Below are 144,179 nucleotides of genomic sequence, written 5' to 3' on the forward strand. Positions count from 1 at the left end.
ACCTGTGACCAACAGATGCATATCTATATTCCCAGTCATGTGAAATCCATAGATTAGGGCCTAATGAATTTACTTCAATTGACTGATTTCCTTATGTGAACTGTAACTCAACAAAATGTTAGAAATTGTTGCATAATGCGTTTACATTTTTGTTCAGTGTACACACAGTGCCTTCAGAAAGGATTCAAACCCCTTGACTTTTTCCACATTTTGTTGTGTTACAGCCTGATTACATTTGGATGTGTTGTCACTGGTCTACACACAATACCACATAATGTCAAAGTGTAATTATGTTTTTCGAAATGTCTAAAAACATGTAGATGGCTGAGAAAAATTCAGTCTGTACCACAACAAAATGTGGAATAAGTCAAGGGGTATGAATACTTTCAAGGTACTGTATACATGAATATACAGTGAGCTCCAGAAGTATTTGGACAGTGACACATTTTGTGTTGTTTTGGCTCTGTTCTCCAACATGTTAGATTTGAAATGACACAATGACTGTGAGGTTAAAGTGCAGACTGTCAGCTTTAAGTTGAGGGTATTTACATCTATATTGGGTGAACCTTTTAGAAATTACATAACTTTTTGTATATATTTTGTTCCCATTTTAGGTAAGTATTTGGACACATTCCCTTATGTGTATTAAAGCACGCAATGAATACATCAAGTGTGTGACTCTACAAACTTGTTGGATGCATTTGCTGTTTGTTTTGGTTGAGTTTTAGATTATTTTGTGCCCAATAGAAATTAATGGTAAATAATGTATTGTGTCATTTTGGAGTCACTTTTATTGTAGATAAGAATATAATATATTTCTAAACACTTCTACATGAATGTAGATGCTACCATGATTACGGATAATCCTGAATTAATCGGGAATAATGATGAGTGAGAAAGTTACGGAGGCACAAAGATCATACCCCCAAGACATGCTCTCACCATTACCAATAACATGGGAAGTTAGCATTTTTGAGGGGTATGATATTTATGCCTTAGTAACTTTCTCACGCATCTTTATCCATAATTGTAACAATGACGCTGTGAATCGAGAAGCAGGTGCAGGTGAAATGTTTAATAAAACAACAAACATGAAACGAGACAGCGTAACAGTGGCGATACAGCATATACAAAGGAACAATACCGACTGAGGACTAAACGTAAGGGAGGGACATATAAAGGGGAGGAAATGAGGAAGGTAATGGAGTCCAGGTGTGAATCATAATGATCTGCAGGTGCGCGTAATGAAGGATGCCAGGTGTGCGTAATGATGAATCCCAGAACCGGTGGTTAGTACTCCGGCGACGTCGCACGCCAGAGGGGCGGAGCAGGAGTAGACTTGACAGTAATCATGGTAGCATGATTAAATACTTTTGGACCTCACTATATTTGTATTCACACTCTGGAAATCAGAAAGATCATAGCTATCCTCTCTAAAGCTGGCATTGTGGAGCCCCCTGGGCACAACTCAGTGAGGTTTCCTCATTTGTAGTACACGTGGTGCCATCCTCTTCACCGAATTGTGTCTCGCACGCTTTTAAATCCATCTCGGGTTTTCTCAATAGCGACTTTGATCTGAGCAGGCAGTCTCACCACTTCATGCCACTCAACAGCCATGTCTAAGGCTATATATCATATTTATGTTTTATGGCGATACGCTTACACTGTGGCATAAATCTACATGGATCACTGTATGCCTTCTCTATCAGTGCTACATGTAAGTACATATTATACATATCTCTGAAGGTTTGGTGAATATTGTCAAGTGATATGGTCCGAGTACAATCTGAACTCAAAGTTGGACAGCACTGCATCTAAGCACATCAAAGTGTGAGCAGAATGTATTTTTCTGGAATGTATTGATACAGACCTCACACAGGTTTATGCAATGAAACCAGCCATCTCCAGGACATGTGGCACTGTTACAACCTTCTAGTAGATCTTCCCTGCTATAACAGGTTTATGCAGGGGTTGCAACCAAACTGCTATACCTGCTGTAACAGGTTTATGCAGGGGTTGGAACCCAACTACTATACCTGCTATAACAGGTTTATGCAGGGGTTGGAACCAAACTACTATACTTGTTATAACAGGTTTATGCAGGGGTTGGAATCAAATCAAATCAAATTTTATTGGTCACATGCGCCGAATACAACAGGTGCAGACATTACAGTGAAATGCTTACTTACAGCCCTTAACCAACAGTGCATTTATTTTAAACAAAAAAAGTAAGAATAAAACAACAACAAAAAAAGTGTTGAGAAAAAAAGAGCAGAAGTAAAATAAAGTGACAGTAGGGAGGCTATATATACAGTAAAATAAAGTGACAGTAGGGAGGCTATATATACAGGGGGGTACCGTTGCAGAGTCAATGTGCGGGGGCACCGGCTAGTTGAGGTAATATGTACATGTGGGTAGAGTTAAAGTGACTATGCATAAATACTTAACAGAGTAGCAGCAGCGTAAAAAGGATGGGGTGGGGGGGCAGTGCAAATAGTCCGGGTAGCCATGATTAGCTGTTCAGGAGTCTTATGGCTTGGGGGTAGAAGCTGTTGAGAAGTCTTTTGGACCTAGACTTGGCACTCCAGTACCGCTTGCCGTGCGGTAGCAGAGAGAGCAGTCTATGACTAGGGTGGCTGGAGTCTTTGACAATTTTGAGGGCCTTCCTCTGACACCGCCTGGTATAGAGGTCCTGAATGGCAGGGAGCTTTGCCCCAGTGATGTACTGGGCCGTACGCACTACCCTCTGTAGTGCCTTGCGGTCAGAGGCCAAGCAGTTGCCATACCAGGCGGTGATGCAACCAGTCAGGATGCTCTCGATGGTGCAGCTGTAGAATTTTTTGAGGATCTGAGGACCCATGCCAAATCTTTTTAGTCTCCTGAGGGGGAATAGGCTTTGTCGTGCCCTCTTCACGACTGTCTTGGTGTGTTTGGACCATGATAGTTCGTTGGTGATGTGGACACCAAGGAACTTGAAGCTCTCAACCTGTTCCACTACAGCCCCGTCGATGAGAATGGGGGCGTGCTCAGTCCTCTTTTTTTTCCTGTAGTCCACAATCATCTCCTTTGTCTTGGTCACGTTGAGGGAGAGGTTGTTGTCCTGGCACCACACGGCCAGATCTCTGACCTCCTCCCTATAGGCTGTCTCATCGTTGTCGGTGATCAGGCCTACCACTGTTGTGTCGTCGGCAAACTTAATGATGGTGTTGGAGTCGTGCCTGGCCATGCAGTCATGGGTGAACAGAGAGTACAGGAGGGGACTGAGCACGCACCCCTGAGGGGCCCCCGTGTTGAGGATCAGTGTGGCAGATGTGTTGTTACCTACCCTTACCACCTGGGGGCGGCCCGTCAGGAAGTCCAGGATCCAGTTGCAGAGGGAGGTGTTTAGTCCCAGGATCCTTAGCTTAGTGATGAGCTTAGAGGGCACTATGGTGTTGAATGCTGAGCTGTAGTCATTGAATAGCATTCTCACGTAGGTGTTCCTCTTGTCCAGGTGGGAAAGGGCAGTGTGGAGTGCGATAGAGATTGCATCATCTGTGGATCTGTTGGGGCGGTATGCAAATTGGAGTGGGTCTAGGGTTTCTGGGATTATGCTGTTGATGTGAGCCATGACCAGTCTTTCAAAGCACTTCATGGCTACAGACGTCAGTGCTACGGGTCGGTAGTCATTTAGGCAGGTTATCTTAGAGTTCTTGGGCACGGGGACTATGGTGGTCTGCTTGAAACATGTTGGTATTACAGACTCAGTCAGGGACATGTTGAAAATGTCAGTGAAGACACTTGCCAGTTGGTCAGCACATGCTCGGAGTACACGTCCTGGTAATCCGTCTGGCCCTGCGGCCTTGTGAATGTTGACCTGCTTAAAAGTCTTACTCACATCGGCTACGGAGAGCGTGATCACATAGTCATCCGGAACAGCTGGTGCTCTCATGCATGCTTCAGTGTTGCTTGCCTCGAAGCGAGCATAGAAGTGGTTTAGCTCGTCTGGTAGGCTTGTGTCACTGGGCAGCTCGCGGCTGTGCTTCCCTTTGTAGTCTGTAATAGTTTTCAAGCCCTGCCACATCCGACGAGCGTCAGAGCCAGTGTAGTATGATTCAATCTTAGACCTGTATTGACTCTTTGCCTGTTTGATGGTTCGTCGGAGGTCATAGCGGGATTTCTTATAAGCGTCCGGGTTAGAGTCCCGTTCCTTGAAAGCGGCAGCTCTACCCTTTAGCTCAGTGCGGATGTTTCCTGTAATCCATGGCTTCTGGTTGGGGTATGTACGTACGGTCACTGTGGGGACGACATCATCGATGCACTTATTGATGAAGCCAGTGACTGATGTGGTGTACTCCTCAATGCTGTCTGAAGAATCCCGGAACATGTTCCAGTCTGTGCTAGCAAAACAGTCCTGTAGCTTAGCATCTGCGTCATCTGACCAATTTTTTATTAACCGAATCACTGGTGCTTCCTGCTTCAGTTTTTGCTTATAAGCAGGAATCAGGAGGATAGAGTTATGGTCAGATTTGCCAAATGGAGGGCGAGGGAGAGCTTTGTATGCGTCTCTGTGTGTGGAGTAAAGGTGGTCTAGAGTTTTTTTCCCTCTGGTTGCACATTTAACATGCTGGTAGAAATTAGGTAGAACGGATTTAAGTTTCCCTGCATTAAAGTCCCCGGCCACTAGGAGCGCTGCATCTGGATGAGCGTTTTCCTGTTGATTAATGGCCTTGTACAACTCATTCAGAGCAATCTTAATGCCAGCATTGGTTTGTGGTGGTAAATAGACAGCTATGAAAAATATAGATGAAAACTCTCTTGGTAAATAGTGTGGTCTACAGCTTATCATAAGATACTCTACCTCAGGCGAGCAAAACCTCGAGACTTCCTTAGTATTTGATTTTGTGCACCAGCTGTTGTTTACAAATATACACAGACCGCCGCCCCTTGTCTTACCAGAGTCAGACGTTCTGTCCTGCCGATGTAGCGTATAGCCTGCTAGCTGAATGTTATCATTGTTGTCGTTCAGCCACGACTCCGTGAAACATAAGATATTACAGTTTTTAATGTCCCGTTGGTAGGATAACCGTAATCTTAACTCGTCCATTTTATTCTCAAAAGATTGAACGTTGGCTAGTAGGATTGATGGGAGAGGCAGTTTACTCGCTCACCGTCGGATCCTTACAAGGCACCCGGATCTGCGTCCGCGATATCTCCGTCTCTTCCTCACGCGAATGACGGGGATCTGGGCCTTGTCGGGTGTCTGTAGGATATCCTTCGCGACCGCCTCGTTGAAGAAAAAATCTTCGTCCAATGCGAGGTGAGTAATCGCTGTCCTGATATCCAGAAGCTCTTTTTGGTTATAAGAGACGATGGCAGAAACATTATGTACAAAATAAATTACAAATAACGCGGAAAAACACACATAATAGTACAATTGGTTAGAGGGCTGTAAAACGGCAGCCATCTTCCCGGCGCTGTTCATTACCTGCTATAACAGGTTTATGCAGGGGTTGGAACCCAACTACTATACCTGCTATAACAGGTTTATGCAGGGGTTGGAACCAAACTACTATACCTGCTATAACAGGTTTATGCAGGGTTTGGAACCAAAATTATTTTCCAATCATTTCGTTCTGAACAGAACTATTATTGTTTTTCAGAGAGTTGGCTTAACGTTGGTCCAGAGCTAGCTAGCAGAGCGGCACCAGAATTAAAAACATGTCTTACCTTTTTGTAGTTAATAAATAACTATAATAGCCGTAACTAGCATTGAAAAAGTTAATCACACCAAGACAGTCGTGAAGAGGCACGACAACGCCTATTCTCCCTTAGGAGACTGAAAAGATTTGGCATGGGTCCCCAGATCCTCAAAAAGTTCTACAGCTGCACCATTGAGAGCATCCTGACCGGTTGCATCACCTCCTGGTATGGCTTCTGGCAACTGCTCGGCATCCGACCGTAAGGTACTACAGATGGTAGTGTGTATGGCCCAGTACATCACTGGGGCCAAAGTTCCTGCCATCCAGGACCTCTACACTAGGCGATGTCAAAGACACCCAAGTCATAGACTGTTCTTTCTGCTACTGCACGGCAAGCGGTACCGGAGCGCCAAGTCTAGGTCCGAAAGGCTCCTTAACAACTTTTACCCCCAAGCCATAAGACTGCTGAACAATTAATAAAATGGCTACCTGGACTATTTTTTTTTACACTGCTGCTACTCGCTGTTTATTATCTATGCATAGTCACTTTACCCCTACCTACATGTACGTATTACCTCAATCACCTCAACTAACCTTTACCCCCGCACATTGACTCGGTACCGGTACCCCCTGTCTATAGCCTTGTTATTGTTATTGTATTGTGTTACTTTAGTTTATTTAGTAATTAGTTTCTTAAAATTACATTGTTGGTTAAGGGCTTGTAAGTAAGCAGTTCACGTTAAGGTCTACACCTGTTGTATTCGGCGCATGTGACAAATATAATTTGATTTGATTTGAATTCATTATTTTCTAATAAAAAATGCATAGGTGCCTTGTTGCGTTTTTTGTGGGACTGAAGAAAATGTGCGAAACGTTATTAACCGGTTCCCATGCTTTTGAAATAAAGGTTATGTTCCAGAACAGTATAGATTACTTTTGTTCCCGGTTCTGATTCTGTGCCACGAAATGTTCATTATTTTCCTGTTTTATGTTCTGTTCCCTGAACCGGTTCCAACCCCTGGTTTTATGGACTGATTTGATATGCAGCACGATCAACACTGCACCTGTAGCAAACATCTCAGTTGGAGCTCACATTTCTGCTGACTTCATCATTATAGGTATAATCCCTGTCGTGGAAGAAGTCTTTTTGATATTTAAGATATGTGCTTAAAGGACTGTGGCTCAGTCATTATTCAAATGAGGTCTTCTGTTGAAATGCACCAATTTGCTGTAAGTTGCCACCTGCCATATGTAGCTGCATTAGAAATGAAGGAAAGTAGAACATAGTAACTAAGGGGGGATTTCAATTGAAATAAGGAGGTATGGGAAATTGGCGATGGATTCAAATAGGCGCTGATTCCGACTTACAGTAGGAAATGTACACCTTTCCTAAGCACGCCTTTCCTACTCACTTCTCAGTAATTGTTATTCAGACTTACCTTATGCAGGTGGGTAATGAGCTTTGCAGGCGTGGTTCCCTTGCATGCGCTGAATGCATTTAATTCAACCTCTGAAGACCCTCCCACTTGCTGGCCAACAGATTTTCTCGTGGAGTTTTAGTTCAATAGGGTTTTCAGGACGTTTATCTTAAGCCATCCCTTTAAATACGGTGTAACTTCAATTAAAATGTTGTTGACAGAGAACGGATTCAGAATAGGGTTCAATGAAAGAAAGCCATCTAAATACAGTATATGCATATTCGTCTCGGTTTCAGCACCAACTGGTCAATTTTAAAATACTCTGATGAGGCACATTTTAGGGTTAGGAAAGTAAGTATGAAACATGTTTTAAAAGAAAACAGGTTTGGTGCGCCTTGTCGAAATACACTGCTCAAAAAATAAAGGGAACACTAAAATAACACATCCTAGATCTGAATGAATGAAATAATCTTATTAAATACTTTTTTCTTTACATAGTTGAATGTGCTGACAACAAAATCACACAAAAATTGTCAATGGAAATCAAATTTATCAACCCATGGAGGTCTGGATTTGGAGTCACACTCAAAATTAAAGTGGAAAACCATACTACAGGCTGATCCAACTTTGATGTAATGTCCTTAAAACAAGTCAAAATGAGGCTCAGTAGTGTGTGTGGCCTTCATGTGCCTGTATGACCTCCCTACAACGCCTGGGCATGCTCCTGATGAGGTGGCGGATGGTCTCCTGAGGGATCTCCTCCCAGACCTGGACTAAAGCATCCGCCAACTCCTGGACAGTCTGTGGTGCAATGTGGCGTTGGTGGATGGAGCGAGACATGATGTCCCAGATGTGCTCAATTGGATTCAGGTCTCACAAGGGGTCTGAGGATCTCATCTCGGTACCTAATGGCAGTCAGGCTACCTCTGGCGAGCACATGGAGGGCTGTGCGGCCCCCCAAAGAAATGCCACCCCACACCATGACTGACCCACCGCCAATCCGGTCATGCTGGAGGATGTTGCAGGCAGCAGAATGTTCTCCACGGCGTCTCCAGACTCTGTCACATCTGTCACATGTGCTCAGTGTGAACCTGCTTTCATCTGTGAAGAGCACAGGGCGCCAGTGGCAAATTTGCCAATCTTGGTGTTCTCTGGCAAATGCCAAACGTCCTGCACGGTGTTGGGCTGTAAGCACAACCCCCACCTGTGGACGTCGGGCCCTCATACCACCCTCATGGAGTCTGTTTCTGACCGTTTGAGCAGACACATGCACATTTGTGGCCTGCTGGAGGTCATTTTGCAGGGCTCTGGCAGTGCTCCTCCTGCTCCTCCTTGCACAAAGGCGGAGGTAGCGGTCCTGCTGCTGGGTTGTTGCCCTCCTACGGCCTCCTCCACGTCTCCTGATGTACTGGCCTGTCTCCTGGTAGTGCCTCCATGCTCTGGACACTACGCTGACAGACACAGCAAACCTTCTTGCCACAGCTCGCATTGATGTGCCATCCTGGATGAGCTGCACTACCTGAGCCACTTGTGTGGGTTGTTGACTCTGTCTCATGCTACCACTAGAGTGAAAGCACCGCCAGCATTCAAAAGTGACCAAAACATCAGCCAGGAAGCATAGGAACTGAGAAGTGGTCTGTGGTCACCACCTGCAGAACCACTCCTTTATTGGGGGTGTCTTGCTAATTGCCTATAATTTCCACCTGTTGTCTATTTAATTTGCACAACAGCATTTGAAATTTATTGTCAATCAGTGTTGCTTCCTAAGTGGACAGTTTGATTTCACAGAAGTGTGATTAACTTGGAGTGACATTGTGTTGTTTAAGTGTTCCCTTTATTTTTTTGAGCAGTGTATATTGATGAATCAAAAATACAGTAGTTTGATTCATCCTGAAAGTTTTTATATTCAAGGTCAATCCATGAAATATTGGAAGGTGGGTAAAAGTGTAAAATAAAGGGTTGAACAATAGTCCTACAAATCTACCCTAATCCTCACTAATGGCACTGAATGACAACGGTCCAGTCGTCGTGAACCGTGCGCCAGTCTCCAGGTTTAACCTGCTACCTGTGGTCTGAGTTCCATAATGATTCAAATAGGCTATATGGCCCAAATTATTGCACATCGTTAGCCTAATATGATCCACTAATGCTAACGATCCTCAGGAACAACTATACAGACGTGACAGAGGAAAGAAAGGTAAACGGAATAGAATGGAATTATGCAAAATGTAAGCTACAAATTGAAAAACACTAACGCTAAAGTGACAGTTATAAATGTATGAGGGTATTATTGACGGTGGCTCCCGATAGTGGCTAATATTTAACATCATACATATTATCAAATAAAACGGAGAATAGCCCGGGCATATAATTAAAACAATCTAAAGCGCATACATCAACTTGGCATGTTCAGCCCTACAGAAGCCTATAGCTTGGGTCTCCAAATTTCATCCCGCAAATTATGAGGGCACACAATAAACATTCTGAATAACGGAACAGCTATTTATAGCCTACCTCACTATGGAAAAGGGTCCAAAATACATGTCATGTTGCTATGACTTTCAGTGTGCTTCCATATGACTGGTTTCATATTCGTCTCAAGGGATCATAAGGAAAAATATTCTAAAACAATTGTTATGTGTATTCTCCAAATGGATTACTCATTTACCTAGCTCTTATCAAAAGCTCTAATCAATTTATAAATTACAGTGCATGGAGAATGCTGTTATTTCTATCGGGAAAAGAATGTAGATGCTTTTTCAACTTGGAACCAGCAGGTTCGCGCGACCTTATTCATGGTTTCCTCGCGTGTAAAGGTGGTGGAATTATGAGGGAATTAAGTCAAGGTCAGAAAACAGAATATCTGTAGACACAACTCCGCTACACCTTAATTGATTATATCTCCAAACAGAACGAATAACGGGTGACTAGCATGCTATTCTCATGCTTAAATTGAATGTCAGAATACGCATAGAGAGAAAAGTGTATAAAAAGGAATTACGTTCCATTTTACGCACGATTAACTGAATTTAAATCATTATGGCATTTTTTGGCTGATTTCAGGTGTTTTAGTGTTGGTCAAAAGCCTTAAACTGTAGCAATAAAACACATACAGTTTCTGAAAAATTTCAATATGTACAATGCAAGTATGATGTCCCCATAGAGTAAAGAATAGATAGATACACATAATTAATAGGCTTTCCCATAAGGTTGACTACCACAGGGACATAAAACAAACCTAAACCATTTTCATTAGTTTTATATGCATGCTACAAAGAATACATCATATACAGTGCTGTTGGCCCTTGGTTATCAGGCTCACACAGCCATAGGATGCTACCCGGGGAAGAAAATTATTACATTATGACTTAGTGGGTTTCCATCGTGTCCGAGCTCCATGATAATGTACAGGAGATAATGGGTTAAATGCTGACATTGGAGCCAAGGAGTGTACAAGCTGGGAGCAGGTTTCCATGAAATATGCGTCCATGTCTGAACCCAGATCAAATAAAAAATGTCTGGAATAGGCTGATAAGAGCTGTCCTCCATGTTGGGACTGTGAACCAATATCCTTGTTTGGTGGAAGAGTCCCAAGAGAATGTTTAGTAGCAGATCTACTCTGGAGAGCCCTTTCAGGCATCCTTCCCTGTTGTGAAGGCCTCTGCACTTTATGACCTACCTGCTATCATGCATTAGTCTGATTAAGAATAGGTTGGAAATGTCTAAATTATGAATGGATGTATTGTCCCCAGCCAACAAGAGACTGACAGTTTCTATCCAGGCATGATGCCTAAAAAAACATTTTGGTCACGCCATAAGAAAACACTACATTCATTTCAAATAATGATGCCCTTCAGATAATGCCATTATAAGGCCAAAACTGGTCCTTCAAAGATCCTAAATATTTACTCAACAAATATATAAACGCAACATTTAAAGTGTTGGTCCCGTGTTTCATGAGCTAAAACAAAAATCCCAGAAAGTTGCCATACGCACAAATAGCTTATTTCTCTCAAATGTTGTGCACAAGTTTGTTTACATCCATGTTTGTGAGCATTCCTCCTTTGCCAAGATAATCCATCCACCTGACAGGTGTGGCATATCAAGAAGCTGATTAAACAGCATGATCTTTACACAGGTGCACTTTGTGCTGGGGACAATAAAAGGCCACTCTAAAATTTGCAATTTTGTCACACAACACATAGCCACAGATGTCTCAAGTTTTGAGGGAGCGTGCAGTTGGCATGCTGACTGACTGCACGAATGTCCCACAGAGCTGTTGCCGGATAATTTAATGTTAGTTTCTCTACCATAAGCCCCCTCTAACGGGGAATTTGGAGAATTTGGCAGTACGTCCAACCGGCCTCACAACCACAGACCACATGTAACCACGCCAGCCCAGGACCTCCACATCCAGCTTCTTCACCTGCGGGATCGTCTGAGACCAGCCACCTGGACAGCTGATGAAACTGAAGAGTTTTTCTGTCTGTAATAAAGCCTGTTTGTGGGGAAATACAGTGGGGAAAAAAGTATTTAGTCAGCCACCAATTGTGCAAGTTCTCCCACTTAAAAAGATGAGAGAGGCCTGTAATTTTCATCATAGGTACACGTCAACTATGACAGACAAATTGAGATTTTTCTTCTCCAGAAAATCACATTGTAGGATTATTAATGAATTTATTTGCAAATTATGGTGGAAAATAAGTATTTGGTCACCTACAAACAAGCAAGATTTCTGGCTCTCACAGACCTGTAACTTCCTCTTTAAGAGGCTCCTCTGTCCTCCACTCGTTACCTGTATTAATGGCACCTGTTTGAACTTGTTATCAGTATAAAAGACACCTGTCCACAACCTCAAACAGTCACACTCCAAACTCCACTATGGCCAAGACCAAAGAGCTGTCAAAGGACACCAGAAACAAAATTGTAGACCTGCACCAGGCTGGGAAGACTGAATCTGCAATAGGTAAGCAGCTTGGTTTGAAGAAATCAACTGTGGGAGCAATTATTAGGAAATGGAAGACATACAAGACCACTGATAATCTCTCTCGATCTGGGGCTCCACGCAAGATCTCACCCCGTGGGGTCAAAATGATCACAAGAACAGTGAGCAAAAATCCCAGAACCACACGGGGGGACCTAGTGAATGACCTGCAGAGAGCTGGGACCAAAGTAACAAAGCCTACCATCAGTAACACACTACGCCGCCAGGGACTCAAATCCTGCAGTGCCAGACGTGTCCCCCTGCTTAAGCCAGTACATGTCCAGGCCCGTCTGAAGTTTGCTAGAGTGCATTTGGATGATCCAGAAGAGGATTGGGAGAATGTCATATGGTCAGATGAAACCAAAATATAACTTTTTGGTAAAAACTCAACTCGTCGGGTTTGGAGGACAAATAATGCTGAGTTGCATCCAAAGAACACCATACCTACTGTGATGCATGGGGGTGGAAACATCATGCTTTGGGGCTGTTTTTCTGCAAAGGGACCAGGACGACTGATCCGTGTAAAGGAAAGAATGAATGGGGCCATGTATCGTGAGATTTTGAGTGAAAACCTCCTTCCATCAGCAAGGGCATTGAAGATGAAACGTGGCTGGGTCTTTCAGCATGACAATGATCCCAAACACACCGCCCGGGCAACGAAGGAGTGGCTTCGTAAGAAGCATTTCAAGGTCCTGGAGTGGCCTAGCCAGTCTCCAGATCTCAACCCCATAGAAAATCTTTGGAGGGAGTTGAAAGTCCGTGTTGCTCAGCGACAGCCCCAAAACATCACTGCTCTAGAGGAGATCTGCATGGAGGAATGGGCCAAAATACCAGCAGCAGTGTGTGAAAACCTTGTGAAGACTTACAGAAAACGTTTGACCTGTGTCATTGCCAACAAAGGGTATATAACAAAGTATTGAGAAACTTTTGGTATTGACCAAATACTTATTTTCCACCCTAATTTGCAAATAAATTCATAAAAAATCCTACAATGTGATTTCTGGATTTTTTTTCTCATTTTGTCTGTCATAGTTGACGTGTACCTATGATGAAAATTACACGCCTCTCATCTTTTTAAGTGGGAGAACTTGCACAATTGGTGGCTGACTAAATAAAAAAATTCCCCACTGTACTCATTCTGATTGGCTGGGCCTTGCTCCCAAGTGGGTGGGCCTATGTCCTTCTAGGCCCACCCATGGCTGCGCCCTTGCCCAGTCATGTGAAATCCATAGATTAGGGCCTTATTAATTGATTTCAATTGACTGATTTCCTTATTTGAACTGTAACTCAGTAAAATCACTGAAATTGTTGCATGTTGCGTTTATATTTTTGTTCAGTATATATTGTGAAAAAAGGGTTATGTCAAGGTTATGACCTTTTTTTATGATTCTTAGTGTTCCAGGAACATCATCCTGTGAGTTCTCATATTGACTGTTCCTGGAACGTTTTTAGAAAGGGATGTTCTTAGAACACTTACAAAACACAAGTGACAAAAATATAAACGCAACATGCAACAATTTCATTGATTTTACTGAGTTACAGTTCATATGAGGAAATCAGTCAATTGAAATAAATAAATTAGGCCCTAATCTATGGATTTCACATGACTGGGCAAGGGCGCAGCCATGGGTGGGCCTAGAAGGTCATAGGCCCACCCACTTGGGAGCCAGGCCCAGCCAATCAGAATGAGTATTTTCCCACAAACAGGCTTTATTACAGACAGAAAAACTCTTCAGTTTCATCAGCTGTCCAGGTGGCTGGTCTCAGACGATCCCGCAGGTGAAGAAGCTGGATGTGGAGGTCCTGGGCTGGCGTGGACATTCCTGCAATCAGCATGCCAATTGCACGCTCCCTCAAAACTTGAGATATCTGTGGCATTGTGTTGTGTGACAAAACTGCACATTTTACCTTTTATTGTCCCCAGCACAAGGTGCACTTGTGTAATGATCATGCTGTTTAATCAGCTTCTTGATATGCCACACCTGTCAGGTGGATGGATTATCTTGGCAAAGGAGAAATGTTCACTTACAGGGATGTAAACAAATTTGTGCCCACAATTTGAGAGAAAACTATTTTTGTGCGTTTGGAGAATTTCTGGGATCTTTTATTTCAGCTCATGAAACATTGGACCAACACTTTACATGTTGCGTTTCTATTTTAGTTCAGTGTACATTCCTAGTCAAAGAAGACAAACTTATGCAGTAACAGACTCCATGAAGGTAGTCTCCCACAAATGAAAGCAAATCTACACCTCATCTCATGACTGGGTTTGATAGAAAGGTGTGTAACCCCATTTGCTTCATTTCAGCATGTCAAAGCAAATCCTCAAGAGACAGGTGCTCTCCATGATAATCTAATGTGATTCCTCAACACCACCATGTTTCCTGGAAACCCAATGCATGCCATACATTTTAATACCTACCCTGAAAATAGCCCATTGTAAGAGCGGGGGAAATGAGGAGCAAAGGCTCATGGGATATGTTTTATAAATGCAATCCACCCCTATGATGGAATACATCTTTGTGGCAAGGAGGGCTGATAAACTGCTTGTTTTCCACATAATGAATTAGGATTCATCAAAATCAAATCATTAACATCAACAAAAGGGAGCAAATTAGGGTTTTATGAGAAAGAGTGGGATCACATGAAACAACATTGTCTGGCTCTCCAAAGTATCATGTGAATTTCACTTTGATTAAAGGGGCTTCTATAAGTGCCTGAGACCGCTCAAGGTTAATGCCGGCACATGATAAAACAAAGAATGGAGGAATTCAATCTTGAAGTCAAACTTAATTAGATGCTGGAGAGTACTTGGAGTGCCTCAGGTCGATTGAATTGAGATTAGAAAAAATGAAAGTCACTTCAAATGAGAGCAGTGAATGTCACACTTTTCAACAATATTGCATCATGGATCTTAGAATATGCTTGGGCTTTTCGAAATTAAATGTAACGTGTGCAAATTCATCAATTTGTTGTACAGATGCATATTTTACTGATCAATACCAAACCTGAACTGATGTTAACACTCTTGACCGGTCTTGCGTGCTGCAAATCAAATCAAAATCAAATGTATTTATAAATCCCTTTTTACATCAGCAGATGTCACAAACTGCTTATACAGAACAGAAACAGAAACCCAACCCAGGTTTCTGCAACTGCTATCTCTACCTTGCCTTGCCCCCATTTTTTCACGCTTCACTGGGCTTCTCATGAATGAGGCAAATCACAGTGTGGCCTTATACAGAAAACCTGTTGATGGACCACAAATCACTCTATCTACAGAGAGCTGCAGGAGATCTCACCAGCAAGGGCTTGAATATAGTATTAAATATGGCCGTGCGAAATGTCAGTTTGACACATCATTGAGCAATGCCTGCGAGCCCCCTCCAACCCCCTCCCCGGCCCGGCCCGACAGCTCTGAGCACAGGGGGAGCTAAACAGGTCAATCTGCAGCGGGAGACATTGGAACACTTGCTTGATGGGAGGTGGGTTTTGGAATTTACAGTCAATTGTGTGCGCGACTGAAGAGATCCCACAGCACGGTTCCAGTCAGGGTCCACACTTCCCGGCTGGAGAGATTCTGAGGAGCGACATCGATGGCTGTAGGGGAAAGAGAAAAACAACAACAACAAAATGATTTGCAAATGTAGTGGGAGAAGAATTGTACACAGACGTGTTGTACTAAAAAGTGTTTATTTTGGACAATACAGAGTGCAGTTGCAGGATCTTAATTTCATCAACCTATTTCAGGATAAAACTTGTAGTGTATTCAGTAGCAGTGCGTGGGTAAAATCACTGGGGAAGCCAAGCCCCCCCCCCCCCCCCCCCATATTACAACCTACACTGTATGTGTTGTGATAATTGCATTGTTTGCTCTTAATTCATATGCCTTGTGACCGTGATATATAGGCCTAAAGGCTGAGACAATAAGAAGGCAGTGGCAGAATAAATTCAACCACATCTTTGTTTTATCACAAAACCGTATAGCAACCTCTGTTCGGTGACAGTTACATGACCTACAGCATGGTTAAGCAATTTAATGTTTCCGACATTTTCGGACCACTAAACAACTATTGATTTAGAACCACAGGGAGTTACCGCAAGTCGCAAAGAAAACAGGAGCTGACTCCACTATTCCAGCACGATTTCAACATCATCAAATCACCTCTGCTTAGTCCAATCAACATAAGCTAAATATGATGTGACTGTCCATGGTTCTGATTTCTGTTTGCGCGCGCGTGTGTGTGCGTGTGAGAAACGACAATGCCATCCGCTCAGTTTAGCTCAACGCTGATTGGCTAATTTGTTATACTTTTTTTGTTATTATGAAACACAGAGCCGAAACACAGAGACAAAATATACATTATTTTATGTTTATTTTATTTATTTTTGATGTGTTTTTGGGGGAAGCCTGGCTTCCCTTGGTGTCCATGAATACACACCACTGAGTGTATTTGAGGTTTAAAAAGTCTTCTGAAGTTTGTAATCTCCATTTTCAAATTTCGGACTTTATTTTGCTTTACGAAAAATGGCCTTTAATTATAATCCACATAATAATTCACATTTCCTATTGCTGCAGGATTATTTTCCTGCTAAAGCAAATTGTCTCAAATTAAGATCCTACATCTGTATGTCATCACTACAGTATAGGCTATATGATATATAATACAACTTGAAGAGATCTTATAAGACAACTGTATGATCCAATTAGCTGGTCAGTTTTGAAATACCTCCACCTACCATAGATCGTGTTCTGGATGTATTAGAATCACAACATCCACAGTTTGATTGAATCAAACATAATTTCCAGGTAACAAAAGTCAAATGAATTGCACTTAACAGAGTTCTTCTGAAGCCAATTATTCTTATTTTCCAAACTATCACTGATTGTAAGTAACCAGTAACCACCACCATACATCAAAGGGTATTTTTATATGACATACGTTATAAGAAGTTAATAACCCAGGTCTTTTATTATTTTGTGTACACAAAGACTATTGTGTGGGCCTGCTTATTATGTCCTCATGATAAATGTACACCAGATAATAAGCATTGTTGGGGATTGTGTTTGTTCCATTCTTACGCTCTTCCCCTCATTCATCACATCATAGTGTGCATTCAGCAATGTTATTTCCACTCCTGTTTTTTCACTGCGAATTATACCTTAAGTGCGGCCCGATTGTAAGACTACATCCCATATGGTACTCTATTCCCTATATAGTGCACCACTTTTGTCAAATGTAGTGCATTATATAGGGAATAGGGTACAATTTGGGATGCAGGCTAAATGCAGAGAGAGTGGAGTCGTTGCCTCATTTCCTTGCCCTCCTGGTGTTATGCAACGCGGGTAACGTCTTGTATTTAGTTATCGCCTTTTGGTTGCAGAGCCCGTTGTACTTCACAGCTGGGCCCCACTGATTTGCATGGTGAGAGATGAAATAGATGTTTGCCGCAACCTCATTCTGTCATTATCAGCATTTTTCGCCTGCTCAATCAAGCCTTATCTGAGCGGGCTGCTGTCTTTTGTAATGACAATAATACATTTACAAGCACAAAAACACACACCATCGACTTCATTTGAACTTTCCACAGGAGCGTAATAATTTTCGATGTTCAAAAGTTGGAATTACAACGAGAACGTTGTTTACAGCTCTGTCCATGGTGCACTACTGTATGTGAGAACAAGTTCTCCCTTGTAGCTAGCAAGTGTATAACAGTCAGTGAGTGAAAATCACCAGAGAGTCTTATGTAGCATGATGTTCATTCATGAAGCTATTGAGAGAGAAACTACTCATCATTATTGAGCTCATGGATTGATGCATGTTGATGTTCCATCTTCAAAGCCTCAACATGGAATTAAGTAGTGTGTGTTCTCATTCATTATTTACCACTTCTGAGATACTCCATGGATCCTTATTCCATTTATCTGAGATCAACTCCCATGTTACTCAACCCTGCTTGCAGTACATATGTGAGAAACACACTGCAGTTTTCCAGCATGGCCGTTGTTCCTGGTAGGTTGTGAGGAACATACAATATGTTGGCGTTTTTTCCATTCAAACACATAGCTCTGATGGTAAAGAGTTTGGAGGGCTCTCAATCATCTCAGTGTGCTTAATGCAAGATTCCACGCTCATTCAATCAGTGAATAATTTAAATGCTGCCAGGGTTCTTGTTTGGCTCTCTTGGACCTTAAGCCCTCAATACATTTGAATATGTTTGCACACTTTTTTCACCCTCAATATATTTGTTACTGCATCTTGCCCATGACCTGTTTCAGATCAGAGGTGTCTGGGGCAGGTGTAGAGATTGACAGCAAAAACTGATTTAAACCTTATCTACTTTCAACACGTGACCTATAACCTATACTTCAAGTCAAATCGATATGACATGGGTATAGAGAGATGTAGGCCAACCAATACCAAACTCATCCATTGTCCTTTTCCCGGTCTGTGCCAAATCCCCCATAGATATGAAAGGATTAGACTTGGGCCTTGGGGTTCTAGGGTTAAGCACTCATTTGGGTTTGGGCCATTGGAAGACGTTTACTTATACTCTTCACATATATATTTTTACATGGAGAAAAGCCTGCACCATTACATAGGTCAAGATTAAAGGGACAGAACATTATAATACATCAGATGCTCCACCAATTTCATGAGTGAGTCGCTAGTCCCTGTAGCATGACCCTCCTCATTCAGATTGATCTAAGAGTTGTGCAATCCCTCTTGAGTATTTCAATGGCTTGACATGCACCAGCTGCAAATGTTTCAATCTAGCAGGAAAACCTAAATTAATGACACCCAATTAATGGGAATTAACAGACTATAGCCCAAAGGCAGTGGACATAAAATAGTGAATTTTATGAAAATGAATAATTATTTTGCACATTTGAGTTAAGAGCTAAAATATTATTGTTGGGGACCTGAAGAAAATCATTAGAATTTGTGTCTTTGTGCCTTCAGTCCCTTGTCAAGTGCGCTAGTGTCACTGATTAAGGATCAGCAGAAAGATGATTATCTCCCAAGGAAAATAAGATATTAAACAACACGTATGGAAAAAGCCTTTTTAATGCAATTACACTACAGTAGCTTTTCCCATTTCACAATGAGCCTGTTGTGCTTTCTATTATCTTTGTAAATAAACCAAGCATGTCTCATTGGCCGTGGCAGTTCTGCACTACATGGTGTTTTCTCTGCTCTGTTGTCTGATGTCTAATGCTGTTCCACACAGTCAAAAAGCTGCGGGTTTGCAGATGTCTCGTGTTTCCCTCTGCATTGTGTGTGAACGGGGGAACGAGAGGTGATGACAGTGGGGACAATCCTAAGTGATGTCACATTTGTTTGTCGCCACAGGAACCACGAGAACAACAAAGTCGACAGCCAAAGCACGTGGTGCTATAGAGATTCATTAAAGAGCGTCAGGGTGAGGAGAATAGAAATTCAAGCTGGCCTTACCATTTTAGTCATTTAGCAGATGCTCTTATCCAGAGCGACTTACAGTTAGTGAGTGCATATACTTTTTCATACTGGTCCCCCGTGGGAAACGAACCCACAACCCTGGCGTTGCAAGCACCATGCTCTACCAACTGAGCTACACGGGATCTAATGTACAGTTAATGAGCAAAGCCATGAGATGGTGATCGAGAGATACAGACAACAACAGTGGGAGACGACCGGGAGGTGTAGAGTGCAGATAAATATGATGTGGTAAGCAGTGTGTAAATTAATCCAGAGGGGGCTTTCGGCATTACTAATCAAGTGCTGAGTTCTTTGTTTTCCACTTGCTCACACAGCCTGTGGAAAAGAGGGTGACTAGTCAAATTTCACAGGCTACGTGAACGGAGCACCCCTGTCCTAGTTGTTTGACCCAGATCTGCTGATGCAGCCCTCTCTTTCCTCCCTCTTCTCCTCTCTAGCACCATTTATTATTCAAACCATTCCTTCCAATTCCCTCTTTCGTGTTCTGCATGCCGATTGGCTGTGCATTACATTATTCTGAGCACACCAAAATGTTGGCAACATCAAAATAGGACACCATTTTATAATTTGGTGGGCTGACATTCTAATTCAGCACTACTAACATGGTTAACAGAGGTTTACAGACTCACATATTGTCAGTTTGTACTGCTCAACTGACCAGGCCACGTTTCCCAACAGCATCTTAAGGCTAAGTTCACCTTAAGATGCTTTTGGGAAACCCGGGCCCAGTGCTGTAAGGCCGCAGTGGCCTCCTCGGGGGTAGAAAAGGGAGCTTCTATTAAATGGGAACCTGCTAAAGTACATTCTGCTTGCTTGACATTCATGTACACATTCAGATAGGTTCCCCTGCTCTGTTGACATGTAAAAACTTACAAGGTGGAGATAGGTTCCTCTTATTTGCAAAGAGGTCAAGCAAGTAATCCACCTGCAATTGACCAATCCTCATTGATGTGACTGGTCTACTCACCTGTCCTTCAACACCTATCATTGGCTCACTGGGCAAATACAGTAAGTCTACCTACCACTGCGTGGCAACTGTGCTGATGTAAAAAGGGCTTTAGAAATAAAATTTGATTTGATTGATTTGATTATAGCTGTTACCCTGAACTAATGCTAGAGAAAGGTATTTCTTGAATTGACTGTGAAGTGCATTGAAGGGACTTAGTTGGGAGTTCAGGTAGGAAATCTATGCTGAGGGGCATTTAAAGTGATCCACATCAGTTCATTATGCGGGGTGCACACTACACAACTTAAAAATCCTAACATAGTTTTTGGTCTTGCCAATGTAGTGGTGCGCACACTAAACAATGTAGCACTAACAGGGTGTCACACACTACAAGATTCTTCACTTGGTCTTGAGGATTCTACATACCACCATGCTGTCTCGCCAAAACAATGATGTGATGATTTGATTACATTTAGCGTAGCTACAAAACGAGCTGTGGCTCAAAGCAGCCTCATAAACGTTTTCAGTCAGACATTCACACTTGCCATACAGAGTTGAAATATCTTGCCAATACATTTTGAATTAATAATTGAATAACATTGTGTGTAAAGAGCTTGTCAGAGCTGTAACGATTTGACACTTTGATCACTGTTTACAAATCTTGTCGTTGCACATCTTACACTACAAGAGCATTGAAGATTTTGTTCCAATAAAATCAAACATTTGAAAATATTGTGACGTCTGGGACTGCTCAAAGACGGGTTCGGTAGCCCTCAGATTGCGTCTCTGACCCACTCACATTAAACGAGCGCCGGTGACGGCCGTGCGCCCCGAGTAGTTAACGACATGGAGATTTTGACTCCAATCTCAAAACCTTGGCTAAATCGGGCCAACATCATGTAGTGTACACCAGGCTTTATAGAACCAATCAAGAGACCATCTTCAGAGAGTATCATTCAGAGGGGCCCCAGGATGTTCTCCAACATTCCACATGGTTTAGAACGTTCATTCAGAGAGGCCCCAGGCTCCTCTCCAACATTCCACATGGTTTAGAGAATTCATTCAGAGGGGCCCCAGGCTGCTCTTCAACATTCCAACTGCGGGTCCCCCCCTTTTTTTAAAGGAACTCAGTCTGGCTTTAAACTTACTCTTGAAAGTTGTAAGAATATAATGCAATTTTGAAATTGGGTAGTGCATCATCAGTTCCTCTTGTCATGTTAGTCATTGCATACCTTAGAGAGCTATTTATAACTTGTCCGAAATGTCCAGATCAATTAGCCCATATCAGCTAACGGCAATACAGGCTTCACACGAAGAGTTGCCTGTATTGCGGGACTACTGGTCATTTTGTGTCCACATGTCCACTAAAAGACCAGGCTCACCGGTAGGAGCGAGTACTCTGGTGGGCCATACGGCTAACTTTTCCTCTCCCCTTACTCGCACCCCCTTTCATGCCATCTTGCTGTGGGGGAACCAGTCGAAATCTCTTCGGGTACTCATCGACTCTGGGGCTGATGAGAGATTTATGGACGCTACCCTGGCGTCCGAGCTGGGCATCCCCACTCAGCCCCTCTCCATTCCCATTGACGTTAGAGCGCTGGACGGGCGCTCTATAGGCCGGGTCACCCACAATACCACCCCCATCAACCTACGAGTATCAGGGAACCACAGCGAGGCGATCCAATTCCTGCTAATTAAGTATCTTCAGGTTCCTGTGGTATTGGGTTTCTCTTGGCCCCAGCGACACAAACACTTTATTGACTGGTCTACTGGTGCCATCATGGGCTGGAGCCCGTTCTGCCACGCTCATTGCCTGAAGTCAGCGTAGCCTGCCCCGGGACGTCTTCCTGGGGGCTCAGAAGTTGCCTCGAAACTCTCCGCCATTCCCGCAGAGTACCAGGACCTCCGGGAAGTGTTCAGTAAGGCCCGGGCTACATCGCTTCCGCCGCACCAACCCTACGACTGCGGAATCGACCTTCTCCCAGGCACCACTCCACCCCGGGGACGACTGTACTCGCTGTCGGGTCTGGAGACCAAGGCTATGGAGACCTACATTGAGGACTCCCTAGCTGCCGGGTTCATCCGTCCTTCTGCCTCCCCCGCCGGCGCAGGGTTCTTCTTTGTGGAGAAGAAGGACAAAACCCTGCGCCTGTGGGCCTCAACGACATCACGGTGAAGCAACTACCCGCTACCACTCATCTCCTCTGCCTTCGAGCCGCTCCAGGGGGCCAACGTGTTCTCCAAGCTGAATCTACGGAACGCCTACCACCTGGTGCGGATATGGGAGGGGGACGAATGGAAGACTGCCTTCAACACGGCCAGCGGTCACTACGAGTATCTGGTCATGCCATTTTGCCTTACCAATGCTCCAGCTGTGTTCCAGGCCATGGTTAATGATATTCTCCGCAACATGTTGAACCGGTTCGTCTTCGTCTACCTCAATGACATACTCGTTTTCTCCCGCTCCGCCCAAGAACACATGCTCCACATCCAACAGGTCCTCCACCATCCCCTCCTGGGCCACATCATCGCTGCAGGGAGTGTACAGATGGATCCTGGGAAGGTGAGAGCGGTGGTGGATTGGCCCCAGCCTACGTCCAGAGTGCAGCTGCGACGTTTCCTGGGATTCGCCAACTTTTATCATCAATTTATCCGGGGTTACAGCACCCTGGATTCTCCCTGTCTGCACTCACTGCTCCCAAGGTTCCGTTTACATGGTTCCCAGCTGCTGACTGGGCGTTCCGGGACCTCAAACACCGTTACACCACTGCTCCCATCTTAGTTCATCCTTACCCGTCCCGCCAGTTCGTGGTGGAGGCCGATGCTTTGGATGTCAGAATGGGGGCGGTCCTGTCCTAGCTTTCGGCCCTGGACCTCAAGTTACATCCCTGCGCCTTCTTCTTCCATCGCCTCAACACCACGGAGAGGAATTATGATGTGGGGAATCGTGAGCTTCTCGCGGTGAAGATGGCATTGGAGGAGTGGAGGCACTGGCTGGAGGGGGCGAACATCCGTTCATTGTGTGGATATAGACCACAAAAACGTGGAATATCTCAGCACCGCCAAGCGTCTCATTTCCAGGCAAGCTAGGTGGGCCCTGCTTTTCACCCGGTTCAACTTCTCATACCGACCGGGATCCAAGAATGTCAAGCTAGATGCACTGTCACGCCACTATAGCCCCATGGCTACACCCCTGGAATCTGAGACCATCCTTCCCACCTCGTATGCTTGGCAACGCCACTTAGTTGAGGAATAGGGAAGCAGGTCCGGGAGGCGCAGCGTTCCCAGCCGAACCCCGGGGCGGGGGCCCAGATAACCGGATGTTTGTTCGTGACGCTGTCCGCACCGCGGTCCTGGAGTGGGCCCACTCCTCCAGGCTTGCCTGCCACCCGGGCTCCCGTCAGACCCTGGCCTTTGTGTGACAATGTTTTTGGTGGCCTACCATGGTTCCTGACGTCTCCGCATTCATCGCCGCCGGCACGATCTGTGCGCAAAACAAGACTCTTCGGCAAGCTCCGGCTGGTCTCCTCCAACTTCTGCCTGTTCCTCACCGTCCCTGGTCTCACATATCCCTGGACTTTGTCATGGGTCTTCCCCCGTCTGAAGGCAACACTGTTGTGGACCGGTTTTTCATAAGCCGGCCACTTCATTCCTCTCCCCAAGCTACAGCACGTCTTCCAGATCCATGGACTCCCAGTGGACATGGTCTCCGACCGGGGTCCTCAGTTCTCGTCCCGGTTCTGGAAGGTGTTCTGCACACTCATTGGGTTGTCGGCCAGCCTGTCCTCCGGTTTCCACCCTCAGTCCAATGGCCAGTAGGAGCGAGCCAACCAAGACCTGGAGACGACTCCGCGCTGCCTGGTCTCCGCCAACCCCACAATCTGGAGCCAGCAACTAGTGTGGGTCGAATACGCCCGCCACACCCTTCCCTGCTCTGCCACAGGTCTTTCGCCCTTTGAGTGTTCCCTGGGTTATCAGCCCCCGCTCTTCCCGTAACAAGAGGAAGAGGTCGGCATACCCTCGGCCCAGATGTTTGTCCGCCGCTTTCGTCAAGACCACCTCCAGGTATCGACGACAAGCGGACCGCCACCGGACCCTGGTATCGTCTCGGGCAGAAGGTATGACTGTCCACCCGAGATCTGCCCCTCTGGGTGGAGTCCCACAAACTTTCCCCCTAGTTTATTGGCCCTTTCCCCATCTCCAAGATCATTAGCCCCTCTGCTGTTTGTCTTCTGTTGCCCCGTACCTTCCGTATACATCACACTTTCATGTGTCTAGGATCAAACCCATGTCTCACAGCCCTTTGTCTCCTGTCGTTTGCCTGCCCCCTGTTTTTGTACTAAACTTTTGTTACTTCGACACTGTCTGCATCTGAGTCTTCTCCTGAAACGTGATAAGATCAGAATGCCTTCAAGGACCACGTTCAGGCATGGGCTGAGAAGGACGTGGAGGTTTTTGACCAGTTTAAAATTATTGATCAGTCTGATTCTCTGTGCTCTGTGTCGGAAAGGGACCAGCTTGAGGTAGGCTATACTTTCAAAAACTGTTGAAAAGTACATATCTCCCCTTCATAACACTGCACTAACCCATCAAATGTTCTCACAGGTTCTCAAATGTTTTCCCCACCCTTGTTTTCACTGCTTGGCCGGCTCCCCACCTCAAGACGGTAGGTATTTTACTACATTGCATCTTTTTTTAAATTGTATGTTATTGTAAATAACCTTAATAACCTGTTGTAATATTGTTTTTAATTTGTATTAAGATGTGTTTTCTTGCAGACATTGGCTGGTAAGTTGGTAAGTTGGTTGGTAAGCATATAGCACATGTATCTGTCTTGTATTGCAAGTAACGTTTACAAGCATGTAAATATTTGTATATCTTTCCATTTGTTTGCTGGTAAATATTTGAAACTTGCTCGAATTGGCTGTAAATGTACAATATTTGCATATTAAATGTATTCATTTCAAGTAACATTTTCAATTGACTGAAATTGACTGTTCAGTTGCACAGTTCCTAACTGGTCCTTAACCCCTTCTCCCTAGCCATTAATCTTTTGTGCCCAATTCCAAATCAACTTTTAGGCCAGGGTTGGTATGGAATTGGATATTGGTTTCTAGTTAGTGTTTGCATATCTGGAGGTTCTAGATTTGTGTACGTAATATGGCAGAAGTGTCCCGGAGTCCATTACACAGCAGGGTTGAGTCATCACCATATTGCTACACCTATCCAAGCCCCATCAGGTCAAACACTAAAGAGATAGAGTAGGGGGTTAAAGGCCTTTATTAAACTGAATTTTTTTTGTTGAAAAAAAACGTATCTCTGCCTGTACCTTGACGTGGTGAGAGGGCTTCCAACTAAACCAGTCCCATGTTATTGAACCCCTGACTGAGACTGGCTGCCTGTCGAGGACAAGTGACAGGAGAACTAGCCGCAGCACCTGTCTCTTAATTCTGCCTCTTTCCTCTCTCCTCATCCTTTAACTCTTTCTCTCCTCTCCCTCCAGACCAAATTCTGCATCTAGTGACGTCTGATTGCCCAACAATCTTCCCACTCATCCCTCCTCCATCTCCTTACATAATCTAAAGCTACTGTTATTGTCATGTTGTCAGTATCTGCTAATAAAGTTTGCTAGCCGTATCATACTGGGCACATAATATGTGAGATACAAAGATGAAATAAAAATACTAGCACTGCAAACACTCAGAACAAAGAGAGCAGCAGTGCCTGGACTTCTAATCATTAGGTGATCACACCGTTGATATAGCAACGGACGCTAATAGTTTATCGAATCCCATTGTGACGCAGAGGGGGACATTATTTGTGATGGCTCATGCATGGCGTAAAAACATATTTTATATATTTAGTATCTACATTACAGTATCTTCACCACCATGGACAGCCATTACAGTACCTTCACCACCATGGACAGTCATTACAGTACCATCACCACCATGGACAGTCATTACAGTACCTTCAACACCATTGACAGTCATTAATGTACCTTCACCACCAAGGACAGTCATTACAGTACCTCCACCACCATGGACAGTCATTACATTACCTTCACCACCAAGGACAGTCATTACAGTATCTTCACCACCATTGACAGTCATTAATGTACCTTCACCACCAAGGACAGTCATTACAGTACCTTCACCACCATGGACAGTCATTACATTACCTTCACCACCAAGGACAGTCATTACAGTACCTTCACCACCATGGGCAGTCATTACAGTACCTTCACCACCAAGGACAGTCATTACATTACCTTCACCACCATGGACAGTCATTACAGTACTTTCACCACCAAGCACAGTCATTACAGTACCTTCACCACCATGGACAGTCATTACAGTACTTTCACCACCATGGACAGACATTACAGTACATTCACCACCATGGACAGTCATTACAGTACCTTCACCACCATGGATAGTCATTACAGTACCTCCACCACCAAGGACAGTCATTACAGTACCTTCACCACCAAGGACAGTCATTACAGTACCTTCACCACCATGGACAGTCATTACAGTACCTTCACCACCATTGACAGTCATTAATGTACCTTCACCACCAAGGACAGTCATTACAGTACCTCCACCACCATGGACAGTCATTACAGTATCTCCACCACCAGGGACAGTCATTACAGTACTTTCACCACCATGGACAGACATTACAGTACATTCACCACCATGGACAGTCATTACAGTACCTTCACCACCATGGACAGTCATTACAGTACCTCCACCACCAAGGACAGTCATTACAGTACCTTCACCACCAAGGACAGTCATTACAGTACCTTCACCACCATGGACAGTCATTACATTACCTTCACCACCAAGGACAGTCATTACAGTACCTTCACCACCATGGGCAGTCATTACAGTACATTCACCACCAAGGACAGTCATTACAGTACCTTCACCACCATGGACAGTCATTACAGTACTTTCACCACCAAGGAAAGTCATTACAGTACCTTCACCACCATGGACAGTCATTACAGTACCTTCACCACCATGGACAGTCATTACAGTACCTTCACCACCATGGACAGTCATTACAGTACCTCCACCACCATGGACAGTCATTACAGTACTTCCACCACCATGGACAGTCATTACAGTACCTCCACCACCATTGACAGTCATTACAGTACCTTCACCACCAGGGACAGTCATTACAGTACCTTCTCCACCATGGACAGTCATTACAGTACCTTCACCACCATTGACAGTCATTACAGTACCTCCACCACCAGGAACAGTCAATACAGTACCTCCACCACCATGGACAGTCATTACAGTACCTCCACCACCATGGACAGTCATTACAGTACCTCCACCCCCAGGGACAGTCATTACAGTACCTCCACCACCAAGGACATTCATTACAGTACCTCCACCACCAGGGACAGACATTACAGTACCTTCACCACCATTGACAGTCATTACAGTACCTTCACCACCATTGACAGTCATTACAGTACCTCCACCACCAGGAAAAGTCATTACAGTACCTCCACCACCATGGACAGTCATTACAGTACCTCCACCACCATGGACAGTCATTACAGTACCTTCACCACCATGGGCAGTCATTACAGTACATTCACCACCAAGGACAGTCATTACAGTACCTTCACCACCATGGACAGTCATTACAGTACTTTCACCACCAAGGACAGTCATTACAGTACCTTCACCACCATGGACAGTCATTACAGTACCTTCACCACCATAGACAGTCATTACAGTACCTTCACCACCATGGACAGTCATTACAGTACCTCCACCACCATGGACAGTCATTACAGTACTTCCACCACCATGGACAGTCATTACAGTACCTCCACCACCATTGACAGTCATTACAGTACCTTCACCACCAGGGACAGTCATTACAGTACCTTCTCCACCATGGACAGTCATTACAGTACCTTCACCACCATTGACAGTCATTACAGTACCTCCACCACCAGGAACAGTCAATACAGTACCTCCACCACCATGGACAGTCATTACAGTACCTCCACCACCATGGACAGTCATTACAGTACCTCCACCCCCAGGGACAGTCATTACAGTACCTCCACCACCAAGGACATTCATTACAGTACCTCCACCACCAGGGACAGACATTACAGTACCTTCACCACCATTGACAGTCATTACAGTACCTTCACCACCATTGACAGTCATTACAGTACCTCCACCACCAGGAACAGTCAATACAGTACCTCCACCACCATGGACAGTCATTACAGTACCTCCACCACCATGGACAGTCATTACAGTACCTCCACCCCCAGGGACAGTCATTACAGTACCTCCACCACCAAGGACATTCATTACAGTACCTCCACCACCAGGGACAGACATTACAGTACCTTCACCACCATTGACAGTCATTACAGTACCTTCACCACCATTGACAGTCATTACAGTACCTCCACCACCAGGAAATGTCATTACAGTACCTCCACCACCATGGACAGTCATTACAGTACCTCCACCACCATGGACAGTCATTACAGTTCCTCCACCACCATGGACAACAGCACATTTCCCAGAGGCACGTTTCTCAAATCTCAACTACAGTGGGGAGAACAAGAATTTGATACACTGCAGATTTTGCAGGTTTTCCTACTTACAAAGCATGTAGAGGTCTGTAATTTTTATCATAGGTACACTTCAACTGTGAGAGACGGAATCTAAAACAAAAATCCAGAAAATCACATTGTATGATTTTTAAGTAAATAATTTGCATTTTATTGCATGACATAAGTATTTGATCACCTACCAACCAGTAAGAATTCCGGCTCTCACAGACCTGTTCGTTTTTCTTTAAGAAGCCCTCCTGTTCTCCACTCATTACCTGTATTAGCTGCACCTGTTTGAACTCGTTACCTGTATAAAAGACACCTGTCCACACACTCAATCAAACAGACTCCAACCTTTCCACAATGGCCAAGACCAGAGAGCTGTGTAAGGACATCAGGGATAAAATTGTAGACCTGCACAAGGCTGGTATGGGCTACAGGACAATAGGCAAGCAGCTTGGTGAGAAGGCAACAACTGTTGGCACAATTATTAGAAAATGGAAGAAGTTCAAGATGACGGTCAATCACCCTCGGTCTGGGGCTCCATGCATGATCTCACCTCGTGGGGCATCAATGATCATGAGGAAGGTGAGGGATCAGCCCATAACGACACGGCAGGACCTGGTCAATGATCTGAAGAGAGCTGGGACCACAGTCTCAAAGAAAACCATTAGTAACACACTACGCCGTCATGGATTAAAATCCTGCAGCGCACGCAAGGTCCCCCTGCTCAAGGTCCCCCTGCTCATAATTTTAGATTTGTTAGGCCCCTTGTTAGGCCCCTCAGCACTTTACGCATGAACATTGAGCCTTCATGTCAAAACAACCCCCACCCAACCAATGCTTTCTCCCACTAAGACCTCCACTGTCGAGTGTTTGTGGTTCTCTGCTTAGTTTTCTCTCATTCCTTCCCTATTGCCCAAGATACCCCCTGAAAGTAATCCTGAAATGTGCACCTGCAAGGATCAACAACAAGTGGCAGGATCTGCTGGGAGCAATGTGGTTTCCTGTTTCTGTTGGCGAGTCAGTTAAGCACTAAATGACCCCTAGAATCTACTGTAATAAGGCAAGCACCAGCATCTCATTGCCTTTAATACATCACAATTATGACAGTAATTGTTTCTGACTGCTGATTGTGTTTTTCCAAGCTGTAAAGATATTTCAGAATCCAAAACAAGAAAAAGTGATATTGTCACCATTAAAAAGGAGTGATTAAAGCCATCCATTTTTGTTGATAGTCGAGGGGAACCGCTTGAGGTACCGCCACTAACAGGTGCGAGCATCAACACTATGGCATAATTGTCACATAATTCCACCCTTGACTTCATGCCTACTGCAATCTGGGCTGAGAAGTAGTCATAAGGGTGAGATTTAGCCTGTCAATGGCCTCTTTAGTCATTATTCAGAATCACTTATCTGTAAACACTCGCTCAAAAGGACCTCTTTTGCAGGATTGGAGTATTATGGTATAAAACGGTAATATTTCCCAGTTGGGTTTATCAGCATTTGGGCACCTTGCCTTGACTGCTCATTACTACTAACATCACAGATGTTAAATGTATTAACTCTGAGTTTGGAAATAGTTTACCACTCTCGACCTGTGGCCTATATACATTTACATTTACATTTTAGTCATTTAGCAGACGCTCTTATCCAGAGCGACTTACATCATAATGATGGACAACCTATTTATAAGAAGATATTGTTAATGCTCGAGTCCAGAGGAGTTGCAGAGCATTCTGATTGGCTTTCAGGTTTTGACTCAAACATCCATAGGCAAAACGAGTTTGTTGAAGACAGGTATAGTGTCAAACAGGACTGAAGTAGGACAATTGTGTAAATGCATTCCTGAAGAAAACAAAAGATAAGGTATTTTTTCCTCACCCCAAAAATATCATTCAAACGTAAATGTTGGATTTTCATCAAAGAGAGTTGTCATATAGGAATAGGAACTCTGCGACTGTTGCAGTTACCTTGATGATAACATTTGTCAATGTACCCTCCATTGATTTCAGCACATAATTGTTTGCATGCATCGCCAAGGTCATTCTCACATTTTATTGGAACTCTCAGAATCTTGTGCTGAAAACCAGCTTGCTCCATTACCAATTCATGAGTTTATTATGACTGAATTATATTCTCCCTTCATCATCAAGGTCTGTTTGATTGATTAATCATTCAAATTCAATTTCCATTATATTGTGTTTACAGATGGGAGGAAAATTGTTCATAAATATGAATAATTTCACGATTAATGTCCCCCACTTATACATTTGATAACCATAAAAAGTTTGTTCCACCCAGTAAAACTTTTCATAATGTTTGCAAAGGCTTCGAAATAAGTGCAGAACCTCAATTGGTCTAGTTTTGTACACCGGCGTTGGGGGAATATTCTGTTTAATGTCCCAGAACATTCTGAAACACGTTGGTGATATTGTAGCTGGGCAGTCATAAAATACTTTTTTTGACAGTTTGCAGTCAGCACTCCCACAACATTCCTAGAGAGCACTGTCAATAAAAGAAAGCCATTTAAACTTTAAAAAAAGCAACCAGCAACCAATAAATAGATAGCAACATGGAACAGCTGTGGATGTATACATCTTTAAGATGTCGGGAATAATATGCAATTAGGTGGTGGCATTTTCTCTCAGTCATGACATTCCAGTGCATATGTCCTTTTGTTACTCTCATTAATATGCATATGCCACCTGTGCCATTTAAATATTTGCTTTATAAAATGTAACTGGGGACGTAGTAGCATTGTGAGTGTTTAGAAAAGCTACGCCAAGTTTGGGGATTGGGATTTGTGAGTTTATCTGTCCCTGCATATATATATATATATATATATATATATATATATATATATATATGTTTTACTACACGAGATTAAATCATTTTGTAATATGAGAACAATATACATCAAAGCTCCTTGCAAAGCAGGCTTTACATTGTATTTTAAGAATTTTAGATACCTTCTTTTGATGTGCCTCTCAAAGCCACACTGAGCTCTGTTCACTGTCTTCGATGTGCTTCTGAGGGCTTAAATCAGAGCTAGAAGTCTGCCCCAGAATAACACCTTGACACAAAGTTAGAAACCCAGATTATTTTCAATGTCAGTGATAATAGTGCCTGTAGGTGCGGAGTGAATTCCTAATGCGGGAACATCAAACTGGTATAATTCCGTGCTTCTCTCTCTGGCTTTTCAACTTCCACTTACATGGGAATTGCTTCACTCCACAGTGTAAAAATGCTACCATTCACACCCCTGGGTCTCTTCTCTGCTTTGACTGCTCATTGATGGGGCGATGGATATGTTTGTGTTTGGAGGCAGAGTGCATTTGTGCAGTATCATAATAAAAGAGGGTTATAGGTTCTCCATTTCAGCTCACCCACAGAGAGACAAGCTGCCATGGGATGTTCCTCCAGGATAGTCCAAGCTCCCCAGATTAGCCTATGATGTGCAACGTCTACACAAGGAAGAAGCTCCTATAAGATCTGAAGGAAGAAGTTCCTATAAGAGCACTTCCTATCCCACTAGCCTGGATTTTGAATCATCATGGTGCAGTGTGAATAAGGTATTTTATTCCTTTCCCAGTACGTACCTACTTTAGCCAGAACCTGGTTGGCCTGGTCAATGAGGCACTTTGTGAATCTGGTCCTCTGGACATCAATGGTCTCTTGCATGGCCTTGGTATTTGGTATTTTATTAGGATCCCCATTAGCTGTTGCAAAAGCAGCAGCTACTCTTCCTGGGGTCCACACAAAATATGAAACATGACATAATACATAACATTAATAGACAAGAACAGCTCAAGGACAGAACTACATACATTTGACCCTGATCCTCAGGTTACTGTTCTCTGTTTGCAGCATGGTGTTGTCATTGAACATGTCGTTGATGCTCTCCATGCCGTCCTCCCCCACCATATATTTACCTTGAGACCAGAGAGAGACCAGGGGACTCTGGTTATTATAGTTGATATCAGGCCAGTACAACTATACACTGTTATACCTCCCCTACCATATGCTTGCCCTGATACCAGAGGGACCAGAGAGATGAGTGTAGGTCATAGAGAAATATAGCCTGAAATCCACACTGAATATCACTCTTTTTCACTATTGGTTCAGCCATGTTCAGTTGGATTCCAGGCTAATAGAAATACAGCCTCAGTGGATACACTTGCAGCAGTTTGTACATTTTAAAAGTTATATGGTTCCATGTTATGGTCCCGTGTGGCTCAGTTGGCAGAGCATTGCGCTTGCAACGCCATGGTTGTGGGTTCGATTCCTACGTGGAAAAAGTACGGGAATGTATGCATTCACTACTGTAAGACGCTCTGGATAAGACCATCTACTATATTACTTAAATGTATTTGAAGCAAGAAACCCCTATAAGATCTGAAGGAAGAAGCCCCTATAAGATCTGAAGGAATACAGACTTCTCTTTGAGTGAGGATCTCTGGCAAGGATGTAGAGCAGCGCTGGAAATGTTGTGTGAACTTCAAATCTATTTGGATAAGTGGATTTTGGTGGGAAAGGGACAGTTCATTTGTCATTTTGGCATAAAGTAAGAGACTTAGGGCAGCAGAGTTGGTGTTATTGTCTCTGCGGTGTCCCTCGGACACTAATAATTAACCAAGTTGACTAACAATGAAAATAAATAATTGAACACACAATAATAGCTGTTTTCTAGCTCCTTAACACCATTCTAATATCAATGGTTAATGTCACTGCCTTTTTAGTTTTCTACAGTGTTTTCTTTTGGTATAGAGGAGACACACCAAGTGCTCGGGAACACTTTGAAGTAAATGTGGGGATATAATTGTTACGCCAGCTCTGAGATAATAAATGTCAACGGACCTCTCACCAGGGCCTGTTATGCTTCATTGCCTCGCCATGAAAATACAACATGACAAAGTGCCCATTGAGACAAGATTATGGCATAAAATACTGGCAACCAGGCCTTCTCCAAGGCCAGAAGCACAGAGAGGCGCATTTACTAAAGAATAATTTTCATACCAGGACTATCTCTAAAGGGCTGCATACAGTGGGAGCTGTTTTGGAGCAATTTGATAATAAGCAACATTTACAGTGATGTCAACACTGTCTTTTTTCTGTTTCATTAAAGCTATTATGGCTGAATCGAACAGTTAAACCAGGGGAAAAAGTAGACCTCAAAGCTTCCAAGGCATAGGTTTATTAGATTTAGGAGCGTTATAATTTGGGAGAAGGCTGTATTCTTTCAAGGCGGGTAAAACATTTCACAGCTTAGCTGTTGCCTATGGTGTATTGATTGCGATGCTCCGGTTGTACTCTGACGTAATACAATAACAATCTAAAAGTGTGTTTGGGCTACACACATCATTTTGTTTATCGTCTATCTAAAAAGCTTTTGATGCCGTCTTTGACGCCCACTTGTCTCTGACGTCCTGGCGCTCATGGACCTGTCTGACAGGTTGAGTTGAAAAATCTACATTTTATTGCATTCATTTCTTGTTTATGACTCTTTCAAAATCTGTTGTGAACAGCTGTTACTCTTTCTTGGTCCTTGGCATCTTGATATAGTGGAGTGTTTACAGCATTGTGTTACAAGGCTATCAAGATCAATATCAGTCACAAACTGCCAGTCACAGCTTGACAGGTTACTCTAAACAGCACCCCCATCGTGTGGTTGTGTATCTACACTGTATATACAAAAGTATGTGGACACCCCTTCAAATTAGTGGATTTGGCTATTTCAGTCACACCCGCTGCTGACAGGTGTATAAAATCGAGGACACAGCCACGTAATCTCCATAGACAAACATTGGCAGTAGAATGGCTGATGAGCTCAGTGACTTTCAACATGGCACGGTTATAGGATGCCACCCTTCCAACAAGTCAGTTCGTCAAATTTCTGCTAGAGCTGCCCCGGTCAACTGTAAGTGCTGTTATTGTGAAGTGGAAACGTCTAGGAGCAACAACGGCTGTCCTCCGTTGCAACACTCACTACGAGTTCCAAACTGCCTCTGGAAGCAACGTCAGCACAAGAACTGTTAGTCGGGAGTGTCACGTTCGTTGAGTAAAGGATTGGACCAAGGTGCAGCGTGGTATGCGTACATAGTCATTTATTATAGAAACAACGACAAAATAACAAAATCCAACAGACCGTGAAGTTCAAAAGCTAAACATCCAACAAGCCAAACTGAAACAAGATCCCACAACATACGTAGGCAAAATGGCTACCTAAGTATGATCCCCAATCAGAGACAACCAACGACAGCTGCCTCTGATTGGGAACCACACCCGGCCAACATAGAAATAGATAACATAGATCTACACATAGATATTCACATCCTGATCAAACCAACTAGAGATCTCTATGTTAGGGCGTGACAGGGAGCTTCATGAAATGGGTTTACATGGCCGAGCAGCCGCACACAAGCCTAAGATCACCATGCACAATGCCAATCGTCAGCTGGAGTGGTGTAAAGCTTGCCGCCATTGGACTCTGGAGCAGTGAAAACGCGTTTTCTGGACTGATGAATCACGCTTCACCATCTGGCAGTCCGACGGACGAATCTGGGTTTGGCGGATGCCAGGAGAACGCTACCTGCCCTACTGCATAGTGCCAACTGTAAAGTTTGATGGAGGAGGAATAATGGTCTGGGGCTGTTTTTCATGGTTTTCATGGTTTGGGCTAGGCCCCCCTTACAATGACATTCTAGATGATTCTGTGCTTCTAACTTTGTGGCAGCAGTTTGGGGAATGCCCTTTTCTGTTTCAGCATGACAATGCCCCCATGCACAAAGCGAGGACCATACAGAAATGGCTTGTCTAGATCGGTGTGGAAGAACTTGACTCGCCTGCAGAGAGCACTCAACCCCATCGAAAACCTTTGGGATGAATTGGAAAGCCGACTGCGAGCCAGAACTAATCGCCCAACATCAGTGCCCGACCTCACTAATGCTCTTGTGGCTAAATGGAAGAAAGTCCCCACAGCTATGTTCCAACACCTAGTGGAACGCCTTTCCAGAAGAGTGGAGACTGTTATAGCAGCAAAGCACCAACTCCATATTATTGCCCATGTTTTTGGAATGAGATGTTCGACGAGCAGGTGTCAACATACACTACCGGTCAAAAGTTTTAGAACACATACTCATTCAAGGGTTTTTCTTTATTTTTACTATTTCCTACATTGTATAATAATAGTGAAGACATCAAAACTATGAAATAACACATATGGAATCATGTAGTAACCAAAAAAGTGTTAAACAAATCAAAATATATTTTATATTTGAGATTCTTCAAATAGCCACCCTTTGCCTTGATGACAGATTTGGACACTCTTGGCATTCTCTCAACCATTTTCATGAGGTAGTCACCTGGAATGCATTTCAATTAACAGGTGTGCCTTCTAAAAAAGGTAATTTGTGGAATGTATTTCCTTCTTAATGCGTTTGAGCCAATCAGTTGTGTTGTGACAAGGTGGGGGTATACAGAAGATAGCCCTATTTGGTAAAAGACCAAGTCCATATTATGGCAAGAACAGCTCAAATAAGAAAAGAGAAAACGACAGTCCATCATTACTTTAAGACATGAAGGTCAGTCAATCCATACAATTTCATGAACTTTTAAAGTTTCTTCAAGTGCAGTTGCAAAAACCATCAAGCGCTATGATGAAACTGCCTCTCATGAGGACCGCCACAGGAATGGAAGACCCAGAGTTACCTCTGCTGCAGAGGATAAGTTCATTAGAGTTACCAGCCTCGGAAATTGCAGCCCAAACAAATTTTTCACATAGTTCAAGTAACAGACACATCTCAACATCAGCTGTTCAGAGGAGACTGCGTGAATCAGGCCTTCATGGTCGAATTGCTGCAAAGAAACCACTACTAAAGGACCCCAATAAGAAGAAGATACTTGCTTGGGCCAAGAAACATGAGCAATGGACATTAGACTGATGGAAATGTGTCCTTTGGTCTGGAGTCCAAATTGGAGATCCGCATGTGTTTTTCCCACCATAAAGCATGGAGGAGGAGGTGTTATGGTGTGGGGGTGCTTTGCTGGTGACACTGTCTGTTATTTATTTAGTATTCAAGGCACACTTAACCAGCATGGCTACCACTGCATTCTGCAGCAATACGCCATCCCATCTGGTTTGGGCTTAGTGGGACTATCATTCGCTTTTCAACAGGACAATGACCCAACACACCTCCAGGCTGTGTAAGGGCTATTTGACCAAGAAGGAGAGTGATGGAGTGCTGCATCAGATGACCTGGCCTCCACAATCCCCCGACCTCAACCAAATTGAGATGGTTTGGGATGAGTCGGACCGCAGAGTGAAGGAAAAGCAGCCTTGCTACTAGCTCTTAGGAAACTTTGCAGTATTTTGTTATTTTATGTATTATTTCTTATGTTATTATCCCAGAAAATTGTTTGTGTTACTACATACATCTGGGAAGAACTATTGGATATCAGAGTGGCGGTAACTCACCAGCACTACCAGCATTATGACCAGGAATACACATTTCCCGAAGCAGATCCTTTGTTCGCACCCCCCAGGGCAATTGAACTGATTCCAGAGGCCGACCCAAAACAACGCCGGAGGAGAGGTATTCGGAGCGGCCTTCTAGTCCGACTTAGGAGGAGTGCACACCACCCACCGCTTTCGAGTATATTACTCGCTAATGTTCAGTCTCTGGATAATAAAGTTGACGAGCTCAAGGAGAGGAATTCTTTCCAGAAAGACATCAGGGATTGTAACATACTCTGTTTCACGGAAACATGGCTCTCTCGGGATATACTGTCCGAGTCGGTCCAGCCAGTTGGGTTCTCAGTTCATCACGCAGACAGGAATAAATATCTCTCCGGGAAGCAGAAGGGCGGAGGTGTACGTTTTATAATTAACAACTCATGGTGTAATTGTGATAACATACAGGAACTCAAGTCCTTTCGTTCACCCAACCTAGAATACCTCACAAACAAATGCCGACCGTATTATCTCCCAATAGAATTGTCTTCGGTTATAGTCACAGCCGTGTATTTCCCCCCTCAAGCCATTACCACGACGGCCCTCAAAGATTGTCACTGGACTTTATGCAAACTGGAAATCACATATCCTGAGGCTGCATTTAATGTAGCTGGGGATTTTAACAAAGCAAATTTGAGGAAAAAGTTGCTGAAATTCTATCAACACATCGACTGTAGTACTCGCGCTGCTAAAACACTCGACCACTGCTACTCCAACTTCCAGGAAGCATACAAGTCCCTCCCTTGCCCTCCTTTCGGCAAATCTGACCACGACTCCATTTTGCTTCTCCCTTCCTATAGGAGAAACTCAAACAGGAAGTACCTGTGCTAAGGACTATTCAACGCTGGTCTGACCAATTGGAATCCACGCTTCAAGATTGTTTTGATTACGCGGACTGGGATATGTTCTGGGTAGCTTCAGAGAATAATATCAACGTATATACTGATACGGTGACTGAGTTTTTCAGGAAATGTATAGGAGATGTTGTACCCACTGTGACTATTAAAACCTACCATAACCAGAAACCGTGGAGAGATGGCAGCATTCGCGCAAAACTGAAAACGCGAACCACCGCATTTCACCATGGCAAGGTGACTGGGAATATGGCAGAAAACAAACAGTGTAGTTATTCCCTCCGCAAGACAATCAAACAGGCAAAACGTCAGTATAGGGACAAAGTGGATTCGCAATTCAACTGCTCAGACACGAGACATATGTGGCAGGGTCTACAAACAATCATGGACTACAAAAGAAAAACCAGCCACGTCGCGGACACAGAGGTCTTGCTTCCAGACAAGCTAAACACCTTCTTCACCCGCTTTGAGGAAAATACAGTGCCACCGACGAGGCCCGTTACCAAGGACTGTGAGCTCTCCTTCTCCGTGGCTGACGTGAGTAAGACATTTAAGCGTGTTAACCCTCGCAGGGCTGCCGGCCCAGATGGCATCCCTAGCCGCGTCCTCAGAGCATGCGCAGACCAACTGTAGAAATCTCTCCCTCTCCCAGGCTGCTGTCCCCACATGCTTCAAGATGGCCACCATTGTCCCTGTACCCAAGAAAGATAAGGTAACTGAAGGAAGCAGCCAACAACTGCTCAGCATATGTGGGAACTCCTTCAAGAATGTTGGAAAAGCATTCCAGGTGAAGCTGGTTGAGAGAATGCCAAGAGTGTGCAAAGCTGTCATCAAGGCAAATGGTGGCTATTTGAAGAATCTCAAATATAAAATATATATTGATTTGTTTAACACTTTTTTGGTTACTACATGATTCCATATGTGTTATTTCATAGTTTTGATGTATTCACTATTATACTACAATTTAGAAAATAGTGAAAATAAAGAAAAACCCTTGAATGAGTAGGTGTGTCCAAACTTTTGACTGGTACTGTACATAAAAACATTTTCCTTAAAGTATTACTAATGTTACTGTCCCCACTACAATAACAAAAAATACTTCAATACATGTAATTTTGTCCTTGAAACATTTAATTGTAAGACTTTAGAATAACATTCATTCCTATGGAGGACTGCTCCTACTGGGGAGTGCCAATATGGCCGACCGGTGGCTATAAAGCCTCTCAATGGACAACACATACCATTAGCAATCCAGGGTTTATATACATCATTGGTAGGAACCCTAGATTTGTGTTGGGACTAAATCTTGTGGAAGGATGAAATAGTATGAATAAATCCATCAAAATAACGCCTCGTCCTGCTGCGTCATCATTTTTTTTCTAAGGTAATGTACAGAACGTTGGCATTAATCCCTTTCGCAATATAGCAAGGGATGCTCTAATCAACAATGGGATATTGATTATGATGCATGGATATGAGCAGACAGTGAGGAAAAATGTGTCTTGCTAAATAAGCTAAATCAAAGGGAAAGAAATGCATATGTGTGTTCAAATCAATATTTCATATATGATCTATACATAGTTATAGGTAACATGCTGTGTTACATGCTAAGTCATAACTAACACATTGAGGGTGGCCAGCAGAAATACAGTGGGGGAAAAAAGTATTTAGTCAGCCACCAATTGTGCAAGTTTTCCCACTTAAAAAGATGAGAGAGGCCTGTAATTTTCATCATAGGTACACGTCAACTATAACAGACAAATTGAGAAAACAAAATCCAGAACATCACATTGTAGGATTTTTTATGAATTTATTTGCAAATTATGGTGGAAAATAAGTATTTGGTCACCTACAAACAAGCAAGATTTCTGGCTCTCACAGACCTGTAACTTCTTCTTTAAGAGGCTCCTCTGTCCTCCACTCGTTACCTGTATTAATGGCACCTGTTTGAACTTGTTATCAGTATAAAATACACCTGTCCACAACCTCAAACAGTCACACTCCAAACTCCACTATGGCCAAGACCAAAGAGCTGTCAAAGGACACCAGAAATAAAATTGTAGACCTGCACCAGGCTGGGAAGACTGAATCTGCAATAGGTAAGCAGCTTGGTTTGAAGAAATCAACTGTGGGAGCAATTATTAGGAAATGGAAGACATACAAGACCACTGATAATCTCCCTCGATCTGGGGCTCCACGCAAGATCTCACCCCGTGGGGTCAATATGATCACAAGAATGGTGAGCAAAAATCCCAGAACCACACGGGGGGACCTAGTGAATGACCTGCAGAGAGCTGGGACCAAAGTAACAAAGCCTACCATCAGTAACACACTACGCCGCCAGGGACTCAAATCCTGCAGTGCAGATGTGTCCCCCTGCTTAAGCCAGTACATGTCCAGGCCCGTCTGAAGTTTGCTAGAGTGCATTTGGATGATCCAGAAGAGGATTGGGAGAATGTCATATGGTCAGATGAAACCAAAATATAACTTTTTGGTAAAAACTCAACTCGTCGGGTTTGGAGGACAAAGAATGCTGAGTTGCATCCAAAGAACACCATACCTACTGTGAAGCATGGTGGTGGAAACATCATGCTTTGGGGCTGTTTTTCTGCAAAGGGACCAGGACGACTGATCCGTGTAAAGGAAAGAATGAATGTATCGTGAGATTTTGAGTGAAAACCTCCTTCCATCAGCAAGGGCATTGAAGATGAAACGTGGCTGGGTCTTTCAGCATGACAATGATCCCAAACACACCGCCCGGGCAACGAAGGAGTGGCTTCGTAAGAAGCATTTCAAGGTCCTGGAGTGGCCTAGCCAGTCTCCAGTCCAGATCTCAACCCCATAGAAAATCTTTGGAGGGAGTTGAAAGTCCGTGTTGCCCAGCGACAGCCCCAAAACATCACTGCTCTAGAGGAGATCTGCATGGAGGAATGGGCCAAAATACCAGCAACAGTGTGTGAAAACCTTGTGAAGACTTACAGAAAACGTTTGACCTGTATCATTGCCAACAAAGGGTATATAACAAAGTATTGAGAAACTTTTGTTATTGACCAAATACTTATTTTCCACCATAATTTGCAAATAAATTCATTAAAAATCCTACAATGTGATTTTCTGGAGAAAAAAACCTATGATGAAAATTACAGGCCTCTCTCATCTTTTTAAGTGGGAGAACTTGCACAATTGGTGGCTGACTAAATACTTTTTTTCCCCACCCTAGGTGGGATGGGCTGAGGGAAACAAGGTTGGGATGTGGAACTGGAGACAAGTGGGAGTGAAGTTGCTGGGCGGGGGGTAAAATGACAGTCAAAGATAAAAGTCAAAAATTAAGTCAAAATAAACAAAAATGTTTATCTGACACTAAAAAGGTATGTTTTTACTTCCAATTCCTGTTTGCCCCTTGGCTGATGCCACGTAAGCGCTTGTACACGCGTACACATGCATACAAACACTCACATTCAAACACACACATGTGCATATACACACACACACGTAAAAAGTGCCACACATGCACACAAACACATACAGTTGGCCTTGCTGTTTTGATTTTGCATTTGGTTGGGAGCTTGGGCCGGTGGTCGAGAGGTTGCTGGTTCGGGTCCCCAATTAGACTGGGTGGGGTATCTGTCCTTGTGCCCCTGGACGGAGCACTTGACCCTGGTTGCTCCTGTGGGTCGCTCTGGATGGGAGTGTCTGCTAGATGACTGAATGTCATGTAAATGTTGAGCGGCTTCACTGCTGGTAGTTTGCATGTTTTAAAATTCAATAAATAAAATGTAAAAAACAGATTGAGGGTAAAACAATAATGTGCTTAATGATGATTTCATCATACCGCACGCAACCTGGAACTTAAATGATGCAATCCAGTGGTAAGAGACCTTAATTAAAGTGTGCAACAAAAACAACTAACGAGATGGATCTTATTCTCAGTGATTTCATATCTTCAAATGTGCCAGGGCAGCCATTATTATTTCCGACCGCCTTTGGCGTATGCTATGTTTTATGGAAACCCCTCCCGAAGGAATGATAGACTCAACACATTTGCATGTGAATGCTGGGAAACTCAAACGTGACAACATAAATAGAATAGAAGCATAGCGTGAGACGACATGGGCAATCACCTCAATACATTCAGTATTGAATAGGTCCATAGGGTTATATAACGTAGAATGCAACAAAAAAAGTGACTATGCTTGGTACTGAAGTTTAGCCATGTTGCATTGACTTGACTGATACTGTGTTGAGGCTTTTGGTATACTTTTAGGACCTTAAAATCCAGGTCATAAGAGATTTAAGGCTACCTCTGTTGTCTGTTTAGGTTGACATTTTCATACTAAGTCCTGGCACATACCTCAACTTAAACCAACACACTAGAACTGTAGAAACTCTATGTCTTGGTGATTTAATAAATACTAAACAGCATGATGGAAAGCATGGATAGAAATGAAACCCATGTGTCCATATCCCTATGCATTGAAATTCATTTGTCATTTTCCTCTTTATCTTTGATATTCCGTGTCCATGATCATGCATGGCAGTGTGCCTCTGTGCATCATCACAGGGTCTCTGGATGCAAACACAGAGGCAGAGCTGACATTCTTTAATAATGCATAGGATCTGACGTGCCATTCCAGTGGCAGGGTTGTCATTCACCAGGAAACCCACCCATACTCCTCCAGCCACGCAGACAGAGTGGACTCAAGCAGTCGGGGTTTGAAAGTGAGATAAGTAGCAGTGAAATATTTATGGCAGGACCTATTTGACTAGAGAAAACGTTGGGCGCATCCAGTGTTTTGCCCCCAAATGGTGTTAAAATAAAAAAGCCAAAGGTGTAGTGTATGGCTACGGAACAATATACAGCAGTCCTGTCAGCAGTCCGGTACGTTTTTTAATCTTTGCAAATGTATTCAAAGATGTGTAATGATCTTATCTGGTTGACTGGCCCACTGCAGGTTCTTTGCGACTTAAACTTTATTTGTGGTAACATTCTACGTCTTTCACTTCCACTTGTGAATGACTCTAATATGGACACCATGCAGTTGGGTATAATGTTGGTTATAACATTCCGTAGAGGTCAATAACTAAAAATAATGCAAATAAAAATATCATATTAGACCATAAGGTCATCTATCCTTGAATGACAAATATTTGGAATTCTGGCATGACTCATGTTCTAGTAGCCTACAGATCATTCAGTCGATGTTCACAAGGCCATTGGTTTGTATTCAAGAGACATCAACGACAAGCGATATATTCTCATAAATCTGGAGTCTGTAAATTTACTGGAAATGTGGTTTGTTTCTATTTAGGAAAATTAGATTCATGGTGTAAAATAGACAGATTCCTTGAAGGCTGCAGGTTCAGAATTGCTGGAAGACATTGCTGTGTTTTATCGTTCTGACAATAGCTTGGTTAATCCATTTCAAATTTCCACCACACAAACATATTGTTCCATAGAAGCAACACTCTGTACATGTGGTCGTCACTGACTTTCCCAGGCCCTGGGAAAATGTGACGGTGCTGGTAAAATGATGTGATGATAGTGTCTACACCAGTGGCTGAATGTGTGGTTCCACTGTGATGAATTTCACTATCCCAGATGGCCAACCCTACATGAGTCAGAACTAGCAAACCCTTCAACCAGCATGAGGCTTCACCAGACAGCCGTTGTCTTACCAGCCAAGGTCACTGTCAGAGGAAGACAGTTTAATATCTCCAGTGCTGACAGCTGCAATTTAATTGTTACGTTGTGAAATAGATTCAGCAATTTTGAGAAACGGACCTAGCTTGGGTTTGACCTTGACAGCTCTCCTCAAAGTCTTCCAACTCCTTGGGCCCTAACTTTTGTGAACTTTGAGAATGGGGCACGGATTTCTTGCAAGGTCATTACAGAGATAACCAAACAAAATGAAATAAAACGTGTCTTATGCAGCAGTGCACACACTGGCAAGAGTTTTGGGACTTATGCCAGTGAGATAAAAAGGTAGCTACATGATATGAAATCAGGCCAGGGTTTTTGTCTTCAGCTGTGTCCCTGAAAGGCTTGCCAAGAAGCATTACTGTTTACAGTTGGAATGATCAGTACGCAGGTATGATTTTCCACCTCATTTATTAAATAAAACCACTTATGTTGGTTGAAACTCCAAAGAATAATTTTATGCATTACTTCTTCTAAGCTAGGTTCTACATAATAAAAAATGTGTCAGGTGTCTTAAAAAAGATTCAAAATATGATCAGAAATCGTCAAGATCTAAGAAAGCCAACAATAGGTCCACCTCTGTACTAAAATCAGACATCAAAGCTGAACGAATCTCAATGAGGTCCATCAATTCCTCATGTCTGTGAAATGATCATGTTGTATTCAACCTTGTATTCTGTATCCCACAGGTGCGCCGCAGGTCATAGAGGTATCACTTTTGATTAATAGTGTTGACTTGGCTGTCTGTGTGCTTTTACTAATAGGTATGAAGTGGCTGTTTGACAGGCTCAGGACACCGACAGGAATAAACTGCATTTGTAGACTTCTAGACATTGCAAATCATTAACCTCATGAACATGTCATAGGTTTGACTGACTTATGGTCAAACCAAATGTACAGTATGTGATACAGTACCCTAAATTGTGAGCAGATGATTTCACACAACCCACCCATTTCGCACAACACACAGACAATTGTGTTGATGATGGTTTGTTTAGAGAGTGCATACATGATTTCATGCATTTATGCATGTCTATTTTTCACACTGATAGCTCTGAGTACTTCAACTACAGTACATGTATCCAATGAGTTACATGAATAAGAGTCATTTTAAGGAGGTAATGTGGGTGTGCAGAAAATCCCTCCACACATGTTGAGCATCGAGTACAGTGCCTTCAGAAATTATTCACACCCCTTTACTTTTCCCACATTTTGTTGTGTAACAAAGTGGGATTAAAATGTTTTTAATTGTCTTTTTTTTTCAACCATCTTTTTCTTCCACTGTCAAAGTGGAAGAAAAATTCTAACATTTGTAAAACATGTATGAAAAATAAAACACTCATATATCTTGATTAGATAAGTATTCACACCCTTGAGTCAATACATGTTAGAATCACCTTTTGTAGTGATTACAGTCTTTCTGGGTTAGCTTTCCACACCTGGATTGTGCAACATTTGCCCATTATTCTTTTCAAAATTCTTCAAACTCTGTCAAATTGGTGGCTGATCATTGCTAGACACCCATTTTCAGGTCTTGCCATAGATTTCCAACCAGATTTAAATCAAAACTGCAATTTTTTATTTTATTATGGGGTATTGTGTGTAGACCAGTGGAAAAAAAAATACATTCAATCCATTTTAAATTCAGGCTGTAACACAACAAAATGTGGGAAAAGTCAAGGGGTGTGAATACTTTCTGAAGGCACTGTAGATGGCTCATCTGTGGTTGTCCAATTCAGCTGGAATTCTGAATAAACTGGACACCATCAGTTCGTTTTACCTTCAAATACTCGGTTGTGTGTGTAAAGTCAAGTCAGTGACAAAGTTATATGATAGAAATGCTGAAGTTTTTCTAATATAATGATAGAAAAAACATTTTATTTTGATCACACCGAATTAACTGCGTATATTATACTAATTGCATATATCCTTATACAGTGGGGAAAAAAGTATTTAGTCAGCCACCAATTGTGCAAGTTCTCCCACTTAAAAAGATGAGAGAGGCCTGTAATTTTCATCATAGGTACACGTCAACTATGACAGACAAAATGAGAAAAAAAAATCCAGAAAATCACATTGTAGGATTTTTATGAATTTATTTGCAAATTATGGTGGAAAATAAGTATTTGGTCACCTACAAACAAGCAAGATTTCTGGCTCTCACAGACCTGTAACTTCTTCTTGAAGAGGCTCCTCTGTCCTCCACTCGTTACCTGTATAAATGGCACCTATTTTAACTTGTTATCAGTATAAAAGACACCTGTCCACAACCTCAAACAGTCACACTCGAAACTCCACTATGGCCAAGACCAAAGAGCTGTCAAAGGACACCAGAAACAACATTGTAGACCTGCACCAGGCTGGGAAGACTGAATCTGCAATAGGTAAGCAGCTTGGTTTGAAGAAATCAACTGTGGGAGCAATTATTAGGAAATGGAAGACATACAAGACCACTGATAATCTCCCTCGATCTGGGGCTCCACGCAAGATATCACCCCGTGGGGTCAGAATGATCACAAGAACGATGAGCAAAAATCCCAGAACCACACGGGGGGACCTAGTGAATGACCTGCAGAGAGCTGTGACCAAAGTAACAAAGCCTACCATCAGTAACACACTACGCCGCCATGGACTCAAATCCTGCAGTGCGAGACGTGTCCCCCTGCTTAAGCCAGTACATGTCCAGGCCCGTCTGAAGTTTGCTAGAGTGCATTTGGATGATCCAGAAGAGGATTGGGAGAATGTCATATGGTCAGATGAAACCAAAATATAACTTTTTGGTAAAAACTCAACTCGTCGTGTTTTGAGGACAAAGAATGCTGAGTTGCATCCAAAGAACACCATACCTACTGTGAAGCATGGGGGTGGAAACATCATGCTTTGGGGCTGTTTTTCTGCAAAGGTACCAGGACGACTGATCCGTGTAAAGGAAAGAATGAATGGGGCCATGTATCGTGAGATTTTGAGTGAAAACCTCCTTCCATCAGCAAGGGCATTGAAGATGAAACGTGGCTGGGTCTTTCAGCATGACAATGATCCCAAACACACCGCCCGGGCAACGAAGGAGTGGCTTCGTAAGAAGCATTTCAAGGTCCTGGAGTGGCCTAGCCAGTCTCCAGATCTCAACCCCATAGAAAATCTTTGGAGGGAGTTGAAAGTCCGTGGTGCCTAGCGACAGCCCCAAAACATCACTGCTCTAGAGGAGATCTGCATGGAGGAATGGGCCAAAATACCAGCAACAGTGTGTGAAAACCTTGTGAAGACTTACAGAAAACATTTGACCTGTGTCATTGCCAACAAAGAGTATGTAACAAAGTATTGAGAAACTTTTGTTATTGACCAAATACTTATTTTCCACCATAATTTGCAAATAAATTCATTAAAAATCCTACAATGTGATTTTCTGGATTTTTTTTTCTCATTTTGAAATGTATTTAGTCAGCCACCAATTGTGCAAGTTCTCCCACTTAAAAAGATGAGAGAGGCCTGTAATTTTCATCATAGGTACACGTCAACTATGACAGACAAAATCAGAAAAAAAAATCCAGAAATCACATTGTAGGATTTTTTATGAATTTATTTGCAAATTATGGTGGAAAATAAGTATTTGGTCACCTACAAACAAGCAAGATTTCTGGCTTTCACAGACCTGTAACTTCTTCTTTAAGAGGCTCCTCTGTCCTCCACTCGTTACCTGTATTAATGGCACCTGTTTGAACTTGTTATCAGTATAAAAGACACCTGTCCACAACCTCAAACAGTCACACTCCAAACTCCACTATGGCCAAGACCAAAGAGCTGTCAAAGGACACCAGAAACAAAATTGTAGACCTGCACCAGGCTGGGAAGACTGAATCTGCAATAGGTAAGCAGCTTGGTTTGAAGAAATCAACTGTGGGAGCAATTATTAGGAAATGGAAGACATACAAGACCACTGATAATCTCCCTCGATCTGGGGCTCCATGCAAGATCTCACCCCGTGGGGTCAAAATGATCACAAGAACGATGATTAAAAATCCCAGAACCACACGGGGGGACCTAGTGAATGACCTGCAGAGAGCTGGGACCAAAGTAACAAAGCCTACCATCAGTAACACACTACGTCGCCAGGGACTCAAATCCTGCAGTGCCAGACGTGTCCCCCTGCTTAAGCCAGTACATGTCCAGGCCCGTCTGAAATTTGCTAGAGTGCATTTGGATGATCCAGAAGAGGATTGGGAGAATGTCATATGGTCAGATGAAACCAAAATAGAACTTTTTGGTAAAAACTCAACTCATCGTGTTTGGAGGACAAAGAATGCTGAGTTGCATCCAAAGAACACCATACCTACAGTGAAGCATGGGGATGGAAACATCATGCTTTGGGGCTGTTTTTCTGCAAAGGGACCAGGACGACTGATCCGTGTAAAGGAAAGAATGAATGGGGCCATGTATCGTGAGATTTTGAGTGAAAACCTCCTTCCATCAGCAAGGGCATTGAAGATGAAACGTGGCTGGGTCTTTCAGCATGACAATGATCCCAAACACACCGCCCGGGCAACGAAGGAGTGGCTTTGTAAGAAGCATTTCAAGGTCCTGGAGTGGCCTAGCCAGTCTCCAGTTCTCAACCCCATAGAAAATCTTTGGATGGAGTTGAAAGTCCATGATGCCCAGCGACAGCCCCAAAACATCATTGCTCTAGAGGACATCTGCATGGAGGAATGGGCCAAAATACCAGTAACAGTGTGTGAAAACCTTGTGAAGACTTACAGAAAACGTTTGACCTGTGTCATTGCCAAAAAAGGGTATGTAACAAAGTATTGAGAAACTTTTGTTATTGACCAAATACTTATTTTCCACCATAATTTGCAAATAAATTCATTAAAAATCCTACAATGTGATTTTCTGGATCATCATAGGTACATTTGACGTGTACCTATGATGAAAATTACAGGCCTCTCTCATCTTTTTAAGTGGAGAACTTGCACAATTGGTGGCTGACTAAATACTTTTTTTCCCCACTGTATGTGTTGTTTTAAAAAACGAATTAAATTATTGAATGAATTAACTGTGTATTGTTTTGATGATCACACTGAATTAACTATGTATATATTTTTTTGTGCATATTAACTGTTTATTTGTTAGTTTTCATTGCTCAAATCAAATCAAATTGTATTTGCCACATGTGCCAAATACAACAGGTGTAGACATTACTGTGAAATTCTTACTTACAGCCCTTAACCAACAACGCATTTATTTTTTTATAAAAAAGTAAAATAAAACAACAACAACAAAAAAGTTTTGAAAAAAAAGAGCAGAAGTAAAATAAAATAACAGTAGGGAGGCTATATACAGGGGGGTACCGGTGCAGAGTCAATGTGCGGGGGCACCGGCTAGTTGAGGTAGTTGAGGTAATACGTACATGTGGGTAGAGTTAAAGTGACTATGAATTAATAATTAACAGAGTAGCAGCAGCATAAAAAGATGGGGTGGGGGTGGGGGGCTGTCTCATCGTTGTCGGTGATCAGGCCTACCACTGTTGTGTCGTCTGCAAACTTAATGATGGTGTTGGAGTCGTGCCTGGCCATGTAGTCATGGGTGAACAGGGAGTACAGGAGGGGACTGAGCACGCACCCCTGAGGGACCCCCGTGTTGAGGATCAGCATGGCAGATGTGTTGTTACCTACCCTTACCACCTGGGGGCGGCCCGTCAGGAAGTCCAGGATCCAGTTGCAGAGGGAGGTGCTTAGTCCCAGGATCCTTAGCTTAGTGATGAGCTTTGAGGGCACTATGGTGTTGAACGCTGAGCTGTAGTCAATGAATAGCATTCTCACATAGGTGTTCCTCTTGTCCAGGTGGGAAAGGGCAGTGTGGAGTGCAATAGAGATTGCATCATCTGTGGATCTGTTGGGGTGGTATGAAAATTGGAGTGGGTCTAGGGTTTCTGGAATAATGGGTGTTGATGTGAGCCATGACCAGCCTTTCAAAGCACTTCATGGCTAAGAGTCGTCAGTGCTACGGGTCGGTAGTCATTTAGGCAGGTTATCTTAGTGTCCTTGGGCACAGGGACTATGGTGGTCTGCTTGAAACATGTTGGTATTACAGACTCAGTCAGTGACATGTTGAAAATGTCAGTGAAGACACTTGCCAGATGGTCAGCGCATGCTCGGAGTACACGTCCTGGTAATCCGTCTGGCCCTGCGGCCTTGTGAAAGTTGACCTGCTTAAAAGTCTTACTCACATCGGCTATGGAGAGCATGATCACATAGTCATCCGGAACAGCTGGTGCTCTCATGCATGCTTCAGTGTTGCTTGCCTCGAAGCGAACATAGAAGTGGTTTAGCTCGTCTGGTAGAATTGTGTCACTGGGCTGCTCGCGGCTGTGCTTCCCTTTGTAGTCTGTAATAGTTTTCAAGCCCTGCCACATCCGACGAGCATCAGAGCCGGTGTAGTACGATTCAATCTTAGTCCTGTATTGACTCTTTGCCTGTCTGATGGTTCGTCGGAGGGCATAGCGGGATTTCTTATAAGCGGCAGCTCCTTGAAAGCGGCAGCTCTACCCTTTAGCTCAGTGCGGATGTTGCCTGTAATCCATGGCTTCTGGTTGGGGTATGTACGTACGGTCACTGTTGGGACGACATCATCGATGCACTTATTGATGAAGCCAGTGACTGATGTGGTGTACTTCTCAATGCTATCTAAAGAATCCCGGAACATGCTCCAGTCTGTGCTAGCAAAAAAGTCCTGTAGCTTAGCATCTGCGTCGTCTGACCACTTTTTTATTAACCGAGTCACTGGTGCTTCCTGCTTTAGTTTTTGCTTATAAGCAGGAATCAGGAAGATAGAGTTATGGTCAGATTTGCCAAATGGAGGGCGAGGGAGAGCTTTGTATGCGTAAAGGTGGTCTAGAGTTTTTTTTTCCTCTGGTTGCACATTTAACATGCTGGTAGAAATTACGTAGAAAGGATTTGAGTTTCCCTGCATTAAAGTCCCCGGCCACTAGGAGCACTGCCTCTGGATGAGCGTTTTCCTGTTTACTTATGGCCTTATACAGCTCATTGAGTGCAATCTTAATGCCAGCATTGGTTTGTGGTGGAAAATAGACAGCCACGAAAAATATAGATGAAAACTCTCTTGGTAAATAGTGTGGTCTACAGCTTATCATAAGATACTCTACCTCAGGCGAGCAAAACCTCGAGACTTCCTTAGTACTTGATTTTGTGCACCAGCTGTTGTTTACAAATATACACAGACAGCCACCCCTTGTCTTACCGGAGTCAGCTGTTCTATCCTGCCGATGTAGCGTATAGCCCGCTAGCTGTATGTTGTCCATGTCGTCGTTCAGCCATGACTCGGTGAAACATAAGATATTACAGTTTTTAATGTCCTGTTGGTAGGATAACCGTACTCTTAGGTAATCAAATGTATTTTCCAATGATTGAAGATTGGCTAATAGGATTGATGGAAGACGCAGTTTACTCGCTCGCCATCGGTTCCTTAGAAGGCACCCCGACCTACGTCCACGATATCTCCTTCTCTTTCTCCTGTGAATGACTGGGATTTGGGCCTTGTCGGGTGTCTGTAGGATATCCTTCACGTCCGACTCGTTGAAGAAAAAATCTTCATCCAATATGAGGTGAGTAATCGCTGTACTGATATCCAGAAGCTCTTTTTGGTTATGAGAGATGATGGCAGAAACATTATGTACAGAATAAATTACAAATAACGCGAAAAAAAACACATAATAGTACAATTGGTTAGAGGGCTGTAAAACGGCAGCCAACTTCTCCGGCGCCACTCTACTTGCTCTGCATCCATTGCATAAAATCTGTAGTCCGCAGTTTTAATATTCATTGCGAATATGACTATATTTCCTCTTCCTACAGAGGTACACCTTTATACTGTGGCTATCTCTGTATGACTTAACAAAGCATGGATGCCTCTTGCTGTTTCATGCACCAATCAAACTGTTCAGCCTTTCATGAAAGACACTGAAGAACATTCAAATTATCCTCATCATTTACCATTTATCTGGCCCATTCTTATCAGAGATAGAGAAAGAGTAACAATGGTGAACTGTTTGGCATTGAACTGACAGGCAGACCTTTGATTTCTAATTGTGATACAGATCATAAGTGGTGTGCAGTGCACTCTTGGGAGTGTGTTTTGTGTTTGCCTTGACTCTTAAAGTATAGGGCAATGGGTTTTCTCTTTTTCTCTGTACTGTGAGGCTTAGGGGATAAAAATGATAGGAATCAGTGACATTTGGAGTTTCTAGATCCACTAAAATGTGAGCGAGAATGAAATATGCAGCGATAGATAGTCTGCAGAGAGAGGACTGTCACACATGACTGCAGCAACCAAGGCTGACCACCCCTCCCCAGGCCCCACTACCACTACATTTCATAAGGTACTTTACTCACAGACAAGGTACACTCACAGACAAAACTGATGAGTCTCCTATCCTGATCCCAAACGTTTCTGTAATGACGTCAGGACCTGACAATCAGACTTGTCTGGTAATCTCAATTATATTACCAAAGCATTGAAAAAGCAACATGACGCTTCACTGCAAAGATTTGGGAAGGCAACTGTGGTGTGGTACGAAATAACTTGTGGCTGGACTGTTGATGTTGTGAGTGGCTTGTCTGATACACTAATATTAGGTGAATATTAGACTGGAGGTATATGTTAACCTAAACACATAAGGCCTAAATCTAAATACCAGGTTTTTAAATCGATCCCAGATAATTTTAATGTTACATTTAACTACACAGTCATGACTACATGTTACTACACAGTCATGACTACATGTAACAACTACACAGTCATGACTACATGTAACAACTACACAGTCATGACTATATGTAACAACTACATAGTCATGACTACATGTAACTACACAGTCATGACTACATGTAACAACAGTCATGACTACATGTAACTACACAGTCATGACTACATGTAACTACACAGTCATGACTACATGTTACTACACAGTCATGACTACATTTAACTACACAGTCATGACTACATGTAACTACACAGTAATGACTACATGTAACAACAGTCATGACTACATTTAACTACACAGTCATGACTACATGTAACAACTACACAGTCATGACTACATGTAACAACTACACAGTCATGACTACATGTAACTACACAGTCATGACTACATGTAATAACACAGTCATGACTACATGTTACTACACAGTCAACACTACATGTAACAACTACACAGTCATGACTACATGTAACAACTACACAGTCATTACTACATGTAACAACTACACAGTCATGACTACATGTAACAACTACACAGTCATGACTACATGTAACAACTACACAGTCATGACTACATGTAACAACTACACAGTCATTACTACATGTAACAACTACACAGTCATGACTACATGTAACAACTACACAGTCATGACTACATGTAACAACTACACAGTCATGACTACATGTAACTACACAGTCATGACTACATGTTACAACAGTCATGACTACATGTAACTACACAGTCATGACTCATATAATGGCCATTTCCTTAAAATCCAGCACCACTTGATGTAACAGCAACTTAATGTTAGGTGTTGCCATTAAATATATGGAAAATATTGTCCTGGTCTTCTGAATGTCAACAGTCTTAAAGATAGAAGTGGAGGATTGATAAGAGGGAAGTTAATTGGGTTACCAGCGATGCAGAAGAGATGGAGAGAGAGAATCATCTCCCTTCGATTGCCGAGGTGACACAAAGATGACATGCAGAAAAGATTACACTGAGTCACCATGCGGAAAAGTGTCAACGCAAGCCGGGCCCGACGTCAATAATACCAAGGATTTGTTCCTGCTTACCCAAGGATCCCTGCTACACAACAACATGTCAAAAGGCTAGCCTGGCTTGTCATTGCAATTCATCTCGAGTGCATATCAGAAATAATAACTATATCCTTGGAAGGAATTTGATTGTGTCAATGCTGTATAATGTACAATACATGCAGTCCAGTCTCCACACCGTAAATGTCATATACACATCAAATATACAGTACACAGTTTAGAGACATACTGTACTGTACATGAATTACACATGGGCAAGTGTGAATTATAATTATTAAAGTGGAATTCAGGAGGCGTTGTCAACCCATATTACAGTTTAGTACTTCTTGTTTACTTTAAGTTTCCACAATTTTCTATTTCAGACGCAGCTGGAGACTGAGATAGCTAGACAGCCCTCATGGCTCTCAATTCCTCTTCTTAAACCTTCAGGCACTTTGTAAAACAGAGCGAGAAAGCGAACAATGGGATGAATCATCCAATGCATGCATGTACAGTAGCAACGCTGAGCCATGTCACGTGTCATTTTCTGTAGGAAACAAAGCAGAATTGTCAAACATCAATGGTTTAAAGAGGATATCAGAGGTGGTGCATTCTTTCCTGAAAAAAGGTAAATATCCTTCCATCAATACATCATAGTTTGAGTGAGAGTTTTATGTTTCAAAGCCATCATGTAGGTTAGTGTTTCCCAACCCTGGTCCTCCAGTACCCCCAACAGTACACATTGTTGTTGTAGCCCTGGACAAACACCTCATTCAGCTCATTGAGGGCTTGATGATTAGTTAACAAGTTGAGTCAGGTGTGCTTGTCCAGGGTTACAATAAGAATGTGTACTGTTGGGGGTACTGGAGGACCAGGGTTAGGAAAGACTGGTGTAGGTGTCCACTATGTCTTTGTGTTAGTCTACGTCTACATATTCCATCTTCACTTTCAACTTATAGACATCAATTGAAATGTATATTTTTTCCGACCCAGAACATATTCAGAAAACAAATATAGAAAATCAAAACACCAGCAGCAACATTTGTTTTTCCTCTTGTTGTTGGTTGTTTACTTGAGACTTCCCTGTAACTACCAGGAGTGAACTCATGAATAAACAGTTTATGAGTTGAACATCCTTTATGGTCGGTGCATTTAAGATCTAAGGAATACTTTGACAAAGAGTAGAGTGATTTTCTACGAAGAAAAGAGCCATTGATATTTCCACTGCTGTTCACTATTATCTGTGTATGTGGCCACCGCTTAGTTAAATGTTGTTAACAAGGAAAACGGACGCAGTTCATACCAAGCTTTACCTCATCCTTACTGTCAGCTATACCACACGGCCCCAAGAGTATCATATAACTGATAGCAATTACATTGAACAAAAATATAAACGCAACATGCAACAATTTCTAAGATTTTACTGAGTTACCGTTCATTTAAGGAAATCAGTCAATTTAAACAAATTAATCAGGCCCTAATCTATGGATTTCACATGACTGGGAATACAGATATGCATCTGTTGGTCACAGATACCTTTAAAAAAAAGGTAGGGGCGTGGATCATAAAACCAGTCAGTATCCGGTGTGACCACCATTTGCCTCATGCAGCGCGACACATCTCCTTTGCATAGAACCCTCAAATCAGGCTGTTGATTGTGGCCTGTGGAATGTTGTCCCACTCCTCTTCAATGGCTGTGCGAAGATGCTGGAAATTGGCGGGAACTGGACCACGCTGTCGTACAAGTCGATCCAGAGCATTCCAAACATGCTCAATGGGTGACATGTCTGGTGAGCATGCAGGCCATGGAAGAACTGGGACATTTTTAGCTTCCAGGAATTGTGTATAGATCCTTGCGACATGGGGCCATCCATTATCATACTGAAACATGAGGTGATGGTGGCGGATGAATGGCACGACAATGGGCCTCAGGATCTCGTCACGGTATCTCTATGCATTAAAATTGGCATTCATAAAATGCAATTGTGTTCGTTGTCCATACTTTATGCCTGCCATTACCAAAATCCCACCACCACCATGGTGCATTCTGTTCACAATGTTGACATCAGAAAACCGCTCGCCCACACAACGCCATACATGCCATACAGTCTGCCATCTGCCCGGTACAGTTGAAACAGGAAATAATCTGTGAAGAGCACAATTCTCCAGCGTGCCAGTAGCCATTGAAGGTGAGTGTTTGCCCACTGAAGGCGGTTATGACGCGGAACTGCAGTCAGCTCAAGATCCATGAGCTTCCCTAAGACGGTGTCTGACCGATTGTGCAGAAATTATTCGGTTGTGCATCAGCTGTCCGGGTGGCTGGTCTCAGATGATCCCATAGGTGAAGAAGCCAGATGTGGAGGTCCTATGCTGGCGTGGTCACTTGTGGTCTGCAGTTGTGAGGCCGGTTGGACGTACTGCCAAATTCTCTAAAACGACGTGGAGGTGGCTTATGGTAAAGAAATGAACATTCAATTCTCTGGCAACAGCTCTGTGGGACATTCCTGCAGTCAGAATGCCAAACACACACTCCTCCAAAACTTGAGACATCTGTGTCATTGTGTTGTGTGACAAAACTGCACATTTAGAGTGGCATTTTACTGTCCCCAGCACAAGATGCACCTGTGTAATGATCATGATGTTTAATGAGCTTCTTGATATGCTACACCTGTCAGGTGGTAGTCACCTCTGTAGCTCAGCTGGTAGAGCACGGCGCTTGTAACGCCAAGGTAGTGGGTTCGATCCCCGGGACCACCCATACACAAAAAAAAATGTATGCAAGCATGACTGTAAGTCGCTTTGGATAAAAGCGTCTGCTAAATGGCATATTAATATTAATTAATAATTATCTTGGCAAAGAAGAAATGCTCACTAGAAGGGATGTAAACATATTTGTGCACAACATTTTAGAGAAATAAGCTTTTTGTGCATATGGAACATTTCTGGGATATTTTACTTCAGCTCATGAAACATGGGACCAACACTTATATTTTTGTTCAGTGTAGACATTTAAAATACTCAAGAAAATCTTTGCTTGTGTGTGTGTGTGTGTGTGTGTGTGTGTGTGTGTGTGTGTGTGTGTGTGTGTGTCAGGGTTAGCAGATTACATGAGCTGTGAATCTGTCATTTTCAAAATATCCTATGTCGGCAACCAAACTGATCTGAGAGGGACAGACAGGAGAAGCCATACAGTGAGAGTTCACTGCAAGGTCAGGTGGAAAGATCAATAAGTTTCATGTCTTAAGCCTAGGCCTTATCAATGAGAAGGGAGAAGAACTACCATGTGTCAAGGAAGGCCCTTGATTTCACCCTCTGATGAGTCTAACCCCCCTGCGTCAAGAGACCTTTCAAGGCTGTTGTTTTTCCAATTAGAACATAGGATGTTGTGGCCTGTGGTGGTCTAGCGGTTAGTCCAGCCACCCCCAGCACACACATCTACCATGTCAGCGTGGATACGAATCCATCCCACTGCTTATTTGACACAATGTATTTTCTTGTCTTTCCTGTCCCTTCTACTCACTGTAAATAAAAGCTTGTAAAAATACAAGAGGAGTGGGAACTGCCCCCACTATAAGAAAGAAAAAGAGAAAGAGGATGTCACCTGAAAAGGGGAAACTGGACAGTCAAAGTCTGAGGCATATGGAAATATTTAAATAAAAATAATGGTTGACTGTATGTAGCACTCATCCAGGTGCTTCATATGCTTGGCAGTATAATGTCAAAATCCAGTCAAAATGCATCTCTGATAATGAAGTAAGATAACTAAGCAGATAGTATTGCCCTCAAGAACTATGGACCAGAAACAATATCACCTCAGTCTCTGGCTTTTGAAGTTACCCACTGGTACGAAAAGCATAATCACCAAGCATCACATTCTGGTGGGAGTTTTAGTGACACCAGAGTGGAAGACAAAGGGATTCTCTCAAGGTATTCTACAAAGAAATCCACCGAGACAAGGAAAATGTTGCGTCTTAAATTGCTTGTAATCTTTATTCAATACATTTATTTTAGTTCATCGGAGAGGGGAAAAAACCTCTTCAGTGAGTCTCCAATCTATTCTGTGTGGGGTATGAATCATGGGAAACATGCTTAGAATGCATCCATTTGTTATTGTCATGCCATTTTTATGCCAGAGGGAGAAATATAGATTAGATACATTAGAATGGATGGATTCCTGACTGGCTTTGTGCATTCCCATGGTGATCGATCATAGGCTTTATCCCACTTGTCTAATTAGTTGAACTCGTCGAACAGGTCCAAAGCTGCTGTCAAAGGGAACAAAAGCAAAGTGGTTGTTTTCTAGCCAGTAAACTCAGAGGCTTGCTCTGTTACAGATCCTTACTTATCTTTTCATAGGCTTCTGTGTTTTCCAAATTCTGTGTCTCATTTTCCGAAGTTTCACTTCAGCATGGTTTGTTAGCCCAGGGGTACTGGAGTGGAGGAAAGTCAGAATAACTAACTGAATATATCAGAAGGGATTGGTGCACAATGTGCAGTGATAATCTACCTATATCTGTAATTTCTGCTGTAACGTACGGGTGAAAGCAATTGTAATTCAATCTCATTCAAGAGTGACTATCGCTATGACAAGGCACCATTATATTCCATACTATGCAGGATCACTGTCATTTAAATTACAGTGATAGCCTCTAAATTCACCTAGTATTTCAGTGTGATGGTAGGTCTGACAAACAGAGGCACTATAATGTAGAATCATTTGGAATAAAAGTAATTGGGCACAAATCCACACTAAAGGCATCGGGTAACCCATCCTTTTTCCATTGCACTGCCATAATCTTAATTACATTTTTCATTTCAAACACTTTTGTACCCAAGGATATGCACACACACTCTCACAGATACGCAGGTCTTTTGGCGATTGGAAATTAATGTTGCGCACAGTCACTTATTACTTAAATTAGAATTCAACCAAGGGAAAAACACACTTTAATTAACCCTCATTGCGGCGCCTTAATCAAAGTGACTCAAATAATCCCACCTTGCCGCCTATTCGTTGCCCACATTAAGAGAAGCCACACATCACTCTGGTGTATAGATAAATCACAGGTCCTTAAGTGTCAACCTTTTAGGGGGCGAGACAACATCCTTTTTGATTTTCAATCCAACGTCTTTGTCTCAAGTTATTTCCCCAAAAGACAATCAATCTTTATTTTCTATCAACAGCGCAAGTCAAGGTACTTCCCATCCCATTATGACTAAGTGGGCCTGAGGGTTAGCTTAATTTATAATCATTTGTGGTAGAAACATAGGGGGTAGCCTATACTTGAGTAATACATTGAATATATGTTTTATTGTCACATACACCAGATGGGTGAAGTGAAATGTATTGTTCTACAGGGTGATCCATAGTAGTATGGTGCGCCTGGAGCAAATTAGGGTTAAGTGCCTTGCTCAAGGGCACATCGGCAGATTGTTTTACTTATCGGCTCGGGTATTCAAAACAGCATCCTTCCGGTTACTAGCCCAACGCTCTAACCGCTAGGCTACCTGCCACTACAATGAGTGATGATCTACAGACGACCTTCCAATCAAATATCAAAACACACTGTACTGTAAATGTTATAAGGAAATGGAACAGCCTCATCTTGCCACTTCGATATTAATTCCCTTAACTGCCTTGCAATGTTAGAAGATAAGAATTGAACTCACGTTGAACTTAGTTCTTGGTACTACACAGCACTCTACTGTCTCCCTACAGCAGCAAAGCATCACTGGAACTGTACATAAAAAGGCATTAACATCCAACAACTAAGCAGCTGAGTAATGACATGAGAAAGCATACATTACCTCCCTATCCTGCCCATCTTTACACGTTATAGTGGACGTTGGGACTTCTTTTATTGACTCCTTGTGTCACTCCTTCAAGCATTGTACTCCTTATCAATAGAAAGTATTAAATCTGAAGCAAAGATGGAGACATAAGGTCATATAGTGCATGTAGACAACAGCATCTGAATACTTCTCCAAGCCTGTGATGAGTGTGGTGAAAAGAGTCAGGCGCAGGAGGGTAATCACCGAATACAGAGTTTATTCCTTCGTTGACACATAAATGCGCTCCAATAGCGATCAACGAAACAGGCACAGGGGAAACAAACATCCCTGGCAATTACACTGTAACGGAATCCAATAATACATAGGCACAGGGGGAAAATCTACCCTGGCAACACAATGTTAGGAGTAGCTCCACCGAGCTACATTACTCTCACAATTAACAATCACCCACAAGGACAAGGGGGCAGAGGGAACACTTATATACAGACTAATTAGGGGATAGGAACCAGGTGTGTGTGATTGACAAGACGAGACAATTGTGATGATGATTGGGGCGGCAGTGGTTAGTAAGCCGGTGACGACGAACGCCGAAGCCTAACCGAACAAGGAGGGGAGGCAGCTTTGGCCGAAGTCGTGACAGTACCCCCCCCCCCCTTGACCGGCAGCTCCAGCAGCGCTCTGACCCCGGCCTCGGGGATGGCCAGGAGGACGCAGAGCAGGGCGAGCCGGATAGCGACGGTGGAAATCCCGCAACAGGGAGGGATCGAGGATATCCCTCACCGGGACCCAGCACCGTGGTCTCCGGACCGTACCCCTCCCACTCCACGAGGTACTGAAGGCCCCCCACCTGATGCCTCGAATCCAGGATGGAGCGGACAGAGTACGCCGGGGCCCCCTCGTTGTCCAGAGGAGGTGGAGGAACCTCCCGCACCTCAGACTCCTGGAGCGGACCAACCACCACCGGCCTGAGGAGAGACACATACGGTAATACGGTAATCAGGGGGAGTAACAACCTATACGTAACCTCGTTGATTCTCCTCAGGACTTTGAACGGCCCCACAAACCGCGGGCTCAGCTTCCGGCAGGGCAGGCGGAGGGGCAGATTCCGGGTCGAGAGCCAGACCCGATCCCCCAGTACGAAGACCGGGGCCTCACTGCGGTGACGGTCAGCGTTGGCCTTCTGACGATGCACGGCGCGCTGGAGGTGAATGTGGGCAGCGTCCCACGTCTCCTCCACGCACTGAAACCAGTCATCCACCGCAGGTGCCTCGGTCTGGCTCTGGTGCCACAGTGCCAGAACCGGTTGGTAACCTAAAACACATTGAAATTGTGTTAGGTTAGTAGAGGAGTGACAGAGAGAGTTCTGGGCATATTCTCCCCATGGCAAGAACACCGACCACTCCCCCGGCCGGTCCTGGCAGTAGGACCACAGGAACCTACCCACATCCTGATTTATCCGTTCCACCTGCCAATTTGACTCGGGGTGGAACCCAGAGGTCAGGCTGACCGAGACCCCCAGACATTCCATGAACGCCTTCCAAACCTTGGACGTGAACTGGGGAACTCGGTCGGACACTATATCCTCTGGCACCCCGTAGTGCCAGAAGACGTAAGTGAACAGGGCCTCCGCAGTCTGCAGGGCCGTGGGGAGACCGGGCAGAGGAAGGAGGCAGCAGGACATGGAGAAGCGGTCCACAACTACCAGGATGGTGGTGTTACCTTGGGAGAGGGGAAGATCAGTTAGAAAATCAATGCTAAGGTGAGACCATTGTCGTTGTGGAACTGGTAACGGTTGTAGCTTACCCGCTGGGAGGTGCCTAGGTGCCTTACTCTGACCGCCTGAAAGAGGCGAGCGAACTCCCTGTAGTCCTCCAATGCGGCTCCTCCCTCGTTCCACACCACGTTGGCCTACTCCAGGGCTTTCCCACAGAGGCAGGAAATGAGGACGGACACCTTCTCCCGCTCCGATGGCGCCGGTCTGATGCTGGCGAAGTAAAGCTCCAATTGGAGGAGGAATCCCTGGCACAGCGCCGCCGTCCCATCAAACGCCCATGGTCGGGATATCTGGATCCCTCCGTGTGCTGGGGTGTAGATTGCTGGATCCGGTTGGCCAGCTGGTCTCGACAGATCGGGTCGTCTCCTCTCCAGGCGTTGGACGACCTGAAAAACACGATCTATCGCTTCCCCCAAGCTGGCCAGCATCGTGGAATGCTCCTGGACCCGTGCCACGACTCCAGGCATGCGCTCTTCTCCCGCTGACTCCATAGCGGGTGGGTGATTCTGTGATGAGTGTGGTGAAAAGAGTCAGGCGCAGGAGGGTAATCACCGAATACAGAGTTTATTTCTTTGTTGACACACAAATGCGCTCCAATAGCGATCAACGAAACAGGCACAGGGGAAACAAACATCCCTGGCAATTACACTGTAATGGAATCCAATAATACATAGGCACAGGGGGAAAATCTACCCTGGCAACACAATGTTATGTGTAGCTCCACCGAGCTACATTACTCTCACAATTAACAATCACCCACAAGGACAAGGAGACAGAGGGAACACTTATACACACACTAATTAGGGGATAGGAACCAGGTGTGTGTGATTGACAAGACGAGACAATTGTGATGATGATTGGGGCGGCAGTGGTTAGTAAGCCGGTGACGACGAACGCCGAAGCCTGCCCGAACAAGGAAGGGAGGCAGCCTCAGCCGAAGTCGTGACAAAGCCACACTAGGAGACCTGTGGTCTGGTATGCATAGTACATCAGACCCATACCCTGTGGGGAACAAAAGTGCAGACAATAGAGAAATTGAAGTCAGTCTCCAAAACAAACAACCCCCCGTAGTAATCTCTCTCCAAACAGTGGGGAAGACCATTGGATTTGACCTGCCATAGAGAATGCATTGCACTCTGGCCCCTCACTTGAAGGAGGCCACGACTATAGGAGCTTAAGAGACTCTGGAACTGATCCATTCTACGCCCAGACTCTGGAACTGATCTATTCTACGCCCAGACTCTGGAACTGATCCATTATACGCCCAGATTCTGGAACTTATCTATTCTACGCCCAGACTCTGGAACTGATCTATTCTACGCCCAGACTCTAGAACTGATCCATTCTAAGCCCAGACTCTGTAACTGATCTATTCTAAGCCCAGACTCTGTAACTGATCCATTATACGCCCAGATTCTGGAACTGATCCATTCTATGCCCAGACTCTGGAACTGATCCATTCTACGCCCAGACTCTGTAACTGATCCATTATACGCCCAGACTCTGGAACTGATCCATTCTACGCCCAGACTCTGGAACTGATCCATTCTACGCCCAGACTCTGTAACTGATCTATTCTACGCCCAGACTCTGGAACTGATCCATTCTATGCCCAGACTCTGGAACTGATCCATTCTACGCCCAGACTCTGTAACTGATCCATTATACGCCCAGACTCTGGAACTGATCCATTCTACGCCCAGACTCTGGAACTGATCCATTCTACGCCCAGACTCTGTAACTGATCTATTCTACGCCCAGACTCTGGAACTGATCCATTATATGCCCAGACTCTGTAACTGATCTATTCTACGCCCAGACTCTGGAACTGATCCATTCTACGCCCAGACTCTGGAGTTGATCCATTATACGCCCAGACTCTGGAACTGATCCATTATATGCCCAGACTCTGTAACTCCAGTTGAGAAACCGAGCTCTTCTCCAGTGGAGGATGAAAGTAAGTGACTAGACCAGATTTCCTCCCATGAGGAAATCAAATCTCTCCTGATTCATCCTAAAATAACACCATGTCGTGGTGAAAAAGACTAGCTGACACCTTAAAATGAATCTGTAACACTTGTTGAGATGTTTTTGGAGAGAAAACTGGCTACAACTCCATACCGCAGCCAGTATAATTTTTTGTTATACTATTCCCCCCCCCCCCCCCCCCGTTTCTTATATATATATGTTTTCAGACCAAATACTAACATACACATACGAACAACAATTTACAGACGTATACAAACAATGACTACATCTCCTCTGCCCAGACCCGCATGCTCACACCCCAATCCCTAGCGCCTGCATTATTGCAGTCGGTATAATTTCTTTATCCACTTTACAATTGTATATTTCCCACTCTATACAATGTTTTAAGATATCATTACAGAAATTCCTCACTTTGCCTTTTTCAGGAAGGTCAAATGATCTATTAGGGGAGCTTTGGATTAGTGGAATATTATCATTTTAATTTTAGCTAATTTAAAGTTGAAACAAGTATTCTGTTAATGTAGTGCATTTGGAAAGTATTCAGACCCCTTTTGTTTTTCCACATTTTCTTACGTTACAGCTTTATTCTAAAATGGATTAAATAAATACAAATCCTCATCAATCTACACACAATACCCCATATTGACAAAGCTAAAACAGGTTTTTAGAAATGTTTGCAAATGTATAAAAGAGAAAACAGAAATACTTAATTTCCATAAGTATTGCTATGAGAGTCGAAATTGAGCTCAGGTGCATCCTGTTTCCATTGATCATCCTTGAAATATTTTTACAACTTGATTGGAGTCCACCTGTGGTATATCAATTGATTGGACATGATTTGGAAAGGCACACACCTGTCTATATAAGGTCCCACAGTTGACAATGCATGTCAGAGCAAAAACCAAGCCATGAGGTCGAAGGAATTGTCCATAGAGCTCAGAGACAGGATTGTGTTGAGCTCAGATCTGGGGAAGGGTACCAAAACATTTCTGCAGCATCGAAGGTCCCCAAGAACACAGAGCATCGAAGGTCCCCAAGAACACAGTGGCCTCCATCATTCTTAAATGGAAGAAGTTTGGAACCACCAAGGCTCTTCCTAGAGCAAGCTGCCCGGCCAAACTGAGCAATAAGTGGAGAAGGGCCTTGGTCAGGGAGGTGACCAAGAAACTGATGGTCACTCTGACAGAGCTTCAGAATTTGTCTGTGGAGATGGGGCCTTTATGGTAGAGTGACCAGACGGAAGCCACTCCTCAGTAAAAGGCACATGACAGCCCGTTTGGAGTTTGCCAAAAGACACCTAAAGAAGATTCTCTTGTCTGATGAAACCAAGATTGAACTCTTTGGGCTGAATGCCAAGCGTCACGTCAGGAGGAAACCTGGCACCATCCCTATGGTGAAGCATGGTGGTGGCAACATCATGCTGTGGGAATGTTTTTCAGTGGCAGGGACTGGGAGACTAGTCAGAGACAGATGAATGGAGTGCTCAGGACCTCAGACTGGGGTGAAGGTTCACCTTCCAACAGGACAACGACCCTAAGAATACAGCCAAGACAACGCAGGAGAAAAGTCTCTGAATGTCCTTGAGTGGCCCAGCTAAGGCCTGACATGTCTGGAGAGACCTTAAAATAGCTGTGCAGCAATGCTCCCCATCCAACCTGACAGAGCTTGAGATGAACTGCAGAGAAGAATGGGAGAAACAAATACAGGTGTGCCAAGCTTTTAGCGTCATACCCAAGAAGATTCAAGAATGTAATCGCTGCCAAAGGGGATAGGCATACTGGCATTTACTGAGTAAAGGGTCTGAATACTTATGTAAATCTGATATTTCAGTTTTTGTATTTTTATAAATTTGCTAAAATTTCTAAAAACCTTTTTTGGCTTTGTCATTATGGGGTATTGTGTGTAGATTGATGAGGAAATAAAAACAATTTAATCCATTTTAGAATAAGGCTGTAACCTAACAAAGTGGAAAAAGTCAAGGTGTCTGAATACTTTCCGAATGCACTGTATCTTGACAAAACCCTGCCTTCTTTACCAATAACATATATTTGTACCGTCTTTTCTTAATAGTTAAAAAATGTGGTACATTAAAACCCACCCCTAGACCTAGTCATGGTATTTTCTTTAAAAGTTCTACCTACACCTTTGAAAAACAAGCCCTAACACTTATCCCTGCTTTTGGCTCTCACGTGCTGACTCTGACATTCTGATGCACAATGCTCACCTGGGTGAACCAATCACAAAGCTTCGGACACAGACACATACTCCGATAGACAGTCAGAAAGTTGTAAAAATGACATCTCTCTACACCTGCACAAAATATGTGCAAGGCAGAGGCTGTAACAAATAATCATGTTGGTCACCAATGACTTCATCAGCTGTTTTAGCTTGAAAGAGGGTCATTTAAACATTTACTTGTTTTTTTTATAGATAACATACTGTAAATTCTGTCTGAAATCGATAAGAGAATGAAACAAGAAAGGAATGGATCCCTTACAGGACAAGTGTTTCACTACCATCTTTGGGTTAACCATATTACAGTTGACTCCCCCCTGGGTTGGCACCTGAACAAGGCCCAGTAGAATACAACATGTATCTGTAGCTGTGCTAAAAGCATTCCTCTCTCTCAGACCATGGGCCTGCTTTACGTAAGCACGGTTGATATCACACTGCAGTCTCAACAACTGCAGTCCAGCAACACTGACTTACATTTACATTTAAGTCATTTAGCAGACGCTCTTATCCAGAGTGACTTACAAATTGGTGCATTCAATTTAGGATAGACAGTGGGACAACCAACACTGGGGGAAGGGGGGTGTAGAAGGATTACTGTTAGACTATTCCAGGTATTCCTTAAAGAGGTAGGGTTTCAAGTGTCTCCGGAAGGTGGTCAGTGACTTCGCTGTCCTGGCGTCGTGGGGGAGCTTCTTCCACCAATGGGGTGCCAGAGCAGCGAATAGCTTTGACTGGGCTGAGCGGGAACTGTGCTTCCGTAGAGGTAGGGGGGCTAGCAGGCCAGAGGTGGATGAACGTAGTGCCCTCGTTTGGGTGTAGGGTCTGATCAGAGCCTGAAGGTAAGGAGGTACCGTTCCCCTCACAGCTCCGTAGGCAAGCACCATGGTTTTGTAGTAGATGCGAGCTTCAACTGGAAGCCAGTGGAGTGTGCAGAGGAGCGGGGTGACTTGAGAGAACTTGGGAAGGTTGAACACCAGACGGGCTGCAGCGTTCTGGATAAGTTGTAGGGGTTTAATGGCACAGGCTGGGAGCCCAGCCAACAGCGAGTTGCAGTAATCCAGACGGGAGATGACAAGTGCCTGGATTAGGACCTGTGCCGCTTTCTGTGTAAGGTAGGGTCGTACTCTGCGAATGTTGTAGAGCATGAACCTGCAGGATCGGGTAACCGCTTTGATGTTAGCGGAGAACGACAGGGTGTTGTCCAGGATCACGCCAAGGTTCTTTGCACTCTCGGAGGAGGACACAATGTTTAAAAATGTGATCATTAAAAACAGAGAACTAATTGTCACTTTCTGTTGTCCCGGTATAATGACTTCTGTTTGAATCAGTGAATATGGCCTTCTATCACTGTTTCACTCAGTGCGAATATGAAATTTGGGGCCAATCTAACAACACAGTTTTACATACACTAAATCTGAGGAAACGAGAAGGGGATAATATAACCCTGGGAATGGAAATATGGTTTTGTAAATGTCAAAAGTAATAACACGTCTGAGTTCATAGAGGACAATTGGGTATCTGGGAGGCAGCTGGGGACAATATTTGCAATGGCACACACACACACCTCGGGATGCAGGCGACATTATCCGGTCTGGAAGCGGGGCCGGATATTATGGCTTTCTGTAATTGGTATTGGCTTAGGGGGGTTGGGGGGCAGATTACTGGCTTTGTGGGTGAACCGATGGTAAATCTGGGGCCTCCCCGGGGGCCTTAGGGGCCCAGTGGCTGCCAGCAAGCAACAGGTCAAACAACATCCATGAAGGGCCCTATGATGACAGTCTCAAGTCAAGACCAGCAGCATCCTTCTCTTTTCAACCAATAAACTGGGTCATATGGTGGCTTTGAAAAGTAGTGCAGCGTTCGGGATTTCACTTTCCACATCCTGACTCATCTACATTTACATTTACATTTTAGTCATTTAGCAGACGCTCTTATCCAGAGCGACTTACAGTTAGCACATACATTATTTTATCGAACCCACAACCCTGGCGTTGCAAACGCCATGCTCTACCAACTGAGCTACATCCCCTGCCGGCCATTCCCTCCCCTACCCTGGACGACGCTGGGCCAATTGTGCGCCGCCCCATGGGTCTCCCGGTCGCGGCCGGCTACGACAGAGCCTGGATACGAACCAGGATCTCTAGTGGCACAGCTAGCACTGCGATGCAGTGCCTTAGACCACTGCGCCACTCGGGAGAGTATGTCACCTCACGACAGATATAATATTAAATAGTTAATTTTCAATCCACAGGAGAAGACATTGAGAAGACATTCCCTCACATTTTTTTTCTATTAATGTCATGATAATAAAGTTGCTTAATTAAGTTAACTCTGAAGAATTCACTGCAGTTCAGAGTACATTACCTCCATTTTGGAGGTGACACTGACACTGCTGTCAGCAGTAGCCATCCATTCGGGCTCAAAGGTAACAAGGAATGACAGATCACATGCCCGTTCCATTCGTCAATACCGCCGTAAATTTGTACTCGACATTTTCTGTTTTCCATTTAATGAAATTACGAAAAGTAATTCCAGTCCCAGTATAATACAATGTAAATTGATCAAACAATAGGCAGTAAGCTGAGCATCATCACGTGTCAGTAAAATATCATCAAGGTTTAAACAATGAAACTTGCCATTGGAAAAGGTGCCTCAGAACTCCTTGCAGGGATCATAATGAATGTTCCTAACATGGCTTACACAAAGAATGCCAGTATGACTAAGAGGCTCGGCTTGAGCCCTGCTAGTACACCAAGGACACATAGGTCATGTTAACAGGATCTTACTGTAAATAGAGCCATCTATCACATACTGTAAAAACAAGACTGGATAAAAGATGGGTTTGAATAACTCCTCCTGCTACAGTTCTGCAAAGCTTTCTCTTTTCTTAGCTCCAGTATCTTTCTCTTAGCATCTTGCAAAACCATAATAATTGAATCTGTCTGTAGAAATGTAGATATAAAGGTTAAAATAAATTATGGTTTTATAAAATAAAATAAAGTTAAAATAGTTATATCACATATACTGTATCTTTAGGCATCCCTCATTTCCAGACCCAACTTGACTTCATCTCATTGCCCTACCTCAGAAGGCTCCTCTGGCAGGTATTGACACCACGGATGAGCATCTCTATCAAATAATAAATTAACTTTCTTGGAAAGAGACGAGCCACTGGCCTTCCTCCAGGGCCCTGTGGGGGGAACTGAGAGATGTGCTGAAAGGCCAGGTAGAGGTGGAGACCCATCTGGATAAGATGCTCTGTTGCGCCATTGTGCAAACTCTGCTGGACGTTAATGGCGGCCATTGTTTGAAATCATAATGATGCTGGATTTGGCCGTCCACTCTGCTGTCTCTTCCAGACTCTCTCTTTCTGGAGTCTAATAAACATTAACTAATGACAGGGTTTATAAGTGGCCCCCATTTTCTGTCTGGAGAAAGTCTTTGGAGATAAACAATACTCTGCATTCAGGGCTTTCTCTGTTTGTACTCCACACAAATGATTCAAAATGTAACACGGTACATGGTCCATCTCTTCCACAGTGGACCTGAGATTCAAAACAAGTGTTCCCAGCCAATACACAGCACAACAAAACACACAACACTCAGTTGCAGAAAAGTGTGGCGGTGGCGGGTGGTATTGAAGTGTTTGGTAGTAGGGGTTAATATCAAGTCTAAGAGAGGGTCAGCTGAGGGACCCTGTAGTAGATGGCCACGCCTCCTGCCTGGGCTTAATCCCAGCCCATGCATGGCAGCTGCAGTTTGGTTTAGTTCCACACAACCTGCCAGAGCTAAAATGTCTGCTGCGGATTAGACTGTAGGCTAACACAAGAAAATTGTACAGCGAGAGAGAGAGAGAGAGAAGCAGAGAAATGTCTGTTTTGAAGTGAATGTGCGAGAAAAAAAACCTGCACGTTCCTTTTCATTTATTCCAATCCATGAATTAAATATCAATTCATTACAGCTAAAATGCAATCCAACTCTTATGACTGTAAGGTTCTGTATTTATTTTCTTAGTTCACCTTGTGTTCTTGAATGTAGCCCTGTTTCTTTGTGTTCTTGAACGTAGGCCTGTCTTTCATTTTTGTTCATTGATTTCACCTGTGTTAGTTACTCACCTGGTCTCATCAGCTCCTTATTTAGTTAAGTTCTTTCTGTTTGTGCCTTGTGAGGTTTTGTTCGTTTTGACTCTACTAAGCCTTTTCCTAGCTCGTTTGTGAGAACCAGGTTTAGCCTTCAGTCCTAGTTTTTTTTCACCTGCCTGTTTGCCTACCTGTGTATGACCATTGCCTCCCTGTGTCGACGATTCCTGCCTTCTGTGACGGCGTAATAAACACCTGCCGCGCTCTGCACGTGAATCTACACCTTTTTCTCCCTGAGTATTCATTACAATGACCAGTTGCTTTCTATGAATGACTCCTGCTATATGTGACTAGTTTCAGGAAACTAGGCGTATGTCGCGCGTCACTACTTCACAGGAGAGCCAATTTTCTTTTTTTTTTTTTTTATTAAAATGCGTTTTTTGGAACATTTCATGTGCCTTAATAACAAACGTGTATGCCATCTGTAAATACAAATAAAATTGTTAAATTATGAGCCTAGTTGGTTTAGCCATGGAAAAAGACAGCAACCTTCCCACTAGCCTTTCTTGATCCAAGATGGCGTAGTAGTGCAGTTGTGTTTTTGTCGTATGTCTGTAAATAGCCTGTAAATACCCTATTTTTCTGTATTTTTCGTACATATTTCCCTATCAGACTTTTCATCCTTCTACAAAATATACTTTCCTGCAACCCGCCTCACTCAATGTGGAACGGATTCTATTATTGACTTACCTTTATCTAGAATCTAGAATCTCCAGTTGAAACTAGCTAGCCAGCTAACTAGCTACTTGCTATTAGCCACAGCTAGCGGTATTTCACCCAGAACATTGGATTTTTTTTCTGCGGGATTAATTTTAATCACTGGACATTAATCACCGGATATTCGGCCAGTCTGCACAGCGCGTTATCGACCCAGAACATATCAGTTTTTCCGCCGGAATCACTGAATCACTGGACCTTTAACTCCGGATTCATCGCTACCAGCTAGCTACAACAAAACGGACGCTGTGGTCTGGCTAATCATCCTGAGCTAGGCCCATCTCCCGGCTATCTACCTCTCTGTCAACCGGACGGGACCACCTAGTGTTGACACGGAGCCCCGCCGATCCTACACGACTGGTCTGCCGACGAAATCGTCTGATGTGGTTACGACGTTAACCACGAAGATTCCATCCATCTGCTAGCCCCGGCCCGCTAGCACACGCTAGCCGTGGCCTCTTACTCACTAGTGCTTTACCACCGGACCTTATGATAACTCAGCTATACAGCTGATGTCTGCTGGACTGTTCCTTTTTACGGTACTACATCCTGTTTATGTTTAGCCTCAGCCCAAACATGGTTAGTTTATTGTTGTTTCGGTTATTTCTAATTGTACTATATCACTGTAGACCCCCCAGCCTAGCTAAACCTGCCTTAGATAGCTCCTTTGCCCCTCCCCCTATACACGCGGAGACCGACTCAATTGATGCCTCCAGCGATGCTATCTCTTTCATTGTTACCCAACGCTTAGGTTTACCTCCACTTTACTCATATCCTTCCATATCCTTGTCTGTACATAATGCCCTGAATCTTTTCTATTACACCCGGAAATCTGCCCCCTTTATTCTATGTACCCAACGCACTAGAAGACCAGTTCTTAAAGCCTTTAGCCGTATCCTTATTCTAGTCCTCCTCTGTTCCTCTGGTGATGTAGAGGCTAACCCAGGCCCTGCAGCCCTCAGTATCACTCCTACTCCCCAGGCGCTATCATTTGCTGACTTCTGTAATCGCAAAAGTCTTGGTTTCTTGCACATAAATATCAGAAGTCTACTTCCTAAGTTTGAGTTATTCACTGCGTTAGCACACTCTGCCAACCCTGATGTTCTAGCAGTGTCTGAATCCTGGCTCAGGAAGGCCACCAAAAATTCTGAAATTTCCATCCCCAACTATAACATTTTCCGTCTAGATAGAACTGCCAAAGGGGGTGGAGTTGCAATCTACTGTAGAGATAGCCTGCAGAGCTCTATCATACTATCCAGGTCTGTGCCCAAACAGTTTGAGCTTCTACTTCTAAAAATCCACCTTTCCAGAAATAAGTCTCTCACTGTTGCCGCTTGCTACAGACCCCCCTCAGCCCCCAGCTGTGCCCTGGACACCATATGTGAATTGATTGCCCCCCATTTATCCTCAGAGTTTGTACTGCTTGGTGACCTAAATTGGGATATGCTTAATACCCCAGCCATCCTACAATCCAAGCTAGATGCCCTCAACCTCACGCAAATTATCAACGAACAAACCAGGTACAACCCTAAATCCGTAAACATGGGTACCCTCATAGATATCATCCTGACTAACATACCCTCTAAATACACCTCAGCTGTCTTCAACCAGGATCTCAGCGATCACTGCCTTATTGCCTGCGTCCGTAACGGGTCCGCGGTCAAACGACCACCCCTCATCACTGTCAAACGCTCCCTAAAACACTTTAGCGAGCAGGCCTTCCTAATTGACCTGGCCCAGGTATCCTGGATGGATATAGATCTCATTCCGTCAGTAGAGGATGCCTGGTTGTTCCTTAAAAGTAATTTCCTCTCAATCTTAAATAAACATGCCCCATTCAAAAAATACAGAACTAAGAACCGATATAGCCCCTGGTTCTCCTCAGACTTGACTGCCCTTGACCAGCACAAAAACACCCTGTGGCGTACAGCATTAGCATCAAATAGCCCCCGCGATATGCAACTTTTCAGGGAAGTTAGGAACCAATATACACAAGCAGTCGGGAAAGCAAAGGCTAACTTTTTCAAACAGAAATTTGCATCCTGTAGCACTAACTCCAAAAAGTTTTGGGACACTGTAAAGTCCATGGAGAATAAGAGCACTTCCTCCCAGTTGCCCACTGCACTGAGGCTAGGAAACATTATCACCACCGATAAATCTACAATAATCGAGAATTTCAACAAGCATTTTGCTACAGCTGGCAATGCTTTCCATCTGGCTACCACTAACCCGGCCACCAACTCTGCACCCTCTGCTGCAACTTGCCCATGCTCCCCCCGCTTCTCCTTCACACAAATTCAGACAGCTGATGTTTTGAAAGCGCTGCAAAATCTGGACCCTTACAAATCAGCTGGGCTAGACAATCTGGACCCTTTCTTTCTAAAACTAGCCGCCGAAATTGTCGCAACCCCTATTACTAGTCTGTTCAACCTCTCTTTCATAACGTCTGAGATCCCCAGAGATTGGAAAGCTGCCGCGGTCATCCCCCTCTTCAAAGGGGGTGACACTCTAGATCCAAACTGCTACAGACCTATATCCATCCTGCCCTGCCTTTCGAAAGTATTTGAAAGCCAAGTTAACAAACAGATCACCGACCATTTCGAATACCACCGTACCTTCTCCGCTATGCAATCCGGTTTCCGAGCTGGTCATGGGTGCACTTCAGCCACGCTCAAGGTCCTAAACGATATTATAACCGCGATTGATAATAGACAGTACTGTGCAGCCGTCTTCATCGACCTGGCCAAGGCTTTCGACTCTGTCAACCACCGCATTCTTATTGGCAGACTAAATAGCCTTGGTTTCTCAAATGACTGCCTCGCCTGGTTCACCAACTACTTCTCAGATAGAGTTCAGTGTGTCAAATCGGAGGGCCTGTTGTCTGGACCTATGGCAGTCTCTATGGGGGTGCCACAGGGTTCAATTCTTGGGCCGACACTTTTCTCCGTGTATATCAATGATGTCGCTCTTGCTGCTGGTGACTCTCAGATCCACCTCTACGCAGACGACACCATTTTGTATACATCTGGCCCTTCATTGGACACTGTGTTAACAAACCTCCAAACGAGCTTCAATGCCATACAACAATCCTTCAGTAGCCTCCAACTGCTCTTAAACACTAGTAAAACTAAATGCATGCTTTTCAATCGAACGCTGCTGGCACCCGCCCACCCGACTAGAATCACCACTCTCGATGGGTCTGACCTAGAGTATGTGGACAACTACAAATACCTAGGTGTCTGGTTAGACTGTAAACTCAACTTCCAGACTCACATAAAGAATCTCCAATCCAAAGTTAAATCTAGAATCGGCTTCCTATTTCGCAACAAAGCCTCCTTCACTCATGCTGCCAAACATGCCCTCGTAAAACTGACTATCCTACCGATCCTTGACTTCGGCGATGTCATTTACAAAATAGCCTCCAACACTCTACTCAGCAAATTGGATGTAGTCTATCACAGTGCCATCCGTTTTGTCTCCAAAGCCCCATACACTACCCACCACTGTGACCTGTACGCTCTTGTTGGCTGGTCCTCACTACATGTTCGTCGTCAAACCCACTGGCTCCAGGCCATCTATAAATCAGTGCTAGGCAAATCCCCGCCTTATCTTAGCTCATTGGTCACCATAGCAGCACCCACCCGTAGTCTGCGCTCCAGCAGGTATATCTCACTGGTCATTCCCAAAGCCAACACCTCATTTGGCCGCCATTCCTTCCAGTTCTCTGCTGCCAATGACTGGAACGAATTGCAAAAATCTCTGAAGCTGGAGACTCTTATCTCCCTCAATAACTTTAAGCATCAGTTGTCAGAGCACCTTACCGATCACTGCACCTGTACACAGCCCATCTGAAATTAGCCCACCCAACTACCTCATCCCTATATTGTTATTTATTTTGCTCTTTTGCACCCCAGTATCTCTATTTGCACATAATCTCTTGCACATCTAGCATTCCAGTATTAATACTATTGTAATTATTCTGCACTATAGCCTATTTATTGCCTTACCTCCATAACTTGCTACATTTGCACACACTGTATATATATTTTCTGTTGTATTTTTGACTTTATGTTTTTTACCCCATATGTAACTCTGTGTTGTTTTTATTGCACTGCTTTGCTTTATCTTGGCCAGGTCGCAGTTGTAAATGAGAACCTGTTCTCAACTGGTTTACCTGGTTAAATAAAGGTGAAATAAAAAAAAATAAAAAAATTGGCTGAGATAATGAGTGGGCTGGACATGCTGAGACATGAGTTCGGATTGGTCTGCCATACAACACCTTCTGTCTATAACATGAGCTGGTCAGTATGTGTAGGTAATCCTTTCTAAAGCAGCATTTTTGAAAGATATCACATAGTAGAACTACATAAGTGTTGCCCTCCACTTTCTGGAGGACCACGTTTTGAAATCAGTAGAATTAGAGTATGATAGCTAAGGAGATCATACAATTCTGCCGTTTGATTGCAAATATGCAGACAGAGTCGAAAAGAGAACACACAGAGTGCTGTTGTATAAAACACCTGTCTCCAGATTACACCTTCAAACTAAGGGCAACCATGGCATCTGTGACAGAGAGTAAGAAGCGTCCATCCATGTACAGTACCAGTCAAAAGATTGGACACACCTACTCATTAAAAGCTGGTTGAGAGAATGCCAAGAGTGTGCAAAGCTGTCATCAAAGCAAAGGGTGGCTACGTTGAAGAATCTCAAATATAACATTTTGTTTAACATTTTTGTAGTTACTACATGATTCCATATGTGTTATTTCAGAGTTTTTATGTCTTTACTGTTATTCTACAATGTAGAAAATTGTAAAAATAAAGAAAAGCCCTGGAATGAGTAGGTGTGTCCAAACTTTTGACTGGTACCCTATATATTTTTTTTCTATGTCTCTCCCTGGGTTTGCTCTTTCAAAGTCCTCTCGTGCATTTCCCATTCTTTCATGGTAGGTTGAGCTTTTCAGGCCACACTTTTTTGGTTACTACGTGATTCCATATGTGTTATTTCATAGTTTTGATGTCTTCACTATTATTCTACAATATAGAAAATAGTAAAAAATAAATGTTTGTGTCCAAACCTTTGACTGGTACTTTATATGGGTAAGATAGTCTAGCTAGCTACATTTTCAGATAATACATGTTTCAAATGTTCTCACTGCGACAACTGTCGATAGACGTAGCTGGTAAATTAGCTCTGGCTATCTGCTCCGATTTCAAAGCACTCTCGTCTGAGCGTGCCATAGCGCAGAATAACTGACAAATTTACCAATGCTCAACACCCGTTGAATATGGCCAGTGTCAGTAAACGTTGGCAAAAAAACGTAATTAAATTGTAGCCAGCAGCACAGTTGCAGTCACCAACGCTCTGGATAACATAAAAACAGCCTTATCAGCTCTGCTAGGGCGAGTAAAATGGTCAGAGAGAGCTGTTCTCTCATTTTGGTCTGGAAGTAGCTAGCAAGCTAGCCAACGTTAGCCAGTTAGCTTGGGTGCTTGACTGCTGTTGTTAGGGCAGAACACTTGGATCAACCCTACTCCTCGGCCGATCGTCCAGTGTGCGCTCTAAAGCTCCCAGAGTGAAACGCTCTGAATTCACGAACGGACAATGCTCTGAGTTTACGAACGCCCAGAGCACACTCTGGCACTCCAGGTAAAATTTATGAACACACCCGTAGTATAAACCAGCATTTATTCTTGAAATCTTTGGTTGTTTAGTACATGACCTCACATGTGAATCCTTGAAGAGATGGGTGGGGCTAAAGCTTAAGAGGGTGTGAACGATGCTGAATGGGTGTAGACAAAGAAGATCTCTCCAGTAGGTCTACCAAAACATTCAAGGGCCATTTTCTCAAAAGTGAGGTTACAAGTTCATCAACTTTCAAAGCAGAATGACTTTCCCATTGTTCCTCAACTGTCGTGTCCGATATACAATTTTCTAGCTCTGAGTCTCTACTTTTATCCAATGTAAAAAACACATTTTCAAATTTTGCTACGTAAGACCGAATCGAGCCGGTCAGTCGCAACAGATACATCCTGCAACAGATACACATACCACAAACTGTTGAGGATATGAACACAGTAAAGTCTAAAGACTTGTTACCGTATATACTGTATATAATTTACATCTAGCTAGCATACACAGAGTTGGACTCAGGTGAAAAGTGATGTTGTTAACCTCTTAAGGATCGGACCCTTTTTTTTTTTTTTTCGCCTAAAATGACATACCCAAATCATCTAACTGCCTGTAGCTCAGGACCTGAAGCAAGGATAAGCATATTCTTGATACCATTTGAAAGGAAACACTTTGAAGTTCGTGGAAATGTGAAATTAATGTAGGAGAATATGACACATTAGATCTGGTAAAAGATAATACAAACAGAAAAACATGAGTAAAAAAATATATATATATATATCATTTTGAAATGAAAGAGGAAGGCCACAATATACTATTGCAGTTTAGGCGCAATTTAGATTTTGGTCACTAGATGGCAGCAGTGCGCGTGTCAAGTTGCAGATTGATCCAGTGAAGCGTTGCAATACTGGACTATTTTCTATCAAGTCTGCCCAAATGTGCCGAATTGGTCAATTGATACATTTTCAAGTACATAACTATAGAGAACATACATTTTGTATTACCATATCATTTTTGTAAGTTTACACACTCCCAGGAATGGCATACATGATGGATCATTAGCTTATACACTAACTTTCACACATCTAGATGGTCGGGCGGGGTGTGTGTGGAGCCAGAAACAGCAGGGGTTCAAACTGTAGAACCCAGTTCCTACATTTTAATATAAAAATGGATTTTATCAAACAAAACTATGCTACATTTTATCTATGGGACCCTTAGGATGACAAATCAGAGCAAGATTACTGAATGTAAGTACATTATTTACCTTCAGAGGTGAATGTATCAAACCAGTTGCCATGATACGTTTTTTGTTGTTGTGCACTCTCCTCAAACAATGGCATGATATTTTATCACTGTAAGAGCTACTGTAAATTGGACAGTGCAGTTTGATTAACAGGAATTTAAGCTTTCTGCCCATATAAGACATGTCTATGTCCTGGAAAGTTTGCTGTTACCTACAACAGTCTTGCTAATCACATTAGCGCACGTTATCTCAACCGTCCTTTATACGGGACACCGTATCCAATAGAGGTTAATCAGACATGGTTTTCCTCATCGTTGTCGTCAAGATTCATTTGCTTCAACAGTGCCAGGCCAAATGTCCAATTTGACATATTACTCATTCATAAAGTGATGAAGCTATTTAATTTAAGCACCTCTAATCATTGCAACTCAGCAACACCCACACCTGGAAATCAAAGTACTAATAGCTCTCATAGTCAGGTAGTGTGGTAGTCAAGTAACTGTTTAATGTACTGTACAAGGCATTGGTCAAGTGCAAATACGTTATCTAATCACTGATCTGACTGTGGAAGCTGTTTAGTGAAACCCAATCTTTCCCCTACCTATTAATGTAAGATCAGTGATTATCTCAAAGAAGGGACAGAAGTAATGCTGCATTTTCAAAGTATTCAAACAATCAAACAGGGAACCACACCTGCTTGTCTGTCTTGAGTAAATACTGAAAAATGGGCCTCATGTGGTGCTGCAACACCAAATTATCCATTGGGTAACCTATTGGTAAACTCAGAGCAACCACTATCAGAATATTTACTATTATGCTTTGAAATAAAGTAAATGCCATAGAACTAATAACAACATTTACATTTTAGTAATTTAGCAGACGCTCTTATCCAGAGCGACTTACAGTTAGTGAATGCATATGTTTTTTTTATTTGTATTTATTATTATTTTCATACTGGCCCCCCGTGGGAAACGAACCCACATCCCTGCCGGCCAAACCCTCCCCTACCTTGGATGACGCTGGACCAATTGTGCGCCGCCCATGGGTCTCCCGGTCGCGGCCGGCTGCGACAGAGCCTGGACTCGAACCAGGATCTCTAGTGGCACAGCTAGCACTGCGGTGCAGTGCCTTAGACCACTGCGCCACTCGGGACCCGAATCCCAAGGTTTGCCAGAGATGGTGAATAATATCCATATACTGCCATTGTGAGTCAGCGCATGGATGTAATTGTGTTATTTGAGGTGTGTATCAATGCCCTAGCTGTCAATGCGAATTAATGATAACCTGCCATTGACCACGGTATGCATTTCTAAATTAAACATCCAGGGGAAATTAGATGTCTGTGTGTGTGCAGCAATGAGTGCTAGGGCCTCTGGGAGCAAGGCGACCACCACCCCGCAGTGATGGAGAGTCTAGCTCGATACTTTATGATTAACACTCTGTGCACATTCATTTGGATAAAAGGCCTGTTCTTCTATTTACTTGCTTCCTTTAGAATGCTTTACAGGTAAAATCTTATCTGCCATTTTGACTGTCATGCCACATGTTAAGAATCAATTGGCTTTCTATGATAGCTGCAAACCATAATATGATAGCATTACAGTATTTGATCCTGCATCTCAACAAATTGGTGGAATAAGCATAGTGGGTGTCAACCAGTCTGCTCGATTAGTTTGTTCAAGGGAAGAAGTGTTCTACCACATGCTGATCAGAGATGCGCTGACTTTTGAGTGGGATTCAGAGGACATCTGTGTCATTTAAGAGCGTTTGAATCTTTTTTCCCTTAGCACGTGTGGAGGCGTCCAATGAATGCTCTATGGATCTATAACAGCCCCCGCACAGACGTTGAGGCTTGCTACCTATCACTTTCTATTTGGCCATCTTCAACATACTGCAACCCACTGCAGATACTCAGACTTTAATAGCAACCTAGATTAGAAAATGCATTTCTGAAATATAAATACAGTTGGGAGACCCCAACTCAGTAGATAAAACAATGACATGCACATAAATGCAATTGTTGAAATCTAAAAATGCTGTTTTGTATTTAAAGCAAATGTATACAGTGATGTTACACTATACAGTTGTTTAGTACTCATCACAGTAATTCCATCTGAGCCTTAAACTTGCAACACTCTGATACTTGACTGGTCTATTTCCATAACCCGGGACAGCATGGTTCTACCATCTAATCCATACAGGACTCAGGCTACTCAGTATTCCTTCACTCACCAAAGCCTTTCCCCAAAATACTATCTGCCCTCAGTCCAGAGAAAACCAGTACTCAGATGCCCTGTGATCCCTGTCCTGAGTGGCTTAGTCCGATGTTGAGAATATCTCTGAGGATCCCGAGGAGCCATGTCTGTGTAGACATGAATAAAATATAATAAAATTGTATTTGTCACATGCTTTGTAAACAACAGGTGTAGACTAACAGTAAAATGCTTACTTATGGGGTCCTTCCCAACAATGCAGAGAGAAAAATAATGCAAAATAATAACACGAGGAACAAATACACAATGAGAAACGATAACTTCGCTATACTGTATGCACGGGTTACCAGTACCAAGTCGATGTGCAGGGGTACGAGGTAATTGAGGTAAATATCTACATATAACTAGGAATAAAGTGACTAGGCAACAGGATAGATAATTAACAGTAGCAGCAGCATATGTGATGAGACAAAAGAGTTAGTTGAAAGGGGGGGGTCAATGCAGATAGACCGGGTAACTATTTAGCAGTCTTGTGGCTTGGGGGTAGACGCTGTTCAGGGTCCTGTTGGTTCCAGACCTGGTGCATCGGTACCGCTTGCCATGTAGTAGCAGAGAGAACAGTCTATGATTTGGGTGGCTGGAGTTTGACAATTTTGATAATTAGTCTAATCTTATAGAACTATACAGACCTCCCACTTGCAGGACCACTATATCTGACATGGTACAGGTGTCTTCTTTTTTGTGAAGCTCATAACCATGTGTGTGAGGTGTATACTTTTGTTTCAAAGTAGATTTTGGTTTAAGACCACCAAGAAACACTCTGTGTGACCTTGATTTAGCCCACTGCAGTATTAAGCAGCTCCTCTGATGCACTCGGACATTGTCAATGAGACCGTTCATCACCCAGTACTTAAAGCCTGCAACAAGGTGGTGCGCAACAGGGCTGTGTCTTGGGCATGCTACTTTTGGAATTTCCCCTTTCTATTTATTTGTCTAGTTTTGGCAAAGGCACAGTGAACCTTGTCAGACATCCATTGTGGACGAGAATAATTAATCTTCGAGTGAGGAGAGCGGATCGACAGGAGACAAAGCACTAGAGCTATTAGGACTGTGGAGGTGCGAGGTTACATATTGGGGGAGATGGAAGTCCCCTCCGCTAGAACCTCTGGCAGATGATCATTAGCGCCTCAGGTTTGATTGATATGGCACATTTCCGATGGCAGGTGCACAACTCGTCTAAACACCGCCATGCCTGGTGATTATTCTAATTTTAAGATGCATCTGGTGGAGTAGACTCACTCAAGACGTGTCATTTAAAGTGTAAATTAATGGCCCAGTGTTTTGGATATGAGCCAGGGGAAAGCTGGCCCAATTCACTTGGCATATCGTTCAAATCAAACTTTGAAATTGATCCTGGTACGTGATGAATGGAGAGTAGGTCAAGGTAGGAAGTAGGTCAAGGCTGACTGTTTGAGAGAAAATAAAATCGTTTGACCTTCACAGACATTTTGGATGATAGCTTTTCTGTGTTTAGACTGATTTTAAATTTCACAGTTGAAATGAAGTGAAATAAGGAGTTGTTTTCGCTCCAGAGCAGCCATCAAGAGTATGGTGCACAGCGGCTCTGTTCATTTGAAAAGCCGTATAGCCATTTCACAGAGTCTAAGGCGATTGTGCTGTAGTTTTAATTAATAAGGTTTAGCAGGAAGAACTGTTCAGTTCAGTGGTGAGACAGATTCTTTAATTTGGTTAATACTTTTAGCTAGGCAGGGAACATATTTATCTGTCTGAGACTTTTAATTGAAATGGAATATGGCTTTGTCATTGGTTAATTTTCCATTTTATTTGCAGAAAACATTTGAATATAGCATAACTTTCGAGAGACAATGCTAACCGGATACTCATCCTCCTCAACCAGGACACTTCTTTAAGCCTTTACAGATTGCCTGCCATTTGGATAATAATGCACTAATGGAAATACAGTATATCTGAAAACCGTAAGCATCTACCTGTGATTTCAATTGATGAGATGCATTTCATAGGCATGTGATGGTGTCTGATGGTATTGTGGAAACCACACTTGCTTCCACAGCAAGTGTACAAGATCATGTGTTCAGTTGATGTCACCTTGACTGTGCACTGAACCCTGCTTGGGTAACATTGTGAAAGGGGGAATATAATTGCATTGCATTTCTATAGAAATAACAGTACAGTGTCAGACTGTTATATTCCAAACACACAGAGAGAGAGAGGCAGAGGAGGAGAGAAAGACAGAAATGTCAGCCAATTTAACGTCATCATAGCTTAAGATATTTCTCATAAGATCAGCCTTTGTTCCAATCTTACTTGACCTCTATCACGTTCTCCTAGAATCTCTAGAAAGACAGCCAAAGATCAAACACAGCTATCATCTGAAACTATCTCCCGTTATTGATGGTTGCCCTTTGCCAAAGACAATGACACAGCCTTTTCTTCTTTCTCAACCATCTCTGGTATGTCCCTCAAGCATGTGACATGGGAAGACTTTGCCACCAGCCTCTACCCGTCGCCTGTACCCAGTCAATATGTGGCATCCAGACGGGCATGAGAGCACACACTTGTCACATTGGATTCCCTTGCAGAAGGGAGTCACATATGTTTATTTTGTGACATGACATCAAAGGCAATTCTGACAGGCATGTGCTATGGGCAGAACTGCCCAGCTCAATGCCAAGATGGCACCAAATGGCAGCCGAAACGCAAGGACCTCTACGCTCTAATACAATCTCACAGTAGGCTAGCGAAGCCAATTAGGCAGAGACTGTATGTTCATGAGAACCATTCAAAATGATCAATCTCGTATAAATTATCAATGCAAGCGAAACTACGCCTCTCTGTCTTACTATATGTAGCAGATGTATCTGATGCTGTTTCGCTCACTCGGATGCTTTCTCTGGTGAGATCATAGCTTCAGCCACTTACGAATTGAAGGAAAGATGGCTGGTATCCTACTTTAGAAAGTGATTTGTTTTACAATCAGATGAAAACATCATGACTGGTTGTGTTCATGCCACATTAAAAGGTAGGCTAAATCATTTTTACAGTTAAATTACATGTTGTTAATATAAAACCCACAATAGGACCGCTAAAGCAGTCATTTGGACTGCTCATGAATTTAAACAAGTTATTACTCTGCCAGTCATGCCCCCCTCCGTCCTTGACTTTTCTTACATTAAGTCTATAAAACACACTCATTGTTATAACCACTTCTAGGAGGGCATGTGATGTTTTTATGGTTTCCCCCCATTGCCCCACCTTCTCCCGACATTCTTTCTCCAGATAGTAGAAGGTGCCGTGCCCATGGCCGGCGTTATGCAGTACTTCCTGGCCCGCCCTGCCATACCTCCTTGTCTGTCCAAATAAAATTAATAATAATTTATTTGACCGAGCATCAAATACATGGGGCTATATATTGTAAGATAGAAGGGCGCTGTTTCAGTTGATCAGATACTATTTTGGACTAACGTGCCAAGGTAAGCTACATTTTGAAGTGATTTGTTTTGGAATCAGATGAAAACATCATGACTGGTTGTGTTCATGCAAAATGTTAAAGGTAGGCTAATGCATTTGTACAGTTAAATTACATGTCATCACTATAAAACCCACAATAACCGCTAAAGCAGTCATTTGGACTGCTCATGAATGTAAAATAAATATTACTCTGCCATTTTTTAAAGTCATGCCCCCCTCCATCCTTGACTTTTCCTAAATCATTATATAATACACACTGTTGTTGTTGAAATCTTAATATCACAAACAGAACTGGTGATATAGACAGAGGGCATGCCATTTTTAATATGGTTTTCCCTGTTGCCCCTCCTTCTCTTGACAGTAGGAGCAGTCCCCTCCTTCTACAGATAGTGGAAGATGCCATGCCCAGTTGAAAATCACCATATAATTGCCTCGAAAGTGAACCTAAACTATTCTGAAACTAATTTCACACATGTAATAACAGCTGAAATAAATGAAGTAGGCTAAAGTATGATGGGGAAGAATGAATGAGTTGATGAGCGGGGTGTAGTTAAAGATGATTAATTATGAAATCACCAATTGTGAATGAAGAACAGGGCGGGCCATTCTATTGTATTGATCTATTCTAATTATAATCTCAGTGTACTCTTGCCTATTTGAGTACACAGTGAGAGTGTGCGTAATTTACAATGGCAGGAGAATGGATGCACATGCTGCGTTAGTGTTGCTACAAAATCTGAATGAAAACAACTCAGATGGTGGGAAATAAATTAATCATGATGACATCTCTGATGAGTATTCTTCTGATTCTGAGCCTCAACCTGAACCTACACCTCTGAGGGCTAAGCGCAAAAAAGCCAGAACTGTGCGCACTGAGCAGGTACCCACACCACCACCAAATACAAAGGTGAAACAGCCGTTTGGAATAGAACAATCTGGTGAGAATTCTACAGGCTATTATAAGCACAAAATGTCATCACTGCAGGAGCAGGCCCTACATCTCAAGCAAGAAATAAAATCAGCAATGCACTCAACTGCTTTCGTTGTTTAGGCTATGGGACATTGACATGTGTCAACTGATAATTTACTTTTTGACTGCTGTCATATCAACACTTATATTCATAATGCCATTATTGCTTTTGTGAAGATTCTTTAACTATTATCAAGCACACTTGGTCCTCATAATGATGTTAGGCAGGCTACTCCCCGCACCAAGCCAGTGGTGCGCGTCGCCAGCCCGGTCCGGCATGTTCCTGCTCCCCGCACCAAGCCTGTGGTGCGCGTCGTCAGCCCGGTCCGGCCCGTTCCTGCTCCCCGCACCAAGCCAGTGGTGCACGTCGTCAGCCCGGTCCGGCCCGTTCCTGCTTCCCGCACCAAGCCAGTGGTGCGCGTCGTCAGCCCGGTCCGGCCCGTTCCTGCTCCCCGCACCAAGCCAGTGGTGCGCGTCGTCAGCCCAGTCCGGTCGATTCCTGCTCCCCGCACCAAGCCTGTGGTGTTCGTCGTCAGTCCGGCACAGCCCGTGCCTGTTTCACCGGTGCCTGGTCAGCTGCTCCACACCTGAGCCTAAGCAATCCGCTCCACCGATGTCCAGTCCAGCTCCAGCCAGCGGGGCCAGACCAGACCAGGGGCGCAATGGAGGGGTAGTTAGAGGGTGGTGGTCACGCCCGGAGCCGGATCCGCCTCCGAGGCGGAATGCCTACCCGGCCCCTCCCCTGTTGGGTTTAGTTGGCGCGGTCGCAGTTCGCGCCTTTGGGGGGGGGGGGTACTGTCACGCCCTGGCTCTGGGGACTCTTATATGTTGAGCCAGGGTGTGTAGGGTCTATGTTTTTTTTGTTCTATGTTCAGTTTCTAGTTCACGTGTTTTCTATGTTGGCCGGGGTGGTTCCCAATCAGAGGCAACGTGAATCAGCTGTTGCTTGTTTTCTCTGATTGAGAACCATACTTAGGCAGCCTTTTGTGCACTTGTCATTTGTGGGATCTTGTTCCGTGTAGGTTTGTGTGTTTATGACCGAGGACTTCACGTTTCGTTTTGTTGTTTTTGTTGTTTGTATCGTGTTGCTAAGTACACATTCAAAAGATCTACGCATATCACGCTGCGCCTTGGTCCGTTGCTTACGACGATCGTGACAAATAAGTATTTGACCCCTCTGCAAAACATGACATAGTACTTGGTGGCAAAAACCTTGTTGGCAATCACAGAGGTCAGACGTTTCTTGTAGTTGGCCACCAGGTTTGCACACATCTCAGGAGGGATTTTTTCCCACTCCTCTTTGCAGATCTTCTCCAAGTCATTAAGGTTTCGAGGCTGACGTTTGGCAACTCGAACCTTCAGCTCCCTCCACAGATTTTCTATGGGAATAAGGTCTGGAGACTGGCTAGGCCACTCCAGGACCTTAATGTGCTTCTTCTTGAGCCACTCCTTTGTTGCCTTGGCCGTGTGTTTTGGGTCATTGTCATGCTGGAATACCCATCCACAACCCATTTTCAATGCCCTGGTTGAGGGAAGGAGGTTCTCACCCAAGATTTGACGATACATGGCCCCGTCCATCGTCCCTTTGATGCAGTGAAGTTGTCCTGTCCCGTTAGCAGAAAAACACCCCCAAAGCATAATGTTTCCACCTCCATGTTTGACGGTGGGGATGGTGTTCTTGGGGTCATAGGCAGCATTCCTCCTCCTCCAAACACGGCAAGTTGAGTTGATGCCAAAGAGCTGCATTTGGTCTCATCTGACCACAACACTTTCACCCAGTTCTCCTCTGAATCATTCAGATGTTCATTGGCAAACTTCAGACGGGCATGTATATGTGCTTTCTTGAGCAGGGGGACCTTGCGGGCACTGCAGGATTTCATTCCTTCACGGCGTAGTGTGTTACCAATTGTTTTCTTGGTGACTATGGTCCCAGCTGCCTTGAGATCATTGACAATATCCTCCCATGTAGTTCTGGGCTGATTCCTCACCGTTCTCATGATCATTGCAACTCCACGAGGTGAGATCTTTCATGGAGCCCCAGGCCGTGGGAGATTTACAGTTATTTTGTGTTTCTTCCATTTGCGAATAATCGCACCAACTGTTGTCACCTTCTCACCAAGCTGCTTGCCGATGGTCTTGTAGCCCATTCCAGCCTTCTACAATCTTGTCCCTGACATCCTCGGAGAGCTCTTTGGTCTTGGCCATGGTGGAGAGTTTGGAATCTGATTGATTGATTGGTTCTGTGGACAGGTGTCTTTTATATAGGTAACAAGCTGAGATTAGGAGCACTCCTAATCTCAGCTCGTTACCTGTATAAAAGACACCTGGGAGCCAGAAATCTTTCTGATTGAGAGGGGGTCAAATACTTATTTCCCTCATTAAAATGCAAATCAATTTATAACATTTTTGAAATGCGTTTTTCTGGATTTTTTGTTGTTGTTATTCTGTCTCTCACTGTTAAAAAAAACCTACCATTAAAATTATAGGCTGATCATTTCTTTGTCAGTGGGCAAACGTACAAAATCAGTAGGGGATCAAATACTTTTTTCCCTCACTGTATATATATATATATATATACATACACATACACACACTACCACCCTTTGCCTTGATGACAGCTTTGCACATTCTTGGCATTCTCTCAACCAGTATAGACATATCTTTTTTATATATATATCCACATAGGTGGTCCGTGAAAAACACGTGCCCCCCTATAGAAATCTTATGCCTGTCCAATGGACTCGTTCTGGCGCCGGCCCTGGAAGACACAATGTAAGTAACCAAATGTATGTCCCTCTTACTGCCCTGAATGCCTCTGCTGATCCCACAGCTATTGTATGAAGTAATCATGTGCCTATAAACTAGAGTTATACTGTTAGCACTGAGGTGGTGTGCCCTAGTATGAAGTCCACTGTGTGCAGCTCAACCTGCACTAACATAAATAACATGAGCACGTCTACTTCTGCTAAGCTTCCCAGTAAAGCATTGAAAACAATCAAGCATCCCAGAAAAGTGCTAAAAATAGCCCACGTTAACATACTTAGCTTAAGAAACAAGGTTCATGAAATCAATAATTTGCTATCAACAGATGACATCATATTCTGACAATCTCTGAAACCCACTTAGATAATACCTTTGATGATACAATGGTAGAAACACATGGTTATAACATCTACAGAAAATACAATTGTGGAGGTGTTGCTGTTTATATTCAGAACCGCATTCCTGTAAAGCTTAGAGAGGATTTCATGTTAAATACTGTTGAAGTAATATGGCTACAGGTTCATCTGCCTCACCTAAAGCCCATTCTGGTTGGAAGCCGCTATAGACCACCAAGTGCAGTCAGAATCTGGATAACATTTTACATTTACATTTTAGTCATTTAGCAGACGCTCTTATCCAGAGCGACTTACAGTTAGTGAGTGCATACATATTTTTTATTTTCATACTGGTCCCCCGTGGGAATCAAACCCACAACCCTGGCATTGCAAGCACCATGCTCTACCCACTGAGCTACATGGGACTAACATGTGTCAAATGCTTGATAATGTATGTGATATCAACAGAGAGGTATATTTTCTGCGTGATTTAAATATTGACTGGCTTTCATCAGGCTGCCCACTCAAGAGAAAGCTTCAAACTGTAACTTGTGCCTGTAACCTGGTTCAGGTTATCAGTCAACCTACCATGGTAATTACAAACAGTACAGGAGTGAAATCATCAACATGTATTGATCACATCTTTATTAATGCTGCAGAAATGTTATTTAAAGCAGTATCCATCGGATGTAGGAATCACAATATAATAGCCATAGCTAGGGAAAAAAAAGTTCCAAAGGCTGGGCCTAATATAGTGTATAAGAGGTCATACAATACGTTTTGTAGTGATTCCTATGTTGTTGATGTAGAAATATTTGTTGGTGTGTGGTGTATAATGAGGCACAACCAGACGCTGCACTTGACACATTTATGAAATTGCTTATCCCAGTTACTAAGAAGCATGCACCCATTAAGAAAATGACTGTAAAAACGGTTAAATCCCTGTGGATTGATAAGGAATTGAAAAATGTTATGGTTGAGAGGGATGACGCAAAAGGAATGGCAAATAAGTCTGGCTGCACAGGTACTGCAAATTGATATTATGAAGCTTTGGGAAAAAAGGCACACTCAGCTCCATCATTCATTGAATCAGACGGCTCATTCATCACAAAACCCACTGATATTTCAAGCTACTTTAATGATGTTTTCATTGGCAAGATTAGCAAACTTAAGCATGATATGTCAGCAACAAATGATGACACTAAATATCAAAGTATAACTGATCAAATTATAAAAAACCATTGTAATTATGAATTCTGTAAAGTGAGTGTGGAAGAAGTGAAAAAATCATTGTTGTCTATCAACAATGACAAGGATAATAGCAGATGATATTGCCACTCCTATTTGCCATATATTCAATCTAAGCCTACTAGAAAGTGCGTTAACTCAGGCCTGGAGGGAAGGGAAAGTAATTCTGCTACCCAATAATAGTAAAGCCCCCTTTACTGGCTCAAATAGCTGACCAATCAGCCTGTTACCAACCCTTAGTAAACCTTTGAGAAAAATTTTTTTGACCAGATACAATGCTATTTTACTGTAAACAAATTGACAACAAACTTTCAGCACGCTTGTAGGGAAGGAGATTGAACAAGCACAGCACTTACACAAATGATTTATAATGGGCTGAGAGAAATTGATGATAAAAATATTGTGGGAGCTGTTTTGTTAGACTTCAGTGCAGCTTTTGACATTATCGATCATAGTCTACTGATGTAAAAATGTATGTGTTATGGCTTTACACCCCCTGCTATATTGTGGATAAAGAGTTACCTGTCTAACAGAACACATAGGGTGTTCTTTAATGGAAGCCTCTCCAACATAATCCTGGTAGAATCAGGAATTCCCCAGGGCAGCTGTCTAGGCCCCTTGATTTTTTCAATCTTTACTAATGACATGCCACTGGCCTTGAGTTAAGCCAGTGTGGCTATGTATTCGGATGACTCAACACTATACACGTCAGCTACTACAGCGAGTGAAATCACGGCAACACTATACAAAGAGCTGCAGTTAGTTTCAGAATGGGTGGCAATAAATAAATTAGCCATAAACATTTCAAAAACTAAAAGCATTGTATTGTGGACAAATCATTCACTAAACCATAAACCTCAACTAAATCTCGTAATAAATAATGTGGAAATTGAGCAAATTGAGGTGACTAAACTGCTTGGAGTAACCCTGGATTGTAAACTGTCATGGTCAAAACATGTTGATACAACAGCAGCTAAGGTGGGGAGACGTCTGTCCATGATAAAGCACTGCTCTGCCTTTTTTAACAACACTATCAACAAGGCAGGTCCTACAGGCTCTGGTTTTGCTGCACCTGGACTATTGTTTAGTCGTGTGGTCAGGTGCCACAAGGGGACCTCCGAAAATTACAATTGGCTCAGAACAGGGAAGCACGGCTGGCCCTTAAATATATACAGCGAGCTAACTTTAATAATTTGCATGTAAATCTCTCATGGCTCAAAGTGGAGGAGAAATTGACTTCATCGTGACTTGTTTCTGTAAGAAGTATTAACATGCTGAATGCACCAAGGTGTCTTTTTAAACTACTAGCACACAGCTCGGACACCCATGCATACCCCACAACACATGTCACCAAAGGTCAGTTCAACATCCCCAAGTCAAGAACAGATATGGGAGGCGCACAGTACTACATAGAGCCATGGCTTCATGGAACTCTATTCCACATCAGGTGACTGATGCAAGCAGTAAAATCTGATTTAAAAATGAGATAGAAATACACATTATGGAACAGTGGGGACTGTGAAGAGACACACACAGGCACAGACACAGATACACATGACAAGACAAGCACTCTACACACACGTGAACATGGATGTTGTATTGTAAATATGTGGTGGTGGAGTGGTGGCCTGAGGGAACACATCTGAATGCGTTAGGTAAGGTGTTATGAAATGTAATGTCATGTATTTTAAACTGTGTGTAACTGTCACGGTTTCGGCCGAGGCTGCCTCTCTTCCTTGCTCGGGCAGGCTTCGGCGTTCGTTGTCTCCGGAATACTAGCTGCCACCGTTGCATGTTTCTGTGTTCGTTTGCTTTTGTCTGATTGTTGTTACACCTGTTATCGTTTAGTGTAATTAGTGTCTTATAAGTTCTCGTTGTGTTTGTCTAGTGTTGTGTGTGATTGTTTTACTGTCGTGCCGGTAGGCTGTATTTCTACTGTTTGCTCGGTTGAGCTATATCTCCATTGTTTGGAGTGTTTTTGTCGCACCTGTTAGTGCGCCCGTTATTTTCGCCTACGTGCGGAGTTTCGCCTCAGGGCGTTTGTTTGTGATTGTTTTCCGTGTGCATCAACTAAAGTCTGTTGGACTAACGTTCTGCGTCCTGCGCCTGATTCCACCACCACACCCACCTACATCTACCTTGACAGTAACTGTCTTATGTTGCTGGACTCCAGGAAGAGTAGCTGCTGCCTTGGCAGCAGCTAATGGGGACCCATAATAAATACAAATACAAATACTTGGAGTACACAGTGAGAGTGTGCGTAATTCACAATGGCATGAAGACCAAGACGAATGGATGCACATACTGCGTTAGCGTTGCTAAAAAATATGAATGAAAACGACTCAGATGGTGGGAAAGAAATGAATCATGACATCTCTGATGAGTATTCTTCGGATTCTGTGCCTCAGACTGAACCTACACCTCCGAGGCCTAAGCCAAAAAAGCCAGAACGGTGCACACTGAGCATGTGCCTGTGCCACCACCAAATGAAACGGTGAGACAGGAGAGGAGAGGGACGGCACAGTTTGGATAGAACAAGCCAGTGACAATGCTACATGCTATTATCAGCACAAAATGTCATCACAAAGGGCAGGCCTTACATCTCAAGCAAAAAACAACATCAGCAACGCACTCACCATCTTTCATTGTTTATGTGACATGGACATGCTCCAATTAATGCCATTGCCTGAAGATGTACACCATGTAAGCACGAGCTGACAATAATTTACAATTTTTTGACTGCCGTCATATTTACACACATGCATTATAACGCATTATTCTTTTTGTGCTGATTTTCACTATTTATCAAGCACACTTGGCGCTTATAATGATGTTTAAGCTACTGATGTTTTCATCATTTGGCCATGCATCTTGGTGACCGTGCGTCTTGGTGGTTGTGGTGGTTGCGAGTGCACACAAAGGAGGTCCCATGAAAAAAACATGCCCCCCCTATGGAAATGAAATGCCAGTCCAACTGATTCGTTCTGGCGCCGGCCCTGAAGGTGAGTCTGATTGATAAAAAGGTCAACACACTTGTGATCAATGCATCGATTGATCAAATAATGAACTATAGCACATTATAGCACATATAGCACATTACCTATGAAATTAGGTAATGATGAGCTGCAGTGATTTGGAGCCACCTGTCTGACTCATCTTTTAAATTGTGTTGAAATAACATTGACCCAATTATTATGACGAAATAAGTTACATTATTGTTAATGTGCATTTAGACATACTCGTGAGATTTTGAAACCAAATTACTGTTTCCATGCATATTGTATTTATTTTGTTCTCCCCAGTCATACAGAAAACAGCTATTTTAAGGATTATTTTGATTTTGGTGATTCATCCCTGACCCAGACTGCTGCATATTATGTGAAAATAAAATATATTTGTATGCTGTCAACTTTTAACTATTCAACTGTTTTTCTCTGAGACACAAACACACACACACACACACACACACACACACACACACACACACACACACACACACACACAAGCAAAGGTAACCTGTGGTTACTTTGATACAATTGGTTAAATAAAATAAAATAATATATACATATATATATATATATATTTTTTTTTATATATATCTCTCTTCCCTGGGTTTGCTCTTTTAAAGTCCTCTCATGCATTTCCCATTCTTTCATGGTAGGTTGAGCTTTTCAGGCATTGTCAGGCTTGTTTAAATATTTAATAGGACTTTGGAAAGAAACAAGAAGACCAAGCAGAGTCCCTCCTACCTAAGGTACATTTAAATGGTGTGCAATGAAGAGGAATAGAGCTAAGGCTTGTGTGCCTGCCATTCACTTATTTTAACCAAATGGTGAGAGTTGTCCCTGGTGACATTTTTACTTGTTCGCCTCCCCAGAATAACCGTACCCAGGTGAATTTGACTAAGCGCGCTCACTTCAGTGTCTTTAAACCAGCCATTGTGTTTCAACACAGTGGTAAAAAATTCATGGTCATTGTGTGTGGCCGGTGGAGTATTTTTACCTGAGTCATCTTCTGTATATGCAATTGGTCAGATGTTGAGTAGAGGGGTTGCTATTGGGCTGAAACACAGTCCGTTTAAATACTCATTACAATACATAACATTACTTGAACTGATTCGTGTTTAAATGTCTAAATAATTCATGGTCATTGTGTGTGGCGAGTGGAGGATTTTTACCTGAGTCATCGACTGTATATGTGGACTGGGACTGGGACTGGGACTGGGATATGTTCCGGGTGGTCTCTGAGAATAACATTGACGTATACACGCACACGGTGACTGAGTTAATCAGGAAGTGTATAGGGGATGTTGTTCCCACAATGAATATTAAAACCTACCCAAACCAGAAACCGTGGATAGATGGCAGCATTTGCGCAAAACTGAAAGCACGAACCACTGCATTTAACCATGGCAAGGTGACTGGGAATATGGTCAAATACCAACAGTGTAGTTATTCCCTCCGTAAGGCAATCAACCAGGCAAAACGTCAGTGCAGAGACAAAGTGGAGTCGCAATTCAAAGGCTCAGACACGAGACGTATTTGGCAGGGTCTACAGACAATCTTGGATTACAAAGGGAAAACCAGCCACGCCGTGTACACCGACGACTTGCTCCCGGACAAGCTAAACACCTTCTTCGCCCGCTTTGATCATAACACAGTGCCACCGACGCGGCCCGCTCCCAAGGACTGTGGGCTCTCGTTCTCCGTGGCCGACGTGAGTAAGACATTTAAGCGTGATAACCCTCACAAGGCTGCCGGCCCAGACGGCATCCCTAGCCGTGTCCTCAGAGCATGCGCAGACCAGCTGGCTGGAGTGTTTACAGACATATTCAATCTCTCCCTAACCCAGTCTGCTGTCACCACTTACTTCAAGATGTCCACCATTGTTCCTGTATCCAAGAAAGCAAAAGGTAACTGAACTAAATGACTATCGCCCTCTGTCATCATGAAGTGCTTTGAGAGGCAAGTTAAGGATCATATCACCTCTACCTTACCTGACACCCTAGACACACTTCAATTTGCATACCGCCCCAATAGATTCACAGACGATGCAATCACCATCGCACTGCACACTGGCCTATCCCATCTGGACAAGAGGAATACCTATGTATGAATGCTGTTCATTAACAATAGCTCAGCCTTCAACACCATAGTACCCTCCAAGCTCATCATTAAGCTCGGGGCCCTGGGTCTGAACCCCACCCTGTGCAATTGGGTCCTGGACTTCCTGACAGACCGCCCCCCGGTGGTGAAGGTAGGAAACAACACCTCCACTTCGCTGATCCTCCTGTACTCCCTGTTCACCCACGACTGCGTGGCCACGCACGCCTCCAACTCAATCATCAAGTTTGCAGACGACAGAACAGTAGTAGGCCTGATTACCAACAATGATGGGACCGAGAGACTGAAAAACAGCTTCTATCTCAAGGCCATCAGACTGTTAAATAGCCTTCACTAGCCGGCTACCACCTGGTTACTCAACCCTGCACCTTAGAGGTTGCTGCCCTATATACATAGACATGGAATCACTGGTCACTTTAATAATGGAACACTAGTCACTTTAAAAATGTTTACATATAGCTTTACTCATTTGATATGTATATACTGTATTCTATTCTGCTGTATTTTAGTCAATGCCACTCCGACATTGCTCGTCCTAATATTGATGTATTTCTTAATTCCATTCTTTTACTTTTGGATTTGTGTGTATTGTTGTGAAATAGACACTATTGCACTGTTGGAGCTAGGAACACAATCATTTCGCTACACCCGCAATAACATCTGCTAAATATGTGTATGTGACCAATAACATTTTATTTGATTTGAAATACTGTTAATTGGCACAACACTAATTCAACTGAGATTTTCTGCCAATAAAAACATGTCCTTCTTAAAACAATAATAATAATCCCCATCAAAATCAGACTCTAACTACCAATTGGATATCACGAAATTGGGGAGAAAAATTAAATCAATTTTAAGCTAGAGATATCGTTTTTTTGCATGGGCGTCTTAATCCTCGCATCCGCCTATGGCAGCCTTTCGCACCTGCGGATGAAGGTGGCTGAGCTACAGCGATGTTTGTCAGACCACAAGACACCCTGAAAATCGGTCTTCTCATGAAATCGTCTGTAGTGTCTGAACGGTGTTCTCCGTTTTGCTCTATGACAAGTGTCACAGGTGTCAGGGCGACGTGTATGCGGTGAGCGAAGTCAAGCGCAGGACACCGAGCTACTGGCAGACAAACTTTACTAGCACAGTAAATCAAAATACAAACAAAACCTCCAAAAAGGGAGGAAAAAAAATACGCATACACCTCGAACACTGCCGACCTCACGGAAAACAATCACACACAATAACCAATGAGAGACAGGGGTGATAAAGGGAATACAATATAACATAATGGGAAACAGGTGAAAACAATCAGGACAAACTAGACAAACACCGAAGCATAGATCGGTGGCAGCTTGTACTCCGGGGACGACGAACGCCGAAGCCTGCCCGAGCAAGGAGGAGGGGCAGCCTTGGCTGATTCCGTGACAGTACCCCCCCCTTGACGCGCGGTTCCAGCCGTGTGCTGACCCCGGCCTCGGGGACGGCCAGAAGGACGCGGAGCAGGGCAAGTCGGATGACTCCGGTGGAAGTCCCTCAACATGGAGGGATCTAGGATGTCCCTCCTAGGGACCCAGCACTGTTCCTCCGGACCGTACCCCTCCCACTCCACGAGATACTGCAGGCCCCCCATCCGACGCTTTGAATCCAAGATGGAACGGACTGAGTACGCCGGAGCCCCCACGATGTCCAACGGGGGCGGAGGAACCTCTCGTATCTCACTCTTCTGGAGTGGACCAGCCACCACCGGCCTGAGGAGAGACACATGGAATGAGGGGTTAATGCGGTAATTAATGGGCAGTTGTAACCTATAGCATACCTCGTTCAATCTCCTCAGGACTTTAAATGGCCCCACAAACCGCCGACCCTGCTTCCAGCAGGGCAGGCGAAGGGGCAGGTTTCGGGTCGAGAGCCAGACCCGATCTCCCGGTGCATACACCAGAGCCTCACTGCGGTGGCGATCGGCGCTCACCTTTTGCCGCCTGATAGCCCGCTGCAGATGGACATGTGCAGCATTCCAGGTTTCTTCCGAGCACCGAAACCACTTGTCCACCGCAGGGGCTTCGATCTGGCTCTGATGCCAAGGTGCCAGGACCGGCTGATAACCTAGCACACACTGGAAAGGCGTAAGGTTAGTGGAGGAGTGGCGGAGTGAGATTTGGGCTATCTCTGCCCAGGGAATATATCCTGACCACTCCTCCTGCTGGTCCTGGCAATAGGACCTCAGAAACCTACCCACATCCTGGTTCACTCTCTCCACCTGCACGTTACTCTCGGGGTGAAAACCTGAGGTAAGGCTAATCGAGACCCCCAGACGTTCCATAAACGCCCTCCAGACTCTAGAGGTGAACTGGGACCCCGATCAGACACTATATCCTCAGGCACCCCGTAGTGCCGGAAGACGTGTGTGAACAGGGTGTCAGCAGTTTGTAGGGCAGTAGGGAGACCTGGCATAGGATTGAGACGGCAGGCCTTTGAAAACCGATCCACAACGACCAAGATCGTCGTGTTCCCCTGGGACACTGGGCACACACCGAGCAGGAGGAAACATAAACCCTCACGTCCTTAGCTAAAGTGGGACACCAGTACTTCCCACTAAGGCAATGCACTGTCCGACCAATACCAGGATGACCAGAGGAGGGTGACATGTGAGCCCAATATATCAATCGATCGCGAACCTCGAGAGGCACGTACCTCCAACCCTCTGGACACTGTGGGGGAGTAGGATCGGTACGTAACGCCCGCTCGATGTCCGCATCAACCTCCCACACCACCGGTGCCACCAGACAAGACTCCGGGAGTATGGGAGTGGGCTCAATGGACCTCTCCTCTGTGTCATATAGTCGGGACAGGGCGTCTGCCTTAGTGTTCTGTGACCCTGGTCTATAGGTGAGCTTAAATACAAATCGGGAGAGAAACATAGACCACCTTGCCTGGCGAGGGTTCAGCCTCCTCGCTGCCCAGATGTACTCCAGGTTACGATGGTCAGTCAGAATGAGAAAAGGGTGTTTAGCCCCCTCAAGCCAATGCCTCCACACCTTCAGGGCTTGAACCACAGCTAACAGCTCCCTGTCTCCCACGTCATAATTGCGCTCCGCCGGACTGAGCTTCTTAGAATAGAAAGCACAGGGGCGGAGTTTTGGTGCCGTATCGGAGCGCTGAGACAGCACAGCGCCGATCCCAGCCTCGGACGCATCCACCTCAACTTGGAACGCCAAAGAGGGATCCGGATGTGCCAGCACCGGAGCCGAGGTAAACAGGTCCTTCAGATGTCTAAACGCCCTGTCCGCCTCAGCCGACCACTGCAGACGCACCGGACCCCCCTTTAGCAGGGAGGTAATGGGAGCTGCTACCTGTCCAAAGCCCCGGATAAACCTCCGGTAGTAATTGGCAAAACCCAAGAACCGCTGCACTTCCTTCACCGTGGTGGGAGTCTGCCAATTTCGCACGGCAGAAACGCGGTCAATCTCCATCTCCACCCCTGACGCGGACAACCGATATCCCAGGAAGGAGATGGACTCCTGGAAGAACAGACATTTCTCCGCCTTCGCATACAGGTCATGCTCTAACAGTATAACAAGCACTCGACGCTCCAGGGACACATGCTCGGCTCATGTAGCGGAGTATATTAGAATGTCATCAACATACACCACTACACCCTGTCCATGCAAGTCCCGGAAAATCTCGTCCACAAATGATTGGAAGACTGAAGGAGCATTCATTAAACCATATGGCATGACGAGGTACTCATAGTGACCCGAGGTGGTACTGAATGCTATCTTCCACTCATCTCCCTCCCTAATGCGCACCAGGTTGTACGCGCTCCTGAGATCCAATTTTGTGAAGAATCACACCCCGTGTAATGACTCCGTCATACTAGCAATCAGAGGGAGAGGATAGCTGTATTTGATTGTGATCTGATTTGAGACCACGGTAATCAATACATGGGCGTAAACCCCCATCCTTCTTCTTCACAAAAAAGAAACTTGAGGACGCAGGGGAAGTGGACAGCCGTATGTATCCCTGTCTCAGAGATTCGGTGACGTATGTCTCCATAGCCGCCGTCTCCTCCTGAGACAGAGGATACACATGACTACGCGGAAGCGCAGCGCCTACTTGGAGGTCTATCGCACAATCACCCTGTCGATGAGGTGGTAATTGAGTCGCCTTCTTTTTTCAGAAGGCGAGTGCCAAATCGGCATACTCAGGTGGAATGTGCATGGTGGGAACTTGGTTCGGGCTTTCCACCGTCGTTGCCCCTACGGAAACACTGATCAGACCATCCCTTGAGAGCCCTCTGTTGCCATGAAATGTTGGGGTCATGAGATGTTAACCAGGGAAGCCCCAACACCACGGGAAATGCAGGAGAATCAATCAAATACAAACGTAGTATCTCCTCATGGCCCTCCTGCGTTTTCATCCTGAGAGGCGCTGTGACTTCCCTAATCAATCCTGACCCCAAAGGGCGGCTATCTAGGGCATGGATGGGGAAGGGCACATCAACAGGTACAATAGGAATCCCTAACTTATAGGTGAATTGGCGATCGATAAAATTCCCAGCTGCGCCTGAATCTACTAGCGCCTTATGCTGGGAGTGAGGAGAAACCTTGGGAAACACAACTTTAATACACATATGCGCAACAGAGAGCTCTGGGTGAGTTGGGTGCCTACTCACCTGGAATGACTCATCAGTGCGCTGCCTACTGCCTCGATTCCTAGGAGACCCTCCCCAGCACCGACCAGCAGTGTGTCCTCTTCGGCCACAGTTGGTGCAGGGGACGGCCTCCCTCCTGGTCTCTCTCCTGGTCTCCCTAGCACCAGCACCTCCGAGCTCCATAGGGGTCGGCTCGGAAGTGCTGGGGGATGGAATGGACGGCCTTGAATCCGGACGTCCGCGGGTAGCCAACAGGGTATCCAGGCGAATGGACATGTCCACCAGTTGGTCGAAGCTGAGGTTGGTGTCCCTGCAGGCCAATTTCCGACGCGCGTCCTCCCTCAGGATACATCTGTAGTGGTCGATGAGGGCCCTCTCATTCCATCCCGCGTTGGCAGCAAGCGTCCGGAAGTCCAGCGCAAACTCCTGTGCGCTCCTCCTCCCCTGTCTAAGGTGGAACAGACGCTCACCCTCCGCTTTACCCTCTGGTGGATGATCGAATACTGCCCTGAAGCGGCGGGTGAACTCCGTATAGTTGACAGTAGCGGCGTCTATTCCCCCCCACTCGGCATTGGCCCACTCCAGCGCCTTGCCGGACAGACAGGAGATGAGGGCGGACACGCTCTCGTATCCCGAGGGCACCGGGTGGATGGTTGCTAGGTAGAGTTCAACCTGGAGCAGGAAACCCTGACACCCGGCCGCTGTGCCATCATAAGCCCTCGGGAGCGAGAGCCGAATCCCACTGGACCCCGGAGGTGAAGCGATGGGCAGCGCCGATGGTGGTGGTATCGTTGGAGGAGGCATAGGCAGACCCCCTCTTTCCCATCGCTCAATAGTGCTCACCACCCGTTCCATGGCGGTGCCGAGAGCCTGGATAATAATAATAATATAATAATAATAATATGCCATTTAGCAGACGCTTTTATCCAAAGCGACTTACAGTCATGCGTGCATACATTTTTGTGTATGGGTGGTCCCGGGGATCGAACCCACTACCTTGGCGTTACAAGCGCCGTGCTCTACCAGCTGAGCTACAGAGGACCACCTCTGTAGCTCAGCTGGTAACTGGATCATGGCCGTTAAGTGTTCGACGCGTTCCTCCATTGATCCAGCTGGCACCGCCGCTCCTGCTGACTCCATGAATGGTGTGTGATTCTGTCAGGGCGACGTATATGCGGTGAGCGAAGTCAAGCGCAGGACACCGAGCTACTGGCAGACAAAATTTACTAGCACAGTAAATCAAAATACAAACAAAACCTCCAAACAGGGAGGAAACAAAATACGCATACACCCGAACACTGCCGACCTCACGGAAAACAATCACACACAATAACCAATGAGAGACAGGGGGTTATAAAGGGAATACAATATAACATAATGGGAAACAGCTGAAAACAATCAGGACAAACTAGACAAACACCGAAACATAGATCGGTGGCATCTAGTACTCCGGGGACGACGAATGCCGAAGCCTGCCCGAGCAAGTAGGAGGGGCAGCCTAAGCTGATTCCGTGACAACAGGAGTCTGAAGGTTACCGGTACCGGTTTTAAAAAATTTATGGAAGTATGGAGGTAGTTTTGTGCCTACCCAAGAAAAGGGGTTAAATATGTGTAATATATATATATATACAGTTGAAGTCGGAAGTTTACATACACCTTAGCCAAATACATTTAAACTCAGTTTTTCACAATTCCTGACATTTAATCCTAGTAAAAATTCCCTGTTTTAAGTCAGTTAGGATCACCACTTTATTATAATAATGTGAAATGTCAGAATAATAGTAGAGACAATGATTTATTTCAGCTTTTATTTATTTCATCAAATTCCCAGTGGGACAGAAGTTTACATACACTCAATTAGTATTTGGTAGCATTGCCTTTAAATTGTTTAACTTGTGTCAAACGTTTCGGGTAGCCTTCCACAAGCTTCCCATAATAAGTTGGGTGAATTTTGGCCCATTCCTCCTGACAGAGCTGGTGTAACTGAATCAGGTTTGTAGGCCTCCTTGCTCGCACACAATTTTTCAGTTCTGCCCACACATTTTCTATAGGATTGAGGTCAGGGCTTTGTGATGGCCACTCCAATACCTTGACTTTGTTGTCCTTAAGCCATTTTGCCACAACTTTGGAAGTATGCTTGGAGTCATTGTCCATTTGGAAGACCCATTTGCGACCAAGCTTTAACTTCCTGGCTGATGTCTTGAGATGTTGCTTCAATATATCCATATAATTTTCCTTCCTCATTATGCCATCTATTTTGTGAAGTGCACCAGTCCCTCCTGCAGCAAAGCACCCCCACAGCATGATGCTGCCAACCCCGTGCTTCACGGTTGGGATGGTGTTCTTTGGCTTGCAAGCCCCCCACTTTTTCCTCCAAACATAACATTGGTCATTATTGCCAAACTGTTCTATTTTTGTTTCATTTGACCAGAGGACATTCCCTGCAAACCGTAGTCTGCCTTTTTAATGGTGGTGTTGGAGCAGTGGCTTCTTCCTTGCTGAGCGGCCTTTCAGGTTATGCCGATATAGGACTCGTTTTAATGTGGATATAGATACTTTGTACCTGTTTCCTCCAGCATCTTCACAATGTCCTTTGCTGTTGTTCTGGGATTGATTTGCACTTTTCGCACCAAAGTACGTTCATCTGTAGGAGACAGAACATGTCTCCTTCCTGAGCGGTATGATGGCTGCGTGGTCCCATGGTTTTTATACTTGTGTACTATTGTTTGTACAGATGAACGTGGTACCTTAAGGCGTTTGAAAATTGCTCCCAAGGATGAACCAGACTTGTGGAGGTCTACAAATTTTTTTCTGAGGTCTTGGCTGATTTCTTTAGATTTTCCCATGATGTCAAGCAAAGAGGCACTGAGTTTGAAGGTAGGCCTTGAAATACATCCACAGGTACACCTCCAATTGACTCAAATGATGTGAATTAGCCTATCAGAAGCTTCTAAAACCATGACATAATTTTCTGGAATATTCCAAGCTGTTTAAAGGCACAGTCAACTTAGTGTATGTAAACTTTTGACCAACTGGAATTGTGATACAGTGAATTATAAGTGAAATAATCTGTCTGTAAACAATTGTTGGAAAAATTACTTGTGTCATGCACAAAGTAGATGTCCTAACCGACTTGCCACAACTCTAGTTTGTTAAAAAGAAATTTGTGGAGTGGTTGAAAAACGAGTTTTAATGATTTAAAAACTTCAACTGTATATATATGTATATATACACTGAACAAAAATAAAAACGCAAAAGGGTTGGTCCCATGTTCCATGAGGTGAAATTTTCCATTCACACAAAAATCGTATTTCTCTCAAATGTTGTGCACAAATTTGTTCTCCTTTGCTAAAATAATCGATCCACCTGATAGGTGTGGCATATCAAGAAGCTGATTAAACAGCATTATCATTACAAAGGTGACCTTATGCTGCGGACAATAAAAGGCCACTCTAAAATGTGTAATTTTGTCACACAACACAATGCTACAGATGTCTCAAGTTTTGAGGGAGCATGCATTTGTCATGCTGACTGCAAGAATGTCCACCAGAGTTGTTGCCAGATAACTTAATTTTAATTTCTCTACCATTAGCCCCCTCCCAACGTCGTTTTAGAGAATTTGGCTGTGCGTCCAACCGGCCTCACAACCGCAGACCACGTGTAACCACGCCAGCCCAGGACCTCCACATCCGGCTTCTTCACCTGCGGGATCATCTGAGGCCAGCCATCCGGACAGCTGATGAAACTGAGGAGTATTTTGTCTGTAATAAAGCCTTTTGTTGGGAGAAATATATTCCGATTGGCTGGGCCTGGCTCCCCAGTGGGTGGATCTGGCTTCCAAGTGGGTGGGCCCATCCCCTCCCAGGCCCACCCATGGCTGCGCCCCTACCCAGTCATGTGAAATACATAGGTTAGGGCCTAATTTATTTTTTTCAATTGTCTGATTTCCTTATATGAACTGTAAGTCAGTAAAATTGTAGAAATTGTTGCATGTTGCGTTTATATTTTTGTTCAGTATATATACAATATATCTTCTAAATATAGGACAGATACTTCAAAACCTTTCTCCTTGTGATTTATTGTTGACGTTTTTTTTTTGCCATTTATTAATGTGTTATTCAATGTGTTTTTAGAATTCTAAAATTCTAAATCAAATAGCTAAATGATCCATTATCTTAAAATAATTACATATGTCAGCTTAGAACACCCCGCTTAGATTTACAGGGGTTAATTGTGCTTCATATTAAATAAAATGTGATGAATCAATAGGTTCACCTCTGAAGCATTCACATAAATGTAAAACTTGAAAAAGGCAACAGTGACACATTTAAAATCTATTAAGAACTTGGCAAGTCTTTGATTATATATATTTTTTTATGTTAAAGAGTACATCCGTCATAACCTTGTATCTCTTCTCCCACAAACAAACAATTAATTTTTTATTTTTCTACCCCTATTTTTTATTATTTTATTTTTCAATTTCGTGATATCCAATTGGTAGTTACTGTCTTGTCTCATTGCTGCAACTCCCCTACGGACTCGGGAGAGGAGAAGGTCGTGAGCTATGTGTCCTGCTTCTTGACACACTGCTTGCAGGCGCCTGGTCCACCACAAGGAGTCGCTAGAGCGTGATGGGACAAGGAAATACCAGCCGTCCAAACCCTCCTCTAACCCGGATGACGCTGGGCCAATTGTGCGGTGCCTCATGGGTCTCCCGGTCACGGCTGGCTGTGACACAACCTGGGATCGAACCTGGGGCTGTAGTGATGCCTCAAGTACTGCGATGCAGTACCTTAGACCGCTGCGCCACTCGGGAGGCCCCACACACAATCTCTTACACAGATGCAGCTCTCGCTGTGTGTATGAGACCAGAGGTAGGCCTATGTTTACATACCTAGATCTCTTACAAAGCATAATAAGAAATCACCCAAATACTAAATTTCACCATCTTGTGAGCTGTAGGAAATGAGGATTCACAAATGTTATGTGTAGTGTCACCATATAAGGGGACAGTGCAGGACACTGTGTTAACAAAATGGCTCCCCCTTCTGGTCAACACAGAGTGAGACCAGCATCACTTCATCATACAGTGCCTGCATCAAGAACACCTGCAGGTGTCACATGTTTGACAGCCCAAAGTGGTGAAGATGTAGGTCGTGTTTCCCTACCCAGACGTTAAATCTAATCAAATCAAATTTGATTGGTCACATACACGTGTTTAGCAGATGTTATTGCGGGTGTAGCAAAATGCTTGTGCATCTAGCTCCAACAGTGCAGTAATATCTAACAAGTAATATCTAACAATTTCACAACATATACACACAAATCTAAGTAAGGAATGAATTAAGAATATATACAAGCAATGTTTGAGCGGCATGGACTAAGATACAGTAGAGTAGTATAGAATACAGTATATACATATTAGTCATTTAGCAGACGCTCTTATCCAGAGCGACTTACAGTTCGTGAGTGCATATATTTTCATACTGGCACCCCGTGGGAAACGAACCCACAACCCTGGCGTTGCAAGCGCCATGCTCTACCAACTGAGCTACAGGGGACTCGCAATGAGATGAGTAATGCAAATATGTAACATTATTAAAGTAACTAAGATACTGTAGAATAGTATAGAATACAGTATATACATATGAGATGAGTAATGCAAGATATGTAACATTATTAAAGTGGCTAGTGTTCCATTTCTTAAAGTGGCCAGTGATTTCTAGTCTGTGTCTATAGGCAGCAGCCTCTAATGTGCTAGTGATGGCTGTTTAAGTGTGGCTCGGGTGGTTTATGTCCTTTTTGGCCTTCCTGTGACATCGGGTGCTGTAGGTGTCCTGGAGGGCGTGTAGTTTGCCCCCGGTAATGCGTTGTGCAGACCGCACCACCCTCTGGAGAACCTTGTGATTGCGGGCGGTGCAGTTGCCGTACCAGGCGGTGATACAGCCCGACAGGATGCTCTCAATTGTGCATCTGTAAAAGTTTGTGAGGGTTTTAGGTGCCAAGCCAAATTTCTTCAGCCTCCTGAGGTTGAAGAGGCTCTGTTGCGCCTTTTTACCACACTGTCTGTGAGGGTGGTCCATTTCAGTTCGTCAGTGATGTGTACGCCAAGGAACTTGAATCTTTCCACCTTCTCCACTGTGGTCCCGTCGATGTGGATAGGGGGGTGCACCCTCTGCTGTTTCCTGAAGTCCACGATCTTCTCCTTTGTTTTGATGACGTTGAGTGAGAGGTTATTTTTGTCAGATGTCCCAGGTCATGTGTTGTGTAGATACAGTGTTGAAAATGAATTAAAAAGATAAGCACCATATCGTTTTCAGATTTTATTCGGTGCATATCTTTACCTATTCATTTAGAGTTGATAGCTGGATCTACAAAACTGATGACATAGGACATGGACTCCTCCTGACATCAGACTTCTTTTGAGGTCAGAATCTTTTTTTGACTAACTTTGATTTTGGACAGTAATATCCCTTTAAACGGGCAATCTGTAGTTCAAACAACAATAATGCGTTCGGCCCGCCACTGTTTTGGTAAACAGCTGAGGAATTGGGCTAGAGAAATATACCCACTCTCACATTTATAGACAGAGCTATGGAGGCAAGGACTGGCCAATCCATGAGATCAAATAATTATAGTTTTAACCATTGTTTTAAGCAGTGGTGTAAAGTACTTATTTATATTTTTGACAACATTCACTTTTTACTTCACTACATTCCTAAAGAAAATGATGTACTTTTTACTCCATACATTTTCCCTGACACCCAGAAATACTTGCTACATTTTTTTATGCTTAGCAGTATGCTTAGCAGGACAGGAAAATTGTCAAAATCATGCACTTATCAAGAGAATGTCCCTGATCATCCCTACTGCCTCTGACCTGGCAGACTCACTGAACACACATGCTTCGTTTGTAAATTATGTCTGAGTGTTGGAATGTGCCCCTGGCTATCCGTAAATAAACAGGAAAATGGTGCCGTTTGGTTTGCTTAATATAAGGAATTAGAAATGATTTATACTTCTACTTTTGATAAGTATATTTTAGCAATTACATTTATTTTTTGACATTTAAGTATATTTAAAACCAAATATTTTTGACTTTTACTCAAGTAGTATTTTACTGGGTGACTTTAGTCATTTTCTATTAAGGTATCTTCACTTTTACTCAAGTATGACAATTGGGTACTTTTTCCACCACTGGTTTTAAGGCTATACAACTCATACTCTTATAGCTCTTTGCTCACTCTACCTAGTTGTATATAATGTATGGAAACTTTGTTTAAACTCCGCTGTCTCTAAATGTTGTCTATCACTAGCAGCACCATACCACCAAGTAAAACTCTGAGTATGTGTAAATGTACATGGCGAATAAAGGTGATTCTAATTCGGATTCTGATTCGGATGTACAGTGAGGGAAAAAAAGTATTTGATCCCCTGTTGATTTTGTTTGTTTGCTCACTGACAAAGAAATGATCAGTCTATAATTTTAATGGTAGGTTTATTTGAACAGTGAGAGACTGAATAACAACAAAAAAATCCAGAAAAACGCATGTCAAAAATGTTATAAATTGATTTGCATTTTAATGAGGGAAATAAGTATTTGACCCCTCTGCAAAACATTACTTAGCACTTGGTGGCAAAACCCTTGTTGGCAATCACAGAGGTCAGACGTTTCTGGTAGTTGGCCACCAGGTTTGCACACATCTCAGGAGGGATTTTGTCCCACTCCTCTTTGCAGATCTTCTCCAAGTCATTAAGTTTTCGAGGCTGACGTTTGGCAACTCAAACCTACTGTCACGGTTCAGACAGACGACCAGAGGACCACAATTGCGTCACACCAGAAAGTTTATTAAACTTAAGGGAAAAGGGAAGTAGGGAGTGAATGAAGGCTCCAGGGGTAACAGGGATCCCGTCCAATGTGCTGGGTCTGTGCCCCCCCCAGTGGCAGCGATGCGTCCTATGAAGCCGGTGGTGGGTGGTCCAGAAGTCCTGGGGGGGGGGGAGACACAGACACAACAGGGCGGAATGAAACAAGGCAGCAGTACAGTTCAAGGGAAATCCAAAATACGTAGTAGCAAGGCAGAAGGCTGGTCAGAGTTACCGGGATTGAAGAGTAGTCAGGAGTCGTAATGGCAGAAGCAGGTCTGGATCTCCTGGGGCAGACGAGTATCCAAAAATCAGGCAGGTCCGGGGTCACAAAACCAGGGTGAGCCAGAAGCGCGAGCAAACAGGTTCCGGGTGTGAGCTTTGCAGACGATCTGACACCGGAGAGCTGAAAGACAGGGCCTTAAATACTGGGAGAGGTAGTGGGTAATGCAGCGCAGCTGGCAGAGTAATTAGAGCAGAGCAGAGCAGGGACAGGTGGAGCTAGTTAGGCTGAGTAGAGAGAGTGGTGAGCAGAGTGGAAGAAAATAAGGTGGTAACCCGGTGGAGTGAGAGGCTCATGACAGAACCCCCCCCCCAAGGGACGGCCCCAGAAGTCCCAAGAGCAACACCACGCCGGGCGGGAGGAGGGGAGCCGGAGGAGGGCTAGAACTCCTCCGAACGGTCCGAGTGAACGTCCTCATCCTCGGAGGAAGCCGGAGGGCCGTGGTCGGGAGATGGGACAGGTCCCGAGACAGGATCAGGCACAGGACAGGAAGCCGAGCGGGCAGGACGGTTAGGGACCCCTCTGGGGCGGCCCCTACGGATTGCAGGTTGATCAGGATGCTGTTGGTGGAAAGCGGTGATGAGAGTCCTATCCACAATCCGACTAGCTGGCACCCAGGTCCTTTCCTCAGGTCCATAGCCCTCCCAGTCAATGAGGTACTGGAGACCCCTACCCCTCCGTCTGGACCGAAGCAGGCGGCGGACGGTGTAAACCAGACCACCATCGACGAGCCGTGGAGGAGGAGGACAAGGCGCAGCAGGGACCAGCGGACTCTCATGGATGGGCTTAATCTTAGACACATGGAAAGTGGGGTGCACCCTCAGGGAATTAGGCAGTTGGAGCCGGACAGCAGTTGGGCTAATCACTCTTATGATAGGGAATGGGCCAATGAACCGAGGTGCCAGCTTCTGCGACTCCACCCTGAGTGGCAGGTTCTTCGATGACAACCACACCCTTTGACCAACATGGTAGGTGGGAGCAGGAATTCTCCGACGGTTGGCCCCGGTAGTGTAGCTGGCAACGGATCTGAGGAGTGTGGCTCGGGCTTGTGACCAGGTGCGGCGACATCGACGGGCAAAAGCAAGTGCAGATGGGCAAGTAACCTCCTCTTCCTGGCTGGCAAATAGAGGAGGCTGGTATCCATAAACACATTGGAAAGGGGACATACCGATGGCAGAGCAGGTCAGAGAATTGTGTGCGTACTCCACCCATGTCAATTGCTGCGACCAGGAGTGGGGGTTGCGTGAAGTCATGCATCGCAGTGCCTTCTCGAGCTCCTGATTAGCCCGCTCTGACTGCCCATTGGATTGGGGATGGAATCCGGAAGTCAGACTGACTGTGGCTCCCAGCAGGTGACAGAACTCCTTCCAAAAAGCGGAGGAGAATTGTGGACCACGGTCAGAAACTACATCCTTTGGCAGTCCGTGGATCCGGAAGACGTGTTCCAGGACCACCTGGGCGGTCTCCTTGGCGGTTGGGAGCTTGGGGAGGGGAATGAAGTGTGCCATCTTGCTGAAACGGTCAACTATGGTGAGAATGACGGTCATGCCACTTGAAGGGGGCAGCCCCGTGACAAAGTCAAGGGCGATGTGAGACCAGGGACGTCTGGGCACAGGCAGGGGCTGCAGCAATCCGGCTGGGGGCTGGCAGGACGACTTGTGTTGGTTGCAGATGGGGCAGGCTTGGACGAATTCCCGTACATCCTTCCTCAGAGAGGGCCACCAGAACCTCTGGGCGAGCAGGTTGTAAGTGCGGGTGGAGCCAGGGTGACAAGCTAGGCGGGAGTCATGTCCCCACTGAACGACCTGGGACCTCAGGTCTTCGGGGACAAAAAGGCGGTCAGCTGGGCAAGTGCTGGGACCTGGCTGGTTACGGAGAGCCTCCAGCACCTGTTCCTCAACAGCCCAGGTCAGAGCTGCAATGATGCAGGGACTAGGCAGAATCGACACAGGGTCCTTGGAGGGGGTGTCATCCTTCTGGAATTGACGGGAGAGGGCGTCTGGCTTGGTGTTGCGTGATCCAGGCCGGTATGACAGAGTGAAATTAAACCTGGTGAAGAACAGGGCCCAGCGGGACTGCCTGGAGTTCAACCGTTTGGCCGTGCGGATGTACTCCAAGTTCTTATGATCGGTCCAAACGAGAAATGGAATGGTGGACCCCTCCAGCCAGTGACGCCACTCCTCCAAGGCAAGCTTCACAGCCAGCAGCTCACGGTTCCCTATGTCGTAATTGCACTCAGAGGGGGACAACCGACGTGAGAAAAAGGCACAGGGATGGAGCTTCCTATCCTCCGCAGCCCACTGAGAAATCACAGCACCAACTCCCACATCCGAGGCGTCCACCTCCACAATGAATTGCCGGTCCACATCAGGCATCTGGAGGATGGGAGCGGAGGTGAACCTCACCTTGAGGGTACTGAAGGCTTTGTCGGCTGCTGGGGTCCAGGTGAAGGGTTGCTTGGTGCTGGTTAGAGCAGTGAGAGGGGCAGCAACGGTACTGTAGTTCCGGATAAACTTTCTATAGAAGTTAGCAAACCCCAGAAACTGTTGCAGCTTCTTTCTGTTCTCCGGAACTGGCCACGAAGTGACTGCTGATACTTTGGCAGGATCCATTTGGATACTTCCCTCTGCCACTATGTACCCCAGGAAGGCCACTGTCTTGACGTGAAACTCACATTTCTCTGCCTTGGCGTAGAGGGAATTCTCCAGAAGACGATGAAGGACTTGCTGGACATGGCGGGTGTGTTCAGACAGGTTTCTGGAGTAGATTAAGATGTCATCCAGGTACACGAAGACAAACTTGTTTAACATGTCCCGCAGTACATCATTCACTAGAGCCTGGAACACAGCAGGAGCATTGGTGAGGCCAAAAGGCATAACCAGATACTCGTAGTGGCCTGTTGGTGTATTGAATGCGGTTTTCCATTCATCTCCCTCCCGGATCCGCACTAGGTGGTAAGCGTTTCTGAGATCCAACTTGGTAAAAACAGTGGCTCCCTGGAGCAACTCAAAAGCAGAGGTGAGCAGAGGCAGAGGGTAACGGTTTTTCACTGTGATGTCGTTGAGTCCCCTGTAGTCGATGCAGGGGCGAAGAGATCCGTCCTTCTTCCCCACAAAGAAGAAGCCAGCACCAGCAGGAGATGAAGATGAACGGATTAATCCTGCGGACAGAGAGCCATTGATGTAGTCCTCCATGGACTTTCTTTCAGGAGCAGACAACGAATAAAGACGACCCTTTGGAGGGGCTGTTCCAGGGAGGAGGTCGATGGCACAGTCGTACGGTCGGTGAGGGGGCAGAGATGTGGCTCTTGCTTTGTTAAACACCTCTCTGAGACCATGGTAGCATTCTGGGACATTGGAGAGGTCAGGAGCGGAGTTAGTAGGTACTGGCCGAGAGGGTAGTGCGGCAGCAAGCAGGCAGGTTCGGTGGCAGTCCTCTCCCCACTCCCTGATCACCCCGGTCACCCAGTCGAGCTGAGGGTTGTGCCGGCGGAGCCATGGGTAACCCAGGATGAGGGGTTGGCCTGGAGAGGGGAGCAGGTGAAACTGGATAGTTTCTTGATGGTTTCCGGACAGACCCATCGAGACCGGGGCCGTGACATGAGTGACCGATCCGAGTAAGTGTCCGTCCAGTGCCCGGGCAGGAATAGGAGGTGTCAAACGGAGGTTCTCCAGTCCCAGTTGGCGTGCCAGCTTGATGTCCATTATGTTGGCTTCGGCGCCAGAATCCACCAGAGCAGCCAGGGTGTGAGTTGAGTCAGAGAGGCGGAGGTGAACTTGCAGCAGGGGTTTGCGGTCGGAGGACTGGATGGTCATTGAACTCAACCGGACTCCCCCTATGCCCGGTGAGCTTCGGCCCTTTAAAGGGCAGGTTACCACACGATGTCCATCACCTCCACAATAGAGGCAGAGGTTTGAGGTGAAGCGTCGCTGGCGCTCTGCAGGAGTGAGAGAGGCTCGCCCAATCTCCATAGGCTCAGACTGATCAAGCTGACCTGGGTGAGTGGCAGTAGATGACAGGAGCCCAGTCGGATCTCTCCGAATGCCGGTAGTAGGTGGACCTTGGCGCCCCCTCTCACGACGACGGGTCTGTATCCTTCTGTCGATCCTGACAGTTAGTGCGATGGCTTCATCAAGAGTGGAAGGCAGTTCATGGGAGACCAACTCGTCCTTGATATAGTCAGCCAAACTATGGAAGAACGCGTCCACCAACGATGGTGTGTTCCAAGAACTTCGTCTAGCCAGGGTTCGGAAGTCGATGGAATGGTCTGCGACTGTACGTCTGCCTTGTCGAATACTGAACAGTTCACGAGACGCCTCTGCGGTTGGTGAATCCAGGTCAAACACCTTCAGCATCTCCTCAGCAAACAGGTTGAAGGTTGCACATGCGGGGGTTTGACGTTCGAACTCTGCTGTTCCCCAGAGTCGAGCTCGGCCCGTCAGGTGAGTGATGGCATACCCAACTCTAGCCCCCTCCGTGGCGAAGGTCCTTGGCTGCAAGGAGAACTGAAGTCGGCAGCTAGTCAGGAATGGCCGGACCTGGGTTGAATCGCCGTTGAACCGCTCGGGGTTTCCAATCTTGGGTTCCGGAGCAGCGGCTGCAATGACCGGGGCAGGTAACTCGGGGGCAGGGCTGGTGGGCAGACTGGCTGGGGTCAGGTTGGTGAGGAGTTGAATGATCATGGCGAGATGTTGTTGCTGCTGCTGGAACTGCTGCTCATGCTCATCGGTTTCCATGTCGGGGAAAGTGTGCGCTGAGTCCATAATGGTCAGATCGTACTGTCACGGTTCAGACAGACGACCAGAGGACCACAATTGCGTCACACCAGAAAGTTTATTAAACTTAAGGGAAAAGGGAAGTAGGGAGTGAATGAAGGCTCCAGGGGTAACAGGGATCCCGTCCAATGTGCTGGGTCTGTGCCCCCCCCAGTGGCAGCGATGCGTCCTATGAAGCCGGTGGTGGGTGGTCCAGAAGTCCTGGGGGGGGGGGAGACACAGACACAACAGGGCGGAATGAAACAAGGCAGCAGTACAGTTCAAGGGAAATCCAAAATACGTAGTAGCAAGGCAGAAGGCTGGTCAGAGTTACCGGGATTGAAGAGTAGTCAGGAGTCGTAATGGCAGAAGCAGGTCTGGATCTCCTGGGGCAGACGAGTATCCAAAAATCAGGCAGGTCCGGGGTCACAAAACCAGGGTGAGCCAGAAGCGCGAGCAAACAGGTTCCGGGTGTGAGCTTTGCAGACGATCTGACACCGGAGAGCTGAAAGACAGGGCCTTAAATACTGGGAGAGGTAGTGGGTAATGCAGCGCAGCTGGCAGAGTAATTAGAGCAGAGCAGAGCAGGGACAGGTGGAGCTAGTTAGGCTGAGTAGAGAGAGTGGTGAGCAGAGTGGAAGAAAATAAGGTGGTAACCCGGTGGAGTGAGAGGCTCATGACACCTTCAACTCCCTCCACAGATTTTCTATGGGATTAAGGTCTGGAGACTGGCTAGGCCACTCCAGGACCTTAATGTTCTTCTTCTTGAGCCATTTCTTTGTTGCCTTGGCCGTGCGTTTTGGGTCATTGTCATGCTGGAATACCCATCCACGACCCATAGTTATTTTGTGTTTCTTCCATTTGTGAATAATCGCACCAACTGTTGTCACCTTCCACCAAGCTGCTTGGCGATGGTCTTGTAGCCCATTCCAGCCTTGTGTAGGTCTACAATCTTGTCCCTGACATCCTTGGAGAGCTCTTTGGTCTTGGCCATGGTGGAGAGTTTGGAATCTGATTCATTGCTTCTGTGGACAGGTGTCTTTTATACAGGTAACAAACTGAGATTAGGAGCACTCCCTTTAAGAATGTGCTCCTAATCTCAGCTCGTTACCTGTATAAAAGACACCTGGGAGTCAGAAATCTTTCTGATTGAGAGGGGGTCAAATACTTATTTCCTTCATTAAAATGCAAATCAATTGATAACATTTTTGACATGCGTTTTTCTGGATTTTGTTGTTGTTATTCTGTCTCTCATTGTTCAAATAAACCTACCATTAAAATTATAGACTGATAATTTCTTTGTCAGTGAGCAAACGTACAAAATCAGCAGGGGATCAAATACTTTTTTCCCTCACTGTACAATCCCATTCTTTAAAACAATGGAGTAAAACAAGCTTTTCATTTGTGTTCTAATTGGGTACAACAGTTTAACTAAGATCATGGGGCATTTGTAAGTTCTATTCTTCACAGATTGCCCCTTTAAGTATTGGAATCAGCCGTAAAGCCATCAGAGACTGCTCTTCTGAATTCCAGAAGATGTAGAGAGTGTTATATATTTCCCTTTGGATTCTATTAACTTACGGATATTCAATTGACTCAAGCCCAATCATACATTAGATGTGAATGACACTAAAATGAACTCATAATCAAAACCGATGATGCCTTAGTCTCATTTGCTACATGAAGCTTAGATACAGATCTGAACGTCACAATTGTGCTTTGAGATTGCTTCTGTCCATACATGTTCCACGAATCGGTCATCCATAAAGCTGTAATCATGTTCTGTCTATTATTGTGCTGTTAGGAAATAACAGGAGGAATGGAGCGCTATGAAATCCACGGAATTACGCCTGCTCTCTTGTCGCAATCCAATTACTTTGTCACTTTGCTCCAGCTCCAATCCCAATTCCCCCAGCCTCAATTCATCCAGTGAGGTTCAACTCTGAAATATGTTTGTCTGTACATTTTCAATGTGTCTCAAATCAAATAGTAGAGAGTGCTGTTAAATATAATTATCTACGTTCCACACTGTACATTACTGTATGTGCATAAGGAGCATCGTGCAAATCTCATATCAATTTGTAACACTGATAACATGAGAGAGGTTATAATTTATCCCACGTACGCTACACATAATATGCAAACACGGTGTGGAGGAAATTTCTAGCATAAACAAATCCTCCTTCATGTGTATGAGGCAATGATAGACCAGCTTTGAGCTAACACTGTGCCACATGTGGCATCTCATTGGGGGTTGCTGAGGGGGCCAACAGAGAAATTGGATCCATTGTGTGTGTGTTGCTCCTTCAGCCGGCACCCCCTCTCCCCCAAACAAATTGGTTTGTGGATTTAATGAATATAAGTGCCAAGAGGTGAAGAGCTCCAGCTGCCCCACAGTGCCGCAGCCACAGTCCAAATTAGCTGAATAGCTAGACTTGACACCGAATAACAGCCAGCTAAGAGAGAAATGCAGTAACAATTGACATACTGTAATGATAATTCATTACTTTTCTACAGTCTAATTTTGTACAGGTGTAACACAATGGAGGAAAAAGGCTCTTGTGCAGACTTTCTTAAAGTTAAAGTGACGCACTGTATGCACATACAATTTGCACCAAAGAGACCTCCAAGAATTGGATCCAAAATGAAACTGGCACTGCTATACACATTTGTCTCGGAGACAGTTGGCCGTCTGAGAAAATTAACTTTATTTCCCTCGAAGAAATCACTTGAACTCGGCTCGGCTATCGGCTATCAATGGCAGCCCCGTGTCAAGCAGCTCAAACTGGGGTTGTTCACCTAGAGTGCCCTTGTAGATTAGCTTCTCCTTTGGCTAATTAGCTTGGCCACCATATCCACCATATCAGCCCCGGGGCCTTCTGTTTTCTCTCTCTCCACACTAGAAACACAGTCTGACAGCTCATCCTGAGTAGAGTCCACAGACTGACAGGCCTATCTGTGTATTTATAGATTTTCCTGCAGCATATGTAATCTCATAGTTGTGCTAAAAGCAGTGTTACATGTCAAGGTGAGACTTGCCCAAGGCAGGTCTAGATCGCTTTTGAAAATTGTCACTGCTGTCTTTGCTGAATTTTGAGAACGTGACTACTTTGCTGAATTTCGAGAATGTGACTACCTTATTCTGGGAGTGAGAAATCGGTTAGTTGTTGATACCAATTCTACTCAGTAAATGCAAACCTAAAGGATGTTAATACATTTCCTTAAACTTCAATGTGTCTGCAAAATTGAGCCAAACCATTTCTAGAGATACAAGGCGGTTACTAGTGTAGACTTGTACAGCGCACTAGGGTACTGAATTTGTAAGTGGAAAGGCTGTTAGTTAGCACTATCTGGATATTCACGTATGTTTACAGTCACATAAACCAAATGACAGATTCCAGTGAACCACTCTACTACTACCCAAGCTGATTTTAGAATTCTTCCTTTATGTATAATTCATCCACCCTGAACTGAACATATCCCACTGAGTAAAACCACTTACAATGTTGATTCAGTTCTCATATCAAATGACCCACAGTCTAATTCATGTGATCTGTAGATGGCACGTAGTAGTCAGTCTAGTGTAGTTATTCAAAATGCACCGCTGCCCTCTCAATGGCGACTCAGTCCTAGCACACAGTGATGCAGATCCACTTGGTAATTTCACACTCAGCTATGATATTATTAGAGAATAATATGGAATCTGAAGCCATTTTAGTTTGAGCTTGAGAGGAAAAAAAACTTCAAATGCCATCTGTTGTTATATGCTGTAATGCGTGTTCAGATAAATGGTATTGTAGCGACCATACTTCTGGAACAACAGAAATATCTACAGTGCCTTCGGAAAGTTTTCAGACCCCTTGACTTCTTCCACATTTTGTTAGGTTACAGCCTTATTCTAAAATTGATTAAATATTAAATTGTCCCTCACCAATCTACACACAATACCCCATAATGACAAAGCAAAAACAGGTTTTGCAATTTTTGCAAATGTATTAAAAATAAAGAACAGAATTATCACATTTACATAAGTACTCAGACCCTTTGCTCAGTACTTTGTTGAAGCACCTTTGGCAGCAATTACAGCCTCGAGTCTTCTTGGGTATGACGCTACAAGCTTGGCAAACCTGTATTTGGGGAGTTTCTCCCATTCCTCTCTGCAGGTTGTAAGGGGACCGTTGCTGCACAGCTATTTACAGGTCTCTCCAGAGATGTTCGATCGGGTTCAAGTCTGGCCTCTGGCTGGGCCACTCAAGGACATTCAAAGAAGCCACTTCTTATTTGTCTTGGCTGTGTGCTTAGGATCGTTGTCCTGTTGGAAGGTGAACCTTCACCCCAGTCTGAGGTCCTGAGCGCTCTGGAGCAGGATTTCATCAAGGATCTCTCTGTACTTTGCTCCGTTCATCTTTTCCTCAATCCTGACTAGTCTCCCAGTCCCTGCTGCTGGAAAACACCTCCACAGCATGATGCTATCACCACCATGTTTCACCGTAGGGATGGGGCCAAGTTTCCTCCAGATGTGACGCTTGGCATTCAGGCCAAAGAGTTCAATCTTGGTTTCATCACACCAGAGAATCTTGTTTCTCATGGTCAAATAATATTTTGTTGCCTTTTGGCAAACTCCAAGCGGGCGGTCCTGTGCCTTTTACTGAGGAGTGGCATCCGTCTTGCCACTCTATCATAAAGGCGTGATTGGTAGAGTGTGCAGAGATGGTTGTCCTTCTGGAAGTTTCTCCCATCTCCACAGAGGAACTCTAGAACTCTGTCAGAGTGACCATCGGGTTCTTGGTCACCTCCCTGACAAGGCCCTTCTCCCCCGATTCCTCAGTTTGGCCGGGCGGCCAGCTCTAGGAAGAGTCTTGGTGGTTCCAAACTTCCATTTAATAATGATTGAGGCCACAGTGTTCTTGGGGACCTTCAATGCTGCAGAAATTATTTGGTACCCTTCCCCAGATCTGTGCCTAGACACAATCCTGTCTCGGAGCTCTACGGACAATTCCTTCAACCTCATGGCTTTGTTTTTGCTCTGACATGCACTGTCAACTGTGGGACCTTATATATACACAGGTGTGTGCCTTTCCAAATCATGTCCAATCAATTGACTTTACCACAGGTGGACTCCAATCAAGTTGTAGAAACATCTCAAGAATGATCAATGGAAACAGGATTCACTTGAGCTCAATTTCGAGTCTCATAGCAAAGGGTCTTAATACTTATGTAAATAAGGTATTTCTGTATTTCTTTTTATTATTATTAATTGGCAAAAATATCTAAAAACCTGTTTTCGCTTTGTCATTATTGGGTATTTTGTGTAGATTGCTGAGGATTTCTATTTTATTTAATCCGTTTTAGAATAAGGCTGTAACGTAACAAAATGTGGAAAAAGTCAAGGGGTCTGAATACTTTCTGAATGCACAGTATTTGTAAAAGAAAAGGACACAGAGATATTTGCTTCCAAGAAAGCAATGTAAAAAGGTATGCAAGATTGAATAGCAGCTGCCTTGTATTGCCTCTGAGAGAGGAAATTATTTAATCACATTCCAGTCTATAGCAACATGAGCAATGGATAAATTATTAAGTGCATACATATTTGCCTCAGGTATTCACTCAAGGCTTGAGGGCTTTTATCATACAGCCTAGTTTATAACATTGTCTGAATTTAAATTCCTTCATAGCCTATTCAGGTTTACACAGAGTGAATAGAGATCTACCTTTCCAAGCCCATCTCGTTATAAATTGTCAATCTAAAAATCACATTCAACTGCTGTGCCATATACATACATGTAACTGCCAAAATAAAGGAAACACCAACATAAATTGTCTTAATAGAGCTTTGGGCCACCACGAGCCAGAACAGCTTCAGTACACCTTGGCATGGATTCTACATGTGTCTGGAACTCTATTGGAGGTATGCAACACCATTCTTCCACAAGAAATTCCAAAATTCTGTGTTTTGTTGATGGTGGCGGAAAACGCTGTCTCAGGCGCCGCTCCAGAATGTCCCATAAGTGTTCAATTGGGTTGAGATCTTGTGACTGAGATGGCCATGGCATATGGTTTACATTGTTTTCATGCTCATCAAACCATTCTGAGACCACTCGTGCCCAGTAGCCAAAATAATGGCCTGCCCAGCATTTTTATAAATGACCTTAAGCATGATGGGATGTTAATTGCTTAAGTAACTCAGGAAACACACCCTCATTTACTCAAGTGTTTCCATTATTTTGCTTACCTGTACACAGTCATCTCCTAAATTATTGACACCCTTGATAAAGATGAGCAGAAAATACTGTATAAAATAAATATGAATACTGAGCTAAATTGTATGCAACAAAAAAAAAGGAACGTTTTATGATTTTACACATCTGGGTCATTCCAATTGATTTCAATCACTTTTTGACCGCACCCCTTTTGATCTGAACAAAACTTCCCATACATGTTTGCCCATGGTAGAAGTGGTCAGAAAGTAGCTTTTTGCCAAAACATTGAGGAGATAAAGGTGCTTTGCATACCCCACCCTACCATGAGACATCCATGTCTTCATCACTGGAAAAGATAAACGGTTGAGTTTGATATCATATAAAAGCTTACAAAAAGGGTTGTCCTAAAAGTTATAATTTCTTAATTATTATGTTTTTGTACTAAAAATCTAAAAATATATTTAACGTCAATTGTCTATAAAAACGTATAAACTCATATTATTATTCTTTTTCGCATATGTTGTAGCTTAGACCCTATTTTACATAATCTGAGGTGTTTGTGTTGTGCCTGCAATCAGTTGAGACACAGAATACCTACTTCAACCCTATTTCGATGCCAAACACACCGCTGGTGTGCATGGCCAAAGACCTCTATTTTCTTGTCATCTGACCATAGCACCGGAGCCAATCCATGTGCCAATGCCATTTAGCAAACTCCAGACGTTTACATTTGTTGGATGACATGAAAATAGAGCTCTTTGGCCATGCACTACAGTAGAGGGTTTGGTGTCGAAATAAGGATGCATATGTCGAAAATAACCCCATACCTATTGTAAATATGGTTGTGGATCTTTGATGTTATTGGGCTATTTTGCTTCCACTGGTCCTGGGGCCTTTGTTAAGGTCAAAGGCATCATTAACTTTAACCAGGACCAGAACATTTAGCCAAAAACATGGTTGCCTCTGCCAGGAGGCTGAAACTTGGCCCCTAGTGGATCTTCCAGCAAGACAATAACCCCGAGCACATCAAAATCCACAAACAAATGGTTAATTTACCACAAAATCAACATTTTGCAATGGCCATCTTAGTCTCCGGATTTTAACCCCATTGAAAACCTGTGGTTTGAATTGAAAAGGAACGCCCATAAGCAGAGATGGAGGATATCAAGGATCTAGAAATATCCTGTAAGGAGGAATTGTCTAAGATCCCTCCAAATGTATTCTCTAATCTCATAAAACATTTTCAAAATAGGCACAGTACTGTTATCATCGCAAGGTGAGGTATTGAAAGGTATTGAAAACAGGGGTGCCAATACTTTTCACCCCTATTCTTTTGGAAAAACAATTACTTGTTAAACAAAATCTCTTTCTCTGAGCAATTGTATTAGTATCAAATAATATAATTTCCCCTTATTTTTAGCATACAATATAGCTCAGTATTTGTATTTTTATTTTATACAGTCTTTTTTGCTCATCGTTATCAAGGGTGCCAATATTTTTGGACCTGACTGTACATACACTCCCCCCTCATGAGTGAGAGAAGGAAATTAAGAAAAATAGAAAATGAATGAAAGGGCCTGACAAACCAAGACTGTCTTGAATGTTTTTCGATGTAACATTTAGCTCTAGGGGGTCTCATTTATAATGGCATACAAAGAGCGTGCGTAAGACTGTAAAATGGCTTTCATGACCATTAAACTTTGATATAGCGGATAAGTAATGCAGTTAAGAGGTTTTCAGAGCTCCCTATCCGAGACCACCAGCCTCACAGATTTAATCTCAAAGGCTGATATTGCACAGATATGTCCAAAGCCTTTTTCTTGATCCTACATCATGTACAGTTATACAGTCGTGGTCAAAAGTTTTGAGAATGACACAAATATTATTTTTCACAAAGTCTGCTGCCTCAGTTTTTATGATGGCAGTTTGCACATACTCCAGAATGTTATGAAGGGTGATCAGATGAATTGCAATTAATTGCAAAGTCCCTCTTTGCCATGAAAATGACTTTAATCCCCCAACATTTCCACTGCATTTCAGCCCTACCACAAAAGGACCAGCTGACATCATGTCAGTGATTCTCTCGTTAACACAGGTGAGAGTGTTGACGAGGACAAGGCTGGAGATCACTCTGTCATGCTGATTGAGTTAGAATAACAGACTGGAAGCTTTAAAAGGAAGGTGGTGCTTGAAATCATTGTTCTTCCTCTGTTAACCATGGTTACCTGCAAGGAAACATGTGCCGTCATCATTTCTTTGCACAAAAAGGGCTTCACAGGCAAGGATATTGCTGCTAGTAAGATTGCACCTAAATCAACCATTTATCGGATCATCAAGAACTTTAAGGAGAGAGGTTCAATTGTTGTGAAGAAGGCTTCAGGGCGCCCAAGAAAGTCCAGCAAGCGCCAGGACCGTCTCTTAAAGTTGATTCAGCTATGGGATCGGGGCACCAGCAGTGCAGAGCTTGCTCAGGAATGGCAGCAGGCAGGTGTGAGTGCATCTGCACGCACAGTGAGGCAAAGACTTTTGGAGGATGGCCTGGTGTCAAGAAGGACAACGAGGAAGCCACTTCTCTCCAGGAAAAACATCAGGGACAGACTGATATTCTGCAAAAGGTACAGGGATTGGACTGCTGAGGGCTGGGGTACAGTCATTTTCTCTGATGAATCCCCTTTCTGATTGTTTGGGGCATCCAGAAAAAAGCTTGTCCGGAGAAGGCAAAGTGAGCGCTACGATTATGTCCTGTGTCATGCCAACAGTAAAGCATCCTGAGACCATTCATGTGTGGGGTTACTTCTCAGCCAAGGGAGTGGGCTCACTCACAATTTTGCCTAAGAACACAGCCATGAATAAAGAATGGTACCAACACATCCTCCGAGAGCAACTTCTCCCAACCATCCAAGAACAGTTTGGTGACGAACAATGCCTTTTCCAGCATGATGGAGCACCTTGCCATAAGGCAAAAGTGATAACTAAGTGCCTCGGGGAACAAAACATCGACATTTTGGGTCTATGGCCAGGAAACTCCCCAGACTTTAATCCCATTGAGAACTTGTGGTCAATCCTCAAGGCGGGTGGACAAACAAAACCCCACAAATTCTGACAAACTCCAAGCATTGATTATGCAAGAATGGGCTGGCATCAGTCAGGATGTTGCCCAGAAGTTAATTTACAGCATGCCAGGGCGGATTGCAGAGGTCTTGAATAAGACGGGTCAACACTGCAAATATTGACTCTTTGCATAAACTTAATGTAATTGTCAATAAAAGCCTTTCACACTTATGGAATGCTTGTAATTATACTTCAGTATACCATAGTAACATCTGACAAAAATATCTAAATACACTGAAGCAACAAACTTTGTGAAGACCAATACTTATGTCATTCTCAAAACTTTTGACCACGACTGTATACTGTTCTCCACAAATGAAACAAAGATTTACTATTTTCCAACTCACTCTTTTTGTGCCAACGTGACGGGAGTATTCTGCCCGGCCACCACTGAGCATTACATAGGTAAAGCAATAGATACCACCATGACTGCAACCTAGCTCAGCGTCTTCGAGGAAAAAAACCTAAATTAGTCTCCTGGGCCGTGAACGATTGGCTCCACCTTCCACCTTCCCACAGCAGCGTGGCAGTTTTTGCCAATGTGTCCACATTTTCATTTTTCTTTGCTGGAGACTTTGAGTATTGCTTCAAAGGAGTTCCCACCATTACACACTTGGGGGATTTCAATGGCGATGGCCTGTTTGCGAGTGGTGAGGGAAGGGTGGCCGACCTTACCACTAGGTTAGCACCTTCTTCCTCTCATCTCCGAGCAGTGCTCCGCAAGAGAGATGGGCTGGGAGACTGTGTGCACTGGAGTGTAATGGCGACTGGAGATCAGGTTCACTGGGGAGCCTCCACAGTCTGGAATACTGTTTGCACCTGTCAGCTCTGAGCTATTCCCAGCCCTTATTGATTGATTGGGCACCGTTCCCTGGGCCATATCACTCATGTCCAAGAACCACCTAAGGGTGATGATTAGGTGGTATGTTCCACTAACATATGAGGATGTTTTGTTATATTTCTCAACTGTATTATAAAGATGATTCAAAGGCTGAAGGGAGGAGTATGCGAGGTAGATTGACTGTAAAGAAACCTCTATAAGCATTAAATCAAATCAAATTGCAGGTGTAGTGAAACGCTTATGTTCCTAGCTCCAACAGTGCAGTAATACCTTACTATACAAAACAATACATGCAAATCCCAAAATTAAAAATAAAGGAATTAAGAAATCTAGAAATATTAGAATGTCAGAGTCCAGAATATAAATATATATGTGTGTATAGACATTATGGACAGTTTATGAATAGAAAAGGTGTGTACAGCAGTAGTTATATAGGATGAGCCTTGACTAGAATAAAGTATATACAGGTGAAGTGGATAAAACAGTATGCAAACATTATTAAAGTGACATCAGTGCATTTATAAAGCATTAAATACAATTGTTAATGTAGGCTTACCATTTGACAAGACCTGAATGACTACCATACAATCACACAGACAAAATAGAATAATATTGCTAAACTTGACCTGAAATCATAGAAGTTGGAGTAACTGAGTTATGCTGGGAAAAATACTTGAAGTAGACATTCGAGATTTGTATCTTAAGCTTACTTATTTTTATCCATACCTACTCTGGCTTTACCAAAGCATTTTTTTTAACCTTACGTACACCATGTGGTCAAAAAACCTCTTCAGAAGAAGTCCAATGCCTGCCAACCAGGAGTGATCAATAGCTATCGATCCATCCTGGACCATGTAAGACATTAAGTTACCTAGATTTGACTGAGGCTATTGCATGTGCGTGTGGCTCAGCGTAGTAACCCACACATCCAACCTGGCCTCAGGGCAATTCGTAGCATTTGTACATTTGAATCCATCCATTTAGTTTGATATACTATGTTACATTTCGTTACATACGAATGGAATAGTGGTCGTACAATATTATGAGAAATGGATGACATACAGTGGCTTGCGAAAGTATTCACCCCCCTTGGCATTTTTCCTATTTTGTTGCCTTACAACCTGGAATTATAATTGCATTTTTTGGGGTTTGTATCATATGATTTGCACAACATGCCTACCACTTTGAAGTTGCAAAATATTTTTTAATGTGAAACAAACAAGAAATAAGACAAAAATACAGAAAACTTGTACTTTGTAGAGCCACCTTTTGCAGCAACTACAGCTGCAAGTCTCTTGGGGTATGTCTCTATAAGCTTCGCACATCTAGCCACTGGGATTTTTGTCCATTCTTCAAGGCAAAACTGCTCCAGCTCCTTCAAGTTGTACAGCAATCTTTAAGTCATACCACAGATTCTCAATTGGATTGAGGTCTGGGCATTGACTAGGCCATTCCAAGACATTTAAATGTTTCCCCTTAAACCACTCAAGTGTTGCTTTAGCAGTATGCTTAGGGTCATTGTCCTGCTGGAAGGTGAACCTCCGTCCCAGTCTCAAATCTTTGGAAGACTGAAAGAGTTTTCCCTCAAGAATTTCCCTGTATTTAGCACCATCCATCATTCCTTCAATTCTGACCAGTTTCCCAGTCCCTGCCGATGAAAAACATCCCCACAGCATGATGCTGCCACCACCATACTTCACTGTGGGGATGGTGTTCTCGGGGTGATGAGAGGTGTTGGGTTTGCGCCAGACATAGCATTTTCCTTGATGGCCAAAAACCTTGTTTTTAGTCTCATCTGACCAGGGCACCTTCTTCCATATGTCTGGGGAGTCTTCCACATGGCTTTTGGCGAACACCAAATGTGTTTGCTTATTTTCTTCTTTAAGCAATGGCTTGTTTCTGGCCACTCTTCCGTAAAGCCGAGCTCTGTGGAGTGTATGGCTTAAAGTAGTCCTATGGGCCGATACTCCAGTCTTTGCTGTGGAGCTTTGCAGCTCCTTCAGGGTTATCTTCGGTCTCTTTGTTGCCTCTCTGATTAATGCCCTCCTTGCCTGGTCTGTGAGTTTTGGTGGGTGGCCTTCTCTTGGCAGGTTTGTTGTGGTGCCATATTCTTTCAATTTTTTAATAATGGATTTAATGGTGCTCCGTGGGATGTTCAAAGTTTCTGATATTTTTTTATAACCCAACCCTAATCTGTACTTCTCCACAACTTTGTCCCTGACCTCTTTGGAGAGCTCCTTGGTCTTCATGGTACCGCTTGCTTGGTGGTACCTCTTGCTTAGTGGTGTTGCAGACTCTGGGGCCTTTCAGAACAGGTGTATATAGATATATATACTCAGATCATGTGACACTTAGATTGCACACAGGTGAACTTTATTTAACTAGTTATGTGACTTCTGAAGGTAATTGGTTGCACCAGATCTTATTTACAGGATTCATAGTTAAGGGGGTGAATACATATGCACGCACCACTTTTCCGTTATTTATTTTTTTGAATTTTTTGAAACAAGTTATTTTTTTCATTTCACTTCACCAATTTTGACTATTTTGTGTATGTCCATTACATGAAATCCAGATAAAACTCCATTAAAATTACATGTTGCAATGCAACAAAATAGGAAAAACGCCAAGGGGGATGAATACTTTTGCAAGGCACTGTAAGTTATCATACGACTTCGAGGACGCATAGTATTATATGTCTTTCTCTGAGACTAGGCTGCTTGTTGCATCATAGGAAAATGTGAGTTGCTGGTAAGAAGGACTAACGACAAAGGTCAGGAGAATTTATGCGAAAGGTTCTGAGAATTAGGTTAAGTTTAGGAAAAGAGTTAAAATGCTACAGTTGTCCCCGACGCGACTCAAACTCGCAACCTTTGGATTACTAGATGGTTGTGGTATAGGCCCACGCATCCTCCCTGACCAACCTCCCTACTTTAGTTTCTGTCTTAAAGATGCACTCTCAAACCTTTCTATAATTTCAGCCAGTAGTTTTGAAGAGGTGCTCATGAGCCAAAACGGGTCCCCCTTTTTTGTGTGCTGTGTCATCCAATTGTGTACTACGTCATCAAATTCTTGTGGTATGTTACAAATTCAGTTTGTGCCATATGTTACAAATTTGTTGTGCTTAAGATCCCGGAGTACATCTTTAAGTAACCAGACCATTATTCAGTTTGTAACGTAACGTAACATATCATACTTAATGGAGGCACAAACATGTGCGTAAAATAGCAAACGTCTGAGTTAGGGGTCCAGTCTGACACATCTTCTAAACGAAATACTGTCAATCATTTATGCTTAGAGTTACTTTCAGACATTTCACAGTGGTTTCCCCTTGTCATGCACAGTACATTATTCCACAGGCTCTGCCTAAAAGAGCTGTGTTCACTTTTCAACCCATTTGGCACATCAAGTCCATTCCCATCGAGGTTGTTCCAATCATACATTGGTAAGTAAGGACATTGGCCCGAGGGACATCTAGTGTGTTGTTGATTCAGCATGCATATCTTCAGAGTAATTTCAGGCCTTGGCACATATTCCCTCAGCCTTCATATGAATCCATTATTGAATATGTACCATCCCTCAAATAATTAATTTTTGCCTCTTTGATAACATCATTCAGTCTGACTATTAATGATCCCCCATCTCTTTCAACACTTCCCTCCTAATTGCCTATCTGGAGCAGGGTGCTGGCTCCGTAGTTAGGGTGGAACAGAAAATGTAGTCCACCCACTCAAGGTTATATGAGGTAGACAAGTGGAAGGCTAGAAGAGAAACCTGATAAATAGCGCGTCATGCTAGCTGTATGCTAAGACACTGCAAGGCATTTTGCTCCGTTCTGCTGCTCTCCAGTTGTCATACGTTTTCATAAAGAAATGCCACACTTGCACTTTCCCCTCAACAGTAACGTTGGAAGTAAGCATTTTAGGTGTGATTGGAAAGTTTATCCTCTTATCTTGAAGGATGGTTATCAGCAGCTTCTAGTCATAACATTCCTTCTGGGTGATATGAGCGTCAGATATTGCCCTCCCTTATATTTTCCCCAAATTGGAGACCAGACCTTTTTGAGTGTATTTAATATGTGTTGCGAGTTTGCAGTGACTTTATATTTAAGATAGTTTGTGCCATATATTATACTTTGACATCAGTGGTGGCTGGTGGGAGGAGATATAGGAGGACAGGCTGATTGTAATGGCTGGAATGGAATGAATGGAACGGTATCAAACACATCAAGCATATGGAAACCACGTTTGACTCTGTTCCCTTTACTCCATTCCAGCCATTACAATGAGCCCGTCCTCCTATAGCTCCTCCCACCAGCCTCCACTGTTTGACATTATGTTCTATGGGTTGCTGTGCTTCTCCCTCTTGTGTTTCCTAATTTATTTACTGTAAACTCCTCCCCCTTGGCTGGTCTCCATGGAGACGGGAATTGGCCCAGATCTGCTACACCTGGGCCTGATTGACTAACGAGCTACCTAAGCTCCATATAATGGAACTCCCAGCTCACTGCTGGAGGAGGAAGTCAACATCACACACTGCCGCTGATGACCTTGAAACAGGAGGGGGGCCATACATGAATGATGTTTAAAGACGTCTGCTCAGAATCGCTCGCTGCTCATGCATGCTTTCCTCTCTGTGGCCTGCAATGGACTGGACCATTGGCTGTGTGCCACAGACACTTGATGCCAAAGGAACACGAGGAATGACTGCCAAAAGACTACCGACAAAGAAACCTACCAACGGCAGATGAGCAACTGACGGTTGGTGGATGTGGCCATCTTGACGACCTCCAGCAACATTGACTCTGGTGTAAAAATACTTTAAGTACTACTTAATTTGTTTTTGGGGGTATCTATACTTTATTTTACTACAATGAACAAATATCAACACAACTGGTGTTGGTCCCATATTTTATGAGCTGAAATAAGATCCCAGAAATGTTCCATCTGCACAAAAACCTTATTTCTCTCTAATATTGGGCACAAATTTGTTTACATCCCTGTTAGTGAGTATTTCTCCTTTGCCAGGATAATCCATCCACCTGACAGGTGTGGCATATCAATAAGCTGATTAAACAGCATGATAATTACAGGTGCACCTTGTGCTGGGGACAATAAAAGGCCATTCTAAAATGTGCAGTTCTGTCACACAACACAATGCCACAGATGTCTCAAGTTTTGAGGGAGCGTGCATTTGGCATTCTACGAGCAGGAATGTCCCCCAGAGCTGTTGCCAGATAATTTAATGTTAATTTCTGTACCATAAGCCCTGCACTGTTCTTTGGTTAGCTTGTTTTCTGTAGCACACTAAGTGCACATGTGATGATTATGTATTCCATATGCATTGATTCGCATTGTGGCCGCCAATGGAATGGGTGGAGTAAAAGGCCAGCAACACTCCATATTATTCAGAGCCCCATGAAATGACACCCATATACACTACAAGACCAAAGGTATGTGGACACCTGCTCGTCGAACACCTCATTCCAAAATCATGGGCATTAATATGGAGTTGGTCCCCCCCCTTTGCTACTATAAAAGCCTCCACACTTCTGGGAAGGCTTTCCACTAGATGTTGGAACATTGGTAAGGAGACTTGCTTCCATTCAGCCATGGGCATTAGTGAGGTCGGGCACTGATGTTGGGTGATTAGGCCGGGCTCGCAGTCGGCGTTCCTATTAATCCCAAAGGTGTTCAATGGGGTTGAGCTCAGGGTTCTGTGCAGGCAGTCAAGTTCTTCCACACTGATCTCGACAAACCATTTCTGTATGGACCTCGCTTTGTGCACGGGGGCATTGTCATGCTGAAACAGGAAAGGGCCTTCCCCAAACTGTTGCCACAACGTTTGAAGCACAGAAATGTCTACAATATAATCGTATGCTGTAGCGTTAAGATTTCCCTTCACTAGAACTAAGGTGCCTAGCCCAAACAATGAAAAATAGCCACAGACCATTATTCCTCCTCCACCAAACTTTAGTTGGTACTATGCATTGGGGCAGGTAGCATTCTCCTGGCATCCACCAAACCCAGATTTGTCCGAAGGACTGCCAGATGGTGAAGCGTGACTCATCACTCCAGACAACTCGCTTCCACTGCTCCAGAGTCTAATGGTGGCGTGCTTTACACCACTCCAGCCGACGCTTGGCATTGCGCATGGTGATCTTAGGCTTGTGTGCGGCTGCTCGGCCATGGAAACCCATTTCATGAAGCTCCCGACAAACAGTTATTGTGCTGACATTGCTTCCAGTGGCAGTTTGGAACTCTGCAGTGAGTGTTGACACCTTGGACAGACAGTTTTTACTCCATACAAGCTTCAGCACTCAGCGGTCCCATTCTGTGAGCTTGTGTGGCCTACCACTTCGCGGCTGAGCCGTTGTTGCTCCTAGACGTTTCCAATTCACAATAACAGCACTTACAGTTGACCGGGGCAGGTCTAGCAGGGCAGAAATTTGACGAAATGACTTGTTGGAAATGTGGCATCCTATGAGAGTGCCACATTTAAAGTCACTGAGCTCTTCAGTGAGGCCATTCTACTGCCAATGTTTGACTGTGGAGATTGCACGGCTGTGTAATCGATTTTATACACCTGTCAGCAACGGGTGTGGCTGAAATAGCCGAATCCACTCATTTGAAGGGGTATCCACATACAGTGGGGGAAAAAAGTATTTAGTTAGCCACCAATTGTGCAAGTTCTCCCACATAAAAAGATGAGAGAGGCCTGTAATTTTCATCATAGGTACACGTCAACTATGACAGACAAATTGAGAAAAAAATTTCCAGAAAATCACATTGTAGGCTTTTTAATGAATTTATTTGCAAATTATGGTGGAAAATAAGTATTTGGTCACCTACAAACAAGCAAAATTTCTGGCTCTCACAGACCTGTAACTTCTTCTTTAAGAGGCTCCTCTGTCCTCCACTCGTTATCAGTATAAAAGACACCTGTCCACAACCTCAAACACTCACACTCCAAACTCCACTATGGCCAAGACCAAAGAGCTGTCAAAGGACACCAGAAACAAAATTGTAGACCTGCACCAGGCTGGGAAGACTGAATCTGCAATAGGTAAGCAGCTTGGTTTGAAGAAATCAACTGTGGGAGCAATTATTAGGAAATGGAAGATATACAAGATCACTGATAATCTCCCTTGATCTGGGGCTCCATGCAAGATCTCACCCCGTGGGGTCAAAATGATCACAAGAACGGTGAGCAAAAATCCCAGAACCACACGGGGGGACCTAGTGAATGACCTGCAGAGAGCTGGGACCAAAGTAACAAAGCCTACCATCAGTAACACACTACGCCGCCAGGGACTCAAATCCTGCAGTGCCTGACGTGTCCCCTGCTTAAGCCAGTACATGTCCAGGCCCGTCTGAAGTTTGCTAGAGTGCATTTGGATGATCCAGAAGAGGATTGGGAGAATGTCATATGGTCAGATGAAACCAAAATATAACTTTTTGGTAAAAACTCAACTCGTTGTGTTTGGAGGACAAAGAATGCTGAGTTGCATCCAAAGAACACCATAGCTAGTGTGAAGCATGGGGGTGGAAACATCATGCTTTGGGGCTGTTTTTCTGAAAAGGGACCAGGACGACTGATCCGTGTAAAGGAAAGAATGAATGGGGCCATGTATCGTGAGATTTTGAGTGAAAACCTCCTTCTATCAGCAAGGGCATTGAAGATGAAACGTGGCTGGGTCTTTCAGCATGACAATGATCCCAAACACACCGCCCGGGCAACGAAGGAGTGGCTTCGTAAGAAGCATTTCAAGGTCCTGGAGTGGCCTAGCCAGTCTCCAGATCTCAACCCCATAGAAAATCTTTGGAGGGAGTTGAAAGTCCGTGTTGCCCAGCGACAGCCCCAAAACATCACTGCTCTAGAGGAGATCTGCATGGAGGAATGGGCCAAAATACCAGCAACCGTGTGTGAAAACCTTGTGAAGACTTACAGAAAACGTTTGACCTGTGTCATTGCCAACAAAGGGTATATAACAAAGTATTGAGAAACTTTTGTTATTGACCAAATACTTATTTTCCACCATAATTTGCAAATAAATTCATAAAAAATCCTACAATGTGATTTTCTGGATTTTTTTTCTTCTCATTTTGTCTGTCATAGTTGACGTGTACCTATGATGAAAATTACAGGCCTCTCTCATCTTTTTAAGTGGGAGAACTTGCACAATTGGTGGCTGACTAAATATTTTTTCCCCCACTGTACGTTTGTAAATATAGTGTATACATTTTACAGACCCTACTGAGTTTTACCTACAATACCTTTACTGCTGCACCCAGAATAGTTCTTGCTCGAAGCCAATATGTTTTCCATATGCTGTACAGTGATTCGCATTGGGGGCATTTATTTGACCTTGGAACAAGTTTTAAAACCCACATTTAATGCAAATGTCACTTAAATATAAACAAATATGAATCATATATCATGAATAAATACAGGTTGACACTTTTCTACCGTTACGTGACCCGGAATTCTGTGACCCAGAGTTTTTTTTTGTGTTGCTTATGAGACGCTGATCATGTGATGAGCTCGCAAATCAAATGGAGACTTGTGCTGCCACTACTGGACAGCGAAAACAAGTCACTTTTATTTATCGTAATTTAAATGTGTTTGTAGAAGTTGAGTTAGATTACATACTGTAGCTACCTCAATCGTTATTTCAAATAATTTCAGTGACTTTACAGTAATAGCAAGGCAACATTTAGCTAAATAGCAGAATCAGCTAAAAATCCCCCTAGATACATCCACGTCTCATAGTCATGTCATGAGATTTGTAAACGAAAGAGGGATATGATAATACGAGTTGAACGTCGTTTCCCATCTCCCCATTTAGAGTTTCTGGCGCAGCATGTGTCCAGATGGTGTGACAAAGGCATTTCCTAACAGACCTGCTAACTTTGTTACTTTTAAGGTTGGAACCAATATGCAGTACCTCCAGCAGGCAGAGAGGCAAGAACCATTCGTCCACCATCTCCAGGTCAAGCTACACTATTCACAGCCCTGTGAATGTAATTGCAATTCTGGACTTTTTGAAACTTAATGTATTTGTATTGTTATAAAAATGTAAAAACTAAAAGGAAATGTAAGGTTTAAACATGTCTTTAATGTTAATTTGTTTTAACTGTTAGTGATAATAAATTTGTGTTTACGTCATTAAGCCTTTATGTATGTGCTATGAATGACCAAAAGTGTCTGACTTTATAGTAAGTACAGTGTCATATGATACAAGGCATGTATGTCTGTGTTATAAATGACCAAATGGGTCTGACTTTAAATTAAGTGTAGCATCATGCGATAATTGAGTCTTTACGGATGTGTTATGAATGACCGAAAGTGTCTCACTTCAAACTAAGTTTAACGTAATTTAAAGTGGGATCAGTATGGTCAAAACCAAATACTTTTAGACTTTTACTCAAGTAGTATTTTACTGGTTGACTTGAGTCATTTTCTATGAAGTTATCTTTATTTTTTACTCAACTATGACAATTGGGTACTTTTTCCACCACTGCATGGACTATATCTCTGGGACTTAGCATTTGGACAGGTGTGTGTGAATGGTGTGAACCACGAGCTTGAAACCTTTACAATCTTGTCTGTGTGGTGGCCTAGGATCTCAGATCCTGTTTTTGACAATAGCATAGATTTAACAGACAAGTGTCGATATCCTCCTGGTGGTAATAGAGGGAAACACTCTCACTATGTCTTGGAGCAGAGCCATAAAATCGTGAAGGTTCTTTCAAGCCTCTCCACAGCTCCATAACCTTAACCTCTCCAAGCAGCTGCTGGAGAAGATGGATAGTGCTTCATGTTTCCCAGCTGAAGAGTTCAACCTCATGCCATGTGAAATCAAAAGGCTGGAAATCCGAGCACGTGCAGTTCCTCTGATATTGATTTAAAAGCTTGGGATTCAGCTTTTCAAAGCCTTGAACACAACATGGGAAGCTTTCAAAAACATGCCAATTGGATTTTCTGATCCTAAAGAGAAGCTCAGAAGAGTTAGCCAATTAATGATTTGCCGCCTTAATGATGAGTGGAGGGTTTTATGTCTACTTTGTGATTTTCATTTCAAGTATGCCTATATTTACAGTGAGGGAAAAAAGTATTTGATCCCCTGCTGATTTCGTACGTTTTCCCACTGACAAAGAAATGATCAGTCTATAATTTTAATGGTAGGTTTATTTGAACAGTGAGAAACAGAATAACAACAAAACAATCCAGAAAAACGAATGTCAAAAATGTTATAAATTGATTTGCATTTTAATGAGGGAAATAAGTATTTGACCCCTCTGCAAAACATGACTTAGTACTTGGTGGCAAAACCCTTGTTGGCAATCACAGAGGTCAGACGTTTCTTGTAGTTGGCCACCAGGTTTGCACATATCTCAGGAGGGATTTTGTCCCACTCCTCTTTGCAGATCTTCTCCAAGTCATTAAGGTTTCGAGGCTGACATTTTGCAACTCAAACCTTCAGCTCCCTCCACAGATTTTCTATGGGATTAAGGTCTGGAGACTGGCTAGGCCACTCCAGGACCTTAATGTGCTTCTTCTTGAGCCACTCCTTTGTTGCCTTGGCCGTGTGTTTTGGGTCATTGTCATGCTGGAATACCCATCCACGACCCATTTTCAATGCCCTGGCTGAGGGAAGGAGGTTCTCACCCAAGATTTGATGGTACATGGCCCCGTCCATCGTCCCTTTGATGCGGTGAAGTTGTCCTGTACCCTTAGCAGAAAAACACCCCCAAAGCATAATGTTTCCACCTCCATGTTTGACGGTGGGGATGGTGTTCTTGGGGTCATAGGCAGCATTCCTCCTCCTCCAAACACGGCGAGTTGAGTTGATGCCAAAGAGCTCCATTTTGTTCTCATCTGACCACAACACTTTCACCCAGTTCTCCTCTGAATCATTCAGATGTTCATTGGCAAACTTCAGACGGGCATGTATATGTGCTTTCTTGCACAGGGGGACCTTGCGGGCACTGCAGGATTTCAGTCCTTCACGGCGTAGTGTGTAACCAATTGTTTTCTTGGTGACTATGGTCCCAGCTGCCTTGAGATCATTGACAAGATCCTCCCGTGTAGTTCTGGGCTGATTCCTCACCATTCTCATGATCATTGCAACTCTACGAGGTGAGATCTTGCATGGAGCCCCAGGCCGAGGGAGATTGACAGTTATTTTGTGTTTCTTCCATTTGCGAATAATCACACCAACTGTTGTCACCTTCTCACCAAGCTGCTTGGCGATGGTCTTGTAGCCCATTCCAGCCTTGTGTAGGTCTACAATCATGTCCCTGACATCCTTGGAGAGCTCTTTGGTCTTGGCCATGGTGGAGAGTTTGGAATCTGATTGATTGATTGCTTCTGTGGACAGGTGTCTTTTATACAGGCAACAAGCTGAGATTAGGAGCACTCCCTTTAAGAGTGCTCGTTACCTGTATAAAAGACACCTGGAAGCCAGAAATCTTTCTGATTAGAGGGGGTCAAATACCTATTTCCACTTATTAAAATGTAAATCAATTTATGACATTTTTTACATGCGTTTGTCACGCCCCGGCTCTGGGGACACTGTTATGTTGAGCCAGGGTGTGTAGATCTATGTGTTGTGTTTCTATGTCGGGATTCTATGTATTGTATTTCTGTGTTGGCCAGAGTGGTTCCCAATCAGAGGCAACGAGTGTCAGCTGTTGATGGTTGTCTCTGATTGGGAGCCATACTTATAGAGGCTGTTTTCCCACATTAGTTGTGGGATCTTGTTCTAGTTGGTTTGTGTTAGACCGTTGACTGTCACGTTATCGTTTTTGTTGTTTTGGTCGTGTATCACTAATAAAGAGTATGTTCGTCTGCAACGCTGCGCCTTGGTCCTCATCTGTTCCCGACGATCGTGACAGAAGATCCCACCAAAACTGGACCAAGCAGCGTGTCCAGGAGCCATCGCCAGGGGAATCGCTAGCAGATCTCCGTGGCAACCTCGACTGGGTCAAGCCTAGTGAAGAGCAGAGAGGGTGGACTTGGGAACAGTGGAGGAAGAGTCTCGACTGGGTCAAGCCAAATGAAGAGCAGAATGGCTGGAGTTGGAAGCAGAAGAGCGAGAGTTGGGCGAGAACTATAGAGGCCTGGCCCACGGGGAGGAGAGACCCCCAGAAGTTTTTTAGGGGGGGGGCTCACGCCGTGGACGACGGGGCAGCAGGAGGCCGCGATGGAGCGGTCCAGCGGGTGTGCAGAGGAGGCCGCCAGGTTAAGGGGGCCACTGGTCACACAGGAGAGGGAAAGTGTGGAGGCACGGCGAGAGGTACTGGGGTGTGTTACCAGTCCGGTCCGGCCCATTCCTGATCCCTGCATAGGGCCAGTGGTGTGTGTCCCCAGTACGGTCCGGCCTGTTCCTGTTCCTCGCATCGAGCCTGTGGTGCGTATCGTCAGCCCGGCCCGGCCTGTTCCTGCTCCCCGCACCGAGCCTATGGTGCGCGTCGCCAGCCCGGCCCGGCCTGTTCCTGCTCCCCGCACCAAGCCTATGGTGCGCGTCGCCAGCCCGGCCCGGCCTGTTCCTGCTCCCCGCACCAGGCCTATGGTGCGGGTCGTCAGCCCGGCCCGTCCTGTTCCTGCTCCCCGCACCAGGCCAATGGTGCGCGTCGCCAGCCCGGCCCGTCCTGTTCCTGCTCCCTGCACCAAGCCAATGGTGCGCGTCGCCAGCCCGGCCCGTCCTGTTCCTGCTCCCCGCACCAAGCCAATGGTGCGCGTCGCCAGCCCGGTCCGGCCCGCTATTGCTCCCCGCACCAAGACAATGGTGCGCGTCGCCAGCCCGGTCCAGCCCGCTCCTGCTCCCCACACCAAGCCAGTGGTGTGCGTCGTCAGTCCAGCACGGCCCGTGCCTGTTCCCCACACCAAGCCAGTGGTGTGCGTCGTCAGTCCGGCACGTCTCGTGCCTGTTCTACCGGTGCCTGGTCCGGCACCGGTCAGATGCTTCACGCCGGAGCTAGAGCAATCCGCTTCACCAGTGTGCAGTCCAGCTCCGGCCAGCGGGGTCAGACCGGACCAGGGGTACTTTGGGGGGTTGGAGAGGGAGCGGGGATCAGGCCCGGAGCCGGATCCGCCGCCTAGGCGGAGTGCCCACCCGGTCCCTCCCCTGTGGTATTTGGTTGACGCGGTCGGAGTCCGCGCCTTTAGGGGGGGGGTACTGTCACGCCCTGGCTCTGGGGACACTGTTATGTTGAGCCAGGGTGTGTAGATCTATGTGTTGTGTTTCTATGTCGGGATTCTATGTATTGTATTTCTGTGTTGGCCAGAGTGGTTCCCAATCAGAGGCAACGAGTGTCAGCTGTTGATGGTTGTCTCTGATTGGGAGCCATACTTATAGAGGCTGTTTTCCCACATTAGTTGTGGGATCTTGTTCTAGTTGGTTTGTGTTAGACTGTTGACTGTCACGTTATCGTTTTTATTGTTTTGGTCGTGTATCACTAATAAAGAGTATGTTCGTCTGCAACGCTGCGCCTTGGTCCTCATCTGTTCCCGACGATCGTGACAGCGTTCTTCTGGATTTTTTTTGTTGTTATTCTGTCTCTCACGGTTCAAATAAACCTACCATTAAAATTATAGACTGATCATTTCTTTGTCAGTGGGCAAACGTACAAAATCAGCAGGGGATCAAATACTTTTTTCCCTCACTACTCTCAGAGTTAAGTTGTTCTTCAAATGTTTTAACATGTTGGGTTTCATCCCATTTTGTTTCTACGAATCCAAAATTTGCTTCAACCTCGGTCAGACTCAAATACAGCTGGAACACTTCGAAATTGAGTTTTCAAAACTAAAGGTCTTCTTTAAACTCTAAGCCGCATCTAGCCTAAATTTATTCACTGTACCTTTACAGCATGCATGAAAGCCCTCTACAAACGCACAATCCTAAATCTTATATGTAGATGACATGAATTGGAAGCAGTCAGGGACCCTTCACTGCAGCATTAGCTCAGCCTGGGTCTGAGAGAGACTTGGAATCACCACTTGCCTACATCGTGAGCGATATCTTTCCATAGGCATAACATTACAACGGTGGAGTGTAGTCCCTACCTGAGGGATTGACCAAGATCAATCTAATCTCCCTGTGTCAGAAATCTTGTGACTCCCTGAAAGTTTAAACATGCCACCAGGGGTAGAGTCAGCATGATGCGGTCAGATGACACACTAGGGCTTCCCCCTTCCCCCAAAGCTAGCTACATTATCACTATGAGCTCAATAAATACCAAAAAGCTTTTGCCCATTAAGACATTGGGCTTTAATGTGTTAGTAGGCAACAAAGTACCCTCATAAATGTTAAAGACTACGATTTTCATTGGGGGAGCGATGCCAATGAAAATTAATCTTCCCACGCCATACCTCCATATTGCATTGTGATTACATCAATGCATGTGTAGACTTTCCAGACTCGATTCCCAATTGGGAAAGCTCTAGAATAATTACTTTAACAGTATCAGTCTTTGTTGCCTTAAACATGCAGAGAAACACTGAGAGAAGTTCCATGTGGTTTGAAACATTATTCTTATTCCGATGGTGCACTCCTGTAGGCTCTTGGATCCTGTGTTGCTCCCTCTTTGAGGAACCAACACCTTGTGTGGTCCTCTGTAGCTCAGCTGGTAGAGCACGGCGCTTGTAACGCCAAGGTAGTGGGTTCGATCCCCGGGACCACCCACAAAAAAATGTATGCACGCATGACTGTAAGTCGCTTTGGATAAAAGCGTCTGCTAAATGGTATATTATTATTTTATTGTTGTGGTCTTAGAATAAGTACTACGTTTCACAAAGTTAAAAAAGTGCCAGATTCATTGGAATAGCTACACTGTTTTAAAATTCAATATTCAGATTTTGGCTATCGGATAGGATAGTGGCGCAATGGTCTAAGGCACTGTATCGCAGTGCTAGCTGTGCCACTAGAGATCCTGGTTCGAATCCAGGCTCTGTTGTAGCCGGCCGCGACCGGGAGACCCCTGGGGTGGCGCACAATTGGCCCAGCGTCGTCCAGGGTAGGGGAGGGAATGGCCGGCAGGGATGTAGCTCAGTTGGTAGAGCATGGCGTTTGCACTCACTAACTGTAAGTCGCTCTGGTTAAGAGCGTCTGCTAAACGACTAAAATGTAAACAGAACTGGCGTCCCCATTCACGTCAATGATTTGTCTCTTCTATTCATTATATTTCTATGAATTTAATTATATCATATAGGTGAAATCCAGATAGATAACTTTTGAAAAACTGGGCCTAGGAGTTGGATTCCATATACCTTAACATGAAAAGGCTTCATTCCTCAACTAGCATTGCATCAGTTGTGTTGTCAGCCAAATCAACTTCATTTCTCAAACAGTACAACATCAAAACAGCCAAGTTGGCTGCCAACACTGGACACTTGTCAAAATGCATGGCATGCCAAAATCCATTGAGAATCAGTCTATACTGCAAAATACTGACTTCATGCAATAAGTAGAGATCCCCCAGTCTAACATATCCGCAAAAGGAATGTAAGTATTTAAATACACATCTGGAAATGTTTCAGCTTGGATAGAGAGATTACATGTTTAATTTTGGAAAGGTATACAATATTCATTAAGAACAATAAAAGATTGACGAGAAGCTCAATAATAATGAATAATAGGGCTCTCTTTCCCGTTTACTCCAGACACCCTCATCACTAGCGAAGTCTGTACATGATGTACACTGCTGTGTTGCTGGAGAGATTCTTCCAGAGAGAATTAAACCCATGCAGACTTCCAGGGGCGAGGGATTTTGCAGATACCAGTGGGGGCTGTAACTTATATTATGAGCCCTATTGTCTTTCACCACCTGTCGTCAAAATGTGTCCTTGACTCAATGACTCAAATACATGCTTTAATGCAAAGTATAAGTGTGAGCTACTAGTGTCTACAGAGACTATAAAATGTAATCCATTGAGAATTAACCATTGAGTCTTTAATTGTATTTCCATATAAGTTTAAGATATAATGTACTATCATAATACTTTTACAAGTATTCATTAAGACTTCCCTATGTGAGAGGAGCTTGAGAGTACTTCCCATTTTTCCTGGGGGTTCTTAGTTTGCTTTCAAGGTCCAGTAACATGCGCTTTATCCTTACAATAGCTGAGCCAGTAGGAGTTAATTACGTAGATTTCAATTCCTTCCAGAATTCATCCCTCTCCTCAGCAACAATACCTCCATAAGCTCTACCACTCTGTGTACTTCAAAGGCCATAAGACTGAGTTTTCTATGTATATAAAACAAAAGGGATGTACTTTTTTCTTTCTTTCAGGTTTTTGGAAAGCAGAAATCTACACAAAAACCATAAGAATTACACCAGAAGTTGACATAAAATACACCTGGAAAGGTTTAAACTTTTTCTCTCCTTCTACTCCAAAGTTCCTGAAACAAATGATTGTACAACTCAAGCTCGGCTAAACCACGGATAGGAAGCGACGAAAGTGCCCAGTCTTATCATCTGCTGGCACAGCACAGATTAGTGGTGAACAGAATAGAAAAAGTGCGTGAGGGAGAAAGAAAAATTGTAAAAGCTGCTCTCCAGTATTAGAACAGACAGTTGCATTAGCTTTCTAATAAGATGAGACGGAGCAATACTAAGCCCAGAAAAGGGGAGAAAACCGTTTCCTAGCTCCTCAAAAAAAATTCCATCTCTGCCATTTTTTTTCTCCTCTGTCCTTTCAACTTGTATCAGATTGTGCTGGTTACCACAGAATAAGCATGTCATAGGTTTACCTCATAGGGCATTAATTATACTCTATACTCTCGTGCCCTGACCTCACTTGTACTGATAATCTACTTCCCGCAGCCCCTCCTCTCATCGTGGCTTTTATCGTCACAAAGTTGAACCTCTCGGCAGCCACCGTGCCCCTGGGTGCAGTGTGATCCTCTTCTTCCGATGGGCCTTTTTGATTAATGAGCCTTGCAACTACTAATCACTGCAATACTCAGGATGCGTAGGGACGGGCAGAAAAACTCCCCCTCACTACCTGCATAGGGTCTGTCATGAGAATGCATGCCCACACAATTCTGTTGCTATGGTAGGCAATAGGTGGCTGTATACAGTAGGCTGTACAGTATATGGTTACACAACTTTACCAGGCTGTATATAAGCCTTTTGAGGCCAGGGATGTTTCAAGTACATCAGAAAAGCAAACCTACAACTTCATAAGAGCAGTAGAGGTGGGATGCTAACAGGAAACTGATCATAACCTTGATGTGATTGGCCTGACTGAAACATGGCTGAAGCCTGATGGATTTACTACGTTAAATTAGGCTTTTCCTCCTGGTTACACTAGTGACCATATCCTCCGCGCATCCTGCAAAGGCGGAGGTGTTGCTAACATTTATGACAGCAAATTTCAATTTACGAAAAAAAAAATGACTGTGCTTTCGTCTTTTGAGCTTCTAGTCATGAAATCTATGCAGCCTTTTCACTAACATTTTATAGCTACTATTTAGAGGCATCCTGGGCTCCTTACTGAGTTCCTATCGGACCTTCTAGTTATGGCAGATAATATTAACATTTTGTGACTTCAATATTCACATGGAGAAGTCCACAGACCCACACCAAAAGGCTTTCAGAGCCATCATTGACTCAGTGTTTTTTTTTACATTTACATTTACATTTTAGTCATTTAGCAGACGCTCTTATCCAGAGCGACTTACAGTTAGTGAGTGCATACATTTTTCATACTGGCCCCCCGTGGGAAACAAACCCACAACCCTGGCGTTGCAAACGCCATGCTCTACCAACTGAGCTACACCCCTGCCGCCCCATGGGTTTTGTCCATGTAACGAAGACGCTGGGAGTCAAGAAGCAGGTGCAGGTGAAACTTTTCATAAAACAACAAACATGGAACGAGACCACATAAAAGGAGTGTCTACACATAACCACAGGAACAATACTGACTGGGAAAAGAACCTAAGGGAGTGCCAGATATAGGGGAGGTAATAAGTGAGGTAATGGAGTCCAGGCGTGCCTCATGATGATGTGCAGGTGCACGTTATGAAGGAACCCAGGACCGGTGGTTAGTATACTGGCAACGTCGAATGCCGGAGGGGAGGAGCGGGAGTAGACATGACTATACCCCCCCGACGTGCGGCTCCAGCCGCAGGACGACGCCGGCCAGCGGGGCGGCCCCGAGGACGAGGAATGGGCCGGTCCGGGTGGCGAAGGTGGAAATCACGGATGATGTTGGGGTCCAGAATGTCCTCCACCGGAACCCAATACCGCTCCTCTTAGGCCATACCCCTCCCAGTCCACCAGTTACTGGAGCCGACCCCCACGACATCGGGAGTCCAGTAGAGATCTGACGGCATAGGCCGGACCCCCTCGATGTTCAGGGGGGGGCTGGGGTGTATAGTGGGGGACAGCATCAGCTAGGGGACCATGAACCACCGACCTGAGAAGGGAGACATGAAAAGAAGGTGAGATACGGTAGTCACTGGGAAGCTGTAACCTATACGTCACCTCGTTGACCCTCCGGAGAACCTTGAACGGCCCCACAAACCGGGGACTCAGCTTCTTGCAGGGCAGGCGGAGTGGGAGGTTCCTGGTAGAGATCCAGACACGATCCCCAGGGTGGTACATAGGGGTCGCCTGCTCCTTTTGACAGTGGACGGCGCGTTGGAGTCTCACGTGGGCATTGCGCCACATTTCTTCTGCGTGCCTGAACCACTCATCAACCGCAGGAGCTTCGGTCTGGCCCGGGGTCCACGGAGCCAGGGCCGGCTGAAAACCCAGAACACACTGGAAGGGGTCAACCCAGTGGAGGAGTGATGTAGAGAGTTCTGGGCGTACCCCACCCATGAAAGGAATCGAGCCCACTCTCCCTGCCGGTCCTGACAGTGACTCCTCAGCAACATCCCCAGCTCTTGGATGTCCAGCAACGACAGTTGTGTGTTCCCAGGTCAGCAGCCGATCCCTTATCCCCGTGGGAACGTAGATGTGCTCGGGAGGACAGTTAGTGGGTGCGGGCTCCCTCTCCAGAGCCTGGCGAATGTCCACATCTACGTCCCAGACCACAGGAGCTACGACTCTGGAGGATGGGATTACAGGTGCACTTAGGACAGGACCCTCTCCCGAATCGTAGAGACGGGACAGGGCATCGGCCTTGGTGTTCTTTGAACCTGGGCGATAGGTCAGTCGAACCTTGTGAAGAAAAGTGCCCACCTTGCTTGGTGCGGATTCAGCCTCCTCGCTGTCCATATGTACTCCAGGTTCCGATGGTCTGTGAGGATGACAAATGGCTCCTTGGCACCCTCCAGCCAGTGTCTCCACTCCTCTAATGCCAACTTTACTGCCAGGAGCTCTCGATCACCGACGTCGTAATTCCTCTCTGCAGGGGACAGTTTCTTAGAGTAATATGTACACAGATACAATTTCTGGGGATTACCCTGTCGTTGAGACAGAACTGCCCCCACGCCCACCTCTGAAGCGTCCATCTCCACCACAAAGGATATCGTGGTATCTGGGTGTTTGAGCAATGGGGTGGAGGGGAAATGCCCCTTGAGTAAACGGAAGGCCTCATCAGCTGCAGGACTCTACCCCAACTTACGGGGACCACCCTTGAGGAGAGAGGTGAGAGGGGCGGCGATGGAGCTGAAGTTCCTGATGAACTGGCGGTAGAAGTTGGCAAACCCCAAAAACGTGATTGATGTGATCCTCCAGGGTAGCCGAGTAGACCCGGATGTCATCGATATACACGACCACCTGGCGTCCAAGCATGTCCCTGAACCCCTCGTTAACGAATGCCTGGAACACTGACGGAGCATTGGCTCAACCAAAAGGCATCACCAAGTACTCGTAGTAACCAGACATTGTGCTAAACGCGGTATTCCACTCATCTCACTCCCGGATGCGGATGAGATTGTATGCACTCTGCAGGTCCAGTTTGGTAAAGAACCGGGCCCCGTGGAGCTGTTCGATGGCTGCCGGCACTAACGGGAGAGGGTAACGGTACTTCGTGGTGATTTCATTAAGTCCTCTGTAATCAATACATGGACGTAACCCTCAATCCTTCTTGGCCACGAACAAGAAACCAGCCGACGCAGGAAAAGTGCGGATGAAACCTTGTTGGAGCGCCGCTTGGATGTAAACCTCCATGGCCTGAGTCTTAGCCACCGACAGAGGGTAGATACATCTGCGCAGAGGCGCTGACCCTGCCATCAGGTCGATGGCACTGTCCCAGGGGTAATGAGGAGGAAGACAGGTGTTGCGGGTCTTGAAGAACACCTTCCGTAGGTCCTGGTATACATTTACATTTTAGTCATTTAGCAGACGCTCTTATCCAGAGCGTCTTACAGTTAGTGAGTGCATACATTTTTCATACTGGCCCCCCGTGGGAATCGAACCCACAACCCTGGTGTTGCAAGCGCCATGCTCTACCAACTGAGCTATGGGAGGGACTATACCTCCAGGATAATGGGCTGAAGGGCAACAACAGTTGGTAGAGCATGGCGTTTGCAACGCCAGGGTTGTGGGTTCGATTCCCATGGGGGGCCAGTATAAAAAAATGATGTATGCACTAACTGTAAGTCGCTCTGGATAAGAGCGTCTGCTAAATGACTAAAAATGTAAAATGTAAAACAGGATTCTCAACCGACGTGGAACCACAGGGGATGGGGAAGCAGGTCCTCCGGCATTCGGGTGACCAGTCTGTGATTCTCATCCTCGACCATGAGATGGTGGGGTTATGGTGTTGAAGCCTAGGGAGGCCGAGGATGATCTTGTGACCTGGTGCACTGGTGATGAAGAAAACGATGTTCTCTGATTAATGGACTCCACAGTGAGGGTGAGTGGTTGGGTGATGTGTGTGATGGTTCCGGCTCTTAGTGGCCGATTATCGAGGTCTTGAACTGGGAAAGGAGAGGAGAGCGGGTATGAGATTATGTTAAGCGAGGAGGCAAGGGTCTGGTCAATAAAGTTCCCCGCGACACCGGAATCCACTAACGCTGTAGACACAGTACATGAGGGACAGTCAACTAGTGTGATGGACACCAAAAAGAGTTTAGCAGAAAGTGATGGAGATGGAATACTCACTCCTGCCCTAGGAGGTGGAAGATCACGTGACCGTCCCTCTGCTCTTGTGGATCCCGGTTAGGAAGTGCCGGACACCGCTGGAGCCCAAGCTGTCTCTGTCTGCGTCGTTCTGCCGCGGGGAGGCATTTGACCCCTACCTCCATGGGTTCAGGCTCTGTTCACTGAGGAAGGGAGAGAAGCGATGAGAGTACCGACGCTCTCGAAGTAGGTATCCAGACAGATGGCCATCGCAATGAGTGCATCCAAGGAGAGGTTGTCGTCTCGACAGGCCAATTTCGTCTGGACCTCCTCGTGCAGACCCCTTCTGAATAGCGTACGAAGCGACGGCTCGTTCCACCCGCTGGATGCTGCTACTGTCCGGAAGGTGAGCGTGTACTCTGCAGTCGTCTGGTCCCCCTGCCGTAATTGGAGTAAGTGCTCACCCTCCTCTCTGCCCTCCGGGGGATGATCGAAGATGCATTTGAACAGAGCCATGAACCCCTCATATGAATCTAGTGCCTCTTCTCCTCTCGCCCAGATGGCCGTGGCCCATTCCAACACCCGCCCAGTCAGCAGAGAAATAACCATGGCAACCTTGGACCTCTCGGTGGTGGAAGCTCCCATCTGGTGCGTAAAGTAGAGGGAGCCCTGAAGTAGGAAGCCACTGCATTTAGATGGTGTGCCGTCATATTTATCCGGGAGGGACAAACGGGCATCGCTGACCTGTGGGTTGCTGAATGGGCTGTTGTGCTGGCTCGCTGGGTCAACTGGCTGTAGAGTATCCTCCGCAAGTTGACGGCAATTCCTCCCGGGTATGTTCGAGACGTTGTACACTGCGAAGAACCTCTCCCATAGCCGTCGCCAGTTGTGCCAGCTGTTCATGGTGTTGATGTAGAAGGTCTCCCTGCTCGTCGACCGTCTGGGAGATCTTTTGTTTTCCTGCTGCTTCCATTGTTGGAGTCAGTATTCTGTAACGAAGACGCTGTGAGTCGAGAAGCAGGTGAAACGTTTAATAAAACAACAAACATGGAACAAGACCACATAAAAGTAGTGTCTACGCATAACCACAGGAACAATATTGACTGGGAGAGAGAACCTAAGGGAGTGCCAGATATAGGGGAGGCAATAAGTGACGTAATGGAGTCCAAGTGTGCCTCATGATGACGTGCAGGTGCGCGGAATGATGGATGCCAGGTGTGCGTAATGATGGATCCCAGGACTGGTGGTTAGTATACCGGCAACGTCGAATGCCGGAGGGGAGGAGCGGGATTAGACGTGACAGTCCAACATGTTTCGGGACCTACGCATTGCCACAATCAGACCCTGAATCGAGTTTTGTCCTGTGGAATAGATAGTGGATCTAAATGTTTTTCATCATAGCCCTGGACTATCGGACCACCATCTTATAACGTTTGCAATCGCAACAAATAATTAGCTCAGACCCCAACCAAGGATTGGCAAATGCAAGCTTTAAATTCTCTGACAACCCAAAGACTCCTAGGATACCCTTCCAGACTCCTTCCCTTCCCAGGGATGACAGGGTACAAAAAACAGTTAACCACCTAACCGAGGATCTAAACTTAACCTTGTGTAAGAATGTAGATCAGGGCTCTCCAACCCTGTTCCTGGAGAACTACAGTCCTGTAGATTTTCGCTCCAACCCTAATCTAGCGCACCTGATTATAATAATTAGCTGGTTGATCAGTTGAATCAGGTTAATTACAACTGAGGTTGGATCGAAAACCTACAGGAGG

Source organism: Coregonus lavaretus (assembly GCF_964263955.1).
Source record: "Coregonus lavaretus genome assembly, chromosome: 32".
NCBI classification, from domain to species: domain Eukaryota; kingdom Metazoa; phylum Chordata; class Actinopteri; order Salmoniformes; family Salmonidae; genus Coregonus; species Coregonus lavaretus.